Source organism: Dioscorea cayenensis, chromosome 16, assembly GCF_009730915.1.
Source record: "Dioscorea cayenensis subsp. rotundata cultivar TDr96_F1 chromosome 16, TDr96_F1_v2_PseudoChromosome.rev07_lg8_w22 25.fasta, whole genome shotgun sequence".
Classification (NCBI taxonomy): Eukaryota; Viridiplantae; Streptophyta; class Magnoliopsida; order Dioscoreales; family Dioscoreaceae; genus Dioscorea; species Dioscorea cayenensis.
In genome coordinates this window covers 3,956,686-4,071,764 of record NC_052486.1, presented here as the reverse complement: position 1 = coordinate 4,071,764, position 115,079 = coordinate 3,956,686, and the positions used below count along the sequence as shown (strand labels likewise).

Sequence of the window (115,079 nt, the reverse complement as noted above, 5' to 3'; positions counted from 1 at the left end):
TTAATGTACCCTGTGTTGGTCTTCTTCCCGGCGCATCTATCTTGCACTCGAGCGGATGTATCGCCCCATGGCTGGTAGATCATCGACATAATCAACGATCCAATTCGGAACCGAGCATGACGTATTTGGGAAGAGGATCGTACTCCATGAGGTACACCATCGAGTTTGACAAAATTATCTTCTTCTCCCTCTGTCGAACAAGTTGCACCGGAGTGCTCTTGATGGAGTCTCGCTGCCTCTCGTGAGGGTTTTTGATAGATACCTCCCCTCGAACGCCGATCGGATTTTTCTTCCGAAAGACCACTGCGTCGTCATCGCAACGCAGACTCAAGAACGAGGGCCACATCTTGAGGTCCGAAACTCAGCAGCTTTCCCCAATCTCGAATTTATTGGTGGGACCATCGTACTTTGCAAAAAAGAGAATCAAGAAGGGCCCTCTCTTGGTATATAGCTTCCACCAGATGAATCGCTGCAAAGCGGTGTCCGTCGAATAATCTCCCCAGTGTCGAGGGGTCATGTTATTTTTCAATTCACTAAAGTCTTTACTACCGGGTGTCAAATAGCATCGCCATTAACTAGGTCGACTGCCATAATCACCCGACCGCGACAATAACAACACAATCACAAAAGTTTAAGCGCAAATTTAAGGTTTTAAACGGTAACCTCTCAGTTATTAAACAGATATATCAAATGTTAAACAGAGACCCAGACTTTATTAAACGAGACGAGAATACTTAAACGAAACAACAAAACTTAAATCAGTAACATCTCATTTCTTAAACGTCAACCTCATTTGTAAAACTGCAACCTATATCAAATGAAAGGGAAATGTACATTATAAATATTACACTAAAATCATAACAATTGAAAAACTTTTTTTCGATAGTGTATACATGATGTAAAATGCAAAACAAAACAAAACCCTAGCCGAGAAATCTCCCGCAGACTAACAAAACCTCATGAGAAATCCCCTCGATACTTCAATATCTTCCAACAAAAACAGGAACACAAAACAAAACCGAAAAATCTTTCTTTGTAACAGAACAGTTATCATAAAACCATACTCAATACCTTAGATCAGAACCCGATGAAATGCCAACTAGTTACGCGGGGACTTCTCCTTTGAGATACTCGGGTGGAAATGAAAAAGTCATGAATACAGAGGTCACGGAGAGACAACTTCGGAGACGACTCGAAATGGAAGAGTCAAGACGCGAGTTGAGAAAAACAAGAAACTGGCCCAATAAATTGCCTCCTGGGGTTACCCCTACGGAAAACCACCCCTACTTCCTCTCAAATCGCCGAGATGGGCTGCAGACCACGACTCTCCACTGCAAGGGCATTTTCGGGTCATAAGTTTTGAAACTCACTCCGTTCATATCCGTTACAAGGTTTGGGGGTTTGAAAAACATCTTGTTTAAAAGGAGTGGGTTTTTAGGGATTGCAAAACTAACGTGTTTTTGGCAATTTTACAAACTTAAAAGGTTTTTTTGGCAATTTCCACTTAAATCAATTATATGTCTAAGATTTTGATTATATGATTATAAAGAAAATTTTAGCTTGTAAATTAAATTAAAAATACAACAATTTTAAAAAAAGAGAGTGATGAATACTTTGCGGTCCACTTGCCATTTAATTAATTGATTAATTATTGTAGATAAATCACGTTTATATCAATTCATTGGACAAGAACAACGTTTACATCATTTTCATAAATTGAAGTTGACCCTGTTTTTTTCTCATTTTTATGAAAAACAAAGTTGGTTTCAAGTTAGTTAGGCAGTTAATTAGTTAGGTGGCTTTTTATTTATTTATTTATTTTTTTACAAAGGCAACAAGCACTTAGGTAGTTTTTTTCTTTTTCTTTTTTATTTTTTATTTTTGAAAATTATGGGCTAGACATCTTTCTGCATCTTGAGATAGTTAAATTAGATTTAATTAATATTAACAAAAAATATAATAATTTTATTATTTTCTAATATTTATATTTATTTAAATAATTAAATATTTATGGGAAAAAATTATTGATGTCTCAAGGCATTCCTCCATTTTTGGTCAATTAAAAAAAATTATTGATCTCTACTTAAAATAAAAATTAATACTAAATTTAAAATAACTTGTTGATAAATTATTGATAAATTAAAAATTATGTATTTAAAAAACCACTAAAGAATGATCAACTTTTAAACAAGTCAATTTGGCATTTTTTCTAAGTTCAGTTGATATATTAAATTCACGAATTTAAATGAACCAAAACTCAAATCAAATTAGAGTAGTTCTCGATTAGTTTGATTCATTCAACTATAGTTATTTTAAAACACAACTAGTATAATTGACTTTTTAAAATTTACTAAAGATGACAAAAAATAATCAAATGTATTGACATGGATTAATAGAATTATTCAAATTGCTTTATTTGTATTTTGAAAAGAAGCTTCAATAATGGATTTATAAGTCAATTGTGGGGCATTGTTAAGACTTGTGACCATAAAAGGTGATGGAAAAATCAAAGGCATGTTTACTTTGAATTTTATTTTATTTTTATTCTGTATGGAAATCTTTTTTAAAAAAAAATAATTTAATTCCTTTTTCATAAAATAGGATTTTGAGTTGAATGAAATGTAATTTGGTATATAAAAAGAAAAATATTTATATCAACTGATTTTAGAGAATTTGAGAATGATAAAATAAAATGTTGATTTTTTTAATCTTAATTAGTATATTATAACAAGAAATCATTTTGACTATGCAACAAAATTTTCCTTTCTTTTAATTCACATACATTATTTATTTCTTTCAATATTAAAATTGGGAAAATATATATATCAAAATCAAAGCAATTTCAAACAATTTCCTATTGAATTAATATATTTTCAACATTATAAATCTTAAATGACACAATTACCCTCCACAGGTCTAACGCCAATCAAATCATTTCAAATGTCTACATTTTTTTTTCTTTTGAAATGTCTACATTTTTTTGGTCAAAAGAAAGAAATAAAGAGAGAATTCCAAACATAAAAACAAAAATAAAAAATCAACTTCAAATGTTTAGCCTTGACCAACGGCATTTGGGTCAATTAATACCGGGTCTCTTATGTAGGGTGTTCATTTTCGGAGAGGACCCGAGATCGAATCCCATATCCGCACAAAGTAAGGACACGTGGGATCGGCGTTGAGCTCTGCTCCCCACACGTGCACGTCTCTGACTTACCCTTAAATGGGAGGCGCTTGTCGTCTATTTGTCAAGAAAAAAAAATGTTTAATCTTTTGAAATCAATGGTTGGAAAAGCCATGAATGAAACTTAAACTCAAATAAATAAATCTGTAAATAAATAAAAATATCACCAATATTTTTGGAAGCCATGAACAGTTCATGATAGATATTAATTAATTTGAAGTCAAAATATAAAGCTTGGCATCAATTCTAATTAACATTTAACTCATGTGACTATTATTTTATTTTTTATGTAATTAGATATGAATAATTCATAATAAATATTCATTAATTTGATGTAAATATTAATTAAACTTATGAAGATTAGCACTATAAATCGATAAAGGTGTTTATGAACAGCTCATGAGTTCAAAATCCACTCGAAGTATATAAATGTATTATAATGTAATGAATTTATAATATATGATTATTTTATATATATTATATTAAAAATTATATTATTTATATTATTTATCATTAGACAAAAATTAAACTATAAATGAGGTTGTAATTTTGAGATAATTTGAGTTGAATTCAAATTTTTAAAAATAAATTTATTTAATTTTAATTTCAAGCTAAATTAAATTAGGTTCGAATTTTTGAAATTAAAATTAAATTGCCACTAAAACAAACTTTTAGAGCTAATTTCGAACTTAAGATGCATAGTTTTGAACTCAAGCTAGAGTAAGCTGGTTTTATTAAAATGTTGGTTTTTTAGAAAAAGAAATACCAAATTTATTTATTTTATCTCTTCATTTCGTAAGAGGAAATATTTTTATACAGTTTGATCCATATAACAAAAGTAGCCAATTTAGAACATGTTTATTAAATTTTTATTATAACTAATTTTTTTTAAGAAAGGAAATTCATCATTATAAAATAATGTTTAGATTATATTTAATTTATTTACTAAATTATGAAATATCATAATTTTCCCATCTACCAAAATTATACAAGTTCAATAAAAAAATCATGTTACCTTAAACCCAAATGATGAATTACATATCAAGCAGTATTATCACCATAAACTTTATATAAGAATGTAAATTAAAGACAATTAAAATGAGTAAACATAATCAAGTTAATATCATGACACTTTGATTTTATAAGCTTACAAAAAATGAATATAATATAATGATATCTTTTTTTTTTAATTGTTCATTATTGAAACTAAAATATAAGATTAATATCAAAACAATCATGTAGTTAGCAAGATTGGGGAGGAGAATAAAATATAAGATGATACTTTCAAACAATGAAACTATACTACAATAATAACTCCATGCTTACGCAAAACTTGAATTAATTATTCATTATATAAATTTGTCTGCTATTAAATATAAAATTATTTAATAACATTATTATTTAATATATATGTATATGCAATAATTGTCTAGGAAAAAGCATATTAATTTATGATGCTTATGTTATAGTGCTTAGGTGAACTAACAAGACAGGAAACATTTAATAAACTTGATTAGATGAGAATTATTAATATGTTTTTTTAAAATACAAAATTTTTAGAATTGACTCAGAAATCTAGTGAATAATTTGCAATATATATAGAGGTCGGGTGATCTAGAGACGTCCTACTATTGCGAGTGAGGAAACAGCGGAACTAGTGTGGCAATTCGTCGAATACTTGGTGTGCAATATCACAATACCTAGCAATTACACAATGAATGGGCAATGCAAAGATAACATACAACCAATCTCACAAGAATAAAGTAAGCGACACCAATTTAACGTGGTTCGGCTAAGAACAAGCCTACATCTATGGGAGAACAATGCTTCACTATATCATGAGTGAAAAACAAGACTACAAGAGTATAAAAAATAGGCATAAAGCCACAAGAGGATTATCAAGCTCTAAGAACTAGCCTTACCTCAAAAATAAAGATCTTATCTTGCTTTAATGAGATCAAGCAAGAACAACAGCTCTCCTCTACACCACTCTTTCCACTCTCCAAATATAAGAGAATCCTCCCTCTCTATCTCTCTCTCTCTTTTCTCTCATTCTCACAATACCCAACAAACATAACCATATATAAACAATAGAGCAATATAGACCGTTGGATTAAAAGAAATCAAGATTTGGCTTCATCCCAAGAATATCAAGCCAATATTTAACACCTACAATAGCTATTAAATTTATATCTAATAACCATTGTCCATTCTTGCACAATATCAAACAGTATTTAGCATCTTTAACAGTGTTGAAGCACAATAACTCTACACACCACTCATATAAATAGTAACCATTAAATCATGATCTAATGGCTGCCATCAAACGTTTATAAATTTTAAAAAGCTAATTATCTATACAGAAAATGACCTATTCAATCCTCTCAACTTTGCAGTTGGCCATGAAATCCCAACAATTTTATAAGTAATTTCAAGGACCCTACTTTTTTAAATATTTCTTAGAGAGACAAACACTAATAAATGTAGTAGAAAATAACATTTCTACCCGTGTCCTATTATATTATAAAAAAGTCAAATGCATTAAACATTGAGCTATGAAACTATTCATCTTGTTCTTCATCTTCTTCTTTTTCTTCTTCTTCTTCTTCAAATTTCTCTTTATATGCAAACATTTTTTTTTCCTTTTTCTTCTTTTTTATTGTTATTGTTCTTCTCCTCACTATTATTGTTATTGTTCTCCTTCTTCTTAGTCACATTTTCACTATGCTGGAAGAGTTGGGAGAGGAAAAAAAAATCATGATGATGATATATAACGAGGGAATGGCTGTAAAAAATAAAGACACTACTAAACTAAAAAGAAGAAGAAGAAAATTATGATATTTATTACCTTGCAAATTAACTCTATTGTCTAGCCGGTTGTTGACTCAATTTAGCAGTTCTGCAATGATTTTTTTACAACATAAAAACTAAAAGTGTAAGGATTTGAACCATGGCTAATGAGTTATAATACCAACACTTTAACCATCAAACTATGCTTTATGATTTGTTTGTGTTTAAAATTTTATATAGTTAGACCTAGATTTTTTTTGCAAATTTGCTCCACTATACAGCATTTTGATAATATGTAAAGATAAGTTCCATAAAAAATATGTTCAAATATAAATTTTAAAAAATATATTTAAATATTGAAGTTTTGCTAACCATATTATTTATTATTATCACTCAACATCAATTTCATTTTATTTAATTATTTAATTATTTTTTTATTTAATTTATTTTAAATGATGTGGAGTAGAATTTTAAAAAAGATTTCTTTTTAGTATGAATTATAATTATTAATATTTTAATTATATATATATATATATATATATTCATGGGAAGGGGGTGCTTGTCCCACCCCCTTGAGAGTGATAATAGTGGTGGTGGGTGATGCTAACGGTGGATGAGGGTGGTGGTGGTAGCAGCGAGCACAGTAGTAGCTATGGTAAATGAGAATGACCATAATGATGGATGAGAGTGATAATGTTGATGGTGAAAGGTAAGGATGGCATTGACGAATGAGAGTAGTAATGGTGGTGGATGAGAGTGATAATAATGAAATAAAAAGGTGTGACTACGAAATATGAGGAGAAAGAAAAAATAAAAAAGAGAGAAGAAAAAAAAAGAAAACGAGACTAATGCTAATTTCTTCTTTGTGTTTAATAAAAAATAATCAAAATTCTAATTTGATGTCCATAAGGCAGAGTCGACCATACAGAAGGCAAAGTCTAGGTCACTATCTAACTTGGAGGCTTTTTTTTGGCCAATTTAAAATTTGAGGGATTGTACAATAATTTTCTCTTGTAAAAACACATAATGAATATATACCATCCCATTATCACAACGAAAGTATGTGGTATACATAAAGTGCCCATATAACTGAATTTTTTTTTTATTATTATTGAGGAAAACAATAACATTTTATGGGATATCTATGAAAATATGTTTTTTTAAGGGATATATATGAAATTCAATATTTATATCTCACTCTCTGTGTTATGATTAATTACAAAATTAATCACTCTGTTACATGATTAAAAAAAAACCCTACTTCTTTAGTTTTTTTTAAATTGTTTTTTATTTTATTTTTTGTGTGTGTAACACTGTGGACTATTTAAAATTAGGTTTTATTACCGGTTGGTTTAGGTGGTAGGGTTTAAATTACTTTTTCATTAAAAAAATTAAGATTTGTTATAAAAGTGAATGCATTTTGGTCCTTGAGATATATTCATATATTTATTTTCTTCTTATACAAAAAAAAATTGGGATGAAAATCACATTATTATTATTATTATTATTATTATTAGAGAAAATTACTTATAAATCCCTATAAAGTTTCATTTTTCCTCCGCAGTCTCACTGACATTTTCACTTCCCATATAGTCCCTTTTTTTTTTACACAATGTCATTTTCAATCCCTGTCATCCATTATTAGGTTTTCTATGTAATGACAGAAATGCCCCTCTTTTCCTCCCGCTCAATCACATCAACTTTTCCTCCCACCTAGTCATATCAATTTTTTGGTAGCGTATATTATACAGAAAAACCCAAAAACCCCAAATAATACACAGAAAAATCTATAACCTATTAACGTTCTAAACACCACCGAAAGTCGAATTCAACACAAGAAACGTAATAAAATACACACGAAAAACACACTAATTTGCAGAAACTCGGGCAACTTCTTCATACATTTTTGTTTGGTTTTTGGCTTGCAAGAAGGCTCATGAGTTTGTGGGAACTTCAGATAATACACAAAAATACACAGAAAAAGGATATTTTACAAATGTATATTACACAGAAAATCCCAAAATCCCCAAATAATAAACAGGAAAGCCTGAAACTCATTGTCATTCTAAACACCGGCAAAAGACGGATTTCACATAGGAAATCCAACAAAATACGCATGTAAAGTAATTACCTGTTATTATTATTATTATTATTTATAAAGTTATAAGGTACTAAAATGCATATAGTATCTAATTTTAGTTGTTCTCTAACTAAATAATGAATATAGTTTTTTACCTTATTACGTGTATTAAACATAATAATTTATTAATTAAAAAACAATATAATTTATTTTGCATATAAATCCTTACAATAATTACATATTTTTTTTATAGGTAACCATGAAATATGAGATTTTTCCAGGTGAATAAAATCTCTAGACCCTCCTCTACAAATGAAAAAAATTAATAAATTTATTCAAGGTGAAGTTTCTTAATTAAAAATAAAAACTTTCAATCAAACAAGACTTTGGGTATTATATTCAAATAAAAAATTAAATAAAAAAATTATAATATTAGGCTTACTGCTTTTATTATTTATAGTCACAAAAAATTATAATATAATTATAGTTACAAAAAAATTTAATGATTGGAACAATTAAGTTTGACTACAAATACAGTATTATTACTATTATTATCTGAAAAAATAAAAATTTTCCGAAAGCTAAAAGATGAATACAAGAAGAAGAGGAAAGGTATTATTAAGATTTGGAATTCTCTATAAAAGTGAAGAATTTGGACCATTTCTCTTCTTGCTCTCAAGATGGTCCCAAAACGTGTCAAATTTTGATTTGAACCACTTGATTTTATCCCTTTATGTATTTATTTAACATATATTAATTTGAAATTTTTATTTTTATATTTTTATTGAAAAAAATAATCTTATTTTTAATAAGTTAAAATATGTATGCATGTGGGTATTAAAAAATACATGCTTAATTGGCAAATAATGTATTTCCGTGTATAGCACATGAATCTCATATTTTTGTTTGTATATGGTTATGGTTAAGGTTGCATTGGCCTAGGTGAAAATAAAGATAAAAAAATATTCTGCCATTGTGGCAATAATAGAACGACTAAAACACTTGACTTTTATGTAGAAATTTGAGATTGGTGATTCAACTCTCTCTTAATGTAGGGTTCAAACCTAATAATTAAAAATTTGACTTTATATATATATATATATGAGAACCCATCATCTAGGGACGTCCCTAGATTTCAAATTTAGGGATGTCCATAGTAGTCATCGGATGAAAATCTGACGGCTCTTATCATTATGAACAGTAGAAACCGCGTTCTACAGTGTTGTACAATGATCATGAATAGTAAAAATATGTACAGTGTTTATATAATCAATCAACCATCGGATGATGATCCAACGGCTTAGATTTAAAAACATCCCTAGATTTGAAATCTAGGGACGTCTCTAGATGATGTTTTTCCTATATATATATGGCAATATGTTTTCTGTGGATGTTTGAATGTCCACAAAGGATGAAAAAGTGGGGAGAAAAATATAAGAGAGAGACAAGAAGAGGAATGAGTTGAGATAGACATAAACAGGACACATATACAGTGCATTTGGGTTATACCCTGTTGCTAAACGGATGGTTGGTGGATTAATAAAAAAGTCTTTTGGTTTGAAGTGCTAAAGAGTTGAGATTTGGTAAGTACTTTAACAACAATGATCGAACAATTCTAGTTGAAGAACTTTGCTTCCCCCTTTTTTTATTATATTGTGTCACTGTTCCAAAGACTTACTATGCATTCTTTTTCACTGTTCATTCAATGAAATCGTTGGATTTCAATGATTCAATCTAATGATTGGGAGCGATCTACAAATATTCTTAGAGAACTAGCCCCCTCCCCCTCCCTCTCTCTCTCTCTATATATATATATATATATATATATATGAGGACCAATCATTTCTATGGACGCTCAGTAGATAAAGAAATCTATGGATGTCCGATTATCAACCGTTGAATTTCGATCCAACGGCCAACATTGATAAACAGTAGTTACTACAGAATATGTACATCATCGCTCGCATCGAGCGATACTCACAACAGAATATCGTTTTCATCAATGTCGACCCATTGGATTTTTGATCCAACGAGCGATAATCGGGACGACCATAGATTTCTTATCTATGGACGTTCATAGAAGATGTAAATTATATATATATATATACCTTTCAAGATATTTTTGTGGGAAAAATGAGGTATTTTACCTATCAAATAATTTTAGTGATGCCTAATCACCTTAATAGTACGTATGCAAAAATGTGAGGTTTTGCAAGAGCATACATGTAAATATATTATTTACAGTGAGGTATACATGTTGATATGACATTTTATAAAGGTACACATGTAATTTTAAAATGGGAAAAATAGCTTGAAGGTCATTGTGAAGTTTAAACCTTTGAAGAAACCTTATAAATTTGTTTAAATTTTTTTTTACCCCTTATTATTATTATTTTTATTGAGATATTTTCTCTTTTATTTATTGCCCATGATGTGTCGGGTGCTTGGCTTGTAGCTGAAAGGAGGAGAGTTAAATTGACCCAAAATGAAATATGCTTGTTTATTAGGGCTAAGCAAGTTCATAAGATAACAAGAAAGCTCCCTATAGTTAGGTTGAGCTCACCACACCCCCGAAAAGGTCATCAAGGGTGGAGCAAGCTCATTTAGGTTTGGCAACCTTTTAAGGACTTTGCACGAACCTAATAAGCTTACTTGGCTATAGAGAATTATTTAAGCTCTTTGTGACTTCATGGAGGTTGTAATGAGTTCTTTTCATCTTAGTGACTTCTTTATCAGTTATCGCAGGCCAGACGAATTTATTCTATTTTTGGCGAGCTTTTTAAGTATGAAAACTTAGGCCTTGTTTGGATTGACTTTTAATAGAAGTGTTTTTTTTAAGTTCTATAGAAGCACTTTTAGAAAAAGTGTTTTTCAAAGTAAGTTAAGTGTTTTTCCCAGATTTTACGTCTGGATAGATTAATGCAGTAAGACTTTCTTTATATGTGCGAGTTGTTTGGATGTGGATTTGTAAAAGCACTTTTGGAGATAACAAATTACTAAAATGGGCATTTAATGACTTTTCATTAAGTTACTATTATATAGTGATATTAATAATGATAATGACTAATGTTATGATAATAATAATAATAATAACTTAATGTATTATAATTAATAATTATTATAATTATAATATTAATTAATTAATAATTATTATTATCATTGCCATTAAGTTATTAATGTATTGCAAATATAATTACTATTACAAATAATTAATATTATAATAATAATTATAATTGTAATAAATTAAGTTAATAATAATTACTTAATGTATTATAATTATAATTACATTTATAATTATAATATTAATATTAATTATATAATAATAATTATTATAATTATAATATTAATTACTTAATAGTTATTATTATTATTGTCATTAAGTTATTAATGTATTAAAAATATAATTACAATTATAATATTAATTATAATATTAATTATATAATAATTATTATTACCATTGTCATTAACCTGAATATAGAAATCAGGGATGAAAGAAAGAATTGAGGGAAATTGATTGTTTGTGAGGGAGTTACTTTAGTAATTTGACAATCTCAAAATAGTTTTTCAAAAGTGCTTTTATGAAAAGCACCTCTTTGGTAGCTGAATTTTAGATTTTTTTCACAGCTTTTGCTTCTGCTCAAAAACCAAAACAAACATGTTTATTAAAACTCAGAAGTGCCTAACTTTATAAAAATACTTCTGAGCTTTAAAAAGCCAATCCAAACACCCCTTAGTCAATGTGAGCCACATGTGCTCAGTATTGTATAAAATATGAGGAAAAGAAAAGCTAAAGTAAAGCTGTCATTTCAAAAAAAAAAAAAATTTAGATTTTTTTAAAATTAATTATTTAAAACTTTAAGGATTCATGGGATATAAAAAAGGTTGGAACTTGGAAGCGCTTTGATGTGGAGTGAAAAATCTTCAGACACCTTAATTATGATTCGTTTGTGGTTTTATAGATACCTAAATTTGATGTCATTTCATTGATTTGAGGATCATTTCAATGTATTCCACTTTACACAATCTTTTTCACCATCTTTCTATGGTGGCTCTTATTGAAAGTTCACTCACATCAAATTACTAGTTATCTTTTTCCTTTTTTTCACTATTTATTGGATTGAAGTTAGGTATATTGTCTAGTTAGAAAATTATTTTTAGTTTTATAATTTAGAAATGAGTATGTAATTTTTTTTTTTTGTTTTTGAAAATTCACTCAAGTTAAATTCTTGAAAGTTCACTCGCATCAAATTACTAGTTACCTTTTTCCTTTTTTTAACTACTTATTGGTTTAAAGTTAGGTACATTGTCTATTTAGAAAATTATTTTTAGTTTTGTAATTTAGAAATTAGTACGTAATAATTTTTAAAAATTCACTCACATCAAATTATTAGTTACCTTTTTTTTTTCTTTTCTTTTTTTCACTATTTATTGGTTTGAACTTAGGTATATTGTCTGTTTTGAAAATATTTTTAGTTTTATAATTTAGAAATTAGTATGTATTTTTTTTTCAAAACATAATAAAGAAAATGCTCATATTTAAAAGTTCTAAAAAAATTTTAGTCTCCTTGCTCTTCTCTCATTTGTTCATTTTCGTTTAAGTAATTTCTAAATATTTAATAATAATATTATTATTATTATCATTTATTGTGAATTATATGGTTGTTCCTAATAATTGATGTTATAATACAATCTCCTAAATATTTCTTTTTAAAAAAATATGCAAATTATATCACTATACTAAAGACATCTCGGCCGATGAGTATTTTGGTCCCTTTCGTTTGGTTGAGACATGAGTTTAACTCTTTATTTCCAAGAAACGTGAAGACATATAGAAAGTCGAACAATGTTTCCCGTTAATAAAGCCAAACTTCACATGAAAACTTTTCGCCCATGTCTATGATTACAAAAGTACAAACCTAATTAATTTCACTGTTTTTTGTAAAAAGGAAAATATCATTATTAAGTATTATGAAATATATGAAATGGATTTTATCAAACAAAATGTGTCACAAAAATAAATAAATAAAATCTTTTTTTAAATTTTTAGTTCTCACTGTAGGAAAGAAAAAATATAGATGTTACTTTGGGAGAAAGGCAATAGCCGAAAGATGAATGGTAATGGTTGATCATGAACTTTAACAATACTTGCTTGTTGTTGCATCTTATGTGATGATGCCTTCATCAAACAATATTCTTATTAATCACTCAATCAATCAACCAAAACCAAAACTTTGAATTGTTAGCAATTAAAGAATTTCAAGCTCCACGAGTAACAGTACTAAACTATTTGGATAAGCGTGTCAGACCAACTAAATAGGTTGAAACTTTGACAATTAGACTAATCCAAATATGGAACTCTTTTGAGTTCTAGATGCATAGTTTTCATACCCGGCCCGGGCATTGACCCGGTCAAAGCTCTGGGTCACGGATCAGTTGGTTCAACCATCAGGTCATTTGGGTCAATACTGAGTTAATAAAAATAGTTTAAAATATTATTTTAAAATTATAAATTAGTTTTTAATTATATAATTATTAGTTATCAAATAAATAATTTGATGGAAAAAAATACAAAACAATTGTTAATCTTTGATTTGGAAGCAGTAGAAAAGGGAAAAAAAGCTCAAACTTCACATAATACCAACACATAACAATACGTCAAAGTTTAAGCATCAACTAATTTACAATAAAAGTTTAAATTCATCATTAAAGTATTAAATCAAACTCAATCCAATATATAACCAAAGTTCAAAGTTGAAATTACAAATCAAACTGGGTCAATCGGTCTGACTAGTGGGTCAACTAGTCCGACCGTCGGGCCAATCGATCTGACCGCTGGGTCGACCGGTCTAACCACCGGGTCAAAGCGAGTCAAGGCGGGTCATAACTGGTTAATTGCATAACCGATCTAATTAAAAATCCGGACTGGTTGAAGCATCGGGTCACCGGGTCAACCGGTCCGACCGCCGGGCCGGTCCGAGTTTGATAACTATGAACCAGATGACAAGGACATATGAACAGTGAACGCAGTCTTTGTAAACTTTTTCCAAATATTTTTTTTAGCCAATGAAACTGAATTATCTATTGATTTTTTAAAATCCAAAAGCAGGCAAAGGGCTAAGAGCCCAATGGTATTTTAATCTCTTTCTGTCAATTACGATATAAATTTGACTTACCATTGCTCTCATAAAAAATAAAGGTGCATGGCAGATTGAGTGTGTTTTTTTGTTGTAAAACCTAATTCCCGAAGAGCTAGTCTGGTCAAACCCAATGTTTTATGTTGAAAAAAAAAACTTAAAAAAAAAAATGATAATCTTATGAAGAGTTACATTTGTCTTGGGGGGTGTTTTTGATATATATAATCATTAGAATTTAAAAACCACTTAGTTAAGTGACTTAAGCTATGTGGACCGATTTCTTATGGTTTAAAAAATATATTTTTTTCATGTACATTAAACACATAATCTTATTTTATTTTTTAAATACATATTAGAAATTTCAAATAATTAAATAAAAAGACATTTAGTTATAATAGTGTTGAATATAAAATAATTTTTGTAATATTAATTAATTTTAAAGTAACTAAATTGAAAGATTATAACATATACATGTAGTAAAATTTTAAATAAAAACTTGTGATTGTCAATATTTGCAAAAGGATTGTGTTTTTTTCTTCAGCATACATGATTTTTTTTAGTAAAAGAAAAAAAATTTGGAAAAAAAAGGTGTTAATTTTTCCTTATTTGGTAGGTTCAAATATATCAATTCATTTAAAAATCCAATACACATGACATAAAAAAATATTTTTAGTATACAATCATACACGTTAAAAAAAACACACATCAATATTGCTCTAAATTAAATTAACTTTAAAAATACAAACTTATATATGATCATGCTATGCTAACTTGCTATGTTTATTTTAAATTGATAATTTTATTCCTGTCAAATAAAAAAAAACTATTAATGTTTTTTTTCTTGTTTTTGTTAAGCAGAAAAATCATGTATCTTGTGAAAACGAAAAGCAAACACTCTCTTCTTCGTTGTATATTATATATATATATATATAGAGGGTTTAAGTCATATACGTGTATACACAAAATTACTGTTTACTATGAATGTTTGTTTGCAACCATAGGATAATAATCCAACGGCTATTATTTATATAGATACTATCACTGAACACACTAGTGTAACACTGGTTGGCACTGCTCAATACTGTTTATGAATGAATTTTAACTATGGAATGATAATCCAACAACTATTGTGGATGTCTCTAAATTTCAAATTTAGAGATGTCGCTACATGATGAGTCTTATATATATATACTCCATCCGTTCCTTTTTAGTTGTTACATTTTGGAGTTTTTTTTTGTTCCTTTTTACTTTGTCATATTAGAAACTTTGTGCAGATTAAATAATTTTTTCCAAATTTACCCCATTTCATTTAATGTATTTGTACAATTTTCAATAAATCAAAATTAACTAAGCATTAAATTATATTCTCTAGTAGTTGGGTTTTAAATAGAGGTAGTTTTGAAAAGTAATGGATTTTTTTATAAAATATAGGTAATCAACTAATTTTAACCAATTTTTTTAATCGGTGTGAATTTGTTAAATGTGACAACAACTAAAAAGGAACGGAGGGGTATATTTTTTCCAAAATTATCCTTAACATTTTATTCAATTCACTTTCTAGAATTAAATAAGACTGAGAAATGTGAATATATAAATTAGGGGTAATTTTTGAAAGTTAACTATTTTTTTATAAGATTTTGTAAAATAACTAATAACTAAGTTTCTTAGTATGTGAGCCATGACAAATAAAAAAGAACCGAGGGAGTAACTAAATTCTTTGATATGTGAGATTTGGTTAACCACGAGAACAGAAGGAGTACGTAACAAACATGCATTGGATAATGATCTAATGGTTATAATTAAATGTCTTAAAGAACAGTAATTTAGGTATGGACTTAGATTACCACATCCTTTTATATATACTCTACTGGAAATATACAGTGATCAGTAAAAAAAAAGGGATTTCGTTCAGTAATCTAGGGATGGGAGTATATTTATATATATATAAATATATACATAAAAGATTGGGATGGCGCATGGGAATCAAGGTTGTCAGACCCGGCCCGGACAATGACCCGGCTAAGCCCAGGGGTCAGGGGTCAATGGGTTCGACCGGATCGAACCGGGGTTGAACCGGGGTCAATAATTAAATATAAAAAATATTATAATAATTAATAATAAGCAAATATAATATTAAACCCATAATTATATTATAAAAACATACTCAAATTTGATATTTAAATTGATAAATGACGTTATATACAGTAGAATTTTCTAATTATGTCATTTATTTTTACATTTTTTAAATATTTACAAATTTAATATATTAATATATAATTATCGAACTTCTCTCGATGTTATTTATTTATTTATTTATTTGTTTATTGGTGATTTTGTTAAAATAAATAAGAAATTTAATTCACTAATTCTTATATCTCAATTGAGTTTTTATTTTGTTTTAAATTTTCTTATATTTTTTATTTAATTAGAATACTTTAATTTTATATTTTTATAATAAAATTATACTCATTTATTGTTTTATTTTCTTAATAAATTAAATTTTTAGAAAGTATTTACATAGCACATTAATATATTTTATTTATAAATGTTAATTTTTGTTGTTAATTTTTGTTGGTATGTTTATGATATATATATATATATATATATATATATATATATATATATATATATTGTAATTCTATTTATTGATTATAAATTAATATTAATAAATATACACGATTTTGTAATTTTTAATGAGAAAATAATAATAAATTATTAAATAATGTAAAAATTAAACATTATGATCCCGATTGACCGTACGGGTCAACCGGTTCCCGATTGAACTGCCCGGGTCACCGGGTTACACCGAGTTTTTAATATCCCGAGTCGATCGGGGTACTCTGCGGCCTACATAGCCGGTTCCCGATTTTTTCCGATTGAACCGGGCCCGGTCCCGAGCTGCGACAACCTTGATGGGAATTGGGTGCGCGTATGGAATGCGTTAAGTGGCACGTCAATGCACGCATCTTTACGTACTCTCTCTCACGAGTCATGACCAACCCAACTCACGCGCAAGCCACACTTTGACCGTTTGACCACTCTTCTTTTTATTATTATTTATATTTTTTAATATTAAAAAATATATTATTTTTTAATTATTTAAATTATTTAAATTATTATTATTATTATTATTAGTTATTAGGATTTTTTTTGGGTTTGCATGCATACCCTGCAAGTATCAGTTATTGCATCTATATATTGTTTTTATTTTATTTTTTTTTGGCCGAGGGATTCTATGGGAGAAAAATTATTAATATGCCGTTATAAAAATGAAAAATATTACTTACATAGTTTTTGACTGCATGGCTTAAAAATGCAAATTTGCTTGCATTACCTTGTAAAATTTGGTAGGGATTTGATTATTGCATACCCCTATAAAAAAATAGAAAAATTATTTATATACATTTTTGGTTTTTTTGTAGTAATTTGATTTTATGGCGGGCCAAAAAAAAAAAAATTATTTATGTGCTGATATAAAATAGAAAATTATTTATGTATTTGGGGCTGATTGTATGCTCTTAAAAAAAATATTACATAAATAATTTTATAAGAATATATAAATAAGGACGACTCTCGTAATGCTCAATCGGTTAAAATATAAATATTTTATAAATATAAATTTTATATAAATACATAAATAATTATCCATTTATATTAAATGGGTACGTAATAATTTTATTTATTTTTTATTTTTTGCATGCACAACTTTTGCGATGATCAACAGTTGACTAGAAGAATAAAAGATTATAGAAATTTAAAAAAAGTTTTAATCAATTTGAGCCATATATATATATATATATATATTACATTATCTGCACACAATAAAATTGTTAAAGAAAAATAAAAAAAATTATTTATTAATCTCCAAATTGGATAATTACTACTCTACTCTCATACAATCATATTTATTTATTTATACGCTCTTTAAAAATATTTATATTTATTTTTAAATCAATACTCAACTTTAAAATCTTTTAATTTATAATTGACTCCCAGTCCAACCGTATATATAACCAGATATAATTTTTGAATAAAAACATATCATAAGGCTATAAAAGCAAAAATAATAATTTAAAAAAAAACAAACGGGGACTAGACCAAGAATACAAGTTCTTCAAAGGACTCAATTGCAAAAATCGCCTTCCAAAATAACCAAAATAAATAAACACTCATTCTCAGTATCAAACCTCCCATAACAAAAAAATAAACCATTTTGGAATTCCAATTTCACGTCCGTTTTCTCTTCTTCTTCTTCTTCAGATCCGCAATTCGTATGTCTCCGGCCAACTTCGCCGGACCACGTTAACCTCTTCCTCTCCCTCCTCCGCGGCTCATCACACCGCGCATGGGCCAATCCTTCTCCCGTTCTCGCCATCCCAAACCCTCGCCGCCGCCATCCTTCTCCGCCACCGCTACGATGCTCGCCGGCTCCGATTCCGATCTCGACCGTGACCACACTGTGGATCTCCCCGATGAGTGCCTTGCCCTTGTTTTCCACTCCCTTGGATCCGGCGATCGCAAGCGGTGCTCCCTTGTTTGCCGGCGATGGCTCGCCGTTGAGGGCCAGTCCCGGCAACGCCTCTCTCTTGATGCTCGAGCTGCTCTTCTCTCCGCTGCTCCTTCCCTTTTCTCACGCTTCGATGCTGTTTCAAAGCTTGCTCTCAAGTGCGACCGCCGCTCTGATAGCATCGGCGATGAGGCCTTGGCTTTGATCTCCCTCCGTTGTCCTAACCTTACCCGGCTCAAGATCCGGGCTTGCCGCGCGCTGACGGACGCTGGCATGGCCGCGCTCGCGGCGCACTGCACTTCGCTTCGGAAGCTTTCTTGTGGTTCCTGCGCGTTTGGGTCAAAAGGCATCGATGCCGTGCTGAAGGGTTGCCCGCTTCTTGAGGAGCTCTCGATCAAGCGTCTCCGTGGACTTGCTGACGCCGGGGACCCTGTTGGTCCCGGCGTCGCCGCTGGGCTCGCTTCGTAGCATCTGTCTCAAGGAGTTGTACAATGGGCAGTGCTTCGGCCCGCTTATTGCCGGATGCCGGAATCTGAAGACGCTTAAGCTCTTCAGGTGCTCCGGAGACTGGGACCTGCTTCTTGATGACATCGCTACCAAAGTCCCTGGGATTGTTGAGATCCATTTGGAGAAGCTCCAGGTAAGCGACCGCGGGCTTTTCTCCATCTCTGCGTGTGCTGATCTGGAGGTGCTGCACTTGGTCAAGACTCCTGAGTGCACTGACGCCGGCCTGGCTTGGGTGGCAGAGAAATGCCGGTTGCTCCGCAAGATCCATATTGATGGGTGGAAGACGAATCGCATTGGGGATGAAGGTCTGATGGCCGTTGCACAGCGTTGCCCTAATCTACAGGAGTTAGTCTTGATTGGTGTCAATCCGACAGCACGAAGCCTTGGGTTGATTGCAAGCAATTGTAGGAACCTAGAAAGATTAGCTCTTTGTGGCAGTGAAACATTTGGGGATCAGGAGATCTCTTGCATTGCTTCAAAGTGCATGGCTCTCAAGAAGCTCTGCATTAAGGGGTGCCCTGTATCGGATCACGGAATGGAGGCTCTTGCAGAAGGTTGCCCTAATCTTGTTAAGGTGAAGGTAAAGAAGTGCAAGGGAGTGACGGCTGAGGGGGCCGATTGGTTGAGAGCCAGCAGAGGGTCATTGGCTGTGAATTTGGATGCTGTAGGCCCTGTAGAGCAGCAGGATGGGAGTATCAGTGACAGTGGGGTGTTGGAGAATGGTGCAGAGTTGATGCTCGGATTACCTGAACAGATTGCAGCAATGGAACTTCCGTCCAGCAGTAGTAGCAGGTCAATGCTGTCAAAGGCGAGGAATTTTATGACTTCTGTTTTTAGGAAATGGCATCATGGTAGTAGCAATTGCCACCACACATGAAATTCGAAAGAGAAGAAACTTCTCATGTTTGTTGTGTTGTTTACTTTCAAGCTCTCCATATCTATCTGCTTGTTTAGTAACTGTTTATCTTTTAAGCTTAGCCTTTATAAATGTCTGTCTTCTGGATATTAAATTATTGATCATTTGCTGCTTAATGTTGGCAACACCACTCTGTTCATGAAATCCTGTCTGTGAACATTTTTTGATTCACTGGTTCTTTGTATGCTGAAATTTTCGGATGGCTTGTTTTCCTCAATCTGGGGCTCATTGACACTGCTATATGTGATTGAGAGGAGTAGTTAATGTTGATTTGTAGTGTTTTGTTCCATGTTTACTGATCCTTTTAACAGGAGTATTTATCTTTCGTGTAGTATAAGTTGCAATGACAATTGGACTTGTTAGGAACTGGCGTGATGCGGGCATGTTATTAATGCTAAGCAGATGCTATGAGGTCAGTTTTATTAATAATGGAAATTCATGATTCCATATTGTTTTATTAGTTTCTATTGGCTGCAGTATTTGAAAATTTTCTTTTGCTTATGCCTGCGAGTTATCTATGCAATGGCAACTTGGGGGCAGAATTCCTGTTTGAAAGACTTTGATATGATTTGGAACAATCAAAATATGTCTCTTGCTTTGTGATGGGTTTTAGATGGTCCAGAGTTATGTAAACATTTAACACAAGAGTTTCTTTAACATAGATCGATTGACAGACTGATAAAGTGATAGAAGAGGTCTTGTGTATTGGCTAAGTGAATTTATACAAACTTGGTAGTTTTTAATTGTATGCTTTCAGGGGCAAGCGATCCAATTCAAATTGGTTTATCCCTAGAGAATCTGATTTGCAGAAGGGTAGGAATAGAAAATTATGTCTTAACTAGAACTAGGTTGTGTTGGATGGAGTACTGACTGCGATATGCAATTACTACTAGGAAGTTGTTATATTATTGTGACTATTTTTCTTGAAATATCTAGAATGCTTGCTTGTGAGAAGCACTGACATAGTTATGTACTTCTATTTTGTTGCCTTCTTTCTGCGCTAGTCAATGTTTAATAGCGTTTGTTTTTCTAATATTATAAGCGAAATAGATCGTAAAATTTAGAAAACTGTAATAATTCACTGTTGGAATGACCAAGTAACTTGTGAAGAACATCCACTTATATAATAGTTTGAGGTGTACAAATGGTTGAACTTGTAACATACATATGGGTGTAACATCTACTTGAGGCAGTTTATTGATGTTTTGATAACATGGGCTATCATTTTGTCCTTTTTTTTAATCCTATTGTCTTGTCTCATTTTTGTTAATCTAATTTTTTTTTTGAGAATCCAAAGCAAAATGTTATTGCTTCATTTGTGTGTTGGCCAACAACTCTTAATAAGCATCTTACTTAAAACTCATTTGTTTGTGTAAAGTCATTCACTATCATGGTACTATTTGAGTAGAACGATAGTACATCCCTGATTTGATTTTCCCCCCTGGTGTTATAGTGAAATCATTATTGGGAAGTCACCTTGAAATGCCTAGGGTTTAGTTAAGGCTTTTTCAACTTGGTGGTCAAATATTCTGACCGGTAGTTGTTTATGGGTTGCATCTTCTTTGGAACTATTGAATCTAAGGGATTCATGACGATTGGATCATTTCACTTTCTATTCTGTAACATACTATATCTTTATAATGGAAATTAGTTGATTTCTATGGTGGGTCCAATGGGCATGTCTTAATCATATGAGTGGTGGTCCATTCTCACACATTCATATTGACTTCCGCTTGGTGAGTTGGTGGGCTACATGTGTGTTACTTGGATAGTCTTCGAAACAAATAAGCATTGGTCCTGTTGTGTAATGGGCATACCATTTTCTTCTGCCCATCTCTATTTGGAACTTCTTTTATTTAGTACAAATGTGTTGTTTTTCTTGATAACTCCATTAATATACCTCTTGTATTGTTGAAATTACTGAAAAGTCTTATAGAAAGCTATTAGCCTATTAGTCAATCAAAGAAACTGTAGGGAACAGTTATTTAGTTTGGTTCATCCTCATCATTGATCGTCATTTACATATCTTTATTGCCCTACCTTTATTGCCCTACGACAGTAGGTTATGTGAGTTGTATATTTTATTGCATACTTTTGAGTGTTTTTGGCATTTGCTAAGTGTAGATGAGATCCAAAAACCTACAAGAAACCTGTTTATGCTGGATGCTGGTGTTTGTTTTAATAAAGTGTGCTTTCGTTTTCTCTTCTAGATGAAGCTTAAATTGAATTCATTCTGTACTGTGACTAATTTGTTTTTGCATGTATTTGGGGCTCGAATGGGATAATCTGGATGTTGTTAGCAGTCAATTATTTTCACAGAGATGTCTCTTTGAGCTTCAAATGGTCATTGCTTTAGAAAATAAGTCTTCAGTTTCTTTCTAGTGTAAATGCAAAACTTATTCTTGCTCTGGATTGTATTCTTTTGAGTTAACATGGCTACCTCTGCCATCAAAATCATATTGCATAATTTGCATTTGGAAAGGCACATGACTGATGGCTGAGAAATTTTGTTATTCAGGTAACACACTTGATACTTGAAGATCCCTTTAGGATTTATATGCTAGAATAATGATATAACAAAACTGCTCTTTCATAGAAAGTGTATGTCGTTATGAAAAGAATATCTAGGGTGGCATTGTTTACTTCAGGTGAATAGGTGATCATCAGATGAATAGGGAAGACAAGTGACCTCCCTTGCTTTATGGAGACCTTATTGGATGTTTTTTCTTTGGTGACTTTCATTCTTAATGACAGCTTTGTAAATGTTGAGATCACAAATTAAATTATGTAAATCTTATGATGCAGGTGACTAATATTGTGAAGGTTTGGCAGTCTTATACTTTCCTACTTAATTGTGAAAATAAATCGGGGAAAAGACGGTCTTCCCCTGAAATTTTTTGACCATAGTTCTGTCAACTTATGCCACTATGCAAATTTACTATTGTAAATTGAAGATTTCTGTGTTTGTCCCATGACTTTATTTTTTTGGCTGTGGATATTTCATTTATAATATGTGGATCCTGAAAATTCATTATTTATCTTCTGGAAGATGGAATTGTTAAGAATATATGTATACTGATCTCGTTTCTTCCCCAATGTTAGTCCAACTTGTACTCTTTTTTGGTTCTGCATACCGGGGCATGCCTGTGTCCATCACTCAACGATAAGGCTCCAGTTGGAGACAGCTTTTGAATACATGTTCCTTTGTGAATTTGATCATGAAAATTATATTGTTGTTTTTGCTGGACTTTGATTGGTGACCTTTTCTTGGTTTTGTAGTTTCCATGAACTGTAGGCCAGGGCATGACATCAGTCCTCCAAAACTTATTATTTTTTGTTAGTCTTTCATGAACTGAATGCCAGGAGAATAGTCTTCATGAAATTTATGACATCTAGATGCAGAATTTTCAAAATTTATACCTGTTCTTCTCTGTTTAAGATTGAATCTCTGCTGCCTTTAGTGGTCATGGCTTGTGTTTGATTGAATGAAACTAGAATTAAAAAAAAATATATATATATACCATTTCTTGTAGCTTCATTTGTTTATTGAATGCAAATTTAATATGTTTAATTTGTTCTCCAGTTCTTACCATTTCTTGTATGCTAAAGCATGTAACCTATCGCTTTTAATTCATGTTTTATATGTTAATGATTAGTAGGAAACAAGAATGGGCGTAGCTGCAGAGATTAAATATGAAAATGTATGCTTTAAATTATCTAATTTACCGCAAATATGCTCTGTATTTTTTTATTGGGCTGACATCTAGCATGCTCAATTAGTTTCTGAATTTTTACTATTCCTTGTTTATATTGTGATAAAGTTTAGTAGTTGCAGAGATTAGACATGGAAATATTTGTTTGTAAAAATTCCTGAAAACAATATGCTGTTATCTCTTCAGAAATTGTGTTTATGAAACTGGCATCGAACATTTTCAATTAGTTTCAGATTTCTTTTTTTTTTAAAATTTTTATTTCTGAGAAATGTGGAAGAACCACATGATCGAATCCCCTGACAGTGGGGAGGGAAATAAAATGCCAACTCTCGGGGTGGTTTAGGTTTAGATTTCTTACCCTTGCTTGTTGCCCAAACATGTAATCTATTATTTTTTACGCCCATTTTACATATTGACAACTGCAGAGTAGTATGAATGGTTTCCGGTTGCAGAGTTTAAATATGATTTTGTTTTTGATTATGAATTTTCCTGCAAACAATATGATGAGATGTTTTTGAAACCCTACTTGTGTTTGTTGAGTTGACATCTAACATGCTCAAGTATTTTCATTTTGTTCATCTTCTCATTTTTTTATTCTCATTTTATATGCCGGAGAATGATAAGCACAGATTAAAGACGGAAATCTAAGTTTTTCAATTGTGAACCTTCCTGCAAACAATCTTGTATGATCTCTTGTACACTAAAGAATGTGATCTATCATTTTTTTAAGCCTATTTTATGTCCAGGAATGCTAAACACAAAGATTAAACATTGAAATCTTTTTTTTTTTAGATCATGAAACTTACTGCAAACAATCTGTTGTAATTTCATGGTAGCATGTTAAGTCTTTTTATATTTCATCATTTCTTGTATATTAAAGCTGTTTAACCTATCAAATTGTTTTAATGATTATTTTAACATATGTCTAGGACTGCTTAGAAGATATGAATGGCTAGTGGCTGCAGAGATTTAACTATTGGAAGTTGGAAAATTTTCAGTTTTAGGGGCCACAAAATGAATTTAAGTGGATGGTAGCTGAAATGATATCCTCCTGCTAAAACCCTCAACTTTTTCATTGTTTAATCTTTATAATCAATTGGTGCTAATTGTTTGTTGTTGCTAATAATATTTTGGAAATTTGCATTGCATGTACCCATTACAAGTGTTCATGTTTGTGTACATACATAATGAATAAATACTGTTTTACCATCTGTTCCTGGATGTTTAATAAATATGTTTTTTGATGATGGTATATATGCAAAATTTTCTAATATATATATATATATATATATATATATGTTTTTTATTGCAGTGTTCAATGAAATGAAAACAAGAGTAAACATCAGCTGCACAAAACAAATAAATAAGAGGTGAGAACTTTTTCATTGTATTTGACTGTTTCAGGCTTTCAGTAGTCCAAAGTTTGGTATTGACATGGTCTTATAAGAAAAAAAGAAGAGAGAAAAACAAAAGCAGGTGAAAGATTGGATTTTAGTCTTTGAATTACTTGTGTTTTGTAGCCTCTGTTGTCTTTCCAGGTTTTGATTTTTTGGAAGGATTTTGTTATTGGTATTTGTTGTTTTCTTTATTTGTTTTATGGATTATTATTCTTTTTATTTATTTATTTTTTATTTTTTGTATTCTTCTTTGTCTTGAGATTAAGTTGCATGGTCCCCTTTCTTGGTGGGTTGTTTGTTTATCTGTTAGTCTTCCCATTGTCTTTTATCACTTTTGTTTTATTTATTTATTTGTTTCATTTTAATAAGTTTTGGTGAATGCCCCCAAACTTATAATAATCTCTATATATTTATGTGTGTGTATATGTCTCTAGTCTAGTAGTGGTTTGTTTAAAGAGTCGGAAAGAATGAGTGGCTGGGGATTTTTTTTTTTATAAATTCTTTTTGCATGCATACCCTTAAAAAACCTGGAATTGCATTATGAAGATATATATATATATATATATATATATATATGTGGAATGGATGGACCACTTCAAAACTAAGATTTTACAAATGGAACCCTTATGGATATTTATGTAAAAGAAATTAATTGTTAATATTGACGGGTCATATATGTTGTGTGTAAATATATATGAGTCAAAGTTGGGTTTTTTTACAGGATGTATATTTAATTGAGAGATCATGTAGAGGTGCATATGTTGGGGAGAAAAACATGAAGAGATAAAAAGGAGGTCAAGAAAGGCTAAAATTAGCCAAGTGAAATGGTCAGAATAGATGGGGCTAAATCCAGGTTTTGTAAGGGGAGCTGGGGTCCATTGGATTTGTTTATCCCATAATTCTCATTTCTCAATTTTCAAGTGAACATCCCAAATTTGGTTAGATATTGTTACACTAATTCTTTTAATAAAATTTAATTGTTTAATTAAATTATAATCTTATATATATATATATATATATATGTATATATATATTTGAAAAAGTGTTTAAATCACGATATATTAAAACAATAGGTAAATAAAAAGTACAACAATAAAAATAAACAAAAGACAAAAAAGAAATCCACTAAGAGTGGATTTAAAGAGTACAGACACAAAAAGACTGCTAAAAATGAAAAAATAGATAAGGTACAATAAGGACACAAAAAACAACATGACCAAAGAGAACAAAGAAACGACAATTGTTTAGGTAGCCCTCTTAGAATCATCTCCCGGTTCTATAAGATGCCCTATAAACTCTAAGGCTGTATTTGGCTGTAATAACCGAGTCCTCCAATCTCGCCTTCATGGTATCTGGAGCTGCACCAATCCAAGAAAGCAACATATGAATGACATTAATAATAATTGATAAGCACGAAGAAAAATGATTATAAAAAATACGTGCATTCCATTCTAACCAAATGTTCCAGATGATGTCCTAATTATTAGATCCCCAATATTCTCGAGGATTGAGGAAAGCTAGGGTTTCCATGAGCCCCACAATCCTTCATAGAGTCAGGAGGGTAGGAATTCTAAAAGTCTGGGTAAAGTAGCTCTAGAAGCAATCACCGAAAGGGCACTTGAGGAAAAGATGATCCATTAATTCGATCCCCGCATGACAGAGCACACAAGTAGTAGTTGGCGATCTATTACTTCGTCTAGTTGTTAGATTTCCCAGGGTGAGTATTCAATTGTCCCGGACAGTCGAGTTGAAGAGATTGATTTTCCTTGGACAAACCCCTTTCCAGATCAGTCTGGTTGACGAGCAGATAGTACCACCGTGATTGATGAAATGTAGATGGATTTGGTAATGAAACCCCTTACCATTATGGGATTCTTGCACAAGTGTTGAGAACCTAATAATTCTTTCTAACCATCAGATCTATATGGGATAGGAGAAATTGTAAGGTAGTTCTGAGATACTGTATTGATCCAAAGGGTTGTCGTGAAGCTCCAAACAACTACGGCCAAAGAAAACAGGGTGCACAATTATTCAACCATTTATCAAACCAAAAGAGGGTCGCACCACAATCCTGAATATCGTGGGAGATAGAAGATCTAAAGATAGGTAGGTAGCTAAGAATTTCCATTCCAGAAAAACAATCTCCTTTTAGGTGGCTGACTATGGAGGTTCCATGAAGTAGGAATTTGAAAGTAATTAATCTATATGACTTTTGCTCCACACCAGATTCCATTTGATATTTTCCACCACTATTTGCCAAGTAATGCTAGGTTAAAAGTTTTTCCAAGTTAAAGATAGATGGTTGTCTGATTGCTGCCCAGGAATAGCCCCAATCCTAGATTAGGTATTGGAAAAACCCCCCTTATTACAGTTTAGGGTGAGTGATAGATGGTTGTCTGATTGCTGGCCAGGAATAACATCATAAATGCTTGTCTTTTGAGAGTTGATGGCCAAACTAGACATACCTTAAAAAAAGGTATAAATGGGCTTGATGATTCTCAAATCCTCTATCCCTCCTGCTGTTAGGACTAGAAGATCGTCCACTTACTGCAAGTGATACATTTTCCCGAGATCTCTTAGTGGGACTTCATACAGTATTCAAGATTTTAGGGCATGATCGAACATGGCACTGAGGATGTCCAAAACTAGAACAAACAACAGTAGAGAGAGAGAGAGAGAGAGAGAGAGAGAGAGAGAGAGAGAGGTCTCCTTCTCTCAAACCCCTATGGTATCTCACAAATCCACATTGGGATCCATTGACTAAGAAGTTTGCTTTTGAGGATACTTGTATGAGTCTAATCCAACCAATTCATTTTGGCCCAAAACCATATGCATGTAATAGTTCTAGCACAAAGTTCCAATCCACCATATCAAAAACTTCCGCAAAGTCAACTTTGATTACGGAACCAAGAATTCTGTGTTTGTAAAGACTAAAAATCAGTTCTTCCAATGACTATATTATCCAAGATGCAATGATTCTTGATAAAGGCGGATTATGTGGTGTCTACCAATGTTGATTAAATAAGATTGATGTCAATCTTTAAGAGGTAAGGACTTTTGAGAGAATCTTAAGAGATGAGTTTATAAGACTGATGGGATGAAAATCATTTGGATTCTTAGGGTTGTCTTGTTTTGGGAATAGGGCGATAGAGGCAAAATTGATTCTCTCCAAATCACAGCCCCCATTAGAGAAATCTACACCTAAGTTGATTAAATCTTGACCAACCATTGACCAAAATTTTTGGAAGAAAAATAGAGGGCACTCATCCGGACTGAATGCTTTATCTACACCCAAGTTGAAGGTGGAACTCTTTATCTCTTCTGCAGTGATAGGGGAGTCTGGATGGGTAAGGTCAATTTTTTCATTATCCTTTAGTAAGGTGACCATGAGGTCACATTTCGTCCTAAATTGCAATTTGAAGTACTCAGTCAAAAGTCTCATGATTTCCTCTTTTCCCTCAATCGGACGGCCTTCGTCGATTAGGCGGGGAATACAGTTCTTGTTTCATCCCCCATTTGCCATCGCATGGAAGTACTTAGTGTTATTATCCCCCTCTTGTATCCATTTCAATCTAGACCATTTCTTCCAATAGATATGCTTTTGTTATAGAAGAGTACCTAAGGCGATGCATAGTTCAGCATCCTGAACTGTCTCCTCAGGAGTAAGTCTCCTTGTTTCTTTGGTTATGTCTAGGGCTTCTATGATGTTAAGAAGGGATGAGTTTTTTAAGTTTAATGGATCCAAAATTGACCTTTTCCCAATGGAGCAATTTACATTTGAGATGTATGAGCTTCTTCGCAAGCACAAACACCCCACACTTTGTTGATGAAATTTTATTCCACCAGGTTTTAATCAAATCTTGTATACTAGTATCCTGGCACCATATTTTATCAAATATAAAATTCTTTCGGTTAAATTAATGATCTCTAGATTCAAGTCGAGTAGGTGTGTGGTTAGAACCTAACCTAGGCAAACTACTTTGTCGTACTCTAATGGGTGGCTTGTGAACCATTCTATGTTGACAAGAAAACGATCGAAATGCACCTAAGTTGGATCAGCTTGCCCATTGGATCAGGTGAACTTTCTACAAAAGAAAGGTGGCTCTAGCAGCTTAAAATCTCTTAGAAGATTCCGAGTGTGATGAATATCAAGAAGATTGGGGTTGCCTGTGTTTTCTTTATCTTGCATAAAAATTGAGTTAAAATCTCCACAGATCAACCCAAGGGAGTTGTGTATGTCAAGTCCTTATCTCTTCCAAAAAAGTTGGTTTCCGGGCCAGGATGTTAGGGCCCATAAACTATGGTGCACACCCAAGGTTTTTGGGTAGCGACATTAAGAAATTCCATAGAAAGGAAAAAAATTACCCACATGGATAATCCTTCCTTTTAAAAGTGAGCTATTCCAACCAATAATCATACCTCCTGAGCTTCGTTGTACAGGGGAGAAATATAATTGGTCTAAACCAGAGCTGCTTATAGATTTTCAAGAGGATTGGGACACCTCTTATAGCTTAGACTCTTACATACAACAAATGCCCACACAATGTATCTTTAGGAAGTCTTTTGACTAAGAATTTTTTTTCTAGTCCACCCAAACCCTAACATTCCATGTAATGTTATTTATAAAAGAAGTGATTTGACCCTAAGTGCGGACTAACTAAGCTGTCTCTGCAGTGCCCTTTTTTGGTGTTGTTTGATTAGTTTCTAAAAGACTGAATTTTATCAAAGAAAGCAATTTTATGTTGTTTGGATTCATCAAAGGAAATGCTGCATGCATTGCTTCCTTTTATCTAATTGAGCATTTGACCATTCAAAAATGAGAAGAGGGGCAGAAGTGGTATCATCTGGGGGCTGGTTGTCAGTGCCCCTCTTCTTAGCTGATTTCAAGGTAGGTACTACAAACCCAACTTCCTCAGTCCACCGATTCGAAGGCTTCTTCAGTCTTTTGCTTCTCCTTACTCTAGGAACCGGTCTTGGAGGAGGTTTTCACTTGTCTATTGACTCTGTTGAGGTGGTGAAATCAGAGAACATCTGCTTGAGTCTTTTTGCAAAGTCTTGTTTCAAGTCTTGCAAATTATGATCATTTTTTTCTTGTGCATCAGTAAAAGCTTGGTTATTGGTAAGATTTACATATTCCTCTTCTTTAAAATTTTTTTGCAACTTCTTCTTCTGCTCTCCACTCTTCACTTTCTTGGAAATTAGGGATCAACAGAGAAAACATCTAAGGTGGTAGAGACTATTGAATTTAGAGATGACAATTTGTAGCCCTACCCGATGGGTATACCCGTACCCGTACCCGGTCAAAGAGGGTATTACCCTCTTTGACCGGGTACAGGTACGGGTAAGGGTATTACCCGTTAGTTTTTGAGCGGGTACGGGTCGGGTAGGGCTACTGCCCCTACCCCTACCCTCACCCGTGCAGTCGGGTAAAACCCTCCTCATCATATACCCTATATATATATATATATATAATTTTTTTATGAAAATTAAACATTTACTCACAATTTACTCAATATCTATTTTTCATGGTGATTAATTTGAAAAATAATTCTTCAAATTCTCTTAAATATATTATTTTAAATTTTATTTAATTTCTATATTTATATTTGATAATATTATCAAAAATTAAATTTTTAGATATATATTAAGAATCATAATTAAATTTTAAAAATAAACAAATATAAAAAAATAATGTTATAATAATTTATTCTATAAATTATAAGAACATCCCTGAAAAAAATAAGATACTAATAAAAAAATCAATTGGATATAACTTATGAGAATTACTTATAATGTTTTTTTATATTCAAAAATTTTTACTAGATATTTATATAATTTGAAGCTATATAAAATATAAATAGTAGATATATGAAAAAATTTAAAATAAAAATCAAGATAGTTAAACATGAACAAAACAAAAGGTAGAGTTACCATTGAGTCCTAAATAAATGTCATTTTTATGTGATTATATAATTTAAGATAAACAAATATATATTAACTTGTAATTTTGAATTTATGGACATGTGTTTAAAGATTGTAATATAATGTATAATTAATTTATTTTTATTATTATTTAAATTTAATTCGATAATTTGAACAATGGATAAGCGGGTACCCTGCGGGTAAGGGTAAGGGTATGATTTTTTTTACCCTGAAGGGTACGGGTAAGGGTACGGGTATGAGATAGGGGTTACGGGTACGGGTAAGGGTTTTGGCATACCCTTACCCTACTCGTTGCCATCCCTAATTGAATTCCAAGCTTGAGGAAAATTGTCTTGCTTCTCTTGTATAGTATTACTCTTCTTATTCCCTTGAGTGGGAACTGAATTTGGCAAAGGCTTGGTTGGCTTTAAAACCCATTTGCCATCTTGGAGATTCCACTCATAATGGGGAGGGAGCTCCTTAATGAGCGGAGGTCCCTCCTCTCTAGAAGGATCGGGAGAAGCGGGAGCAATACATGAATTCCGGATCGATGGTTTTATTAAATTTGACTCAAGAGGGCTAAGGACTTTTGCTTGATTAAGTTCATGATAGCAATTTTTATCATGAAAGCTGGCTTAGATTTTCGAGTTTGATCCCCCCATGAACTTGCCTATACCAAGTTGAGTTGGAGGATTGTGAGGACAAGAATCGTTTGGAGCTACTTTTATGCTAGTTACAAGATCTTTTCTTTCTGTGTAGTTAGGAGCTTGTTCCTGGGTTCGTGATGGGTTATTAAGAATCTCCACCTTTTGTGGAATGTTAAGATTGGCTTTAGGGAAATTTAATCTCAACCGTGAGTTGTGCATGAGTTTTATCATGTAAGTTACCATCTTCAATCTCATCCATTCTAAGATTGTTGGGATGAGAATACTTTAAGATTGGATTATTTTGCATGTGTTTCTTAGAAAAGCAACAATGTGCCTCTTCAGTAAAAGACTTCTCCGTTATGGATGAATCTTAACTGGATCCAAGTCATCATACAAGGTCAGTGTTTTTGTCAGCGTCGTACTCACAGAGCTCGGAGGAATTGCAGGATATGTCAGTTTGAACCTTTCCTCCTGTCCTGTCAGCCACATCTTTGGTTGGACCGCTAGATTGACGCTACTCCAATGGACCAATTGTCCATTTTGGCATCGCGGTTGTCGTCGGCATGTTATAGCTGGGAAGACTGTGGGAGCTTGGTTCAACCACTTTAAGAAGGCCAAGGGAACCGTGCTCGAACTGTGGGCAAGAAAGCTGTGCTCGACTTGTGGTCGTCTGTGACAATGGGTGGGAGCTGTGCTTAACCAGTTGTCGTCAAATAGACTTCATCTTCCGTTGGTCATCAGAGTAAATCAACGGGACTTTACCTTTGTTGTCCCAGGTTGGCTTCTGGGTGGTTGGGTGAAGTCTCATTCATAGTAAAGCCACTTCCGAGGTGGTTAGGTGAAGCTATATGTGGTTGGGTGAAGTCTGGTTCACAACATAGACGGTAGGGACTTTCTCCTCCACGCGGAGACAGTATGAGGGATAGTAAATATCAGGGATAACAAGGATTATTGAGTTCTAATATATATAGCTCTAACTTGTGCGGAAGCTTTATCAAATGCCGGATATGAACAAGTGCATAAGCATGCTTGAGAGTCACTCCAGCGATACTTTAAACTCTAATAAAATCACCCATAGGTTGCACAATCTTGAGAATGGATGCATGGCTCTAGCAATGGAGTGGTAGATTTGTTAACTTTATCCAATACGTTGTAGGGTATAGCGAGCTAGCAACACATAGCAAGGCTAATCGAGCAAGGGCCATGTTTCCCCGTAAGATGAAAAGGGCTCAGCTCCTCCGTCTTGCGCCTTTCTCTGTCTTGAATGATATGGTGAATTGCCGATTAGCAAAAGGGTTACTTTCAGGATCTGTGACCCAAAAATGTCTGAAAGGCCTTCCAAAAGAGCCACCTCCAATGTTTGACCAGTAAGAGTTGAAGCAATGGAAAACCAAGCAAGTTGTTTCTTTACTCTCCTTATGTCTTCTGAGATGGCTATAGACACCATGGAAAGTGGGGTTTCGGGGGCACCATGCTTCTTGGATGCGACCGGAGCTGAAGTTTTGCATGGTGGCATGGACAGGGGACTTCTGTGTTCTGACCCATTTCCGGTGAGGGGAAGATGGATGTCAGTCATCCTTCAGTAAGGGGCATTTTGCCAGGATGTGGCCTGAACAATGGCATCTCCTATAAGTGAACAAATGCTTATACTCGACAGTTAAGTGGTCTGGCCGAAGGCTATGAGAACACGGCGGCCTATCTCCCCGAAATCTTCTTCTCTTCAAATTTTATACTGCAGTCGTTGTGCGATGGTGATGATATGGAATAAGTGTTTTTTGAAAAAAATGAGCTGCTGTGGCTGTAGGGACTCCGTCTACATCATTGTACAAGTTGTCATCCATCCTCGTCACTGAATGTTGCCTACATCTGTTATCGATGTCTCAGTCGCTAAAGGAGATTTGGCTGCCATCGCATATGACTTATCAGGCCTATGAAATCTAGGCTTGTCTAAGAGTAGCTGCTTTGGTCGCATTCTACCACGTGGTCCACTATGAAAATCTATTGCGCCGCCCAAGAAGACCATATGTTAATATACTAATTGTCAAAGTTAATAATTTAATTTTAATTTTGAGTAGTATTTGTGTGCGTCATTCAATATTCTTGATTCTAGTTCTTCATAATGATGGGAATAGACTTTTTTTATACCTTGGTTCATGATTATTTTTATAATCATTGGGTCAAGCTTTCTTTAAAATTTGAATTTTAGTTTCTTTAGGGCTTGATTGTGATTAAGGATGATTGACTTCAAGAATTTATCTTTCAAGTTCGCATCCTTTCCATTACATTTGTTTACTCTAAATAAAATAAATTAAAATAAATAAATGAATAAACCCAAGAATGTATTTGCCCAAAAATTCTGACTCAAAGTGCTTTATGTGAACTTCAGTAATACTCTCTCATGACAACCTAAAGTTTAGTTTCATAATATGTATTAATTTTTGTTTTTCAAAGTAAATTCAAACAATAAAAATTAAATACAACTTCAATCAAATAAAGGAACCCCAGCCCTTTCTGTCCCATCCCCTAACAATATATACTAAACAGGAGAAAAAAGAACCTTGGAGGGGTAGGTTTTATCATATTCAAATAAACCTGCATGAAGGAAAAACAGGAGAAAAAAGAACAAAAAAATACATTGGACCCTTCTTTACTTGTATAAGTTGCAATTACATTTCTTTCAACAAATAACATAAAAGATTAAACGTCCCTCGCAATCTGCTGCTCTCTTCATAAAGTCACCAACCAAAAATATAAATAATATGAAAATCAACAATGCAGAATAATTATATAACTACAAACACTAAACTCATTGGGTATCTTTAGATTGAATAACAACATACAATATAAAACATGAATCAGAAAAGACTGTTACAACTTCCCATCCCATAAAATAAAAATAAAAAATAAAAAATAAAAAAATAAAAAGGGAAGATGAAGTGCTTGCTTTCACCAGCCTGTACCATTTCATCAACAATTTTTAATAAACAAACTGAATACAACATCATACATTTCAAACTATATAAAACTCATCACATCATCGAAACATGGTCATAAACACCATCTACAGATGAGAACTCCAACCCAAAAAAATAAAATAAAAGGAAAAAAATAAAAAAAGAAGTCTGAATTTGGACTTTTTTACTGGTATCTTCAGCTCGAATGGCTTCTCAGCAAATTAAAAAACCCCAGAAAGCTCCTTATTGACGGTCTTCTGATAAAGTTAATCGACAAGTATGGTATAGAGACAGTACTTGATCCGGATGGATCCTGTCAAGAAGTAGAAGATATTTCAGTGCGGTAGTATACACGGGGTCTTAATTCGCTTGAGTCTGAGTTGTTCCTGAAGTTTGTTTTTCTGGCCGTATTTCATGCTTTCTCTTACTGCGAGAATTGTGCCTTGATCTGGATGATCTAACAACCTTTGAAGGATGCTTGTCTGCTTGTGTTTCAGATGGAATTTCAGGAGGCACATCGGGCCATGGTGTTCGCTTTGCAGGGACTGTGATTTCCAGAGGAGGGTTGATCACCCACCTGCATGTAGACAAATAATTATTAGTCAAAGTAAAACATCAACACTATCTGCAAACTTTGTCATATAATTTTGATGGAAAGAAATTAGTAAAGTCAATGGTGAATGAGCATCAGACAATAATTTAAAACATAAAAATACATAATGACATGTCAACAGCCAACTGACTAGAAGAAGTGCTCTGCATGAATCATATACAGCTGTTAAAAAGATACTTCAAGATATCAATATAGGCAAAAAAAATAAAATAATGGGACTAAAATGATTGTAAGCAATGTATCATAACTGATACAATGCTGATAAATTACCAAAAGAGAAAAAAAAAAACTACTTGATTTCTGCATGAATCATATGCAACTGCTAAAAAGATACTTTAAGATATCAATATAGGCAAAAACAAGTAACATGACTAAGACATACTACTGAATGTATGCAATTGATTGTAACTGATATAATATGAAGAACAACCATTATGATTTAACACTAATTACTTAATTAGTAATAAAGAATAAATATTTGAAGTAGATGAGCGTTGTCACAGATTATTCAGAGTATTTATCTTTGGGAAAACAAAAAATTCAAAAGATGGTGGTTTTGGGAACACCATTTCCAAACCTACAGTTGACAGCATTTCGAGTTTAGTCTATTGACCTTTAGATCCTATTTTGGAGGAGATCAACACAATAAGGGTGCACAAATTTATTCAAACTTTTGAATTTCACAGCAACTGAAATTTCTCAACTCAAATATAAATAACATGTCTTTGAAGACTTATACAGAGACTGCAAGAGAGAAAAATCTAGCACAAGGTAAGTGATACTCAATCACATTAAACAGGTGAAAAAATGGACTTAAAAACTCATGCTTTCAAAATGTATCAAATACAAGCAACATCATGAGTCAGGGGATTGAAATCAGAAACTCAAAAAAGTTTGCCATCTTCTGACAAGGGCAAAGGAACTAAGAAACGAGTGCATAGTCTTCATTACTCAAATATCAAATCAATCATCTAATTTTCTATACAAAGAGGAACAGCAAAAGATTCAATAAGAGATGACAAACATTATTTAAAAAAGTTGAACCACAACTTCCTAATTCAACCATAAAGCTAGCAGAAGACAAAAATGGAACAAAGTAATTCATTTTCTATTATTTCTAACCTACCAATTGCCCAAGGTAAATGAAATCATATGAAGAGTAAGGAGATGGAGGGATTTGATATTGTAGCATACATCTTATTTTGAATGTTCATTGCCTAAGAAAGGAAGAGGTAAAGAGGGAAAGAACAATCAACCCATAGACAATGCTGCAAGGTTGCACTTGAGACAACCACGGAATTTAAGCTTTGCACAATCAGGGAGATCTCAAGAGGTTTTGCAGTCAGCAACAAATCAGTCAAGATGAGTAACTCACCCCTTTGGTACAAACTAAGCAATTCCTCTAGGAACTAGAAAACTTCAACAGATATAGGGAGGGTTAAACGGCACTTTTTGTTATGTGGATCCAAGCGAAAGCACCCAAGTTCAGATTTGGATCAAGCAGTTCTAGATGTAGATTTACAAATGACAAGCGCATAACATTCACATGAGCGCAGTCATGCAGCCATGTCTTTTGGTATACTAACTGTATCAAAATTTATAATTGTAATCATTGGATGACTAAGAAGTTTATCATTGATCCCACACCAATTCATACATTGCATAACAGCAGTGCACATGCACACCAATAACTAAGGAGCTAAATGTACAAGACAAGCTGCAGAAGATCAGCTTTACCATAAAAGAAGAAAAGACCCACATAAAGAAGGATTCACCAAAAAAACCTTGAATTGCAAGCAACAACACAAAGAACCATGATCCAGGCCAAACACAAAAACAAAGACTAAAAACAAGAAGATCAACAGAAGGTCACCCCATCTCTTCTTAATGCGCTTTGAGAAGGTATGGGGTGACCTTCTGTTGACCTGCAAGTGCGCGCACACACACATATATTCCGTTAGTTTTTTCTAATAATTGAAACATCATTTTGACACAATCTTCTTTACACAGTTATATCAAAATGGTAACCATATCAATGGTATATTGGTATCACCAAAAAGCACAATTATATGATCCTATCTAGAATTGAACAATCCTGTACTCCACATCCTCCAGATAAGTTTGAACATTCGTGTACCCTTTACAAAAATTAGCCTTCCTCCCATAAAGAAGAAGGAATAAATGACAAGAAATCAAGGAACTCTAAAAAACTAATCTTTAAACCCACACCGTTTTCTCTAAACCTAAATTTCCAAAAATAAAGTTTATATTACATCATGTAATTTTCAATAGAGAAACTCACAACAGAAAGAACACTAAAATCATTCAGAGAGAAACATAAAGAAATAGAACAAATATTTACCAGCTCCAGCAACAGTCAATAGTTTTTACTCATGAAATTTGATTGCTTAAGGCATATTTATTTCAGGGTCAGTCAAAAGGATATGTGGGAAAATAACAAGAGCACTCTGTTGTCGTAACATAAGAAAAGTGGAAATGACTCATGATGTGGCATTAGCTTTCAGATAAATTAGTTGCAGGCAGTTCCTAGCTAAGAATATCCACTATCACAAACCGATCTTCACGTTCACAAAGACTCAATACAAATGTAGCTGCTAAATTAATAACATGCAGAGTTCCAAAATACAAGTATCATAACATATCAAACAACCTTCAAAAGTATTGAAAGAGAGCAAGTCCATGACTTCTTTGACAATATGAATATATTCTCAAACTAGTGTCAAGGCATACCGCACCTTCTCTTTGATGCACGAAAAGTATTTCCACACCATTCATCACATTGCATGAAAATAAACAAGAAATGTGATTGATGCATCTAAATATCACAGAGTGAAATATTCTGGAGTTTGCCTAAAAATCCATGTCTCTAGCATATCAAAAGACCAAATCTAAATGTTCAAACAAGGAGAACAAATAAAATTTTTTTTAAAGTGGCTTCAAAAACTTGGTGCAAGTACTAGAATGACTAATAAATAACAAAAGTACATGTAGCACATTAGATAAAATTACCTGACCGTAGCCCAAGGTTATGTCTGCAATTAAGAACCTTACTTGCCCTTTATAGTGGACAAAATAATCATTGTGAATATGAATCACTGTGAGGTGTTAAATAACTAAATCAAATCAAATACCTACCTTTGTCTACAATTTAACTGCTTCAACATATTCATTTCTCTCGGTTGGGCTGTAATCATACTTTTGCATATTATTAAAATTTTCATTGTGAAGGCGTGATCTAAACCTTAGTTGCAAGCATTTGGATCAAAATCTTAAATAGCATATTATTTAGCAACCATACTCATTTACAGGGCATTGAGAACATATTTTTCTATTAAAGATGTTTATGATCATATAAGTTTCACCAGTTAAACAGTCTAACTTATGAAGATTAATAATACAGTAGTCTTTTCCTCTTTTGGTTTACAATGCTCTAGTATTCTCACTAAATGTTTATGAAGAGATGTGGTTTAAAGATTAGAGAATTAAGTACAAGGCCTTCTGAATAGACATGATAAATAATTTAACTGATAAATTGCATAAAGAAAGATGGGCACTTAGTTGTGTCAACCGCCTAACAACTTATACACAATCCTCCTACATGTCTACCATAATTGTTCACCTTGCATGGTTTCCAAAGACATAAAGTTTTGTTCAAAAAAACAAACAAGAAGCATATCCAAGACTGAAAAGCTCATTCTTAGCACTTACCAAATGCAAGGCAGAAGCATCCGTCATACAATCACCCAGATCTTATAGGTATTAATAATTTTATATCTCACTATAGCTAAAACCAGCACAAAACACAAGCCATATACCATAAATGCAAATAATGTGAAATGCAAAACCTATTGAGTATACAATAGCATGCAGAGTAAATGGAAAGGAGAAGAAGAATGTAACAGATAGAGAAGGTTCATAAATCCCACCCTGGTGGAAACTTGCTGTCAGCACGAGCTTCGACACGAAGCCACCACAAAAGCACCTTCTTCCCACAACTGCCAAGAGGCTCAACGAAAGAAGCATCCTTTACCAAAGCCAACGGGCTCTCAATCTCCTCCCCCTTATCAACTGTATCGAGATCCCGAACCCAATCTGGCTTCTCCTCCGTATCCTTCCACACAAGTCTTGAATTCAACACAAAACCAGCCCACTCCAACTTCCTTGGCAACACCATTGCCCCATCACCGACAAGAGTCGCACTCTTCCCAGCATACGGCAAAGAATTAAAAGTGTGCCATCCTATTAAATGCCCTGACGAGTTACAAGCCGGTCCTTGAATAGGCAATGGCGAGTTCTTCTTCTCCTCCCCTACATCAATCTCCTCGGGCTTCACCCCAATCTCTGAATTTCCGGAATGCGCCAAGATACCAACTGAATAAGCACCCATCCACTTCACTGACTGGATCTCATCAAACATCTCCATACTGTGCATATTGCTGTCGTCCGCAAACATGACAATTCCATCCAATCTCCGCTCTCGCACAATTCTAATTCCATCAAAACTCTAATCAGATCAGAATACCAAAACAAGAAACAATAAACAAATTCAAGAACAAACCTCAAACCATGAAGCCGCATCCGAGCCTCCATCCTATGCCGATCAGACCATTCCACTGGCATTTTCTCCGGGAAGGCAGTGTGCACGATCTGGAGCTGGGATTTCGCCAAAAGGGTAGCCGTCTCATTAGAAACACCACCTGCCTCGACGACGATCCAGGTGAGATCATAAGGGACGAGCATGAGGGAATGCATCAAGCCAGTAAGATGCAACGCCTGGAAGGTCCGGACATAGGTCGGAGTGATCACGATGACGGGTTTAGGGTTCTTGACGCCATACTGCGAGCGCTGCTCGTGCTGGACACGCTCAATGATGCGATGCGCCCGCATGACTTCAGTAGGGTTGGGATGCGGCCATGGACGGATGAGAATGCCATGGCGGCCGACGACAACGCGGCTGGCGGCAGGATCGGACTTGTTCACGACCGGTAAAGCCTGCGACGAGGTGGTAGGCAGAGAGATCGTCAGGGTTTGGGTCTGCGTGTGCGTTGTGGTGGTCGTGGTCGTCGTGGTGGTCGTAGCGCGGAGAATTGGGGCAGGGGAGGAGAAGAGGAGGAAGAAGAGGAGGCGAGAAAAGCGGAATCCGAGGACGAGGCTGATGAGGCAACATAGTGCATGGAGTGCGATCCAGAACATCGCGCCGGGGGATTTCAACGGCGTTTCGGTTCCACCTCCACCTGCTCCATCGCCCTGCGCCGTCGCCGACGATGATCGGAAGCTCGCCGTCCGGCGACCACCGCCCTGAGGGAGAGCCCAGAGCTGCTTCATCTCTCTCTCTCTCTCTCTCTCTTTCGGTTGAGAAGCAGAAGAGGAATGGGCTTTAGTATAGTTAGTAGGTGAGGGTTGCGTGAGACGCAAGCCAACGGTTGTGATTTGGTCGTGAGTACGAATCTCGAGGCACAAAAGCATCAAGAGCCGTACGATGGATTTGAGAACGGATCCCGAGGCAGGTAGTGTGGCCATCAACGGTAGGTAGATGATTGGTCGTGAGTGCGAATCTCGAGTCACAAAAGCATCAAGAGCCGTACGATGGATTGAGAACGGGATCCCGAGGCAGGTAGTGTGGCCATCAACGGTAGGTAGAATTGGGAATAAGAGGATGGTTCCTTTTTTCCTTTTTATTTATTTATTTATTTATTTTAATATTTTTTTTTTTGGTAACTTGTTTTCAAAGTGAATGCGTTGTCACTGTTGGTTAGTAGTTGTGTGTGTGTGTTCGGATGATACTTGAAAATATTATTTTATTTTCTTTAAAAAACGAAAGTCCACTATTAACATTATTTAATTGGAAAATTAAGTGATTATATTAAAAATTTATATATTTTTTTAATAATACATAGGAAAAAAATATTAATTCTATAAATCATTTTCTCAAGATTGGTGAGATGTTTTTGTTTGTTAGAACCTTCATTTTGAGGTTTTTTTTATTGACATTTTATGGTGTTAGTGCATTGTTATCCAACTAACTCTCATGAAATATATACATATAGATATATAAACTTTGTTATCAAGGTTGCTAAATAAGAGGGATCATTAGTTGGGAGGTCATAATCTTCAACCAAACATGGGAATATTGGAAGAAAAAAAAAGAAAAATTCTTTGTTGTTATCAATGTTTTGGTTGAATTTTTATTTTGCCAATTATTTAACATTTAAACTTTTATATGCTTTTTCTCACTTGAGGAATTGCTTTTTTGTTTTTAATGATATTTTTCAAGATTTATATTTTAATAACTCAAAAGGTTTTTTTTTTCTTCATGCCCCTGCCAAATCTGAAATTGCATGTATGCACCTATAAAAATAATATTTAGTTATGTATCATTGTAAATCATTCTTATCTTTATATGCCCTTTTCTCAACAAAAGCTAATTAAAAAGTACAAAGCAACAATTTTTTTTAAAAACTTATAAATTATTTTAATTATAATATTAACTCATATATCTGTGCAAATCATTCTTATATGATTACATGCCCTTCTCAACAAAAGCAACAAAAGGGAAATTATTTTTAAGTCCCTGAAATTTTTTAAACTTCCTCCCAGGTCCTTCTGACAAAATTAATACCTAGTCAGTCTTTCTTTTATATTTTCTATACTCATTTGTCCCTTTCGTCACCCCAAGCCGTGATGTTTTTGTTTAATCCCAAAACTACCCTTGAAAAAGTTTGGAGGAAATAATGGCGCCAAGTCAAATCATAGCATGGCTATATTGTACTGGAAACTTGCTTTAGAAGTTTCATTCTTCTTCTACTTGTGTCTTGGTGAAGAAACTGTTGTTCTTGTTCATATTGTTTCCATTCTTGATCCTCTTCATATAAAGAACCATTTTTATCTTCGTTCCTCGTCTTTGTCTCCCCAGTCCAGAATAGCTATCCAGTGCAACGTTACACCAGCTGCAAGGATCTCATCTTGAGCATAACGTTTGTCAACAATATCGTCTAGCTAGAGATTTTGTTCATATTATTATCTTATTTTTATCAACCACCATGTTTAGAAGTTGTCCATTTATGACTAAAGGTTTTGTTTTGTTTTGTTGATGCAGTGCCCTAATGGACATGTTTTACACTGTTGTGAAATATAAGGGAGAGGGTTGTGTGTTAGATTTAACTATCTTGACTGGCTAGGAATTATTATTGGAAGAAATATGTACGTATTGACACCTTCAAGCTTCTTCGGTCAGAGTTAAGTATATAATTTCAGATGAGCAGAAGATAATGGCTTCCATTAGTTCCGAAGATGACTTCCAAACAATGTGCAATATTCACCGGTTATTCAAAATAAACGTGGTTGATATGTTGTTAGAGACTGTGAATAGTAACACAGAAGACAACTCTGGGTCATCGAGACCATCATAAATATCATATATCTTTTATTCTTTCATTTTTTTTATATTTCTGCTTACTCGATAGCTGTTGTCCTTCTATTTGATTTTAATGGTGTACACATGTGATATGGTGATCGTTATGTAGGTTTTTTTCCTCATTAAAATGTTTTCATATTTATTCACGTTAGATTGTAGTTAGTTTTCAGTTTTGTAATTTAGATTTTTGCCTTTTGTTAAGATTTTGGTAGTAAGCATTCAATTTTAAAGTGTTTCTGTTTATTTATTGAACTAACAATTTACTTTTTCCATCATACCAGGGAAACATTGTCAATGCTACCGCCAGTGTTACATGGAGGACCTTTAACAATACGTGATCCGTCAAGAGATTCGAAAGCTGAGTTTACTATGATTGGTCATCATTTTGAAAATGCGAAAACTTTAAGGATATATTGTGTGACTTAGCCGTCAAACGCAATTTCAACTTTCGGTTCATAAAGAACGATAGAGATTGAGTGACTGTGACATGTGCTGATGAAGATTGTCAATGGGCGTGTTCATGCCTCAAGAGACAGAAACCTCCCTACATTCAGGATTAAAACAACACAACATGAACACATATGCGTTAGGGGCATCAACACACCATTTCACTCGAGAACATTAAAGAAACGGGTCAGTAGGAAGGTAATAATGAATTTACGTGATCGACCATTATACCGAGCAGTGGATACACAACAAGATATATTGCGTGACCACGGTGTTTGTCTGCCGTACAAACAAGCCTGGATGGGTAAAGAGTTGGCAAGGGAAATTCTTCATGGCAGTGAGATAGCAAGCTATGATCTGTTGGTATGGTATATGGCCAAAGTTTTTGAAACTAACCCAAGTAGCATCATTATTATCGACACTGATGGAGAATGATTCAAGCGTGGGTTTTTTTAGTTTTCGTGCTTTTCTTGATGGTTTCAAGCTGGGTTGTAGGCCTATGCTTTTTTAGATGGAACTCACTTGTTGGGCAAATATGGCGGTATCCTTTTGGGTGCAACATCCAAAGATGGTAATGAAGGATTTTTTCATTTAGCGTTTGCAATCGTGGATAATGAAACTGATGATAACTGGATATGGTTTACACCAACTTTGGGTGATGTAATATACGGTGATGACAACTACACCAACATTATCACATTCATCTCCAATAGGTCGAAAGGACTTGTGAATGCTATTGCAAAGGTTTTTCCTCCTGCCCCGCATGCTTATTGCTTGCGACATCTACATGCAAATTTTCTTAAATCAAATGGGCAACTAGGAAAGTCATTAAAGGATGAGTGCTGGTGTTTGATTATAAAGATTGCATATGCTTGCACGTCTTTCGAATATGATGCAGCTGTAGGCTCCCTATTGGCCACATTAGGACAAGCACACCATTGGATGTTCCAGAAATTAGACATGTCACATTGGTGCAATTACTTGCTTAGAGGCTAGTGGTGGGGTGAAATGTACTCCAACGTCGCAGAATCTTTTAATGCATGAATAAAATAAGCACAACATCTTCCTGTATGTAAGATGGTAGATGCAATAAGGTGGTACCCATATTCAACCTCTTAATTTATTTTAGACGTTTCTAAATAGAATTCAAAGTTGTTACATACTTTCCCATATTCATGTTTCCTTTCAACCATTTGCTTTTAATATTGTTCTTTCCAGTTCTGATTTCGCTTAATCTATTTATTATTAGATGTTTGTGTTATGTATTTTATGTTCCCCTTTCGTTTATCATGTTACTATTCAGTATTAGTAGTTGGTGTTTAGAAATTAGGTAATGCGTTCTACAGTTTGCACTTGCATTATTACCCCTAAATCCTGTTACATTTTATATTTACCAACGTAATGGTATGCTCCACGTGCAATTGATACAACCTCTTTTCATGATTTTAGGTTCAAGATGATGAACATGATGTGCAACCAACGTAATTGTTGCTTGAAATGGGAAGCTTATCTTTGCCCTGTGATACACAAGAAGATTGAAGTAATAATTGACGAAAGTAGGTGCTTACTGATAGGTTGTTCATTTGGAGAACAGTTCGAGGTTGTTGACTACTAGAGTAATTCTGTTAATTTGCGTGATCGAACATGATCTTGTCGCTTCTGGCAGGTGTACGGAATACCATGTAAGCATGCTTGCGTAGTGATTATGCAAACTGATACAAATGTCCATCGCTTCATTGAACCATACTACACTATCGAATCCTATAAGTTGACATACAAAAAATCAATATTCCCTGTACCAGATCACGACAAACCATTGGAAGACTCTCGCCAACTTCGTATTCGATCGCCTATATAAAAAAAAGGCCTAGTCGTCCGAGGCGCAAGAGGATTGAGTCACAAGCATGGTATGTGCGTGAAATATATTGTAGTCGTTACCACTCAATCGGACATAACTGGGCAACATGTAATGAAGTAATCACAGACTAAGCACTAGGTGGAGTGCATGTTTTTGTTGAACAATAAACTAGGGTAACATGTTTTGAAAATTGTCCATGAATGCCTAACCGTAAACAACAAACCATATATGTCAACAGTAATACTGGCCATGAATGGCAAATTTTAAAGTGTAAATAGCATTTTTGGTCAGCAAATAATGAAAATGAACTGATATCTGTGGAAGTAAACAACAAACCACATATGTAAACGGAACCATACATTAATAAGCGGCATATTCAATTTATAAACAATAAACACAGCAACTGGATACGAGTAAGCTTTTTTAGTCAGAAAGTAATGAAAGTGATGTATTAAGCGATTAAGTAACCATAAGCTGGCATATATGAATAGTAATAGACAATAATGACTGTTACTATTATTAAGGACATTCATTTAATCTTAGGCATTTGCCGATTCGGCACAATCACCACTCGGCTATGCCTCTTCATTACTCTCTAGGATGGGTGGCGCGGTCTTTGGTTGCTGATCAGTTTCTTTGTGGCTTTGTGGTGGCTCATCATCCATTTTTTTCCCTAATGTCTGTACTTGCCTCTGACGCTTCTATAGGCAATGCTAATTGAGGTGTGTTTCATGTGATGCCATTTGACAAGATGTGTACAGCTTACTCCAGTCACATATGGGTAACATCTGAGTGGGATACACTGAGTTTCTCGCCATGCAGAAGCTGTTCCATGAAGCGCATTAGGTACACTAGACAATCAACATTGTCCTCCCTCTGTTGTGGACAGTCATGAACATGACTAAGATTATATGATGCCATCTCATTGATATTGAATTTTTTCTGCAAACGATCTTCAAACAAGGAACGCTGCAAAACACGAAAACAGTGTTACAAAAAAGTAGCAAAAACTCGAAATGGGTATCAATATTACTATGGCATTTGCTTCTTGATCATGAACTGGACTACGAATAGATGAATAATGAAAATATTCCTCCTCTTCTTTATCAATATTACCATGGTAATATTACCATGTCTTGGACTATGGGCTCAATGTCCATGAGGTGCTTGAATGGTGTTCGTCGAAGTATATCCTAGTGCCTTCGTGTCATCATCTTCTTCAACTAGTTGATGGTATCAACAACTAGTGCTAAATAACAGCGTCCGTTCACAAGATTCCCTGAATTGTCGCCCATAATCCTCCTAATCACACAAAGAAAACAACTGGTCAGGCGACATATACTTCTTGAATAACAAAGTCATAACCCATTATATCTTTGCCAAACAATATAATTTGCCCATAATATCAACAAGAACTCACAGTGCAAGCAATTGTCTTTTGTAAATGAACAGAACAACAGAAATGTAAACAATAAACACTAATAGTAATCCTATTCATAATAAAAATGCATTAATCCTAAATGTTAATGATCCATTCACATCTTCTTTGGTTCTAAATGTTAATCATCCATTCATAATACAACTAAAGAGATACAATCTCATCGGTAACAAGATTGTTAGAAAAAAAAATTGAATATCAGATACATTTGTAAATACTAGCCCTAAAATAAATTCCACATGATGATAACAACGTTATTAGAGAGATTCTGCGCATATAAGACAATTGCTTTCATGCATTCATGCGGATTTATTCATTACAACTGAAATTAGGGCACAAACCTATTGTACAAACTAACTACCCACTCAAATTTCATGTCTTCATCAAGGAATTACAGGGCTTGTGCACAATGATAGTCCAATTTAAACCATAAATGCAAGATAAGATTAATCAAAGGGTGTTGGCCTTCAATGCCGTCGGCCTTCAAACCTTTTTTTTTCTTGAGTGTGCAAATAGAGGGCAAGGATGCTCTCAAGCTTTCTCCTTCTCTCCGATAGCAACGAGAAGAACACCGGCCAGCTACGATGTGGCCGTTCAACAGAGGAAGATAAAAAGGTTCTCTTTTCTCGGGAGAAGATGATGAGATGAGTATGGGGATGTGATGTGATGGTTACTTAATAACTATTTAATTTTCATCATTTTTCAAAATCTTATAACCAACTGAGGGCAAGAGAGACATTTTACCCTGTTTTTAACGCTGTTAGTGAACTGTTGAACTTGAAAGTATTTGTATAGAAAAGGAAGGACTTATAGGGGATATGTAAAAGTCAAAGGATTTTTTACTCCATTGACAAAATGGGAGGGATGCTCCATGCAATTCCTCTTTTTTTTTTATTATAAATTTATAAATTATTTTAATTATAAGTTAAATTTCTTGTAGGAACACAACAACTAAAAAAACAATAAAAATGAAAAGAAAATCATATTGATGAAATCAGATAGATAAGTCTAAGAAATTATAACCACAAGGATGATTTTTCATTTTTTTCAATTTTTAATTGCAAATAAATCCAATTATTACAATGTTATAAGCAATTATAAATGACAAATAAACTAATAATAATAATATAATATATAATTTTTTATTTAGGTTTTTCACATAAAAAAATAAAATGGTCATAAAAAGTTAATAAAATATTCTTAAAAAAACTTTTCCAAATATAAACTTAGGTTTTATAAAAGAAAAATTTTAAACTAACTAACTAACTAACTAACTATATATATATCTGTGTGTGTGTGTGTGTGTGTGTGTGTGTGTGTGTGCAAACCTTGATTAATATTTTGAGCTGGTTGAAAAGATTTTAAACTATATATATACATACCTTGATTAATATTTTTGAGCTCGTTGCAAAGAAGTTAGTTGAGCTAGTTGCATACATTATAGAGAGAGTGGGTAGGTTTTCGATTATTTTATTTTCACATATAATTACTGTTTAATCACATGTTAATGGACTATGCAATTTTCTATAGAACCAAGTTTTAAAGGATTCTTTCCTAAAAAAAAAAAAAAGAAAAATAATTTAAAGGATTCAAACATACCGTTCATGTTTTAATATGGGCAAAGAATTATTTCACTCATAGGCATGGAGGACCATCTTGTCAAGAACCCTCAAATTTAGGTCTTGAGATGCAGTTGTTGACAGGGGTCCAAAATAATTATTTCACTCATGGGCCCGTTTGGTATGATGTAAAGTTGTTACTTTCCCTGCAAAGTAAGAGGGTGAATCTATTTCAAGCGTTTGGTTTTTAAAAATAATATGGTCTTCTTGTAATCACTTTCCACTTGACTAGGGAAAGTGATTCACAGGGGGGGTGGTGTGAAAGTGTTTACACCGTTGGATAGGAAAATTTGGTAATTGTCAAATTACCAAACTACCCTTTATTACATAAAACTCTTTCTCGTTTGTTTTTGTCTTTGAAAAACCCTAACACGATCATATTTCCAATTCGGGCGGAGAGTTGTCGCTTCTTCCGAATCGGAGAAATCCTCGGTAATATTTTTTTCTCAAGTTTGTTAGATTATTTTGTGTTAAATTTTTTTGTTAAATTTTTTTCTTGGTGTAAAATTCATATTTTTAAATGGATCAAAGATAAATAAATTTCATATTTGTTTGGATAAAATTTTTTTATTGGAGAATTTTTTTGTTTTTGATTAAATCAAATCTATGTTGAGATAATAATCCAACATGATAAGATAAGAACTTGAGACATATATATTTTTACTTGTCCACGATTGTTTTTTAATTCCCACGAAAAAAATTGTTCCGTATTTGTAGTTAAATCAAAGTTTTTTTAAAAATATGAGATATATAAATAAATATCAAGTAGAAAGCATTCAAATCAAAATATTAATTCCTTAGTTTAACAATATTATTTCTTGTCTCTTTTTATCATGTTTTTGCATAAGATATATTTTTTTATTTTTTTATGGGATTTTTATTGTAGATATAATGGTGCAAACCTTTTTTTCTTATGTTCATAAATTCCATATTTTGCTAATTTTTGTTAACTTGGTAAAATTTATGTAAATGAAAAATGATGCCTTTTGATATTTAAAAAGTTGATGAAATTCAATGTAATTCATCAACATTTTAAAAAACATAAAAACCCCATTTGATTTTTTTTTTTAATTATGAAGAATAGGTTAATTATTATTTGGACTAAGTTAATAATATTATTAGAGTTGAATAAAAACCCAAATTTAGTAACTATAACAACTAAGGGCAAAAATGAGAATAAAACCTAATTTTACGTTGAAAACAAGTTCATACCAAACGTGGGAATTAAGTTTGCATGCAAAGTAATTACAATTTTGATTGGGATAACCAAACGTTGTAATGTTATTTTGCAGGTAAAGTAATTGCATGCAAAGTCTTTCCCTGCAAAGACTTTACATGCAATTACTTTCCCTGCAAAATGCCAAACAGAGGTGTGAGTTTTAATATATATATAAACTCTAATAATTAATATTATATATATAAATGTTAAACTCCAAGTTTATATGGGGACTGTTACTTTACTTTCTTCAAGAGTGTGCCATCAAAATCATATTTTAGAAAATATAATTGATATGGATGATTTAATGATAAACTTATAGATTTTTAACATAAAATACAAATTAAACACATTTTAAATGCCACATATATAAAGTTATTATTAAATAATATTGAAAACACAATGGTCACAAACAATAATGCACTATATTTTAAAGAAAAACCCTTTCAATTAAATTTTAAAAAAATAACTAAATGCATGGAGTATATATATATATATATATACATATATTATATAAACTAATACATATTACATCAATCATTTTATTTTCTTTTTTCTTAAAAAAAAATCCAAGCATAACAATGAAAACTCGATGACAATATCTGTTTCTTGTCATGGCAATATCCTTCTTGGTTAAATCGCAACAACTAAAACACATCATTTGCATTAAAACACAACTTATGGATGTACCACTCCTGCTTCTCCCATTCCTATTGTCATGCCTAGACTCTAGTCGGGCATGTGGCAATCACCATGACAACAAGGAGTAGGTCTCACAGTGTCCCACCTTTTAGTCATTGTAAGGTTTAATACAAACCTACTATCACAACTTACTAAAGAAGGAGACAGTATCAACAACAGTACAAGTCAGTCTTCCAAATACAACCAGAGAATACAAAATACAATAATAGTACATAAAAATCAAGTCTAGTTGATCCACAGAGTTTACATGCACACTGCAAATTAACCTAGACAAGGAGAAAGATAGGTCACTCTACTGCCTGCCAAGCACAACGAAATCCAACGTTGCAGTATAAGAAAGAAAAAGAAAAGAGAGTGGTGAGTAACAGGTGTTACCCAGTGAGTGGTTACAACATAAATATAACATAGTAATAAAGCATTTCAAATACTAATTACCATAATAATAATAATATATTAAAGTAGCTCTAAGTATTCAACAGATTAACAGTTAACATAATGATTTATCAAATAGTACAAGCAAGTAACATTTTCTAACACATTGAACACAGCTCAAAATACAGGCTGGCCTCAAATAATTCTCGAGCTAATCGTGGCCGCAATTGGATATGGGACCACCAAGGTGTTTTAAAACTTTTTAAAATTCAAAATGTTGCTTTCCTTGGTGTTGGCCACTGAGATCTCCGTGTGGTCACCCCGTGTTTCTCACATAAAGGAACCCCTGTCAATGGATTTGTGCACCTCTTGACCAGGGTATACTCAGGGTTGATCACGCCGTCTCCCATCAGGTCAGACCATGGAACCCTCCACTGCAGTGTCGAACTCAAGTCCAGTAGTGACCATCAAAGCCAAATACAACAATATAATTCTTTCCAATTCCAACTTAAGGAATCCATCATATAATGTTTAAATACGAAAATGCACATCAAACCATATTCCATTTGCATGTAAATACATGCACATGTAAACATGCTTCTTTCAAGATAAATATGTATAAGTATTCTAGGTTTAACCATTCCAATAAATTCATTTTCAATATATATATATATATATCAAACTAAATCTGATTTATCATCATAAATATGTTATAAAAACACAAAAATAAATATTGTAATACTCCTATTAAATCTATGCAATCACGAATTTAACCACTCACAGAACCAGTCATCTCGCCTCGAGATGAGCTTACCGGTAAACGATTTCTTTCCCCTTGGAGGATGGTTTACTACCTAGATACAAGCAAGGAATCGAAGAACCAATGAACGCAAGAATGGAAAATTAAAATGCATGCGAATGCAATGTTACATGTCGAACATGTAACTCTAGGAGTTTAGAGCAAAACAACGTCATTTTGGACACCAAATGACCTCAAACTGGAGTAAAACTAGTTCCAATGAATTCCAATAAGAAAGAATTTAATTTGAGCCAAAGAAATATAAGAAAATGTTGAAAATTTCTAGTAAAATCGGGATTACTACAGTAACCCTGGCCCTAATACAATGGCTTTCCCCTAATTTACATCATCTAACCAAGAAATTTCTTTACAAACATTCACAAAAAATGAATAACAAGAACAATGGCTTCAATTTGAGTCTAAAATCAACCACACAACATGTATAATCCAAGAGTTAGACCTAGGGTTTTAAAAGAATGAAAACGATCAAATACGAGTAAAATACAGAATGAAACTTGGATCAAAGCTCCTATCATGCTCAAGAGGATGTGATGAGGAGAATGGATGCTTTGAATGGCTGGAAAAGATCTCCAGAAAAATATTTTATCTAGGGTTGAGGTGTTCAGTCTAAAGAAGGAAAGAAAGAAAGAAGAAGAAAGAAAGAGTAAAGGAAATGAGAAGTCAGGTAGGCTTTACACAAATGAAATGACCAATTTGCCCTCCTAATGGAAAATAAAATGAAAAGGGTCCAAAAGAATGAATTACCCCTGGTTTTTGGCTAGTTCTCACACAAAAGCTACTATGTAATCATGCAAGGATGCCACTAGTACTAAATGACCATTTTACCCCTAATGCATGCACAAAAATTTAAAGAGGCCCGAGGTCTAAAATTAGGATATGGTACAACACTTACTACCCACACCATGCATCTCTCCAAAATCATCCTTATGAACCAATTTTCTGAGCACTTTTGAGCCAGATCCAAGATAGAATTGATATTCATTACATGGCAAGGCATGCCATGGAATGATCCACCAACACTCATCTTTTCATTCATTTGGTTAAAAAATTGAGAGATATATATATATATATATAGAGAGAGAGAGAGAGAGAGAAAGAGATTAGAAGGAGAAAGTAATTAGTTAGGGTGTTCAAGTGGAACACCAGACCCTCTCTCTTAGGACTTTGCCAAGTGAACTATAGATGGATAGATGTAGATATATATGTATATATATACTATTGTAGACACCCCCACTTACACCGTGGGTTAAATTAAGCAGTGACAACAACATGGTCTTCGTCTTTCATTTATTATTTTTTTAGTCTTATTATTTATTGAAGACAAACAAAGATTTCTATCAATGAATTATATGAAATGTATCATAAGTAATTGAAAATAAATAGAAATCCAAATAAAAAAATATTTAAATACAAAAAAGATCCTAATGATACCTAAGAAGTATATATTATGGAATTTTTTTATTGTCTTTTATGTTTATTAAATATCAACTAAAAGCAAAAGGTAGTTGGTATAAAATTCACCTACTCCTGAAATGGATGGTATCCTCTCAATATCTCAATTCTTAGCTAAAATTCTTAATCTTTAGTAAAAATTTTTTGTGTACATGCATTCTATCATATTTATAAGCTAACTGAGTAGACAAAAATTTATTTTGTCCCACTGTATCTTTATGTGGATAAGTAAAAAAATAAATCACTGTTTATATGATTTGCATTCAGTGAAATGTAAAAATTAATATTTTGAAATAGTTTTGATATTGTCTACATGTTAACAAAGTCAAGGTTTCATTGATATTTTTATTATTCTTAGCTAAAATTCTTAATCTTTAGTAAAATTTTTTTGGTATACAAGCATTCTATTATATTTATAAGCTAACTGAGTAGACAAAAATTTATTTTGTCTCACTGTATCTTTATGTGGATAAGTAAAAAAAAACCACTATTTATATGATTTTCATTCAGTGAAATGTAAAAATTAATATTTTGAAATAGTTTTGATATTGTCCACATGTTAACAAAGTCAAGGTTTCATTGATTTTTTTATTATTCTTAGCTAAAATTCTTAATCTTTAGTAAAATTTTTTTGGGGTACAAGCATTCTATCATATTTATAAGCTAACTGAGTAGACAAAAATTTATTTTGTCTCACTGTATCTTTATGTGGATAAGTAAAAAACAAACCACTTTTTATATGATTTTCATTCAGTGAAATGTAAAAATCAATATTTTGAAATAGTTTTGATATTGTCTATATGTTAACAAAATCAAGGTTTCATTGATTTTTTATTAGAAGGATGGAGACATGAAGGATAATTTTTTTGTAAAACTCTCATTCCATACATGAATTCAAAATCACTATAACATTAAAATATAAATTCTAATTTAAAAATTTATTGGCATTAATATCTTGTATTTAAGTATTAAAGAGTTCTTTGAGTTGGAATAAATATTAGAGTCAATAAATATATAAATAATTTTTAAAAAATTAGTTCAATAAAGATAAATAACGTCTAATAATAATAATAAAATTTACATGGATTGTAGTTTAAAATAATACATATATAAAGTTTTTACTTAAGTAGGTTCTAAGATAATATTGAAGAAGAAAATTCAAAGATCGTAATAATTGGCAAAAGACTGCATAAAAAAACATATTTGCATTTTTCATGAAGATAATCAAACAAAAAATATCTTGAATTCCTCTTCACACATAGCTTTCAATATTCTTCCTCATAGTACAAACCAAGCACCAACAATTATTGTTCGAAGTGTATAATAACTAGCTATTATTGTAGGGATATCAAAGAATAAATTTTAAATTAAATGTGAAATCATTTAGTTTATTTGAATCCATATAATTTTATGATGATTATAAAATCATTAAAAATACATATGTGACCCATAAAATAAAAAAAATAATAAATTAAGATATAATAAAATCTATTTTTCTATCAAACAAAATGTGCTAAGATAAAATTTATTTTTTTTATCATAAAGTATTATAAAAAACTTTTAAAACCATCTAAAATCTAATAAATGATGCCCCAATTTCATCACATTTGAAATATACGAAGATAATCAATTACTATCGTTCAATTACAACAAAATAAAAAAATAAAAAAGTTGAAAAATATCCTTTTTCTTTCCAATCCACCACCAAAAAACCAATGAAATCAAGGGGGAAAAAATAGAAAATCAAAAGGAAAACACCACACACCTCGCCTCCAATCTCCTCATCATCTCCAACAGAAGGTGGTGCGGTGTGAGGACGCTAATCAGCAACCAAAACTCTTTGATTCTTTTTAATCTATCATAAAAACCAATGAAAATCAAGGGTGAAAAAGATAAGTATGTATTTTTTTTTAAATAGGGATTTTTTTAAAAAATCAAATCAAAGAAAGGACAAATTAAAATAAAATATACAAAATTATTTTTATATCTATACATGTATGAACAACAATAATAACTATTGAAACTGAATAAAAAATAAAGAAATAAAAAATGGGGGAAAACAAAAGAAAAAATAGAAACAAAATATAATGTAATTGTTTACAAATGAAATAATAGATAATATAATAATTTGCAGTTATATATGGTATAATCACATTTCTTAATTATTATATAAATTAAGAATAATATTTCAAAATAAAAATAAAAAAAAGTTCAGACAAATGTCCCTCAAAATAAAGGTTTCGATTTTTTTTTTATATTTAAAAAAAGCTTTCAATTAAAGAAGGCTAAAAGAAACAACCATTCTTGCAGTTAATGCATTCCCACTACACACCGAAAGAAGTGCATTTCAAAAAAAGTCAAGCGTGGTAATAACACGTTGAGAGAGAGAGAGAGAGAGAGAGAGAGAGAGAGAGAGAGAAATGGAGTCTGATGCCTCAGGAGCTCCTAGCGAGATCATGACCATCAAGATCTTGATGAGTGGTGAGGATGGAAAGCATGTGGGTGAGGTGGCACAGGCCCCCAAATTGATTTTAAGCATCATTCAACCAATGTTTTCAGAATAGGATTGGTAAGTGAACCGACCAAATAACTGGGTCATGGGTCAAATCGGTTGGATCGGATGACTCTAGTTTGGTTGAATTGGTTGATGTAATAATTATATATATATTCTCCAAAATTCTAAACTTATATATATATATATATTCCATGTCTAATTTAATCTAATGACAAAAAACTACACCTTATTCATCACATAATGTCAAATGATAAAAACAATGTTAAAAAAAAAAATCTAAATAATAGTACGAAAATCTAACAATATAAAAATGAATGAAAATTTTAACAAGGTCACAATATAAATGAAAATTTAACATGGCCTTAATAACATGAAAAAAAATTTAACAAAGTTACAACAACATCACAACAACATGAAAAGAAAATTTAACATTGTCACCGGACTTGTAGCAACATGAAAGAAAATCTAACAAGGTCACAACAACATGCATACATGAAAGATAAAAGGTTTAGCAAATAAAAAACATAACATCTTCATCTAATTTCTTGGAGAGGGAGGAGGTGGGGATGGTAGCCAATCTTCTTCATCTAAATTATCGCTAGTCATTCCTTGAAAACCGACTATTTCATGGTCACTATCTTCAGTGATTATCATATCATCTTGTTCATGATCACCTAAAAATTCATTTCATGAATTAATAGTTATGAATATGAATATGAATATGAATATGAATATGAAGCATCGACATTAAATATAATTAATAGTTAAAAAAGAGTTAGAAACTTAACCTTTAGATAGCTTAATTGATTGTTCACTACCTCTTGGTTGCTCCTCCAACATATTCTCTAATTCATTGTAGTCAAGTTCTCCTTCTGTTTCTTCTTCCATGACCCAAAATTCAGTTTTGTCAATTGATTCATAATCCACTGGATCGTAAGATCTATTTTTAGAAGATGACCTATAAAAAAAATAAAATACTAAATAAAAATCATTTGCATGTAAAGAGTACTTGACAAATTAAAAGTTTAAAACCATAAATGTCATACCTATGTTGCAAACGTAGATTATAGTGAACATACACCAAGTCATTAAGTCTTTTATGCTCTAATCTATTCCTTTTTTTTGGTATGTGTATGTTCAAACACACTCTAATTACATTCACAACTAGAAGAAGAAGCAGTTTGATTAAGAACTCTAATAGCTAATTTTTGCAAATGAGGCAGATCACAACCAAAAAATTTCCACCACTCATCTATGGAAAAAATACAAAACTGTATTAGTAAACAATCATATAACTCGATTTAAAAAAAAATCAGATTTATTCTCACCAGGAGTAGTAGTTTTGCAAGTAGTTAAAGCAAGTGGCCGACTAAAAGTCTTCTGCCTTTCTCTAAATACTCTCATCTATTCCATTAAATCACTTGATTTAAACAAAGTTTGCCGCTCAATCACATCAAGTATACCACGTTGAACCTCCAACTTTTGGCACAAGTTTTGCCCACTAAATTGAAATGCCGGATTCAACCACTATGCTAAAACATGTATCCCCATGCACAAGGTCCTATTCCATCGATCTTTGATAATGGAAGTATAAGACTTATACAACTGTTTCTTATTTTTGAATAAATCTTTAATTACCTTGCGAGCCCTATATATCCCATCTATATATATATATCCCATTGCCCTGGCTTCTCATCGGAATCACAAATTCTCAACAAACGTATCAATGGACACATAATCTTCACAACCATCAAGCAATTCTTCTAAAAATTTTCATCCAAAACAATTTGCTTAACTTCTTTTCCTTTTTACAATTTGAGGAATTTTTTATAATCTGAACAAACAACCAAAGATTGTAAGTAATCTTTGTGGTCATATAAACTCTTCAATGCTATAAAAGTTGTGGCAAAACGAGTAGCTCCGGGATGAACAACTTCTGTCCACTTTGGTTGTTTTCTCAACCAATTCAAAATCCACTTATGATTATAAATGGACACTGTAATCTTTGAAACAAGAACTACCAAACTCTCAATAGTTGCCATTTCAGCAATGTCTTTCATAATTAAGTTTATGCAATGAGTAGCGCATGGAGACCAATATATATATCATAATTTTTTTTCTGTAATCTTCTTTCTAGCAGCCTTATAATTAGTTCAATTATCTATCACCACATGGACTACATTTTGAGGACTAACCATCTCAATGATTTCAGAAAAAAGATTACATAATGTCTGAGCATCTGTAATAAAACCTGAAGCATCAACTGATTTAATGAATGATATTCCATTAGGAGAATATACCAAGAAATTGATCAATGACCTCTGCCTATTATCTGTCCATCCATCGTCTCATAGTTGTGTATCCTGTTTCAGCCCAAGTCTTATGAAAATCATCGAAAATTAATTTCACTTGTTGCTTACAATCTCTCAACAAATTGACCATCAATGCATGATATGTAAGACCTATGTACTCATGGCCCACACTTGCTATCTTGCTAATTGCAGTTTGATAGAATGGAGAATTGGCAGCATTCAATGGTATACATGAATCATAAAGCCACATAGCAATTGCCATATCAGTATCATGTCACCTCTCCTTATTTTGCATAGAAGCTTTTATAGTTGGTTGGGTAGGATCACCAACTCCATGTTTAAAATAAGACCCAATGCCACAACTAGCTTTTCGTTTCCCTTTAGAGGATATCTCCACACATGTACTACTTTTACCAACCAAGACATCATTACCTTGGCATTCATGCATAGACTCTCCATAAAGATTGGTATCATCATAAACTCCTTTTTTTACTTTAGCTTTTGAACAATTTCTTGTAATGATCCTTGAATCAAAAAAACGAACATCAGAAGGGACTTTTTTGCATGAATCAACATTGCCTTTTGATCAGGCAAGATGTTGTTTCATTTGGTTGATTCCCTTGCCCTCATTTTGCTTTTGGCAAAAATTACAAATGAAGATCCTTCTCCCTTGAGAATTTTGCCCCTCAGTTACATATCTCCATGTAATATCTTTTTTTTGTCCGATATGTATACCATAAGAAGTTTGCTCAGTAGATTCAAATTCATTTGACGATGTTGATTGAGACCCAATGATTTCCATCTATTTGCAATCCACAGCACAAATGGAAAAAGAATCAACATCTAAACACTCTCCAAAAATTTTGGTACAATTATCATAATAAATGAACTACAAGATTGATCATGACTCATAACCTAATCACAATTTAAACATACCACTAAAAATAGCAATTTTGGTACAATTACCATAAAAAAAAATTAAAAATGAGCTTAATCAAGAGATGATCATAATCTAAACACTCACCCAATCCCTATAATCACCATCACAAGACAACATTTTTTTGTATAATAATCATCATCATCATAAAAAATTAACTCAAAATTCACCACCAAACCATCACACATAAATTAAACACACAACAATCTAATAACAAAAAAAAAAAAATCATACCTTTCAATCTAGATCTGGACAAAAAGATCAAGCCCAAGCACAACCATTCTCAATTGACAAGATCCTCCTCGCTAGCCCTTAAAAAATTTAATGAGAAAATTATAAATAAACCATGTAGAAAATATGAAACAAGTCAGCATCTTTGGTTGGATTGAGAACGGTTAACAAAGATGTAATTAGAGTTTGTCCTCCCAAAAGGAAAATAAGAAACAAATAGAAATATTCTATTAAATGGTGATTAAGTTTGTCATGAAAGCTAGATATGAAAAATATGCAGAGAAAATGAGAAAGTACATGAATAAAGGAGCATGTAGCAACACAATTGCTCAATTGATACTAAGGCAGGCAGCTAAACAATGATAAAAGGATCTCCATACCCAACTGCTTCTGCAATTTGAAAAGAAAAATGTGAACAAAAGAGTAAATCATTAAAATAATAGCACTGAGATCTATAAAAATTTCAAATAACAATTTCTATGGGCAAAATATGAAACAAGTCAGCATCTTTGAGCTTTGATAAATAGAATTGCATCAACTAAAAATCCAATTTTCTCAATCATTTCACTAACAATCCTCAAAACACCATACAACACAGCCAACACCCAGCCTCTAACATAGATTAATCCTCAAGAAAACCAATCAAATACCTTGAAAAACAGGTTAAAAACCTGAACATTCAACTTTCATCCTCTTGTTCTTCAGTATAAAATCCCACAAGAATACTCCGAACAAGAAATCACCTAAAAAAAAGGGGAAAACAACAAAAGCAAAAGAGATGGATGATGGAACACAATGAAACCCTCACTAGATCCAAGCAGACGGAGCATGGCCTTTTTCTGCCGGTCCAACCGAAACCCTCATCAGATCCAAGCGAAACCCTCACAGTCGAAGCTTGAGCCAAAGAACAGTTGCTCTTCTTGGCCTTTTTCTAAAGTTAAAGCAAAATTTTAGAACCGGGGTCAACTCGGTTCTGGTCAAACCGGGCGATTCGCTAGGTTTGACCGGGTTGACTTCCGGTCAACTAGTTCTACAGAACCGAACCGGACTACCGGCCGGCTCCTGGTTTTGCAAGTCTGACTGGCCGGTCTGGTCCGGTTCTGAAAACATTGCATCCAACAAAGAAAGCAATGAGATCAGCGAGAAAGAAAGGTGAGACAATTAAAAAGCAACAAATGTCTATTAAAAGAAAGGTTGAAAGTGGGAGATATTTAAGGGATAGGTTTAATATAATATACTAGTAGGGTGGCCCACACTTACGCTACCGGTATATGTAAGTATATAAATAGTTGGTTTTGTAAATATATAAATATTTTTTTTATAAATTAAATAACTTGGAGAGGTCTATATTAAAATTAAATCTCATCTTTTAATTGGGGTATTTTGACTTGGAGATTTCTTAAGCAAATGGTAATGAGGAAAAATATATGCGAGTGAGAATTTCAGTTTGTTTAGAAAAAAATATTTGATTTTCATTTGTCCAATGTCATCCTTAATAATTAATAGATGACGTATTCTGTAGATTTATAAATAAGTGTGTTAGAGTATGTATGTAAATTAAAATAGTGAATAAACATAGAAAATATGCATTTTGAAGGGGGCTATTACATGATTTTTTTTGCATTTTTTAAATAAAAATAATTTACCAACCCATTCATTGCAAGCAATATAGTACCAACCGCTGGATATGTCATTGATATTTTCTACTTTAATGGCACATTGAGATAGAGTGTCATGGAGAAATTTAGAAAAAAAAAATGTTTATATATATTGATTAAATTATAAGATATAAATTTGATTAAATTATTATTGAATTTTCTTAGAAGGGAAGATATTTTCCTTGATGATGTTTGGATCAAAATTTAGAAGTTGTTCAATTGTTGCTATTGTAGTTTGTTATCAATTTGTCAACCTATTCAATTGCATATACCAATTGAGTATATATGAAAAATATGCTAGCTAATAACTTATTTGAGAATTAATGCTACTTGCGTTCACATACATACATACATACATACATACATACATACATACATACATACATACATACATACATACATATATATATAAGTGTTTGATCACTTTCACAAAGGTCTTGATGATCAAACTATATTCATGTTTTAAAACAATAAAATGAAATAAAAAACTGAGTTCATTAATAACAAAACTCACCTCACTTATCTTGTTATTTTCAAAAACACAGCTTTGATCCTACAATACAACATTGCAAGTGATCTACAACATGTTTATTATAGTATTGAAGATGAAGGAAATGCATTCGATCAGAAAAAACTCTACAAAATGGTGGTAATATTGATCGAATCATCAACATAGCCATCAACCAAATGATTATGATCATCACTATGCTCCAAGTTGTACTAAAAAAAAAATTCATTTTACTCCTCCAAAGGAGAAGGTGGCGGAGGTGGCGGTGAGGCGGTGGAGGCGGTGGAGAAGGCATAGTCAGAAACATATAGTAAAAATTAGTCTAGGCTTTATCGATACCACTCAAGGTGATTAATGCTATGTCATAAGCTATTGTTGCTTCTTCCGGTGTATCAAATGTGCCTAACCAGTGTCTCGTCCTAGTATAAGGGTTTCTAAACTCCGCTGCATAACGTCCCCATGGTTAAAACCAGTGTCTCGTCCTTAGATTACGAATCCGTACATATATATATATATATATATATATATATATATATATATAAACCCTAATTATTATTATATATAAATCTTAAACTTGTGGTTTATAAATGACTGATATTTTACTTTCATTAAGAGTGTGGCATTAATATTATATTTTAAATATGTAATTCATATTTATGATTTAATGATAAAACTATAAATTTTAAAAATAAAAAAATCTCATTTTATATAATACATATATAAAGTTATTATTAGATATTATTGAAAAAACAATGGCCATAAATAACAATACATTATCTATTGATGACAATATATCTAAGAAACGGCTAATACATATTCCATTAATCAATCCCTCGCTCTTTTTAAAGAAATACTTTATAACAATATCTACCAAGTAAAATTAATATTTAAAAGCTATTTTGAGAAGTAGAGTAAATGAGGCATCAAAACCGAAAAAGATCTCTAAGAACACTGTAGATGGTGATGGAACATTATATATAGATATAGATAGTATTGAGTATGGTATAGAGTCAAATAAAAAAAATTAATAATCAATGTGCCATGTGAACCTTCATAAAATTTAATAATAAATCATCATTATTTTTTTACTATTATATCATATTTTAGAATTGAAAAACATAAAAGATGCTAGTTTTCATGTCTAATATGTAAATTTTAAAATTTACCTTAACAAAATTAAAAATTTTAAAAATATTACGATTTTAAATGTTTTATAAGGAATAATTTCAATAAAAAAAACATAAAGTATTAAACTGGAAGTAGGAGTAGTAATGGATTTTCTTTTCAAGAAGTTTTTTAATCTTTAAAAAAAATTAATCCAATCATATAAATGTCTTCTTATGTGTCACTAATGTAATTACAAACCTTATATTATAAATAGAGAATCAATAACATGTTATAAGAATCCATTTAATCACTGATAAGTGTTGCTAATTATTTTGTTTAACCAAAGGCCATAATTGTCGCCAAAAAACAAAAAAAATTAGTGAATGACTCAAAATTAAAGAGAGGGAAAATTTCTCCCCCTATGAAATTTCATTGCAAATCTTACATTTACAAATAGATAATCAAATAACATATCATAAGGAAAAAAAAAATCTTTCAATTGCATAGAGAGAATCTCATGGTATAACAAACAAAATTCTCATTAATACCAAAATAATCAAAAACATCCTAAAATTCACTTTAAGAAATCTTAAATTCCCTCAAACTCTCATCATTATTTTAAAAATAAACACCAGACCATGTTCAAAGCTAGCAATTAACAATCAAAGTAAACATATTTTGTGGAACTTGAAAACATAGTAATCACAATCAAAGCAAATATAATATGTGGAATTGCATAAATAGTAGAAGTAACAGAGGAGGAGGGGGAAGAAGAAGAAGAAGAAGAAGAAGAAGAAGAAGAAGAAGAGTGAAAGATAATATGCGGCCTATCAAGGATCAGTAACACTCTGCCACGAAGGGAACATGCGACATGTCTGAAGATCTGAGATTGAATCATGTAGCGCTACGATGATGGTGAGCCCAGGCAAACACGAATTCATGCCCATAGATCTAGTACCTCCACAGTTTGTTTTTCTCACTAATGTCGCTGAAAACCATGAAAACTTATCATCGTCCCCCAAGCCTAAGTTGGAGATGGGGCCGGTTTCTTTTTGTTCTTGTTAATATGCTATTTGTAGTCATATTTTGCTGTGGTTTGCGCTAAAGTTGTGGGTATTTTTAAATGCATAAATATTTTTTTTCATAAATTAGAGTCTAGTACATAAATACCACATTTGCGTTTTTCATGAAGAAAAAAAAATAATTCCTCTCACATAGATTTTGATATTTTCCTTCTTTGCATTTGAATAATATAAAACAAACACAAACAAAGTCTAATTTTGGAACTAAATTCAAGCAAATATATATAAAATTTTAGAAAAGAAAAAATAGTTCTTCAAGAATTTAGGAAAAAAAAGAATTGATATTTTCTCTAGTCTCATAACTTTTATTTGAAAAATTAAATAAAAAATGAAGGGAAATTAATGAAAGGGAATATAACCATCTTTAATTTTGGCTCTTTATATTAATTTTCTACTTCTTTCTTTTCTTATACCTTGAGATATTTTTTCACTTTTAATTCAAAAAAAAAAAAAATCTTAAGATGCATTAGATTGACATACTTACTGGTGAGCTTAGATATGTTGGAGTTTTGACTTAGGAGCTGATTCTAGGTTTGACTGGTATATTGATTCTAGCTTAAAGTCGGCACAAGCTACTGGATCGTCTATGATGATGACAGTGATGAAAGCGAAGAGAGTGGTCATGGTGAGGTAGGGGGTCCATAAGAGGAATTTGAGGTTGGAGGAGAAGACATTAGAGATACCGAATGTGCGGAGACCATTGGTGGTAGTGAAACAAATTGATAAGGGTGTCATCATCTCATGCATTAATTGCATTATCATGTATCAATAATAATAATAATAATAATAATAATAATAATAGTAATTAGCAATAATAGTATTATTAATAATAATAGAAAAATCATAGAGTGGAAGAGATTATTAAACTATTTGTTTTTAAAAAATTATTTATATAGTCTTACAAAAATCTAATTAAAATAAATATATTGTTTTTGCTATTGTACATATCTAAATATAATCTCAGGCTTTATAAAGGAAAAATTATATATATATATATATATATATATATATTCATACCTTGATTAATGTCTTTAGTAAGTTTTAGAAATAAAAAATTAAATTATTTCTATATTTGCATACCTTGATTAATGTTTTCAACTAACTGCAAAGAAGTTAGCTGAGATGAATCATTGCCTCAACTAAGTATTTTATAGAATGTGTGATTACTGTCGAAGTACACTATAATGAATAATATTTTATTACTGTAGATGTAAATTGTTTAAATGGAAATACATAAAAGATGGTACATTTTAATGTTTAATAGAGACAAAACATCATTGGGATGAGGGAGTTTATAACATATTAGCTCAGATGTAGGTGAGATGTAACTGTTGACAAATCAAATGAGTTTTAAATTATATACACAAATATAGTGCTTTTGTCCTCTTGTGGAATACCAGACCTTTAATTAAAATGTAAATACATATCAGCTTTGCACTAATGCTTTGGATATATGTAGCTATATAAATAGTTATTTTTTTATAAATTAAAAGATTAAAGATAAATAGGGTTTAATAATAATAAAATTTCACATGTTAAAATTTTTTCCATTATAATATTATTTTATTAAAAATTGATCTTAGGGGAAAAAATATTTGTAAAATTTTTTTGTCCGTTTATTTTAAAATAAAATCAATTTGATCTTTTATTATTATACCCTATCTATCTTTAGTTCCTTTAATGTATTACAAAACAATTATTTATATGCTTATAGATATCCTATCTATCTTTAGTTCCTTTAATTTATTAAAAAAACAATTATTATATGTGTTTAACTTGTTCTTCCGCTCTTTATTTTATAAATTCATAGAAAATCCATTATATTTTTTTTAAAAAGAAAAAAAATTGTAGGATATTTTGGTCATAATTATAACTAAATTATGATTAATCAAAATTAATATTTTTAATAGCTAAATATTGATTCTCGTGATTAAAAAACAATTGAAATAATTTGTTTATTAGCTAAAAAAAAAATCAAGGATTGTTACTTTCATTTAATATGTTTAAATAATTTAACGATTGAAAAAATAATAAAACAATTGGTTTATTAGCCAAAAAGAAAAAATTCAAGCATTGGTTGCAAATTGAAGTTAATATATATCAGAAATTAAGTGGGAGAAATAAACATAAAAAAGAGGAGGGACCATTTTAAATTGCAAGAATGATATGCATTTTTATTGAAAAAAAAATGGTTTGAAAATTAAATAATAATAATTAGTAATAATTGGCAGAATGATGGGTGGATTAAAATTTACAAATATTAGAGGAATTATATACCATGTTAGATCTATGGGAGTGATGATGAAATTTTGAGGAACTATTAAATAATATATATATATATATATATATGCAATTTATTTTTTTATATTATTTATTTATTCAATTTTTTTATTTTTGGTAGATTAACTATTTTTAAAATTTTTTTAAATGTAATAAAAATTTTGTTTGTTGAAAATTTATATTGTTCATAACATATATAGTAATTTTGAATAATAAAATCCATATATTTAATAAGGATTTATTCATACATGAATAAATTACAACATAATTTAGTTTGGTTAGTAAGGACTAGTGTACGGGTAGCAAAATTCGGGGAATTAGACCTTACTAGCGACTGGATAGAGTCCATTTGATTGTCATCTACATTGCGAGATTGCTCACAATAAGGTTTGTGCCAAAGACTTCTTTGCATCTTAGTCTTCCACATGTCGGCTCTCATAATTTTTATTTTTTTCTTAGCATGTCATTGAACATATTTGCCTCTAGTGCTCTTGATGATCGTGAATCCACCAACTCATGGACGGGTCCTGGGTTGGCACCATGATTAGTATAGTCTTTATATTTTTTATCATCCAGAAATGCATTGATAAAGAACTCAAATTACCCAATGACATCTTCAAGCCGTTCTAATCACTCATAAAGTCAGCCTAGCCAATCCTTAATTACTCCTGCCATTAAGAGGTTTATTTATGGTCTTAAGATTGCTTGGCTAGTGGTAGGTGGTCAGTACCAGAACCTGATCATAAAATCATAAGAAGTAATCTTAAAATATAGGCAGAGGAAAGTATATATTTGTATGGTTCTTTTTTAAAATATTTATTGGTGATTATTAGGATAGCATAAATAGGGTTAGGTTTAAATTCCTTCATCACTTTAATCTCCAATGTTTTTTTTAGCTAGGCAAGAAAAATGTTTTTATTGGCATAAACAACTAAATATGGCTCAATAAACTTGTTATAAAAACATAAACCATGGTCACACATCTCCCAAGTTGACTAGAAAATAGTAAATATTAATAATATGTGTAAATTTATGTTAAATTATTCAAATAGGTGTTAACTTTTTTAACCTATATTAAAGACACTATAACCCATATGAATCAACCTCTATAAGTCTACAATGCTTAAAAGTTAGTTAGTTTATCATATTTTTTTTATATATGACTTTATATATTTTTATAATTGTTTTTTTAGAAAATAAAACATAATATTCAATTCATCTCATTAACGTTTGCAAAGCAAGAACCACAATGTAAATTGAGTTTTTATAAAGATATATTATGCAATAGTTTTTCAAGAAATTAGACTTAAAAAATTGGGAAGCATAAGCATCAATGCAAAATTTCAAACTAAATAAGAATAAATTCATACTTGCCTTAATATTGATTTTCAATTCTTTGCAAAGTGATGAATGGCTTGATTATATTTACATATATATATAGAAAGCTAGATTCAAAAATCTTTTGATTGTCATTTTTTAAAATAACATTATTGTTAACTCATGTATGTACTTTTATGATAAATTATTTTAAAATAGTCATAATAATGTTGATGTTGACGTATCTTGGACTATGCTTTGTATGGTAAAAATTACATCCTATATGAATAAAGTATTCTTATTTTTATAGATATTGTCTCTATTACAGATATCCATGCTGATAAAGTCAGACATCCTATTTTAATACCCGTTGACTCCATTACTTATAGCTACATTAATAAAACCATCTTATTTTAATAGCTTTTCGTCTATGGTGAATTAAAACACCAAATTAGTCATATTTGGATGAACATCCAAAATATAAGAAAATTTGTATATTATTATGATCTTGAATTTTCAACAATAAAAGGAACTATTTAAATCTTAAAAATCAAGAAATTTTTAAAAATTACTATCTCTGTAAATATATAATAATCAATGGTCTCTTTTTAAAAATAAAGGTTAAAATAAACGTAGGAGCACATAATTTAAATTTAATCATCAAAGTCCCTATTATATATAAAATTAACAAAACCAAAGTCACAAAATATATTTACATAAAAGGCCCTTTACCATTTCAAGGCTTCTTGAAGCTTTCACACCCCTCTTCATATTGCTACTCTTACACCATTTCTTACTTAAAAAAAATATATGTTGTAATTTATTCATGTAAATTTTATGGATTCAGCTTTTGGCAATATTGTTCAATATCTAATTGCAATTATGGGGGTTGTTTGTTTACAAATTAAGTTTATGTTTGAAAGTCCCCACTTTTAAATAAATATACACAATTAAATGTGTTGCTATAGTCGTTTGACATGTGAGTATAAGATTTGATCTGATGCTGTTTACTTTACCAACGCCATTATCAAAAATTTTGGATTTGGGAGAATTCCTCCTTTTTTTCTTTTATCTACAAAACACATATGGCCATATAGGCTTTGCAACCTACAACATCAAGTAAATGTCTTCATTTATGAGGCCGATATTATGTTTGACCTTTAATCCTTTTCTATAGAAAATAAACTAAATAATTTCACATTTATTTTATTTTGAAATAAAGATAAATAAAAATTTTTACAATAATATAGCACAATAAAATTTTAAAAAACTAAATTGTTAAAATTATTTATGTATTTTCTATATCATTATCTTAATAAAAAAAAATATAATATTTTCTTTTCATTTTCTCTATATTTGATTTTTTTTTGTAAAGTTAATTATTTTCTATATTTTAAGTTGTTTTATGAGTGAAATCAACAAATATGAAAACATAACACATTGTCGACATTAGTTTATACTTATGATATATAAAGTTTTTTTCATAACATACATATACATATACAATATATATATATATATATATATATATATATATATATATATATATAATATTATAATATATAATGAATAAGAAAGACAATACTATTTGAAAGCAAGAGATAGTGATGGAGCAATTATTGATGGTGGCAATGGAAGAGGAAAGGTTTGAGACAAATTGTGGAGGGTAGTATGGTGGTGGTTGTAGGTAGGAGAGGTTGTTATATAAGTTATGTTTTTCAGAGATTGTTGTAAGGGTTGAAACCTTATCCAACAATATGTGAAGTTAGTGAAGAGTTTGCATCGAAGATGACATTATTGCATATGATTGTAAATATTCTTAGTAGAGATGATAAGACTTTGGTTGAACCATTTTTTCCAGTGGTATATATTGGGGGGAAATTTGTTGGGGTTTGGATCGGCTTATAGCTATTCATATCTCTGGCGAGCTTATTTCCATCTTGAAATCAGCTGACGCTATTTGGCTTTGAGTGGTTTGTTCTTTCTATTTTTTATAATTAGTAAAATATATGCATGCCTAGTAGATATATAACGATAGTATGAGGAATATATGATGAAGATCAAGGTGGAAAAGATAGAGGAGAGAGAGAGAGAGAGAGAGAGAGAAAGAGCATAGTTTATCAATAATGGTGAAACATTGTTCCCTGTTGTTTTAACTATGCTCTCTGCTCTATCTATCATCATTATCATCTCTCCTTCCTTATTTCTCTCTCTCTCTCTAGGGGTGTAATTGATCGAGATCGAGCCAAGTAATAGCGAGCTCAAGCTTGAGCTCGACTAAATATTCGATACTCGAAACTCGGCTCGAGCTCGATCGAGTATTTATTTTATAGCTCGAGCTCGACTTGGTACACAAATCGGGCTACTTGAGCTTGCTCGATTAAGCTCGAAAAAGGCTGAACATGACCAATAACATTATGCTCGACTTGAGCTCGACTTGAGCTCGAAAGTTTTTTCCCTTGATTTTCATCAAACAAATCTAATATTATATATATATACACATATATGCTCGATTAGGCTCGCGAGCACTCGAGCCAAGTATCACAATACTCGAACTCGGCTTGCTCAACTACTCGAGCTACTTGAGCTCGAGCTTGGCTCGACCACGACCGAGCCGAGTTCGAGTTTTCACCGAGTCAAGCCCGAGTAGCTATCGAGTTGAGGTGTATCATTTACACCCCTATCTCTCTCTATCTAATTATAATGCACACTTTTTCTCTCTTTATATTTTTATTATAAAAAGAAATTATTTATATGATTCTTGGTTGAATTTATGCAGATATGAACCAAATTAATGCTTTTTTGATGTTTCTATGCAGAAGCTTAGGTGCTTCATTGATTTCTTGGTCTTTGCTATCAGGATGTGAGTTTTGGCAGCTTATTTTTGACTTGTTTTTGTTTATTTTTTTCTCTTATGGTTGTTTGTTTGGTTCTTGTTTTATGTTGTCATTTTCTTCTTTAATAAATTGGAGATGTTATTGATTTAAATATATTAGGTTGTTTGAATTTTACTAAGATGACTTTTTACAAATGGAAATGGGAATGTATTTTTAAACAGTAATCAATGGATAATTAAGGACAATAAATAAATAAAGAAATAACTAATATTATATCATAACATCACAATGTTTATGAAAAGTTTGAAAAACAATACAATTGTTATTACATATGTAAGACAATTATTATGAGATTATTTTTTAAAAAATTACTGTCCCCACCATGGGGGGGAAAATTTACAAAAACACTCTTTTCAAGTGAGACAAATAAACATAATTTTCTTTTAAAAAAATAAACAAAGAATTACTACAAAATTAATTTATAATAAAAAAAATTATGAATCAATCTCCACACATATCTTTCAATTTTCTTCTCCTTTGAACCTAAAAGGAAAAATAAAAACCAAGAAATTAGAAGGTTTAATTAAAATTAAATCAAATATATTTAAATAAATAGCAATAAAAAAGGTACTTAAGCTTTTCTTCTCTCTAATCTAATTTTTACCAGCAAAAAATTATAACAAATTATAAAATTATTTCATGTTGCATATAATTAATTGTTTTTTATAAAAATTAAAGGAATTAAAGATAGATAGGGTCTAATAATAATAATAATAATAATAATAATAATAATAATAATAATAATAATAATAATAGTAATAATAATTGTTTAGATAGAAAAAAAGAGAAGGAAGAGTTTTAATTTGAATAAAATTTTAATCTTTATCTCTACTTGAATTAAATTTGAGTTTAAATAAAATTTAGGGGATAAGGATCAATTTGGGCTTATCCATGCTTTAAAAAAATAAAAAAAGGGGAGAAAGGGAATTTTAATATTAATCAAAGCCCGTTTCTATCTCCCAATTTGGATTTAAATATATATATATATATATATATATATACATATATATTTAAAATTTGAGTTTAAAAAAAATCAATTCATATTTGGATAATGAATCAAATTCAAATTATAGAGAAAAAATAATGATAATAAGAAATTAAATGGAATTCCGGATATTGGAGAAGCGGATTGGGAGATTTTTGGTTAAAGAATCTCAACTGTATGGTAGGGCTGGATCTTTTGCTTGGGGATGTTGAGGATTTCGAGGAACCAAAAAAAGGAAGAACAAGGGAGACGAAAAAAAAATAAGAAGGGAGGAAGAAGAGGAGGAGAAGAAAGAAGAAGAAAACGAAGAGAACTCAATAGGCAGACAGGGAAAGAAGAGGTACTATGTTCTCTATCTATTATTATATATAATCCTTGGCATGGATTTTAAAGAAAAAAGAAGGAAAAAAAAGTGACAAGATCCCCTTGCGTATATCCCGCAAGTGCGCGGGTTTGTCGAAGTAATAATCCCGGGTGAGTGGGTATCGAATCCACAGGGAGTAGGGAGTAAAGACACTTAATTCGATTCTTAGCTATGTGGAATATCAACAATGATAAGTGTGACAATGATTCAATTCTCAACGATTAAAAGCAACAAGTAAGAGAGCAAAAGTAAGGAGGAGGTAAGGCAATCGATAAAGATGGGGTACTCGGATGATGCTTCACCTAGGATAATCGCTTCAAGTGCAAGAACTCTCTATTATGCTTCCTAATCAATGCAACGGTGAGTCGTGGAAAATCCTTACATACATAGTCCCAAATCTAAGGTCAACTATGCCTAACTCTATTCATGTCCCGGAGGAGAGATTAAAATAACCTCTCAACCTCGTGACTCGAATAAAGTTGCAATGAGCTCTAGGGATTCCAGTGATAAATCTCTTCCTAATTATAGACCCTAACCCTTTGGTCTACGCGGAAGGTCTCTAACCACAATTAAGCCCTAGATACTAAGATCCCCTCAACGCTTCACTCCGTTGCACGCGCAACTAAGCCCCAGCTGAGATTCATCCCTTAGACCATTCACTCTATTATGGCCGCAAAGAACTCGAGGAACGGAGGTAGAATCTATCACGCCGGAGGGGAAAAAGGGACGCTCCCTGCACCTCTCGACTCACCCTCTCAACCCTCTCTAACCTAGCTTTTGTCTAACGCTCGTGGTGTGTCACTCACTCACAAGGTTACCAACAAGAACTCTCAACCCTAGTGTCACTCTAGGGGAAATGTTCATACAATCAAGCATTCAAGGTTGGAACTCACAATAAACATTAATTTATTGAAAGCATAATAAAGAAGTTTAATGAAACGAATACATCCTAGGGTTCACAATCACCCAAGTACCCACTAGGGGTTTAGCTCTCCATGGAGCTAAGCACAATCAAAGAAATCGAATGTAAAAGCAATGAATCCATAAAAAAAAACCCCCTCGATGGTCGTGTCGATGGTCTTGTGGAGAGTCCTCTATTCGTCGCAAGGGATCCTTTGTCCGGCCTAAGATATACCTCGCCGGATCGATGCTGACAAAAGCTCCCCCAATAACCTTCTTCCAAACAATGCGCGATGTCGGAGCCATAGAACCTCTCCAAAACCCTAGCCAATACCCTCTCAAGCCCTGGGCGAAAGCCCCTCTCAAGTTGGGGAAAAGATGGCAGAAATCTGAATCGGCTTTTAAATAGGGCTCGAATCGGGCGACTCCACGGGCGTGGGACTGTACAGCGCCCTGCGCGGAATTTCCACACGGCCGTGGATAATTTCCACACGCCCGCGTGGATTCTCTGTTTCTCGATTTCTCGCCCACTGTGAACAGTCGCTCATGATATGCTACATTGTTGCTACGATGCTGCCATGCTTCGACCGATAACTTCCCAATTCCATATTTTCCCCATACCCGACAATGAAATTATCCACGGCCGTGTGGAAAGTTTATGTTATCCCGTGCAAACACTCTTGCGTTGCAATAATGCAGACAGATACCAACATTCATCAATTTATTAGCGGCTACGGTGCTGCTACAGTGTTGCTATGTTGCAGATGGCAAGTTTATGGTATCCCGTGCAAACACTCTTGCGTTGCAATAATGCAGACAGATACTAACATTCATCAATTTATTAGCGGCTACTTCATCATCGACAATTACAAACTGGTGTATAAAGAAGCTATTTTCCCCATACCCGACAATGAGAAGCCTATTAATGAAAATCAAATCACGAACTACGTTTGCGACCGCCTATGACTAGAAGGTAACCCGGGCATCCTAGATGAAAGAGGATGGAATCAAAAGTGTCCGAGGTCTGCGAGTTACATTGTAGCCGCTACCATGCGTTCGGTCACAATCGTAGATCTTGCAATGAAACTGTCGCCGACTAGACATTGTAAATAAACAAATATTTAAAAAGAAACAAACTTATTTGAGTGTCAACTTTTGATATTTAAACAAAGACATTGTCTCTTAAACGTTTTATTTAAACATTTTGAGAAACAAAAACGGCATTGTAAATAAACTAATAGTTAAACAGAAACTCTTAGAATTTAAACAAAGACAACAATATTTAAACAAAAACAATAATATTTAAATAAAAACAATGATATTTAAAAAGGGAGAGAATGTTATTTGCACGATAACTATGAAAGATAAACAGAAAATTAAGAATTTAAACAGAGAAATTTAGATATTAAACAGTGACAATGCCATTTAAACAAAAACAATGATATTTAAATGAGATATAATGTTATTTACATGGTAACTCTGTTTTACATAATTACATATTAATCATTTTACATAATTACATATTAATCTTTTTCACCCCAGTCGATGAATCCCTTTTCTCATTGATACCGGTTGGGCTCCCTTCCTTAAGTATGCGAGTAACATACATTAAGCGCAAGTAAGGAACGTTCGCTTGCGATAGCTATAGCTTTTCACCGTCAAGTGGTTGTTCGATAAACCGTATGACATAGATGGTGCAGTCGACACTTTCTCATTTCTGCCTTAGGGTGTTAGTGTCATGAATAAGGGGGTACGTTAGAGTCACCGACTCACCGAGGTCCATATCGACACAATAGTCGAGTAGTCTCTGCTATCGAGATTTAAAATTTGATGTTAGAATCCCGACTAAGAGAGCATTATTTATAAAACTCTAGTTATCAAAGCACTTACCATCTCTCCGGCATCTCTGTCGTACTCCTCACTTTCGACAGAAGTATGCATGTATTCTTGTTTGTCGTTATCAAGAATGACCAAATAGAAGTGGTCATTCATGATAATTGGCAGGATGACTATATCAACATCATGCAGGTTACGCGTGGCATCTCCCATCATATTGAGAGCCATTTCACTCGCGTCCTCCTGCTTAGATATGAATAGTGTCAGCGGTCACGTGATGGAGACGCGCTTTATATATGGATATGGTACTCTCGTTAGAGATTTCTGGATTATGCAAACGAACACATCCATCACATCATCTGTCACCATGTTCTTCCTGTCCAGCATCGTGTATAGGCTGTCTCATGTGGTTCTGATATAGTCACTCTTCCATACAACAGTCCTATGGTTAAACGGTAAAAGATAAACTTAAACGGTGACAAAACAATTTAAGTGATAACTCATAAATTTAAACGGTAACGTAAATATTTAAATGGTAACTCATAAAGTTAAATGATATCATACATATTTAAAGTATAACGGAAATACTTGATACTTACGAATCCATCCAGCAATTTAGGAAGATCTTTAATAACTCCTACTCGAACACATTGAGGTGCCCTTTTCTGGGGTATCTTTTCTTCTTCGGTCGAAAGTCTGTCCGCAATTCCTTATATTGTTGGTTGGCGAGGACCATACTGTCAACCACAGCACCGGTCGTTGTTTTTTCGCTGACGTTTCCTTATCCCTCATCAGCAGTATCTTTCGGCTCATCGCCAGGTGTTGTTGTTGAAGGTTGTGGAAGACTTTCTCCCTTTGATGCGTCGGTGTCGTCCACCGATTCAATCGAGACAGAGATTTCGTTGATAATGCTGTCAATGATCTTGTCAATCGAGGGCATGACAAAGCATCAACCGGAGACACAATTTTTGCTGGTTCTTGTTGTTGAGGGATTGTGTCTACCTTCGACGTGGGACTGTCGTCCGCTGGTTCCACCGAGATGGGGATTCTTGTGGCCATCGTATCGACTACAGCAGGTGGTGCTGCTATTATTTCATCATCGGCCGATGGAGGGAGAGACATTATTGTTTTTCTTCTTTTGGCGATTCTCTTCAAACGACATTATCGTCATCAAAATCTGACGTCATCCCAATCACGTCCTCAGCAATCGCCGGGCTACCTCGGCTGCATGCGAGTGGAGTCCGTGCCTGGTGCTTCATTTGTTTATCGGGATGGCGTATTTGATTGTGTCCGTCCTTCCAATGCCTCCACTTGAGTAACAAGCAGAGGGAACTCAGTTATCAGTACCTGGCACTGCTGCAGTAGACGTGCGGTGACATTGTTGCCAAAGGGGATTGTAGCTCTCTAGGGGGGACTATTGCGATTGGGGGGGTTGTACCAACAGGAAGGGATGTTACCGTTGGGGAAGGGGTGTTTTGGCCGGGTGGGGTAGGGCAGGGCTCCTCTAGCACTGAGGAATTCGTGCGCAGGTTAGGCTGTCATTAGGTGAACGGCGTCGAGGGCGCCTTGAAAAGGATGGCCTCTCATCCTGCCTTCGAGCTAATGGTTCGAGAGCAATAGCATCCCCTAGATGGATGGCCCGAATGAAAATTTCTTCATCCGCATTCATCGCGACCAGCTCAGGAAACTAACATAGTTAAACAACACAATGTTAGTGAAAGCATTAAATTTAAACAATAACAAATGGTTTTAAACAATTAACTCAATCATTTAAACAGTTTACTTAGGTTTTTAAATGATATCCCAAATATTTAAATAGAAAACTACTATTTTAAACACCAAATCATATTTTTAAAGAGAAACATTTGATATTTAAATAGAGACTTATGATTTATTACCTGTTTTCCTTCTATCGACGCTTGCTTCCGATAACTATTTTCACCATAGCACAACATCCTTGGAGTCTTGCCAAATCGCACCTTCTTTCCGGTGCTGGTCAGCTCGTAAAACCAGATGTTTAGTGCGACCGAGCAACCTTTGACGTACCCCGTGTTCGTCTTCTTCCGGGCGCATCTCGCTTACACTTGAGCGTCCGCTTGTGGGACGTCCTCTATCAGCCACTTGTACGTCTCTTGCGCCCATGCATATCGTCCCATGGCAGGTAGGTCATCGACATAGTCAACGATCTAATTCGATACCGAGCAGGATGTGTTTGGGAAGAGAATTATACCCATGAGGTACACCATCAGGAGTTTGACAAAATTTTCATCTTCTCCCCTCTGCTGAACAAGCTGCTCAAGTGTTCTCTTGATGGAGTCTCTGTGTCTCTCGTAGGTTTTGGAAAAATATCTATCTTCAAAAGCGGAGCGTGCTTTCTTCTTCTAAAATATGACTGCGACTCCATCACAACGCAGTCCAAGAATGAGAGCTACCTCTTCGGGCTTGAAACTTACCAAGCTTTCCCCAATCCTGAATTTGTTGGTGTAGCCATCATATCTCTACAACAAAGAATTAATGAGGGCCGTCTCTTGGAATACAGCTTCAATCTCGGTGAATGCTGCAAACGGAGTCCTCTGGATTATCTCTCAGTGTCGTCCACTCATGTGAACTTTCAACTCAGCCACAATCTCCACTACCGGTGTGAAGTAGCATCGCCTATTAACTAGGTTGACCGCCATAATCACAAGCCTATGACAATAACCATATATTAAACAGTATTCAGATAAATATAAGCCGAAAGTAAAGTTTTTTAAACGATAACCTAAATTCTTAAACAAAATCATAAATATTTAAATAGAAACATCAAATGTTTAAATAAAATCCCATTGCTTAAACGGAAACCTCATTTTTAAAACTACAACCATATCACCGTAAAAGGGAAATCTATTTTGTAAACACTACAAAGCATAACAATCAAAAAATCTCTTTCAATTGTGTACACAGAAGAAAATGAAAACCAAAACAAAACCCTAGAAAATAAATCTCCCTGCAGACTTTAATATCATCCAATAAAAACATAACCACAAAACAAAACCGAAAAATCTCTTTTTCTTACAGAATCATTTATAAAAAAAAACCATGAACACAACTTCTTCAACGGTGTCCACCTCAGCTCAATACCTTAGACTACAAACTGATGAAATGTCGAATACTTGAGCGGGAATTCTTCTTCGAGACAATGTTGAAAAGCGAAATTCTTCTTCGAGACAAGGATGCCCAGGTAAAGACAACTTTGGAAATGGAAAAGCTGAAGAGGCAAAGAGAGGAAAAATGTATAACCGGAAACATAAACCCCCCACTTCCTCTCAAACCGGAAACATGATTGCACTGCTATAACTTACCATGCAAGGGGCAATTTCATCCATAAAATTTAAAAGTAACTCTGTTAATGCTGGTTACAACCTTTGGGGCTTTGAAAATCATTGAATTTAAAAGGAATGTGTGTTTAGGGATACACAAATTAAGGGGTTGTTTTTGTGCATATTGCAAAGTTAGGGGTGTTTTTGGCAATTTCCACTTGAACTAATTGTTATAGTTTACATTATGAATTTAATCTGATTATATTATACCTTTTGTAAAGTTTCTAGCTTTTTTCCATTTTTTTTCCTTTATTTTCAATGGGATGGTTAAGAGAACTTCACATAATATACAATATTTTTGCCATGTATTTTGAAAACTTAAAAGTAAATACATAAATCATTCTCTGCGTCTTCAAATATTGGTGCAACACATTTATTAAATATATTTGTATATATATATTATTTGCATAAATTAATTTAATATATTGATTTTCCATTGTCTCCTCCATCAAGTCTTTTATTTTCTAATGGATGATTATATTTTATATTGATTTATATATATGCATATAACTAATTATTTATTTAAGTGGAGTAAACCTTTTAAAAAATAGTAAGAGTAAAGGAAAAAAAATATAAACATGACACTTCAATATAAAAATTTAAAAACACATACATATATCATTTAATACCAAAATCTCTTTAAAAAGGATATAATTGTGTCTTCAAAGCAATTAAATATAAGTAAATATTTGCTGAGCCATAATTACTTGATGAGACATGGGTAATGAGATGTGACAAAAGCTACCATGCTTTTATTTGTTATATGGAAAAAAATCCCTTTTTTTTAAAGAAATTGTTTTATGGAATTATTTGTTTCAATTAAATATAAGGAAATATTTGTTGAGCCATAATTGACTGATGAGATATGAGCAATGAGATGTAACAAAAGCTACCTGCAAGCTGATTCCATAAAATTCCAATATCTAATACTATTTACAATTAATAAATAAAACAAAATTATTTTAAAAAAAACAAAATTAGTTATATGAAATTATTTGTTTCAACGTATTTTTTTAATATCATGTAATAACTAAGCCATGTTTGATTAGATTTGATGGATAATATCACATTCGATGGTTAATTTTCATTCATAACATTTTTTTATTAAATAAAGTATATAAATTATACTAATATATAAAATAAATTTTTTTAAAAAAATCTATTTTAAAAATAAATTAAGCTCTTACGAATTAAATCACATATAGCGTAACACGCTATTATCGGACTGATATAGTCCGTTGTGTCAAACCTCGAGCCGCATGATATTCGTATCAACTACATCTTTTCCTATGTACTGACAACTTTTCTTAACGTCTTGGTGTTGAGAGGTGGCCATGTTGTGTAGACTGCTGTTGTCCTCAAATGCATGGAGTTCATGGTGGCCATGTTGTGTAGACTGTTTTCTTGTTGTCCTCAAATGCATCGGAGTTCATGAGTGGCCATGACTTGGTTGTTGATAGCCATATCAATGTCGTCATGTGTTAAAAGAATATATTGTTTGCTTTAATAATTGTAACTGGGTGTCATCCCATACTTTCTCTTGTTGAAATTGATGTTATCCACCATGCATTGAGAGTTTGTCCATTCTTATAAAAAATAAATCAATAGAGAATAAAAGCTTATAATGATGTTTATTAATATGTTAAAGTCATACAAATTTACATACTCTTAATAATATATAATATTAATATTATATTAAAAATGTTTGCTTTATTTTAAAAACTATATACAACAATATATAATATTTAATTATATTATGAGTCATTACTATATAATATTATCAATGAATATTAATATTGCTAAATTTTTTTATTATACTATAATATATGTTAATATGTTATATAATTATACACTAGTGATAGTGTATATAAAACCTAATCAGAGTATTAATATTAATAAAAATATATAAATATTATATTTGATAGTAATATAATAAATTTATGATATGCATATATTATATACAGATTACTGTATAATATTTATTAATACAATTTTATACTATTAATATTTATATGTTAAAAAAATTATTTAATGTTTAATAAACTTAGTTTACTTATAAAATATTGTTAATCAGTTATTTTTATTGTTATAATTAATTATATATATTATTATCAATAAGGTTCTTTATTTTAGTAGTAATAATTAATAAAATCATTTTTTTAAATCATTATGTGTGTAATATATATAAATGGAAAACATTTATTGAAAGAGAGGAGAAAAAGCTTTTTTATTTTTATTTAACACATGAAGGCAATTCCTAAAGCAAAACCTGGAGGAAAATCACTAATTGCAAGTGATCTTTTTATAGGATGATTCATAACTAAATCTTCATTGCTCCCCGATTGTTCAGAAACATCTTTTTTCATCTTAATCTTCAACTCCTCCAGCTCATCAGTAAGTTTAGAAAGTTTGGCATCCAAATTCCCATTTGTATCTTTCAACTCCTCCAGCTCATCAATTGTTTTCTCACGGGTTTAATTGCACTGCATGTGCGTTAAATAAAAGTAGTGTGAAACCAATTGATTTGAAAGCAAGTTGTTATTTGCATTGAGAAATGAACCGGCTTCACATAGAAAAAATAATAAATAAAGGAGAACCTTTGGGTAGGACTGCACGACTATCTATGGTTTCCGGTCCACCAAAGCTTAATTATTGGCTTACCCCTTCAAGTAGGGACTAAAGGCGGGATTTAAAAAAAAAACAATGAAAGCATGTAAAGACAAACTATATTCAATTAATATGAATTAATTTTAAGCTTTTAAAATAAATATAATGGCACGGTCATTGTACTTGCTAATTTTTTAATGAAACAAAATACCATTCTTTACAGCAACCCTAAAAAAAAAAATTAAAGCTAGAGTATGGAAAGGCATGGAGACATTTTACAAGTGTTAGTGAAAAAATTTAAACATTTTTTAAGTGGAAATTAAAAAGATTAAAGAAAACTTTGTTGTTATTTAGAATTAGTATCATTATGAAATTATTTCAACACCGATTTTTTTTAAATATTTTTATTTATTCGAGAAACTAAATTAAGATTATAAAATAAAATTAATATGTCAGTAATTGTGGATAAGGACATGTGATTTATGTTTTGCCATTAAAAATTAAAGTTTATTTGTTCATGTTCACCATATCCTAATTTGAAATTTTATTTTTAATTATTATGAAATACAAAAATAAAATATTTTAATATTTTTAAAATTACATTTATCTTTGATTAAATAATTTTAAAAATTATTTTAAAAAATTATTTAATAAATAAAAATTCAAAATTATATATGATTTAATAATAAAATGAATTATTATGTTTACAAAATAATTTAGTAACATAGACAAATATAATTAATTGATTGTTGTATATTCTTGAGGTAAATAAAAAATATCAAGAAAATTAATTAGTTCAAAAAACTCTCACTTGAATCATGTTTGAAGTGTTAATGTTTAATCGTGTTAGAAGTGTTAGTGAAAACATATTAAACATTTTGTAAGTGGCAATTAAAAAAAAATAAGAAAAGCTTTGTTGTTATTTAGAATTAATATCATTATCAAATTATTTCAACATCGAGTTTTTTTAAATTATTTTAATTTATTCGAGAAACTATACTGAGATTATAAAATAAAATTAATATGTGAGTAATTGTGGATAACATGTGATTTATGTTTTGGCATTAAAAATAAAAGATTTTTTCTATTTATTATTATTCATGTTCACCATATCCAAATTTGAAAATTTGTTTTTGATTGTTATGAAATACAAAAAAAAAATATTTTAATATTTTTAAACAAAAAAATTATTATTGTAATATTTTTAAAATTACATTTATCTTTGATTAAATAATTTAAAAATTTATTTTAAAATTTATTTAATCAATAAAAATTCAAAATTATATATCATTTAATAATAAAATGAATTATTATGTTTATAAAATAATTTAGTAACATAGACAAATATAATTAATTGATTACTGTATATTCTTGAGGTAAATAAAAAATATCAAGAAAATTAATTAGTTCAAAAAACTCTCACTTGAATCATGTTTGAAGTGTTAATATTTAATCATGTTAGAAGTGTTAGTGCAAAAATTTTAAACATTTTTTATGTGGCAATTAAAAAAAATAAGAAACGCTTTGTTGTTATTTAGAATTAGTATCATTATCAAATTATTTCAACACCGGATTTTTTTTTTAAAAAAATTATTTTAATTTATTCGAGAAACTATATCAAGATTATAAATAAGATTAATATATGAGTAATTGTGGATAACAACATGTGATTTATGTTTTGGCATTAAAAATTAAAGTTTTTTTTCTCTTTATTGTTTATTCATGTTCACCATATCCAAATTTGAAAATTTGTTTTTAACTATTATGAAATACAACAAAATTTTTTAAAATATTTTTAAAATTACTTTTATCTTTGATATCAGTACACATTATAAATAAAAAATATTATTTAAGTTGTTAAAAGAAAATTAGCTTTTATTAACGCAAAAATATGAAATATAATTAAAAAATATATAAAATTTTTTTAACAGAATTAAATTTTAAAACAAATCTGAGAAATTCTAAGATTTTATAAGTAATGAAAATAGTTATGTAATTTAAAAAAATATATAAAAAAGACTAAACTAAAAATAGGGATAGGAATGGATTTCCTTTTTAAGTTTTTTTTTTTAAAAAAATAATTTTTCATTCATTAACTTCATGTATGATTATTTTTTTATGTATATTTGAAGTGATGATTATTAAAAATGAAAAGAAAAATCAAATAGATCATCAAATAAAAAAATATCAAAAAAAATATCAAAAAAAATCTTACAATTACAGTGAAATAATCTCATGGGACAACAAATAAAAATAAACAAATAAAAACTTTCTCATTAGTTTTATCATTCTTCTCCTCTGCATCTAAACATAGAAAAAGTAAAAACAAAAAAAAAACAAAAAAACAAAAACAAAACAAAACAAAACAAAACAAAATAAAATATTGAATCAAAAGCTAGTGGCCCCCATCTTTTTACACCATCTATGGATTCATGGAGAGGCCCGTTTTCATCTTCAAGTAGAGCAGCTTACCGAGGGCAGATTCATAACAATGCAAGAAAGTTGTTCAACAAAATCGACATGTTGATAAGGAAAATTGGAGATGATTAACTTCAATAAAATGTGAATGAATGAAGAACAAAATTAAAAAGGTTCTTCTCTTCTTTTGGTGTGGAATTGGCCTCCATCACCCTTGATGAAACGATTTTTCCAAGTATTTGGTGGCAAATGGTTGAAACTTTTTCTCACACTTGACCGAAGCTAAAGCTATTATTCTGCATCAGATTAGCTATGTTTCACATCAGCCAGTTATGACATCTTTGTTATATAAAAAAAAATTCACCCATGCCAGATCTCCTCACCTCCCGCCGTCTTCCTCCTCCTATCACCGCTACCAGATCTCACCACGACGCACCAGATATGTCGCTCTAACAGCGCTGTGGCAAAACTGCCATCGCCCTGCTTGCACCGTCAGATCTCTTTTCCTCCTCCAGTCACCACTATTGCGCCGATTTCAACGCATCGCACCAAATCCACCGCCGACCTACCTATCCACCAATCCGACTCTGGTTTCTCTTTTTTCTCTCCCTTCCGATCCAAATCCTCTTTTTCTTCCCGTCTTTCAATCTTCTTCTTCTAGTGGACAATAATGGTGGAGAAATGGATCTCATTTTTCATTTCATTTTTTATATATTTGAAAACTATTTGAAAAATGTAAGGATTGCTTCTCTTGCGAACCATCAAAACTCATAATTTTAAGTTCACAACGTGTCAATTTTTAATATCATCAGGGATAGAACGATAATGGTGGAGAAATGGATCTCCATTTTATTATTTTGTTTTTTATATATTTGAAAAATATTCGGAAAATGTTAGGATTTCTTCTCCTGCGGACCATCTGAAATCATAATTTTAAGTTCACCACGTGTCAATTTTTAAGATCATCAGGGATAGAATTAATATATAGTATAGACTAGCATTAATTTTATAATTTTTTCATTGGATTTTTATTTTTTATTTATTATTTAAATATTAAAATATCATTTTTTTTGTTTTTTCAAATTTTAGTATAAATGTTTTTGGAAAAACATATATCAATCGGTTTGTTTTATTTTAAATTTTTTATTTTGAGTTAAAACAAGACCAAGTTGTAATAAACAAATTTCAAATTATTGGTGGAATTAAACACTATAAGGTGTTAATATGATCCTAAGTAGTCAACATTTTTTTAAAATTATTATAAAATGAATATCAAGGATGTGAATCATAACATTATCAAATAAAAAAGATCATAACTATAAAATTTACCTGATTTCGGATAGCCTCAATCCGTCAAGCTTCAAACAATGTCTAAAGTGTGTATGGAGAAAATGTAAAAGTTCATTTTGTTACAATGCAATGACATTGTTTTATAAGCAATGGATGGTAATTGTTTTTTATTTTATTTACTGTACATGTATATAAAAAATCAAAACTTGCAACAAATTATACACATGTCAACAATTGAGGAGATTTCATCCAAAAGTGGGGCCCTGTAAAATAAATTCACATGAGAAATGCACTTAATATCAATTCAATTCCATAAATAAAAAAGGGCTAGGTTTTCAAAGATAACTGACTAATTCAAATCAAAAGTGTACTACCCTACTAACGTGTCGATTCTATCTAATTTGTGTCATTGAGCTTGCATGTAATTGTCCCATCAGATGTACTTTGGTTGTACTATATATATGTATATATATAGATATATTTGGAAAATCAAAATCCAAGCCAAATCTAAACAAAGATTTGGAATTTCAAAGATACGATTTCTTATCAAAAGAGTACTACCATGCTAAAGTGTTGATTCTATCTGGTTCATATCATTGAACTTCATACTTCACAAAGAGAAATAAATTAAAAGTAAAAGAAACAAACCTAACTCCAAATGAAGTAAACGGTTTCCAATTCCTTAGCCACAAACGTCTAAGCTTTCAAAAAGAACATGATAAGATATGCCATAGTAAATCTATTGAAAATAATAATAACAATAACAATAAAATTAAAATACTATCAAGTAGATATAAGCATTGCCCAAGTAACTTGTTTCACTAACATAGAGACTTTTACAGACATAAAGCAAACTACATAGATAATGTTGACAAATAATAATAAATTAAAAGCATAAGCACAAAAGGGGATAAATTTGTTAGCTTGCCATGAAAGGGAAAAAATCATGATTGATATAACAGAAGATCCTATCAGATGATTTAAGAAAATAGAAATAATGCAGGGCAATAACCAAAGCTACCATCAAGCTAACCTACCATGGCTGTAGCATCAATATCCTCTATTTTTGGAGCTTCGGCTATCGTTTCCACTTCTTCCCGTTGATAAAGCTACATTAACAATGCATTCAAAATCAGATGAATACAGAGGTATCAAAATGAAATTATTTAATGTAAAAGCTGGGGAAAACAATAGGAATTAAAAAAATTTGCCTTTGCATGAAGTGATGTATTTAACTAATAAGAACCAGAAATATCAATGCCACTCAAGTCAATAGCCTAAAGAACATTAGTGGATCATAGAGTTCTATATGGTGATATCTACACCTAATGACATCCATCAACAAATTCATTTTATATGGAGTTGCTCAAATCCCAGCAACTAATATCCTGCGTGACTGCTCACTTGATATAAGGTGCAGACCATATTGAAAAAAGGCTCAAACATGAATATAACAAACAAACCATTTGAATTTACAGATTACTTGGTGAGTGAAGGATATGTCTGCAATGGAAGGCACATTAAGAACAACCCACATGAATCACATAACCATCCAATATTAAGCCTTCATAATCTAAGATGTGACCATGTTTCAATGATATGCTCAGTTGACCATGTGAAGTTTTGGTTGAAAGAATAAAGAGAGTTCAACATTGTTAAACCAATGATTTTGAAATGTAACCGCTGTAAGATACACAAACATCCTAAGAAAACCAATTAAAAAAAAGTACATGTATCTTTCAACTTGGTTTGGTCACCATTTTATTAAGCCCTCAACTAAGTTCAATATGATCTTCTCCAAACTAAACCACAATTCTTTCATAAAGCCAGAATGCCACCAAAAATCAAGATTAAATGACCAAAACATCATAAAAATGCCATTAAAACCAAGAAAAACAAAACCCTACTCGGGAAAAAAAACTCCAAATTATCAAAATCAAGGAAAAAGACATCCCCATCTCCAGAACACCAGAATGCCACCAAAAATAAAAAATTATATGACCAAAATAACATAGAAAATGCCATTAAACCAAGAAAACTTCAAGAACACCAAATCTAACATAACCAAACCTCATGAAGTCTATCCCATATAAATTTATTTCCAAAAACACAGTGAAAGATAGAAATCTATATCTCCTAGAAGAGAGATCCAAGAAACTGCACTGGTAGAGAGATCGATGAGAATTCTCATTTTCAATAAATCAAAATTACTTCAAAAATGATTGCCAAAACATGGCCCTTGATTTCAAACCAAAAATTACTAATTTTATTTAACAAAAACTATAATTTTCTCCTTCAATCAAGCCACTATGCCATTGGCGCACATCCAGGGTCATTCTCAATGAATACAAATACTTGATTTTATAAAACAAACATAAAGAAAATCACTTACTTGGCCTTGTATATGGTGGGCCTCATGATATGAATGTTGGGAGATCCTTGTCAACGATGGGGCCAATGAATCTCTCTGGAGTGGTCTCATCTTGCACTCTCACACAAGGGAGCTGCTTCCTACTTCCCCATTGCAATGGAAACTCTAGCTCTGGCTCTATTCGTGGCGGTCTTTGGCTACTCTTCATCTCTTTCTCCATCTCCAAACCCTAGAATACTCAAAATGGATCAAAACCATCAAGAACCTAGATTTCAATCTTGAAATGCATGAAAAATCACAACCTTTACCTCAAATCCTTCCTTCAAATGGAGTAGATGAACAAATGGATCAAAATATCCAAGAATTTTAGCAAAGAAATGAAGAAATTGGAAAATTTTAAGGAAAATAGAATCAAAATGGTGTTTTTTTCACTCTTTTTCTTCTTTTTTCCTCTTTCGCAGCCTCTCATGCCCTCACTTGTGCTCTTGTTCATCTTTATTGGAGAAACCTTTCATTCCTCCATGAACCATGAAAATCTCTCTTACCTCCATGATTCTGCATGGAAAACTAATCAAAACAGTAATCTCTTATAGATTTACAGCTCCAAAAGAGAATCATAGGAAGAAAGAGATCTAGAAAAGGAAACTAATTGCAAAGGAAAGGATTTGGGGAGAAGAGATTGTTACCGAAAAGGAGATAGACATCTCCTCAGCTCACGCAAAGGTTAGCGGAAGAAGCGGTAGCACTGGCACTGGACGTGTTCTCCAATTCCTCTCCCATCTCGCCGTCGGGATCAGCGGCACGCTTGAGAGCTAGGGGGTGGAGGCGCCAGCACCATTGAGGGCTAGGGCTAGGGTTCCAAAAAACACCGGTAAAGGCCTCTCGAATTGATGGTACATTGATCCTCAGGAGTAGAGAAACATATGCCGAACACTTCAGCAGGCCAATCATGGATTCGACACATAGACAGTCGTGATTGAATAGATTATCGTTATGGTCTGGTGTTACTTCCATGGTAATACCTAAAATGATCCTATGGAACAAATTAACGCGCAATAATGGCTAGGTATGCTAACTCACAAGACCTAAAATGATCCTGTGGAACAACTTAACACATAATAATGGCCTGGTATGCTCACTCACGGGTGTTCCTAACATGATATCCCATTGACTAACAATGAGGAATCAGGAAGGATGTTAAAATGGGCCAGCGGAGGTATTAAAAAGACAAAACATTAAACCAATACAGAATGACCAAATGTCTTCACACAAATCAACTTGGAATGGAGATATTTAGGGGATAACTTTAAGAGAACGTATATATATATATATATGTATGTATATATATATATGGAGAGAGAGAGAAAGATAAATGAGGTCTCAGCATATGATCACATGGTACATTTTTAATAGAAGTTATTTTAATAGAGGTTCTCATGTGTGTTCCACATGACCATCATAATTATTTTCTATCTACTTATTCGTTCTCTCTTTATCTTTTCTTTTTTGTTCTCACTAGAAAAATATAAAGTGTCTCTCTCATGTTGTCATTATCATTGTTATTAAATATTATGAAGGGGACAAATGTGATTTGCTGATTGGATTTTCCTTTGGCTTGCTATGTTGTAGGCTCCACATCTTTTGTTTTTAATACATGATCTTATCATGTAACCATGTGTAGTCCTACATGCTTATATTATATTATTAGATGATAACCATCCAAGCATTTCTCCCTTCTCAACCATGTATATAGTCCACACCAAGCACATATTCCTCAAGAGGCAGCTGTCAAAAACCCTGGCATGCTTTGGCTACTAAAATCAAGAGTAACAAAACCTCCTCAAGACCTTTGAAATCACTGTTAAGAAGCCCGAGGCCGAGATTAAAAACAAGAACGTCAACATCTACTTCCTTCAAGAGTGCCTCTTTCATTCTGAGTAGTGGTGATGACGCAATGGCTTCCTCTCCTCTGCCTTCCCTCCACTGGATTGGCCTTCGGATGAATCCATGCCAGTGAGCTCTGACGTTGAGGATTCGGAGGTGACGCTTGTCAAAAATAATTGAGGGTTTGGAGATGAAAGTGGTTTGTATATGTTAGGGAATGTATTGTTAGTCTTTTTCGTATTCTTTTGAATCTTGGAAAAAGATGATGGAGAGCATATCATGTGGTGATATAAAGATTGAAATTCTTCAAAGTGGTTCCCTTTTTTTAATATGCAATTACTAAGTTAATTTGTGTGGGTTTTCTTTGAAGCTTCTTTGTATTCATATTTTTGAAATTATATTTTTTTGAAATTATTTTGGAGTTTCATCAAATAGTTGGTGTGTGAGATGGAATTCGCCAATCAAGACCTCCACGCTGTGGCCAGCTCAATCCACTCAGACATTCTTCGCCACGATTTTTTTGCCTTTAAGTCTTATGTTTGCTTTATCATGTTCTCCAATTTCCATCCTCGTGATTTCGGCCTTTGTGGGCAGCAAGATCGTCTATCCTAGGATTGGTGATGCCTTTGACAAATTCTCCTCATCAATGCATTGGAGCTGGAATCAACTCCTCGATCGGAGCTCCAACATGTCTAGGCTTATCAGAGTAAAATATCTCGGTGTGGTTCATCTGAAGATAACCTAAAAAAATATCTCTTATGAGACAGATGACTAGGGAGAATGTGAGATCAAGAAAGGTTTTTTTTTTTGGCATTATTTTCTCTTGAATTTTGATTTAAAGTTTTGTTTTGGTTTAGGTTTTGTTCATGTGAGGTATGAGATTAGAGAGAAGAAGAGCTCAAGGCAAGTACTACTTTCTTTCAAATTTTTTTTATTTGTTTATTTTTAATTTTTTTCTATTAAATTTTGGTTCAAGATTTGATTTTGTTGATTTTTTTTTCATATGTATTATTAGATTGGAGAGAAGAAAGCTCATATAATTTTTTTTCCATTTAAATATATTTGCTTGAAGTTTGATTTAAGATTTGAGGTTGTTGTTTTTTAGGTTTTGCTTTTAAATGTAGAGGAGAATAAGATTGGCATTTATTTGTGGGGGAGGGAAGCTATGTGTGGAGAGGGATTCATATTTTATTTGATTAGAAATTAGCTTTGCAGTATTTTTTTATTCAATATTTTGTCAATTATCGCAATGTTGGAATTCTCTCTTCTAATGCACGTGTAAAACTTTGACATCTTGCAATAAACCTTTTTTTTTGCATATTTTCTATTTTTGTTACTTTCAACCTTGTAATTGCCGAACAACATTAGCTTATGTTACGCAATCCATGCTCTTTACCACGCAAAGTTTTCTCGCCGACCTAGTTGACTCAATTGAAACTTCATTTTCAGAGCAAAGAAAAAAAAATCATAAACTTAGTGACCGATCACCATACTACATGTGAGAGAAATCAAGGTGTTAACATTGTAATTACTAATATATCATAACAAACAGTAGGAACAAATCCTAGCACTCGGGGCATAAACTTGGGGGATTAACAGACAAATCTTGAAATTAAGTAAAAATAAATAGTTTTATTAATGTTTGGATGATCAATTGCATCAAATATGGACATGGGAGATATAGAAATCGCAAGACATGCAATCACATGGAACTGGGACACATTAACAACTAGTTTTTTATATGGAAAAATTTTGAAACAATTTATTGATTTAGTGGAAGCTAAAATTAACAAGTTTTTCTCTTTTTAAAAATCTATTTTATATACTATATAATATTTACATACTATTTATAAGTACAAAATGCAATAAAAAAATTTATTTTTCTATTATTATTATTATTGAGAGTTTAATGTAAACATACATTATTATGTATAAAACTTAAGTTTGCATAATCATTATCATTTGATTTGAAATTTTTTTAATTACATTCTTTTAGTAGAAACTGAAATTAACAAGTTTTTCCTTGCAGTTAAAAAAAATTAGAATTAATGATTAATATAAATCCATTGTGTGAATCTAAAACAACTAAATTAAGGAAAGAAAGCACAATGAATAGTTTCATATGGCCTCATGGGATTTTCCAATAATGGGGTAATATAGTAACAAAACTCAAGTACTAAGTTTATTGCAAATTAATCTTCTGTTGGCCATGATTTCAATGTAAAAAAAAAAAAAAAAAATTTGTTTGTAGTTTATTCATAAATGATAATCCTTATTAAGCATGTGAGTTTTTTTTTCTTTATTTCAAACTTACCGTTATGACATCTGCATAAATGAAATTATTAACATGTTTATTATTTTAAAATGTCTAAAAATTACATTTTATAGTATGAATAAAATCTTAAAGCAAGCATACCATGACATTGCTTGATTAACTTTGCTTATATATATATATATAATGCAAGTTTTGACAAATGAATAATTTATTTTAAATATAAAATCTTATACGAATTATTACTTCAAAAATTTATTACATATTTTATTAATTCAAGAAAGTAGACATATGCCAATAGATTATATGCACATTAAGCTATAATTAAAAAAAAACATAAACGATATAAATATTACACAAGTTTTGAAAATAAATTTAATTCATATTAGTATCTACAATTTTGACTGCAAAACTCTCTCTCTCTAGAAATGTAGACTTATTATTAGATATATATATTGTTTATGTAAAAAAATTGCATGTCCAGATTCAAATCGAATAAAAATTTTAAAAATTACACACAGTCAAATCATAATCGAATTGGGACAACAAATGGTTAAAATAAATAAATTTCATTATATTTGGATATATTCAAGATAAGTGCAGAAGACATTTTTGAGATAATTTAAAATATTTAAATCACAAGATCAGCCAAGAGCACAGATCTCGAGGCGATCTAAAATATTTAAATCACAAGATCAGCCGAGAGCACAGATCTCGAGGCGATCTAAAATATTCAAATCACAAGATCAGCCGAGAGCACAGATCTCGAGGCAAAAATACCAAATTACAAAATTGCTTTTGAGAACATATCTCGAGGCATAAATGCAAAAAAATACAAAAATCCTTGAGGACATATCTCGAGGTAAAATGAAAATTTAAAAAGAGAATTTTTAAAGAAAAAATTGCCCTTGAGAACATATCTCGTGGCATAAATGCAAAATTACATAATTGCCCTTGAGAGCATATCTCGAGGCATAAATGCAAATTATAAAATTGCCCTTGAGTGCACATATCTCGAGGCAATCGCAGATCTTAGGATAGCCAAACATATATCCCGAGGCAATCCTAAATTTCATAAAGCCTGAAAACAGATCTCGAGGCGATTTGAGAAAGTACAAATACCGAGACATCCAAACACATATCCCGAGGCAAATTGGATTTCAAAAAAAATAAATAAATAAATAATAATAATAAATAATGATAATAATAATAATTAAAAAAATAATAATAGTAATAAAAATTAATTAAAAAAATTAATTAAAAAAAAATTTTAAATTTAAAATTAAAATTAAATTTTTATATTTTTAAAATAAAATCTTATCCTCTCCTGATTTAGTCAAGGTTATGATTATGAGGGGATCTCGCGTGAAAAAAGGGGGACAAACAAAAAAAATAAAAAGAAAAAAAAATTTCAAATTTCAAATTTCGAATTTGAAATTAATTAAAAAAATACAATAAAATAAAACGAAATAACAAAAAAAATAATATAATAAATAAAAATAATAATAAAATAAAATAAAAATAAAAATATACAAAAATAAAAATAAATAAATAAATAATAATAATATTTAATTAATTAATTTTTTTAAAAAAAATTATTAAAATAAATGTTAAAAAGAAAAAAATTTTTGAATTTCAAATTTTCGAATTTGAAATTAATTAAAAATAATAATAATAATAATAAAATAAAAAGGAAAAAAAATAAAATAATAAAAAAAAAAATAAAATAAAAAAAGATAAAAAAAATTTAAAAAAATAAATAATAATAATGATAAAATTTTCTTAATTAATTAATTAAAATTTATACATATAAATTTAAATTAAAAAAAAATGAAAATCTTATCCGCTGCATGGGTTTGATTTGCTGGGATTTCACGGGAGGTTAGGGTAAGAACGAGATGATCGGGGGATAATGATAAGAAGGGAAAAAAAAAAAATCTTTTAAAAGGGGGGAAGAAAAGAAAAAAGGGAGATCTCTCTTAAAAAAAAAAGCTTGAAGGTTCTTATCTTTTCCCCTATGCTGCCAATATATAGATATATATATATATATATATATAATATTAGAAAAGAAAAACGACGAATTTCCCGCAGCCTATCAGAAGTCGCGACATGGTTGAATAGTCGAAATAATCGTCGCCAACCATGTCCGATATCCATCGCTTCTACTCGCCGCTGCTCGATGATCGCCGCCGCTTGATCGTCTGGTAGCCGTTGTTGTTGATGGTCGAGATAACGCATCTAAACAACGCATGCCACGCCGCCCTACCATCATGGTGGTCGCCGCTTACCATCAAGAGTTGCAGATCATGGGAGCTATCACATGAACCTGGAGAGAAGAGGAGGCCAGGGAGATTGGCCAGAAAAATAAAAAAAAAAAAATAGAAGATTTTAAAAAAAAAGAATATAAAAAGAAGAAAAAAAAATCAGAAAAAAAAAGAAGGAAACGAAAAAAAAGTAAGAAGAAAAGTTGATGTTACTGCCGTTGATGTTGCCAACAGTGCATGATGTTGCTGATGCTTCTACTACTGCCCTGTCACTAACCACGTCAGTCCTTCCAATGAGACACTCGCTAGCAGTCGGTTCTCAGATCTCCCGGTCCGCTTCTCGATCCATCTCTCCCGATCAATTGTCGGTCGTGTGATAGACGCGAAGAATGAGGCTCAAAGGGGATGATGATAGCACGGTGCTGTCGGCGAATGGGTTCTCCATGAAGGCTTCTAATGATGAGGTCAGTATCCAAGAGGCCGAGTCATCATTCCGCGAGGGCCTACCCTCAACTACGAGGAAGCAAGAGCCTTTCTAGGGAAGTTGGAGTATCAAAGAGGCAATGTTGAAGCTACTCACTTGCGCATACTCCTACGCCCTTGCTAACGACTCCGGTCGCTGACGTAGTGTCTCCGGCGAGAAATTGTGGGTGCTGATATTGGAGGCACCGCCAAATGCCACCCTTAAGGGTTGTTCCGCAGTGCGAGATGTGTTGTTGTACATCAACGAGGACTACGGCAACCAATCTCGGATTATACAACCGCTCGATGAGGACGTTGTCTCTTTTCATCTTCCTCACTGCTATGAGATGCCGTTGTTCACTGTAGTAATGTAAAGAGGATTGGTGAACTAATCCATGAGAAAACGCATGGCATGTTGAAGACATTCTTGAAGAATGTGATCTGTGACACTGATACCTACACCCAGTATGCTCATCGGAAGACGATGACGATGGAAGCGATGGATATGGTGTATCATGTATGCTCTCAAGCACCAGGGCTGTACTCTCTACGACTTCGACAGCTAGGGTATAATCCTAAACATGAAAAAAAGAAAAGCCTCTCCAAATCCAATGCCCGGAGATGAGGAATTCTCTACCTCCGATTGTCGCTTGAAATTGCCGTTGTAAAGGGATGCTAGCGGATTCAGAATAGTTGATTCCATGTTGCTCAAGGAGATGGTTCCATTAGCCCTTCTTCCATGTTTCCGCCACATGATTTCCCTTAGCTTGTAAGCTAGCTCCATCATCAACAACCACACCTTATATTTCAAAAATGGGTGCATGGGAGGATGCAACTGAGGCAAAGAGTGGAAGTGATGATTTCTATTAAACCATTTCAGTTTGGACGTCTCTGTAGTTTTGTTCTTCTATATTTTACTTTGGTTAAAAAAAAAATCTTGAAATGATATGCATGATTGGAATAAATTGTGAGAAGACATGCATGCATGTACGTATACACCATGAAAGAGACAACAAAAAAAAAATTAATTAACAAGGATGTTCCAGGCTTCGCTCACACGCTCTCTAACAACATTCAATGTCACGCCAGGAATTCTACTCTAATCTCTATCATAAAATATAGGTTTAATCCCCTAATTAGTCCCTCTAACAACATAAACATGCCCTTTTGGTCCCCCTATTCTAATTTGGCCCACAGAAGTCCCTCTATTTTTCAGTTTGGAAAATGTTGGTCCTGCCATTAACGGAGGTTGGTTTCTCCATCCAATATTGCCGACGTGGCATTTTTAAAGATTAAAATAATGCTAAACCGGTTTAAAATATCTAGAAATTAGATGAAACTAACAAAATCTTAGTTATTGGATCCGGGTCCAAAAATTAAACCCGGATCCGAATTCTTTTTCACTCCATCATCTACATTTTTACTTTCCCTTTTCATCATCTTCCACTCTCCACTTCCCCTCTTCATCATCAACCCTGTCAACAACTGACACTATTTTTTCGTTCACGGCCACGACTTCCCCTGCGAAGATCGGAGGACATCCAACTGTGCACGCCAACAACCCGGACATGCAAGATGAAAAAAAGATGAGAAGAAAGAACAAAATTAAAGTTACTGTATAAAGTTTCATGCCACTAAGCATTGAGCCAAACATGATCAGGACAAAATCATGTCATATTAACATTAATAAATCTTATTGATAACAATACCAACCACCAACACTAAAAAGTAAACATAATCTCTCGAACTTCATGATACAAAAAGAATTGAGTTGCTTTAGCATCATCAACTTAATCATTATCATTAATCAAAAGCAACCATTTCTCTCGCATCACCCAATATCTATAACATATATATATATATATATATATATATATATATATATATATATATATATAAGTCCATACATATAAAATAGATAAACTAAAGAAGCACCAAAAAGCCATATATATTATAGCCTAATAGCTGCATAAATTTTTAAATTACAAAAATTTGATTGATTGATTCATTCATTTTTTTAATAACCTGAATTGTGTTTAGGTTAATGTGTCCAAAAAAATTGAAGAAAAATGAAAAAGAACATCATTTTCTATTTAAACATACATTCCGATACATAGCAAAAGAAATTCGAGTAGAACATCATCAAGCTTTTTGATTCATTGAGTCATTCATTCAAGGTTTACACATAGCAAATAAAGCAAGTTACCATTGTTGCACAAAAACAAAAATCCCAACAAAAAAAATTACATTCACTCATTGATCCTAGTAACAATTCAATGATTTTTTTAGTGCTAACATCCCGAAACTACTATGTTGAGTTGATAATTCGAAACACCAACTCTCAAAACACCAACTTCTGCAAGTCTTCTATTTCTCATCCTCTAATCAAGTCAAGGAAGAAGTATTACTCGTTAGCATAAAAAAAGTATACCTTTTAAAAATTAGTTTAATATGGTTTCAAACAATGGAAAAAAATCTTACAAATAGTTCATTGCCAGTGACAAATGTACTAGAATCGGGAGCTTCCCTTCCAATGACAACTCCACCATTATGGGCACCCCTACAATTTAAGAGAAATAAATTTCAGCATTATTGACCTATAATAAAAACAATTCAAGACCAAAACAATTAAATTAATTCATACTCTGAAAATTTGGAATGAACTTTGACTAGATGCGTGTGTTTTCCTTTTTTTCCTCTAGATGCGCAACCTTGTCTTTATCTTTTGATTTTCCTGCATTTTGTATAAGTCGGTTTACCTCCACATCTGAAGTAATATTACCATGTTTTGTTGTTGAAGTTGGTTCATGATGGAAAACATCATTATTAAACAGCATAATCACAATGAAGAAATTTAAGTTTTATACAAGCAAATTTTTAACCTTACATGTAGTAAAATTACTCACCAATGAAGTTCTTCTTGGATAGCTAAGCCTGTTATGCCCTTCCGTATGGCATATACTGCACTTAAATGCTCTTCCTTCCCTGGATAACTTTGTCTTCCTCTTGGTTTTTGGGTTCCAAAGGCTCCCTTCTTCTTTTTGTTGTAGGCCCCGCCAGCATCCTTCTTGCTATGGGAGGCAACAAGGGGCCTTCTACACTTGTTGGCCGTAATGTTCTACCCCTCACTCGGATTAACTACATAGCCATATGTCTTCAAATACATGTCCTTCTTGAGCCAATCGTAGACATAATTAAGTGGATCTGTTCCTACAAAAGCAATGGCTGCAATAGAATGTTGGCAAGGAACTCCTGTTTTTTGCCATTTTCCACAAGAGCACACTTGATCTGCTAGGACAACAACAAACCCCTCCCTTTCATGTAGTATCACATTATCCCAAGACACCCTCATAAGATGCACCCCCATTCCATTGGACTTGCCATTTAGCACTCCTTTCTTTTTCTTTTTGCAATTTTTTTAACTATGCTAGGACCACAATCGCACCTCCATTTCTTGGTATACTCTCTTTTTATAGCTATCCTGGTCATTACATATTGCCTAATATCCTCTAGCATACTAATAACTGGTTTACTCCTAGATTCAAGAATGACACCATTAAATGCTTCACACATATTGTTATCAACTACCCTCACATTTAACAATATCGAGTAAAAAGGCTTGACACCAACCTCGAAAGTGGCCATTTCTCCATCAATTCCTCTATAGCACTCTCTCCTCCCGGAAGTTTACGATCCGATCCAATTGTTTCTCGCATCTCAAGTTGGCTAGTACACCTTGCAACATTCCAAAATTTAATTTGGAGGTCCTTGCCATGGTGTCTTTTTCCCCATCTAGCATAAATGTGTCTTGCACACATTCTATGCTCAATCATTGGTAGAAGATCATTGACTGCATGTATTAATCCCTACAAAACAGAATTTGTAAATGTTGTGTCATTTAATATAAAAATGATAATTGAAGTGTTCTGTGTATACCTTTTGCATATCACTGACCAATGCCCATCCAAGCCCATCAATAATCCCAAGATCAGACTTCAACAAATCAATAAACCATGCCCATGTCTCACTTGTCTCCTTTTGCACGATTGCCCATGCAATTGGGTACATTTGGTTATTTGCATCCCTTCCTACAGCCACCAATAATTGTCCTTTCATCATACCTTTTAGGAAACACCCATCTAAAACCTATGATCCTTCTACAACCTCTAGTGAATCCCTCTTTGATAGTCGCCAAGCATATGTACATTCTTTTGGAAAAACTGGTAATTCATTTTGGTGTTGCCTTTTTAGACTCAACAATCACATTAGATCCGAGGATTTGTTACCTTCAACTCCATTGCATAATTATTTATCACACCAAAATCCTCCTTAAATTGTTGTTCAATTTTTTTCAGCACTAGATCCCTGGCATTTCTTCATACTTTATTGGTGATGAAGACTCCTAATTCTTTCCCCGACTAATGCCCCTCGGATGTCTAGGGCCTAATAAAAAGGCATGGCAGTGATGATCTCACCAAATCTTTTTAGCTACAACAGGAGTCGTACCCTCCCTGCTTTTTTTGTGGCTCCAAGTAAGCATGAGTGTTCTGATTCATAATGTTTGACAACAAACATTTTTTTACCACTGCACCAAGAACATAAGATCAACCATTTGCACTTTGTAGCCGAACATGTGGCCCTAACCCTCTTTGAATCATTTTTTTGAGGTACTTGAACTCAAACCCTCTCATTTGTTGAATGTTCAACCAGCTCATTTTTTTGAATTGCTTCAAATCCTTGAATCTTAAGTCTAGAAAGAAATCATCCAATTTCATGCTTGGGTTAAACACCCTCTCGCTGGATCTATGCCTTCTTGCGCCATCTCCTATAGAACCCTCACTTGTGTCTTCATAACTACCGGGATCTCAAGACTCTAAATAGTCACTTTCATAGCCATGCACCTTACCAATGTCTCGCACCCTTTTTAACATTGTCTTGGTCATCTCCATTTTTTTCCTCGCAACCTCGGTTTTTCATCACCACAATCACCACTGCTTTTCTCCAATTTCTTTTCCTGAATTGTCTTTTTGAACTCAACATACCTTTTTCACCTTATCTCTAGCCTCATGTATCTCCCTCATCAAGATCCGAGTTGTATTCTATAAATGGGACATCAACTAATGTCTCATCATTATCTTTTTCCCTCGACTCACCGTCATTGTCACTGAGAATGTCATGGTCAGCATCCAGATTAACAGTTTCAATTTCACCTATTCTATTGCAACCTTTGCTAGAATTACCTAGCAATGCTTCCGCGTGGAATTTCAAATATTTGCATATGATGTCTCAACATATACATCTCGTTGTCCCATGTTTTGCTAACATTTCTGATAAGCCAACAATTCCTACATCATCACTAATATTGTGCACTGTTCCCCATCATCCAAATAGAATAATTCCATAGGTTTTTTTAATATCATATCCTAGGTCTTTGAGATCTCCCAATAAATCCCAATCGACATACTTTTATCGGGATCCACAAAGAAACTCATCCAATTTCCCACCAATATAATTGACCTCTTCTTCCATTGACAAGGACCCTCCATGGTGATACCTTATAGTGCACTCATTAAATCCAACCATTCTATGCTATAAAAAAATAAAATTAAAAAAATTAAAAAAACCAAACAAACAAACAAACCAAAAACCAAAAACAAAACAAAACAAAAACAAATAAAACTATACTCATCTTGTTTGTTTACTTTCTATAACACAACAAACAGACGTAAATATGGAAACAAAACAAAAAATGGATTATGTATAGTAGCATACTACAATGACTTGATCATGTGCATTTTCAACATAAAGACCAAATAATCAAATTCATAGCTTTCCACTTTAGCTAAAAACAACCTACATTCCATGCAAAGCACAACATTATTATTGAATAGAATCAACATAAAGACCAAAAAAATTGGCAACTTTGCTCCCGCCAACTAAAAAAAGAATGATCCGGTTGATTTGTGTCTTTGGATGGAGCTCTTGGAGATAGTGGTTGTTGACGCGCACGGTTGGATGTCCTCCGATCTTCGCAGGGAAGTTGTGGCCGTGAACGAAAAAAATAGTGTCGGTTGTTGACGTGGTTGATGATGAAGAGGGAAGTGGAGAGTGGAAGATGATGAAAAAGGGAAAGTAAAATGTAGATGATGGAGTGAAAAAGAATTCGGATCCGGGTTTAATTTTTGGACCCGGATCTAATAACTTAAGATTTTTGTTAGTTTCATCTAATTTCTAGATATTTTTAAACCCGGTTTAGCATTATTTTTAATCTTTAAAAATGCCACGTCGGCAATATTGGATGGAGAAACCAACCTCCGTTAACGGCAGGACCAACATTTTCCAAACTGAAAAATAGAGGGACTTCTGTGGGCCAAATTAGAATAGGGGGACCAAAAGGGCATGTTTATGTTGTTAGAGGGACTAATTAGGGGATTAAACCTAAAATATATATATTGGCTATAGTCCCTTCAAGAACTATCAAGAAATTTATAAAAGCTCAACATAATGATCATTTATCCTTATTATCATCCTCTGATGGAGAATATAAGTGATTAAAAAAATAATAAATAAAAAAATGATGAAATAAAAGAATAAAGAAAATGAGAAAGTGAAGACTATTCCATGGATCTATAATATGCATATATATGTGTTCACGTAAATGAAGGGGAAATGTTTTAAAAAAAAGAGGGGATTATTATTATATGCATGCACATGTGCATGGCAATAAAAAAATGATGATGAAGTATGCATACCTGCGTGACAAAAATAAAAGAAGCATGCATAGTGGCATAAAGAAAATAAAAATATATATTGAATGAGAATGCATGCAGATTAAATAAAAAAAAAGAAATATAAGAAAATGGAGAGTCTCATATAAAAAATATATATATGCAAAAAATAATAAAATAATAAAAATGGGCCCCCCATGAAAAAAAACATATATGCAAGCCCACCATGAAAAAGACATGTATGCAAAAAATAAAATAAAATAAAATAAAATAAATAAAAAAAATATAAATAAAAGAAATTTGATGAATGATGAGATTCACGTGCATAAGAAATACAAAATATATATATATAAAAAATGAGAAAGCATGTACACGTGCATGGCAAAAAAAATTGATAAAAAAAATGAATAAAAATTTTATATAAAATAAATAAATAGATGAAATGAGAAGCACATGGGTTCACCATTTTTTAAAAAAAATTGATGAAAAGCATGCACGTGAATAATAAAAAAATAAATAAAAATAAATAAATAAAAAACAAAACAAAACAAAAATCCAAGCCTGCCCTCAATTCAATATGCAAGCAGATGAGCATGCATAATGTTCACTCTGCTCCCAATTATATGTGAATATCGTATATGAATATTGAAGAAACAAACTTCTTATTTGGTCCATAAAAAAGGGCATTACATGCATGCTGCTTGTTGGTTGTGCCCATCCCTCACCAAACATATAAGATGATGAGAGGCATGCTATATGGCCTCCATCAATTAGAATAACATGAAGTTGAAGCAATTACTGAAGAGTATGGCAAGTGACAATAAAATCTAGTATCTCTGTAGAATGCTACCGAAGTTATGACCCGTACTCTATGAACAATCCTTTTTGATCTACTTTTACGGATACTAAAACGATGGAGTTGAGGTTATGAAAAAAAATGGAAGAAGTGTTACATGCATGCATGCAAGAGTATATGTACTCACCATAAAAAAAGACCCCATCATGCACATGATGTATAAGTGGCGAAAGCAAAGCATGCAACGCGATGATAAGGCATGAGCAATGGTGCCTCATTTTTAAAGCGGGCATGAAATATTTATTTCAAGACAGCTATGAGGCGTGCAATGCAGGTGACAAGGCACAAAGCAAAGAAGTGATATAAAATATATATATATATATATATATAAGTGATGTAATAAATATGTTTATATAATAAATTCGCAAATCTTTTCGCTGTTACTTGTACTTTTGCCCTTAATCGGAGGTTCCTAAGATTTCTAATCTAGGGTAATTAATAATAGAGGCTTGCCTCTATTAGAAATGAAAGAACCCACACAAAACAAATATGATATTTGTGATTCGATGTATCATCTGGTGTCTTCTTCATGATGCCAGACGCATATTTTCGATCCCATATATATATATATATATATATAGAATGGAGTGTATCAGTCACACATCAAAACATAGTCCAAACTATTTGTGGCCAAGGATGCATTCAGAACTGTAGCCTTATTATTATATATAATATATTAGCCGCATGTCAACTTAAAGCATGGTCCAACGATACGTGCCCAGGATGCATTCAGAACTATACCCTCATTATTATATATAATATATCAATCACATGTCAAAGCATAGGAATATGATGATAAGACATGTGAAGAACCTATTATAAATGTCTTTGTCTTCATTTATTAAGCCATAGGAACATGTGATTAGATCATAATAGAGGTTCAACATATCTTATCATGTTTTTAGATTAAATCATAATCAAAGTGGTTTTTTTTTTTAAAAAAAAAGCCAAAGCAACAACCAATTAGAAAATTTCCATGTGTATCTTAATAGGATTTTAAAATAATTATATTAATAATATTGTTAAATAATATATTTTTCCGAAGATAGAATGATAAGATTAGTACAATAAGTAGGAAAGAATTATTTACTTTTTTTTTGTCACAATCAATGTATTGATTTTAATGTTATAATAATGAATTGAAGGCTTCACATGTAGTTAAAATCCATATGAAGATAATTAATAAAAAAATTGGGAAAAAACAATTATAGTAAAAATAGAATTATTTAATCTTACCAATACATAATCTTTGAGAGTTATGACACTTTCATGTTGGCACAGCACTTTGGAAGAAATATTTTTATTATTTTAGGATTTTTAATTTAAATTTTCAAAGTAGTCAAAATTTAATATTTTATAATTATCATAGCTTTATTAGTTATTTTAGTTTTATCTATTTATCTAGTAATTCGTCATTATTTATTATTTTGTCCTTAGTCTAGATCTCTATAAATGCTTGTTTTAGGATATATGGAAAGGGACCGATGAATTAAAATTTTTTATGTTCTTATTAAGCTTGAACCCAATTCCTACAGTGATGGATATAAGCGCAATTGAAATTCCTTGGGAGTTATACATTTGTGTAATGATTAGACCATTCACTATTTCTTGAAGCTCGATACTCTATTTTGAGTGTGAGTTCTTGGATTAGAATTGGTTATCCTCTGCATCCAGTAGTATTAGAAAAAGTGTCAATTGGTGGCTACGGTGATGGTCTTCGTGATGGTGATCAAGGGGCTAGAGCCCCTTTGGGGGATGAAACATTGCAACAATTAGAGTGACATTTGGAGCAACGAATGGATCTCAGATTCTGGCATTTTGATGAGTGTTTTGAAGAAATTGTAGATCATATAGATACTCTACAAATTAATGCGCACATGCGACAAAATGACAATAGAAGGACAGGGGTGGAGTTGGCTCGTGATGATCTTATTGATAGACGTCGTCCCGTCTCTATTTGTAGATAATATGTCTATGATGAATATTCAGAGGAAGAACACATTTTTGAACCAAATTGGTTCAGGAGTCATCAACCATATGAAGACTAGAGGACTAGAAATAGTTATGGGCATGTTGAAAGGGATGATGGAGATTTCCAGTTAAAGATGGATATCCCATCTTTCAATGGAAGCCTAACCATAAAAGAATTTTTGGATTGGATTGTAGAAATAGACCGATTCTTCGATTATATGAAGACTTCTCCAGAGAGGTGAGTTAGTTTGGTGGCGTGCTATTTGAAAGGAGGAGTGTCGGCATGGTGGAAACGGATTCAATCTAGGAGAGAATGAGAAGGTAAAAGTCCTGTACGAACTTGGTACAAGATGAAATATTTATTGAAGAGTGAGTTTCTACCCCCAGATTTTGAGTAGATCATGTTTCAGCAATACCATGTTGTCAACAGGACAGTCAATCTGTACATGAATACATTGCAAAATTCATGAGACTGGTTGAGAGAAACAACTTCCTTGAGTCAGAAGGGCAACAAGTTCAGAGGTATTTTGAGGGATTAATGCCAACACTCAAAGACATAATTGGGGTACAAGTTATCTAAAATTTTTCTTAGGTGAAGAACATGGCTTTAAGGGCGGAGCTAAAGCATCATGAGAGAAATTGGAGGAACTATAAAGATTACAAACGCTATAGATTCCACTGAAGAGTATGAAGATCATAGCCAAAACAAAATTAACAAGGTATTAGAGACGATAAGGAAAGATAAAGAATTCAACATAATAGAAAAATCCCTGTACGAAACCTACCGCAAGGAAGTGTTTTAGGTGTAACCAAAAGGGACACAAATCAAATGAATGTCCCTTGAAGAAGACCGTGAATATTGCAGAGAAGAATGAAGAGATTATTTGTGAGCTAGATGATGATGAGGAAGAAGAATATGAAGCAGGAGAGAGGCAAGTTTATCTTGTAAGGCGGATAATGTCAACTCTCAAACATGAAAAGCAGATTCAAAGCTATCAGTCGCTTAAAAATAAGGTGTTCAGTACTATTAGTGATGATAAAAGTTGTGAAAATAAAACTAGGGAAGTTTTTAAAATTGGGAAAACAGATAAAAACTGTTTGGAAGAGTGCTGATGAAAGAGAGAAAACCAATAAAAAGAATTTCTCTGAGCTTCACAAAGAATCCAAGCTAAGTTTGAGGTTGTTTTCGAACAAAAAAAGGAAGAAAACTACTAAATGGGAAGATTTCAAGCCCCTGAAATTTAAATTTTGGAATAGTGATGGTTTGATGAAATATTCAATTACAAGTTTAATTGCCCAGGTCAAAACTCGAGGTCGAGTTTCTGCAAGTGGGGGTGAATGACACAACATGTTGGAAGAAATCTTTTTGTTATTTTAGGATTTTAATTTAAATTTTCAAAGTAGTTATTATTTAATATTTTATAATTATCTTAGCTTTATTAGTTATTTTAGTTTTATTTATTTATCTAGTAATTTGTCATATTTATACCCTACCCAATGGGTATACCGTACATACCCGGTCAAAAGAGGGTATTACCCGTTATTTTTTGAGCGGGTACGGGTCGGGTAAAGGTATACCCCTACCCTACCCGTACCCTTACCCTCTCATATATATATATATATATATATATTAAACTAAACATTTGCCCACAATTTACCCAAAATCTATTTTCATGGTGATTAATTTAAAAATAATACTTAAAATTTTCTCTTAATATATTATTTTAAATTTTATTTAATTTTATATTTATATTTGATAAAGTATAATACTATCAAAATTGAATTTTGGATATATATTAAGAATTATAATTAAATTAAAAAATAAACATTATAAAACAAATATAAAAAAATAATGTTATAATAATTTATTCTATAAATTATAAGAATATCCTGAAAAATAAGATACTAATAAAAAAATCAATTAAATATAACTTATGAGAATTACTTATAATGTTTTTTATATTCAAAATCTTACTAGACATTTATAAAATTTGAAGCTATATAAATATAAATAGTAGATATATGACAAAATTTAAAACAAAAACCAAGGTAGTTAAACATAAACAAAACAAAAAAAAGGTAGAGTCACCCATTAAGTCATTAATAGACGCCATTTTTATGTGATTATATAATTTAAGATAAACAAAATATATCAACTTGTAATTTTGAATTTATGGGCATGTGTTTACAGATTGTAATGTATAATTAATTTATTATTATTTAAATTTAATTTAATAATTTGAATAACGGGTAATCGGGTACCCTGTAGGTAAGGGTAGGGGTATGATTTTTTTTACCCTAAAAGGTACATGTATGGGGTAGGGGTTACGGGTATGGATAAAGGGTTTCGGCATACCCTACCCATACCCTACCCGTTGCCATCCCTAGTTCTTGTTTACTCTATTTTGAGTATGTGTGAGTTCTTAGATTAGAAATGGTTATTTGCTGCATTACATGTAATAAAATAAAGAATAAGAAACACATTTTATATATATATATATATATATAGTATTGCTTCTCTAACAATTCTTATTAGATTCTAAGTGAAATATATTATAAGGTTAACAAACAAATCTTAAAATTAAGTAAAAAAAAAAAATCATAGCTTTGATAATGTTTGGATAATTAATTGCATCAAATATGGACATGGGAGATAGAGAAATCACAGGACATGCTATCACATAGAACTGGGACCCATTAACAACTTGGTTTTTTATATGGAAAAATTTGGAAACAATTTATTGATTTAGTAGTAGCTAAAACTAATATGTCTTTTCTCCTTTAAAAAATCTATTTTATATACTAAATAATATTTACGTACTATTTATAAGTAATACAATAAAAAAAATATTTTCTATTATTATATTTGAGATTTTAATGTAAACATACATTATTATGTATAAAACTTAAATTTGCATAATCATTGTCATTTGATCTGAATTTTTTTCTTAATTACATTCTTTTAGTGGATAATGCAAATTAACAAGTTTTTCCTTGCAATTAAAAAAAATCAGAATTAATGAATAATATAAATCCATTATGTGAATCTAAAACAACTAAATTCGGTAATATAGTAACAAAACTCAAGTAACTAAGCTTATTGCAAATGATTCTTCCTTTGGCCATGATTTCAATGTAAAAGAAAAATAAATTTGTTTGTAGTTTATTCATAACTAATAATTCTTATTAAGCATTTGAGTTTTATTTCTTTATTTTGAACTTACTGTTATGACATCTGCATAAATGAAATTATTAACATGTTTATTATTTTAAAATGTTCAAAAATTACATTTTATAGTTTGATAAAATCTTAAAAGCAAGCATACCATTACATTGCTTGATTAACTTTGCTATATATATATATATATATATATATATATATAATGCAAGTTTTGACAAATAAATAATTTATTTTAAATATATATTATAGTCCAAACTATACGTGGCCAGGGATGCATTAATGGCAAAAATAATGCATGTGCGTCATTCATTTTCAAAAATAAAGAAGAAGCAATTAATCACAAAAAAAAAACTCAATTTTGAAATGAAAGGGAAAAGGACAAGAAAAAGGATCAGAGTTGAATAATGGTATTTTTTATTTCTGCATGAGAAACATGGAAATATCTAACACTTTTTTTTGGACTTTCTCATATGACTTTAAGAATGGTGTGTCTATATAATGAATAAGAAGCAATTAATCATTAGAAAAACTCAAAATTTGAAATGAAAGAAAAAGGACAAGAAAAAGGATCAGAGTTGAATCATGGTGTTGTTTACTTCTGCATGAAATATAAAAAAAAATTCTCAGGCTTTATGATATAACTTTAAGAATGGTGTGTGTGTAATAGGATCTTCTTCAAGATAGAAAGAAACAAATGGTGTGATGTGTGTTCATGTAATGGAGGTTAATTAATATGTGTTAGGGTGGCCTTACTTAATATAGGTTACAACTTAAAGTCAACAACTATATGTGATCTAAAGTTTTTGACAAGGTGGCTATTTGATAGAACTTATTTTTTACAATATTGTTTTTTTCACTTATAATTGTTATAACATTGTGATAATTAGATTTATCTGCAAGTAAAAATTGAAGAAAATGGAAAATCAAAATCCTATCATTGTTACTGTGCAATTTAAAGTAATGTTGAAAAGAAATACTTGAAAATTTAATAAAATGATCCTACAAAAATAAGATTGAATTATCTATTAGGCATACTAATGTACACATTCAAATTTGATTCTAAAAAAAGTATGATATTATTTATTAATTGTTTAAAAGTGTTTCATAATCTTATTCTTTGTAAGTTTTCTTTTTTGGAAAACTATACATACATAAATATATATATATATATATATATATATATATATATATATATATATATATATATATACCTTTCTTATTAATGGTTTGAAGCCATTAAGGCTTGCAAAGAAACTAACATCTTAGATGGATTATCATTGATTCTAATGGCTATTATATAGAAATGTGTAGGTTGGTTCTTCATTAATTAAGGGATAGGTGAATGTGTTTAAGTCATAGAGACATGTTAATTGATGATAAGATATGTGAAGCACCTATTATAAATGTCTTTGTCTTCATTTATTAAGCCATAGGAACATGTGATTAGGTCATAATCGACATATGTTATCATGTTTTTAGATTAAATCATTATCAAAGTGGTTTTTTTTAAAAGTCAAAGCAACAACCAATTAGAAAATTTCCTGTGTATCTTAATAGGATTTTAAAATAATTAAAATAATGAAATTGTTAAATCATATATGTTTTCTGATAAGTGCTTGTGTATTAGTAATACGAAGTATTCTTTTCTTAAGATGAGCATTACTTTTCTCAGATTTTATCGGTGATGCATGTGTATTTGTGTTCTTTTGTGTATATAGGGTTGTGGAGACAAATATAAAAGAAAGAAGCCAAAGTAGATTGTGAGTACACTTAGTTGATGAAATCTTGGAGTAAACAAACGCGAAGACACAAGTTGTGCTCAAAGGCATGTCAGTGTGTGCCAACCTCCGTAGTGTTCAAGGAAATTTGCAAATTGGAGAGGCACAAAGGCAGCCATACTCATGTGTTCCGATTTATGCAAAGCTAGCAAGATTGTCGTCAAATGTGCTTTTATTTGAAGATGCAACGCAATCTACATCATTGACGTGTGCCTATTTATGTTGCCTCAATGAAAAGTGAGGAATCGGGAGTATTTTTGGCCGAGTACTGTAGCAAATCACTGTAGCAATTTACTATAACAGTTACTGTTCACAGGCCGCAGAAAATCAATTTCCTGGAGATTCACACAGGTGTGTGGAAATTCCACATGCCCGTGTGGATGCCCGATTCCATGCCTATTTAAGTCGCGATTTCAGCCCGATTTCATAATCCTTTTTTCCATCTTTTGGCTATCTTTTCTCCACTTTTGGAGCTGGCCGTGGCTAGGGTTTCGAGAGGCTTTGGCTAAGTTTTGGAGGGGTTTACAGCCTTTGACATCGCTTTTCCTTTGGAAGAGAGTTATTGGGGGAGCTTTCGTCGGCACCAATCCGGCGAGGTGTGCCCTAGGCTTGACAAGGGGACCTTTGGAGAAGACGTAGCCACTCCACAAGACCATCGACACAAACACCAAGGGGGTTTTATTCATGGATTGCATATTTTTTACTTTCGATTTCATTATTGATTGTATTTTGCTCCATGGAGAGCTAAACCCCTAGTGGGTACTTAGACTTATAAACCCTAGGATGATGTTGTTTCTTTGACCTTTTATTATGCTTCTTTTAATTGATGTTTTAATTGAGTTCCAATCTTGAATGCTTATTGAGTTGATTTTTCCTTAGGGTGACACTAGGGTTGAGAATCCATTTTAGTAATCCTTGTGGATGAGTGACACACCATGAGGGTTAGACAATACTAGATTGGAGAAGGTTGAAAGGTTGAGTTGAGAAGTAGCGGAGCGTCCCCTTTACCCTCCTGTGTGATTTGTCCTACCTCCACATTCCAAGAGTTTTTTACAATCACAATAGAGTGAAGTGCTAAGAGACGATCTCCGCTAGGGGCTTAGTTGCGCAAGCAACAGAGTGAAGCGTTGAAGTAATCTTTAGTATCTGGGGCTTAGTTGTGACTACGGGTCTTTCGCCTGGACCAAAGGGTTAGATCTATTTTAGGGAATAGAGTTTATCACTTGGAATCCCTAGAGCCTAAAGCAACCTTGCACAGTGTGAGGTGTTGAGACTGAGAGATTTCTCCACCGGGGCATAGTGTAGGGTTAGTCACGGTTGACCTTAAATTTTGGGACCGTGTGTTTAAAGATCTCCACGACTCATTAAGCATTAGTTAGGGAACATAATGATCGGTCTTGCACTTGAAACAATAGTCCTAGGGTGAGCAATGTCCGGGTGCCCCATTTATCATCGATAGCCTCTCCTATCTTTTATTTGCTCATCCTTCTTCTTTTCTTATTTCTATTTGCATTGATTCTTATTCACATAATTATCAATTTCATCTTCATTCTAGTTAAATAGCAATCTTTGTGTTTCTAATCACTATTTTCTTGTGGATTCGACTACCCACTCACCGGGGTATTATTACTTCGACAAACCCGTGCACTTGCGGTACATACGCAAAAGGGCGTTTGTCATTTTACAATAGATAGAATGATAATATTAGTATAGTAATTAGTAAAACATTATTTACTTTTTGTTTTGTAACAATCAATGTATTGATTTTAATGGTATAATAATGATTGAAGGGTTCACATGTAATAAAAATCCACTTGAAGATAATAAAAAAAAAATTTGTTAAAAAACAATTTTAGTAAAAATAGAATTATTTAATCTTACCAATACATAATATTTGAGAGCTATGACATTTCATGTAATAAGATAAAGGATAAGAAATACATTTAATATATATATACATATACATGTTATTGCTTCTCTAATAATTCTTATTAGATTCTAAGTGAAAGATATTATAAGGTTAACAAACAAATCTTGAAATTAAGTTAAAAAAAAAATCATAGCTTTAATAATGTTTGGATGATTACTTGCATCAAATATGGACATGGGAGATAGAGAAATCGTAGGACATGCAAAATCACATGGAACTGGAACCCATTAACAACCAGTTTTTTATATGGAAAAATTTGGAAGCAATTTTTTGATTTAGTAGAAGTAAATTTAACAAGTTTTAATCCTTTAAAAAAATTATTTAATATACTAAATAATAATTTACATACTATTTATAAGTATAGAATACAATAAAAAAATTTATTTTCTGTTATTATTATTGAGATTTTAATACAAATATACATTATTATGTATAAAACTAAGTTTGCATAATCATTGTCATTTGATCTGAAATTTTTTTTTAATTACATTCCTTTAGTAGAAAATGAAATTAACAAGTTTTTCCTTGCAGTTAAAAAAATTTTGAATTAATGAATAATATAAATCCATTGTGTGAATCTAAAACAACTAAATTAGGGAAAGAAAGCACAATGACTAGTTTCATATGGCCTCATAGGATTTTCCAATAACGGGGTAATATAGTAACAAAACTCAAGTTACTAAGCTTATTACAAATGATTCTTCCATTGGCCATTTTTTCAATGTGAAAGAAAAATAAATTTGTTTGTAGTTTATTCATAATTGATAATTCTTATTATGCAAGTGAGTTTTATTTCTTTATTTCAAACCTTACTGTTATGACATCTGCATAAATGAAATTATTAACATGTTTATTATTTTAAAATGTTCAAAAATTACATTTTATAGTTTGATAAAATCTTAAAAGCAAGCATACCATGACGTTACGTGATTAACTTTGCTTATATATATAATGCAAGTTTTGACAAATAAATAATTTATTTTAAATATAAAATCTTATACAAATTCTTACTTCAAAACTTTATTACATATTGCATTAATTCAAGAAAGTAGACATATGCCAATAGATTACATGCACATTAAACTATAACAAAAACATAAGCGATACAAAAACTCTCTCTCTCTCTCTCTCTCTCTCTCTCTAATCCATATTCACCTAATTATTCATTATAAATTATATCGCTAGATTTTGTTCCTCAAAAATGGTCCTCACACTCCCAATCTTCTTTTTTAATCGATGTATCTTATGTATTCCATATTATATCTCTAAACAATTTTACTATTGAATATCGGTAATTAATTATTATATGATTACTTGAAAATTTTTTGTTTTCTATTGGTTTTGGAACATTATCAATTTTTTCATTAACAACCATATTCAACATTGTCATGCCGGAATATCGAGTCATCTAATTTTTATACAAAATAATCCCCGCTACATATCCTGCAAGCAAATTACCTTTTAAAGCTACATTCTTTAGATGTTTGATGCATGAATCTATTTTCAACATAAGACATTCAATTGGGAAAAAAATAAAATTTAAAATTACTTTACAATGTTAGTGGTATAACTTATATAAAATTAAAACAAAGACTGAAGTTATAAATTTCCTACCAATCCAAGTTCCAAACTAGCTTCTAAATTTCCACTATGTGCATAATTCTGAAGAAAACTAATATATTCTTTAAACTCAAGGTACCATAAATTATTTACTTGCATTAACTGGCCAAAACTATGACTTTGAGATGCTTTATAACAACTCTTGCAACTGAAAAAATAAAATTAAATAAAATAAAATTAAAAAAAACCTTATAATTCAAAAAAAAAAAAGAAATATCTTTTATTATATGAATGAAATTACCATCCACATAAAATTTTGAGATCATGAAGAGATTTTGAAGATGTTGAAGTTATATATGCAGTGATTTTTTTCAATTATATCTTGAGAAATCCTTTCTATAAAATGAGTGCAATATTTGTTGCCCAATCTAAAATAAATAAGAACATAATAGTTACATATTTGAAAAAGAAAGAGAAGCAAAGCAAAAAAAAAAACTTTAGACACTAATGGAAAAAAAAAATATATATATATATAGATATATATATATATAGAAGAAAGATGAAAACCTAAATAATAAAAGAGAAACTTACTCTCAAACTAGAAAGAATAAAGATGGTAATAAATGTAAACTTACCAACTAAGTTGTTATGTATCTATAAATATATATAATAAGAGAGAAGGTCTTATATAGTAAATTTTTCATCAAGCTTAGCATAGGACCCAATCAGTATTTACATATACATTTTCTCATGGATTAAAACATAAATATAAGTATGATAGGACATTTATATATGTATTTCTTTAGGGACTAAAAAATAGATATAACTCTCATAAAACATTTATATATGCATTTCCTTAAGGACTAAAACATAAATATAACCCATATATATATATTAGTTGGAAAATACATAATAATTAAAAAATTAATTTTTTTCATAACCAATGGACTAATTTAATTCAAGGCCAGGTTTTATTCATTTATGATGTTTTTCCCAAATTCTGATTTGAATTATACTAATCAAAGCACATATAATAATAAACTATATATATAGTCTATATCTTTAAATATATATAAATATAAACTTTTTCACAAAATTAAGTAGATATTATAAAACTTATTAAATCCGGCCACCATATTTGGATCCTATCAGTTGTCCCATCGTCCTCGCACTAGATATCCCTTTTGGAAAAGCCTATCGAGATATGTGAATCATTATAGTGATTTTGATAAAGACAACTATAGTTATATATCAATTTAAAATAACCAATTTTTTAAAGTAACATTACCCTATCAATTATTACATAGTTCAAGATAGATTATGTAAAAATTAATTTTTGCACAAATGCCAAAGGCTATTGTTATTTGTACCTTTTAGTATTTATCCATGCAAACAAATCCATAAATCCAACTCTTTTATCCCTAACACTTACAACAATCTTTTGACCACATAACTAATATAGCAATGGATTATACCCACAACTAATACCAGAGTCACTTCTATTAGTACTCTCGCTACAATAATGATACACACCTCGAGGCTTGCTAGACCATTATTTTCCTTTGTTCTTTCCATTACTAATTCTTTAATCTAAAATCATGTAAAGACAAAGACACACACTTACAAAAAAATTGTGCAATAGACATTTATGCTAAGTTGACAATAATGTTTTATAGCTGCCTCATCACTATTAAATACTTATAATATGTATATATATAATTAATAAAGCTATGTTTTTAATTTGAAATTTATAATAATTAATTAATCAACAATTGAATATGGTGTAAGGCCATGTGATTTATCACACTAACAACAATTGATCTTTAATTAATTTTTTTCTCTGATTATGTAACTTTTCATTATTAAAAAAAATTATTTGCCATTCTATGAATGCATGCATAAGTACAATACTTTAGTACTTTAAAGAAGTTCAGCCAGTAAATACATGTTTACTACCTTTTCCCTTTTGCTTAATGAAGTAGATATGCTAAATCAAGTGATTTTTTATATATTAAGAAACCCACATGTGCAATATAGTATATTAGAGTTTGAGATTAAAAGAAAATTATTTATATTAATATAATTATTACAATATATATATACCGATAATTGTGATACATCTTTTTATAAAAAATAACATGCAAATTATTGTAATAATTATACATTTTTATGCAATTAAAAAAATAATATAATAGCATAATATTAAAAATTATACTCCATGAAATATTATTGAACAGTAAAATTTCCATTATCTGTAAAAAAAATAATTTAATAATTCTTTACAAAAAAATTTAATCCAAACAAAATACTTATCTATATCTATCATAATATTGATATTATATTATATTAATAATAACTTAAATACTAATTAATAAAAAAAACTAAATCATAAATCTCAAGAAATAGTAATGTTATAATTTTTCAATCAAAAGCTGCTATTCTAACATGCGTGCATGTGACATGAATAAATTAGATAAAAAATCTTTATGCATCAAATCTTTTAATTTTTTAATACATATTTTCATATCCATATCAATTCTTAGCTGCTATTCTAGCCTGAGTGCATGTAACATGAAGAAATTAAATAACAAGAACTTTTATGCAATAAATCTTCAAATTTTTTAATACCTATTTTAATATCCATATCAATTTTTAGACTTAGTGTCAACTATACACTTTTCATATATTTTATATTATATATTTCTACATTTATAGGATAGGTTTCCATATGTTTACTTATTGCAACTTTTAAGACCACATAAATCTTTAGTGTCAAGCTCTACTGACTCTACTTGCTTTTTATTTTCAATTGATATCTTAAATTAAAAATTAGTTTATTTTTTTATTGCAATATGTGAAATTGTTTACACATGTTTGGAAAGAAATAGTTTGTTTATTGATTTTTCCTCTTCTTTCTTTCTTTCTTCTTCTTCTTCTTCTTTGATGAGATATAATTATATTTTGTAAATTTTATTTTTTATCTTCCAACATATACATACTACTCAAAACAAGTATTCAACTATCATTTACAATGTCTTCTTGCAAATCATCTTACTAACATTGTTTTACATTTTTTTCCCATAGGTTTTCTAATGCCTAGGTTTTGTCGTGACAAAGAGCCTGTTTATTTACCAGTTATTAGTAAAGGAGAGGTTACATGTAACATAATGATATGAATGAAGATTAGAAGTCTTAAGAGAATGCAAAGTAGAAAGGAAAAAAAGATCCAAAGATGAACAAGTTTACTTCAAAAACTAACTACATCTATAGAAACATCAAAAGATTATGCGGAAAAGTAACTATTCCTTAAATATTTACCACATCCTTTGTTTATCATATATTAGAACTACTCACTATATATATGTTCACACTAGCAACAAGCGTTGTGTTATAATTAACTTGCTAATTTTTCAAAGAAGAACAATGAAACACATATTAATTTTGACCTATATTTGTTTAATTTAATTTATTTTTGTCAAACAATTTGAGATAATATATTGACAATCTCACATGTTTTGCATTACTTATGTTATTTGAACTATACTCAACTAATACTATATAACTATAAATTATAGAGAAATTTCAAATGCTAGAATGTTAAGATGTCAAATTGAAGTCCAAAGAAATTTGAATGAGCAACTTGAGGCAAGTGTTATAGCGTCTAATCAGTTCTTTTATATATGTTCATGATAGTGTTATAAGTGAAAATAAGTATTAAATAAGGTTTATGAAATAATTAACTATTATATTTTATGTTTAATTTTATTCTAAAATTTTACTTTTAATACATAAGTATTTATTATCTTTTATTTGTTTAATATTTTATTTACAATTGTGTTTGATAATATTTCAACATTCATTGCAATCACATATATTTTTATGATTTTATTTTTTTAAAAAAAAAATTGTAATTTGAAAAAAATTATTCCATATTATTAACAAACATATTTGTTTTTTTTAGGTCCAGAAAAAATTGCAAATGAGACATAATCAAAGTACTTGCAAACAATTATGCCAAAAGCATAACATTTTCTGATTTTTGACATAAATAACAATAAAAATTTAAAAGCTATAAGAACTCAGCTTACAAACTTCAAGTCACCCTTTCAGAATTTATGCTGCATGTAAGACAAGTGTATAATTCCAAGGCTACTAGATTGACATCAAAGAACTATTATAATGATACTTATAAAATATAATAATTAAACCATATTATAATTAACTTGGTGGTGGCAACTTTAATGTTATGTGTATGTGTTCTAATATGATTTTAAGAATGGTGTGTTTGTATAATAAATAAGAAGCAATTAATCATAAAAAAAAACTCAAATTTCAAATGAAAGAAAAAGGACAAGATTGTTGCTCTCTGGCTTTAGCGGTATGTTTTTCTTTTATTTTCCCTTTAATAAATAAAGTTTATAATAAACATAATTTTTATAGTATCTATCTATATATTAATATGATTTAAATAGATATATTATATTAATTATAAACAATCA

At 31.7% G+C, this 115,079-nt stretch overlaps 3 protein-coding genes and 2 long non-coding RNA genes across 6 annotated transcripts; 3 read left to right on the top strand and 2 right to left on the bottom strand.

Moving 5' to 3' along the window:
• The first annotated feature begins 18,383 nt into the window (after nt 1-18,383).
• On the top strand, nt 18,384-20,156 carry LOC120279295 (F-box protein At1g47056-like). Its single transcript, XM_039286201.1, is given in 2 exon segments — nt 18,384-19,144; nt 19,146-20,156. Coding segments are annotated over 2 exon segments (1,545 nt in total). The 5' UTR covers nt 18,384-18,530; the 3' UTR covers nt 20,077-20,156.
• Nucleotides 20,157-34,705: 14,549 nt separating this feature from the next.
• Nucleotides 34,706-40,731, bottom strand: LOC120278995 (probable beta-1,4-xylosyltransferase IRX14). Its single transcript, XM_039285807.1, has 3 exons — nt 39,941-40,731; nt 39,309-39,869; nt 34,706-35,325 (listed from the first exon to the last, which is right to left on the bottom strand). The coding sequence occupies exons 1-3, from the start codon at nt 40,705-40,707 to the stop codon at nt 35,109-35,111; spliced, it is 1,545 nt and encodes a 514-aa protein (XP_039141741.1). The 5' UTR covers nt 40,708-40,731; the 3' UTR covers nt 34,706-35,108.
• A 2,716-nt stretch (nt 40,732-43,447) lies between these two features.
• Nucleotides 43,448-44,239, top strand: LOC120278444. Its single transcript, XM_039285238.1, has 2 exons — nt 43,448-43,606; nt 43,739-44,239. The coding sequence occupies exons 1-2, from the start codon at nt 43,448-43,450 to the stop codon at nt 44,237-44,239; spliced, it is 660 nt and encodes a 219-aa protein (XP_039141172.1).
• Nucleotides 44,240-83,427: 39,188 nt separating this feature from the next.
• Nucleotides 83,428-86,525, bottom strand: LOC120279525. 2 transcript variants are annotated; one of them, XR_005541944.1, is made up of 5 exons: nt 86,381-86,525; nt 86,003-86,261; nt 85,716-85,923; nt 84,361-84,432; nt 83,428-83,586 (listed from the first exon to the last, which is right to left on the bottom strand). It is a non-coding gene; the product is annotated as an uncharacterized LOC120279525 (long non-coding RNA). The 2 variants fall into 2 exon arrangements; XR_005541943.1 differs by having other exon boundaries at nt 86,003-86,249.
• Nucleotides 86,526-87,452: 927 nt separating this feature from the next.
• On the top strand, nt 87,453-88,896 carry LOC120279548. The gene is made up of 2 exons (XR_005541947.1): nt 87,453-88,360; nt 88,436-88,896. It is a non-coding gene; the product is annotated as an uncharacterized LOC120279548 (long non-coding RNA).
• Nucleotides 88,897-115,079: the final 26,183 nt, after the last annotated feature.

Excerpts from the sequence above, each read along its gene's own strand:
- LOC120278995 (XM_039285807.1), bottom strand. The coding sequence starts at position 40,707 with ATGAAGCAGCTCTGGGCTCTCCCTCAGGGCGGTGGTCGCCGGACGGCG. Across the intron at positions 39,870-39,940 it reads ATGCGGCTTCATGGTTTGAG|AATTGTGCGAGAGCGGAGAT; the intron begins GTTTGTTCTTGA and ends TGATGGAATTAG. Across the intron at positions 35,326-39,308 it reads GACAGCAAGTTTCCACCAGG|GTGGGTGATCAACCCTCCTC; the intron begins GTGGGATTTATG and ends GTCTACATGCAG.
- LOC120278444 (XM_039285238.1), top strand. The coding sequence starts at position 43,448 with ATGAATTTACGTGATCGACCATTATACCGAGCAGTGGATACACAACAA. Across the intron at positions 43,607-43,738 it reads TAGCAAGCTATGATCTGTTG|GCCTATGCTTTTTTAGATGG; the intron begins GTATGGTATATG and ends GCTGGGTTGTAG.